We start from the raw sequence: 104,545 nt of genomic DNA, 5'->3' as shown, positions 1-104,545 counted from the left end.
TTTTAAGGGGTCATTTATTCTACTCCGGAAGTAATTTCTCACGCACATTAATATACTATTGCGCCCAACCTTTACGTTTCTGATACGGTAAAAAAGAAGTTACGCCAAAATTCACCCGTGAGTAGAAAGGCGAAACGATGCTCTTCAATTTAATTCTGTTTTTTATAACACCAGCAGTGCTGGCCGGGTTGTATTCTCCACAGTCTGATTTTAATGACGTATTATGGGAGTATACTAAAACGGGCGCGTCGACAGACTTCGAAACATGCAATATCGTTGTCACGGACGACAAATTATGCGACGCGCCGCTATACATGTACGCCATGTTTAATCGCTGTGTTAAAAAAATCGTCAACAACATGAAGAATACAATATATCTAAGCGACACCCAAAAAACTACCACTATAACTTTGGTAGGAGATTTGAATCGTCTGGAATCGGTGTCGGAGAGTCTCACCAACTCCGGCTTCTTTCGCAACCGCGGACGTTTCAGATTTTTAATTTGCAGCCAATTGGAAAACGATTCGAGGATCGTCGGTAGTTTACGGATGATTTGGAAAAGCGGAATATTAAGGGCCAGTTTGGTGTACTTCTACAAATCGCTAAGGGTCGTGTCTTACGATCCGTTTTCGGATGAGATAAGAAACGCGAGCGCGCTGTCACCCGACCACCATAAAAACGAGTTCCTTGAGAACGTGAAAAACCTACATGGACATCAAATAGAAGCGGTTGGGTTTTACGACCCAGCCAAATTTTCGAACACTTCGTTGGATAGACTCTTAATTGAAACTCTAAGTACAGTAACGAACGCTTCGCTCCGTTTGACCGTGCTTGATACGTATACAAATTATACGAGGATTATAACAGCCCTGACGTCGGGAAATGCAGACATTCATCCCTTTACGATATCCGCAGTAGCGTTTACAAAGTTTGAAGGCGCCGTGGATTACACGTTTCCGCATATGATGAATAATATCGTCGCTTTGGTGCCTAAACCGTCACAGAGATCGAATGCGATCAGCCTAGCGGAGCTCAGCTATAGGATGACCGGCTTGGTCGCGCTTGCTCTCATTGCGGTGGAAATTTTGGATAAGAACTTGCGTCTACATCGGAGAGCGTGTTCGTTCTCAGTGGGATATTTCCTTTTCAGCATATACGGAATGCCCATCGCGAAATTTAAAAACAAATCTACGCTGATTGCCAGCTTGATGGTCTTCAACGTGATAGTTTCTGTTATGGTTACCGTTCAACTTTTGCAAGACTTCATCAAACCGCATTGGGAGCCGAGAATCGTAAGTTGGGAGCAGCTGCAAAAGACGAAATTAGATATATACTCCCCGTACTTGTTTGATGAAATAAATGCCACATACAAAGTTAGCGCTCCGATGCAAATATTGAACAAGGTGAGGGAAAAAAAGCCAAACAGGGCATTCATCGTGGCGCACTACGTGGCGAATTCGATCGTTCGGGCCTCGTTGGACCCCCGATTGGAAATAATGCCCGAGCCTATAATCCCGAGTGTCGGCGCTTATGTCGTGAGAAAAAACTCCCCCTACTTGGACACCATGAACCACGCAATTGCGTTACTGAAGGAATTGGGAGAGAAGACGCTGCAGCCTCCCGCTATCGAGAAAATTGCCGAGAGAAATGTTTTGACGTTTGAAAATTTATGGGTAATCTTCCTCTGGTTGTTAATCATGTACATCGTTTCGATTGTCGTGTTGGTGATTGAAATTTTGATAAAATCGTAGAAACTTAATTATTGTGCGTTTGTAGATTTATCTGACTTTAGTTTGCTGTTTGAAAGACAATTTAACATAAAACGAGTTTAAATAGGGTTATTGACAATTAGCAACTCGACATTTATTTTTTAATAATGGTTTTGATTTGATTGATTAGGCATAGGTCTAATCAAGTTCGCTATTGTTTCTTATGGGATGTTAAGCCACTCTTCCTCTACTGCAACAATAAGCTGGCCACTCTGTAACTTGAAAACTGACTTCTGTAATGTAATCTTGCAGGATCCTTGAGGTATGCGGCCTCGCATCTTCATATAGACAGTTTTTAAATTTGATTTGATGCTGCCAGGTATTTTCCAATAATTAGAAGAGTTTATTTTAACGTCAAGTGATATGTACCGTTCCAAACAGTTTCATCTAAATTGCAATATGATCGTAGGTATTACAGAAGTATTTGTTTGTGACGCTTCCAGTAAGTGCCTGATTTTCTTCTTGTATTTTTGTGTCTTCTACATAGTACTTCGATTTGTAAATAGCCACAGTCTTTTTTAAGACTATGACGGACATGAAATCTTGAGATTACCCCCGTATTATTGTATATTTAACCCGATTGAGATTATTTATTCAAAGCACATACAAGAATAAATAACACTGCACCAAAATTAAGTGATAGTACCATAAACGTAATTCTGCAAGAGGTATACTTTATTATTATTACATTTAATATTTTGTATATTAATAATGATACCATGTGGAAATGTAATGATATAGAACGTAATAAATTGTTACTTTGTACTACTTATTTTATGTGTATGTGAATGGTTATGCATGGTGTTCTATAAGGGGCCGCTGTTTTGGAGTAATAATCAGTATAACATAAACACAGACACATAATTTAAAATGTACATTATATGTGAAATGCTTGCACACTCTAAGTGTCCGAAAAGTTCTCTTTCAACTCATTTAGGTCATTAAATGCCTCTGTTATCAGAATTGCTTCCAATTTTATTTTAAAGGCGGGAAAAATTGGTGCGTCGGTTTTTGCTTAGTCGAAATTGCTGACATTTCGCCAATCATCCTGTTGGCTTCTTCAGTTTCAGTCAAACTCTGAAGAAGCCAACAGGATGATTGGCGAAACGTCAGCAATTTCGTCTAAGCAGGAGGAATCCAGAAGTTTTGTAAAAAGCACGATGAATTTTAGTAGAGGGCACCATATGATATTATGTTGTAGCTCATAGCAGAATATCATAGTGCATAATACACACTTAAGAGAATTAAAAGAGCATATTAGCCGCTGTTTAGTTTCTCAGAAACGGTCTCAAGCCACTTTAATTTGCTATTTAGAATGTCTTCCAAAAACTTCACAGTCTTTTTAGGTTAACAAAATTTCTTACTGATCTATGTTTATTTCGAAATTCTAAGTGCAACTATCTATTTATCATCTATATATGATATGATACTATCTATTTCACGCGAGAAAGAAACAAAGTGTTTGCGGCATTACAAGCAATTTGGGCAAAGTATACACTCAGAGTAATCAATCCTCAATTTCAGAAAGCGTTCTGAAGAGGCGCGCTTCCTCCGTAATCTTCATCGTTTCCAGTCCGTGTTGGAGGTGTCTTGTATTCATTCCCACTTAATATATACATTTATCTACTTTCCTGCATTTACTAGAGTTATATTCGAATTTTTCCAGTTCGAAATATAATTATTATAATAAAACTGGGGTTTGAACGGAAACGCCGATCCGTAAACAAATTAAAGAATGACAGGCGATCGGTCAAAATTATACCGCTAATCTTTTAAGGACACTTATTCTAATACGCGTAAGTTTTAGTTTTCATCGACGGTAAAAAAAAGTCACGCCGAAGTACACCTGCAAGCAAACGGGCGAAAGGATGCTCTTTATATTAATGGTATTTGGTGTAACGCCCGCAGTGCGGGCCGGGTTGTTTTTTCCACAATCTAGTTTTGATGACGTATTGTGGGAGTATATCAAAACGGGCGCGTCGTCAGACTTTGAAACTTGCAATATCGTCGTGACGGACGACAAATCCTGCGACGCGCCGCTATACATGTACGCCATGTTTAATCGCTGTTGTAAAAAAATAGTCAACAACACGGCGAACGCAAGATATCTAAGCGACACCCAAAAAACTACGACGATTACTTTGGTAGGAGATTTGGATCGTTTGGAATCGGCGTCGGAGAGTCTCACCAACTCCACCTTCTTTCGCAATCGCGGACGCTTCAGATTTTTAATTTGCAGACAATTAGAAGACGATTCGAGGATCGTCGACAGCGTGCGGATGATTTGGAAAAGTGGAATATTAAGGGCCAGTTTGGTGTACTTCTACAAATCGTTAAGGGTCGTGTCTTACGACCCGTTTTCGGACGAGATACGAAACGCGAGCGCGTTGTCTCCCGACCACCTCAAAAACGAATTCCTTGAGAACGTGAAAAACCTACATGGACATCAAATAGAAGCGATTGGGTTTTACGACCCAGCCAAATTTTCGAACACGTCGTTGGATAGACTTCTAATCGAAACTCTAAGTACAGTAACAAACGCTTCGCTCCATTTAAGCCTGCTTAATTCCAATGACAATTATACCGGAATTATAACGGCTCTGACGTCCGGAAATGCGGACATTTACCCGTTTACAATATCCATGGTATCGTTTTTACAGTACGAAGACGCAGTGGATTTCACGTTTCCGCATATGATGAACAATATCGTCGCTTTGGTGCCTAAACCGTCACAGAGATCGAATTCGATCGGCCTAGCGGAGCTCAGTTATAAGATGACGGGCTTGGTCGCGTTTGCTCTCATTGCGGTGGAGATTTTGGATAAGAACTTGCGTCTACATCGGAGAGCGTGTTCGTTCTCAGTGGGATATTTCCTTTTCAGCATATACGGAATGCCCATAGCGAAATTTAAAAACAAATCTACACTGATTGCCAGTTTGATGGTCTTCAACCTCATAGTTTCTGTTATGGTTACAGTTCAACTTTTGCAAGACTTCATCAAACCACATTGGGAGCCGAGAATCGTAAGTTGGGAGCAGTTGCAAAAGATGAAATTAGATATATACTCCCCGTACTCGTTTGATGAGATAAATGCCACATACAAACTCAGTGCCCCTCTGCTAGTCTTAAAAATGGTGATGGAAAAAAAGCCAAACAGGGCATTCGTCATGCCACACTACGTGGCGAATTCGATCGTTCGGGCTTCATTGAACCCCCGATTGGAAATAATGCCCGAGCCTATAATCCCGAGTGTCGGCGCTTACGTCGTGAGAAAAAACTCCCCCTACTTGGACACCATGAACCACGCAATTGCGTTACTGAAGGAATTGGGAGAGAAGACGCTGCAGCCTCCCGCTACCGAGAAAATTGCCGATAGAAATGTTTTGAAGTTTGAAAATTTCTGGGTAATCTTCGTCTGGTTGTTAATGATGTACGTCGCTTGCGTTGTAGTGTTGGTGATTGAAATTTTGATAAACTCGTAAAAAGAGAGTAGTATGACTTCAAACAAATATCGTGTCTTGATCTGTATATAAAGTCATCAATAAAATATGAACTTATAGATGGCTTTCATGATGCCATTGAAAATACGTAAAAACCTTTTTATGTCACTGGACATAGTAAATTTAAATACCCAAAATACCTTTTTTCTGAAATTAAATTCCGTACCGATGTCAATACTCGTAGTGCTATGTTTGGGAGGTCTTTTGCGTATGACTAGGCGATATTCTATATTCCTATTCTCTCTATAACAAAACCGTCACCCTTGGGAACCTTGACTGCGCGGATAATGTCTCCGTCGGTGCAAAATAGTCATAATTAAAGAGGATTTTAAGACATTTATTCTGAAGAATAATGATTTTTTTGAAGATGCAATTTCGAGCATACACTCCAAATTGCTCGTCCACATGTGTTTGAAAATAAAAATACCACCTGAGTACAATGCGCAGATCTATGTGCGAAATGTGTGTTTGTGAGAAATGTCAAAAATGGCTACAAATAAAATGTATTACCATGTCATTTGCATCATATAAACAAATCCGAAAATCCAACGGACCATACCTTTTTGCAGAGTGTATTTATATCCAATATAATGTTTATATCAGATTTGCCACTTGTCGAAAAATCCCTCAATATCTTCGATCCGTCAATAGATAAAATTCCGTTTGAGACACTATGCGTGATCGGCAAAGAATGCTTTACAGAAACAGGACTAAAAATATCAACTAGGCTTATCTCATCCACCAAATTAAAATTCTTCCATATAGTCAAATATTTTACCAAAGAAAAACAATCAAATTGCGTCTCATTCGTCCGAGAGAATTTTCATGGCTTTTCGTTAATTCCGTCTCCCTCAAATTGTATATAAAAAGATAAAGAGTACAATGGAAACCAGTTTTATTGAAGCTTTTTATATTTTTAAATAGATTTATTATCTTTTATTGGCCCACTCTTGCTTAGTTTGTACTATCTCCAACGGATAGGTAGAAATGTTATTTTCTTATAAACAAGATACATAAAATAATATTAATAAAACTAGGTATTTGAATGGAAACGCCGGCCGGTAAACAAATTAAGGAATGACAGGCGATCGGTCAAAATTATACGGTTAATCTTTTAAGGGCAGAAGCACTGGGATCCTATTAAGCGTAACTTTTAGTTTTCGCCGAAGGTAAAGCAAATAAGTTACATTGAAGAACACCTGCGAATGGAAAGGCGAAACGATGCTCCTTAATTTAATATTTTTTGGTGTAACGCCTGCAGTGTTGGCCGGGTTGTATTTTCCAAAATCTGATTTTAATGACGTATTATGGGAGTACATTAAAATAGGCGCGTCGTCAGAGTTCGAAACGTGTAATATCGTCGTGACGGACGACAAATCCTGCTACGCGCCGCTATACATGTACGCCATGTTTAACCGCTGTTGTAAAAAAATTGTCAACAACACGGCGAACGCAAGATATCTAAGCGACACCCAAAAGACCACCACCATTACTTTGGTAGGAGATTTGGAACGTCTGGAATCGGCGTCGGAGAGTCTCACCAACTCCACCTTCTTTCGCAATCGCGGACGCTTCAGATTTTTAATTTGCAGACAATTAGAAGACGATTCGAGGATCGTCGACAGCGTGCGGATGATTTGGAAAAGTGGAATATTAAGGGCCAGTTTGGTGTACTTCTACAAATCGTTAAGGGTCGTGTCTTACGACCCGTTTTCGGACGAGATACGAAACGCGAGCGCGCTCTCACCCGACAACTACAAAAACGAATTCCTAGAGAACGTAAAAAACCTTCGCGGACATAGAATAGAAGCGGTTGGGTTTTACGACCCTGCTAAGTTTCCTAATACGTCGTTGGATAGACTTTTAACCGAAACGCTAAGTTCAGCGAGGAACGCGTCGCTTCATTTAAACCTGCTTAATTCGTATGAAAATTATACGACGATTATAACAGCCCTGACGTCCGGAAACGCAGAGATCCATCCGTTTACCACATCTATGGTATCATTTTTACAGTATCAGAACGCAATAGATTTCACGTTTCCCCATATGATGAATAATATCGTCGCCTTGGTGCCTAAACCGTCACAGAGATCGAATGCGATCCGCCTAGCGAAGCTCACCTATAAGATGACGGGCTTGGTCGCGTTTGCTCTCATAGCGGTGGAGATTTTGGATAAGAACTTGCGTCTACATCGGAGAGCGTGTTCGTTCTCAGTGGGATATTTCCTTTTCAGCATATACGGAATGCCCATCGCGAAATTTAAAAACAAATCTACGCTGATTGCCAGCTTGATGGTCTTCAACGTGATAGTTTCTGTTATGGTTACCGTTCAACTTTTGCAAGACTTCATCAAACCGCATTGGGAGCCGAGAATCGTTAGTTGGGAGCAGCTGCAAAAGACGAAATTAGATATATACTCCCCGTACTCGTTTGATGAAATAAATTCTACTTTCAAGATCAGCGCGCCGATGCTAGTCTTGAAAATGGTGATAGAAAACAGGCCAAACAGTGCCTACGTCATGCCATACTACGTGGCGAATTCGATCATTCGGGCCTCACTGAACCCCCGATTTGAAATTATGACCGAGCCGATAATTCCGAGCGTTGGCGTATACGTCGTTAGGAAAAACTCCCCCTATTTGGATATCATAAACGACGCAATTGCGTCATTGAAGGAATTGGGCGAGAAGACGCTCCAGCCTCCTGCTGCCGAGACATTTGTCGACAGAAAAGTTTTGACATTTGGTGATTTATCGGCAATATTCGTATGGTTGTTAATAATGTACGCCATTTGCATTGTCGTATTGGTGGTTGAAATTTTGATAAACTCGTGGAGATAGTATTTTACGCAAACCGTAGACACATCTCGTCCGGAAGCCGTCATTTGTTTTTTATATCAAAACAATAATCGACGTGTCTCAGACGTGCCCCTGGTTCATATCATCTCAATTTCAAGAATTTGATAATTCCGCCCAATCCAGAGTTTTTAACGGTAAATTTTATTATATGGTGTACTCTTCTAAATGCGACTATCGATCGAAATTTATGAAGATAGTAATTTATTTCTAAATGTTCGTAAATGGGTAAGACCTACGTCAAGCAGTGATGAATCAGATCCATCAGAAGCTATACAACAATGAAAATAAGAAAATAAAGATATTATTTCAAACATAATACCATTTATTCCAACAATCTGGCATCAAACAGACATGCATCGCAAATAATTGCAAATGAGAAAACAACAAAACGGGGAATAATGGTTTCCTGTTACAATTGGCGAATTGGAAGCATATTTCCAATATTTCTGTACTGTCGCAAGAAAAGAAGTCGGTAAATATGGTAAATATGTATTGTCAGAAGAGTAATTGTAGAAATAACAATATGCTCAAACAGCATTGTTTGATCTTTCCAGAAAGAATAATATGAACGCAGTTGAATCCGTAAGAACAGACAGAGCCGTTCGAACATGGAATTGGCACGATAAAAGGGACGTAGACGTGAATAGTACGGTCAGTTTCTCTCGAAATGACAACTGGGAAGAAGAGAAAACGAAAACTTGGGAAGAAGAACAGATTATGAAACCTAAATGTATTATCTGTATAATATCATAGGAATGGGACGTGTGGGTAAGCAAGATTTGTTTTCCCATTATGCGAAAATGTGTAAAAACGTTTGTAACACGCGTGTTCTAATTTCGTATGCAGAAAAACTAACACGAAGATAATGTTATCCACCATATCGTTACCGAATTATTCCAAACATGGGCGTCCATCACACATCGACTAGTCTGCCAAAAATATATTGGGCACTTTTCCCGGAACATATACCTTCTTCCAATATTAAAAAACACCCTGCGGAATGCCTGCATGGTTTGCACAAAACGGACTTTAAGAACCGGAACATCTTGGAAGTGTGAAAATTGTCAGCAATGCTTATATAACTTTTGAAACATTTTGTAAATGGCGATAGAAGTTGAGATGGTATTTTATGAAATGAGAATGGCATAGTTTTGTTTGTTATCGTCATTTTGTTATTAAAGTTAGATGGGATCACGGCGGCGGCGGTGTCCTCACTGTATTTGTTTTCTGTTGTAACACTATCAACTAAGAAAATGTCAATGTTAGTCAAATTATAATGAATGTGCTTAATGTGTTTAATGAGATGTCAAGGGGTTTAAAAAAGTTGGATAAAGTGTTTTGTTCACTGACAAAAATAACGCATCTTAACCCTTAAATCCATTATTTTGTATTATCATTTTTCACTGTATTTATTTAATACAGTAGAACGGTTATGAACTAAACAAAAATAAATAAAAATATGTACCTTTTTTCTGTTTAATGTAAAGAAATTTATCGATGTTACAGCACGAATGGTTTTTGTAGGTAGGCAAGCGGTCACTATTTTATTGTACAGATAGAATTTTTTTGTGCATTATGCTTTTTTTAATATAGACTGCCATAGTTAATCGATGAGTGCTAATATCAGTATTTGTTTTTAATATTTTTTAATGAAATGACGTATATCAAATTGCACTAGTTAACGGAAGAAATCTCTTGATATTATTTTTTTTCAAATTTAGCAACAAATACAAGAAAAATTTAAAATTTGCCTTCTATTTCTCTAATGGTATTTTTAATGTGCTTAAATCTATATTAAAAACCAGCATTGTAGCAACAGTCATTCTAGTTCATTCAAAAAATAAAAAAAAACCTATAGGACATACGCCACTTACAGCTCTCAAATATTCATATACACTGGGGATATTGTGTGCTATGTCTTCAGGTACTGTGAAATACGTAAAACGTTAAGGGAATCAATGCACTATATTGACAAAGTACATATCTTGACACTTAGATAAAGTACGGTCACTTCTGTCGATATATCTATATATCAAAAAGGTTGCAATGTAACTAATAAAAGTCTATTTCAAAAATAAAGCATACTCATAGATAGGTAGGGCACGCCAAGATTTTCAAACCCGCCATCGCCCGTTGTTTTGCGTTGGCCACGTTCTAATGCCGCGAAAGCGCCACCTGTTCGAATCTTCTCTAAGTGCACGCGATGGACCCATCACGCGACGATGCGTCAATACAGTGTCTTTGGGGGCACTCGCTAGGTAACGCTAGACGCTCGGTTTCGGGCACATATCCGGAGCGTTGACGCAGTGCCCGGTTCGTTCAAATCTCGAGCGTCGCCGTCGCCAAAGGATTCGCAATGCACCAGAGTCACCGTGCATACATATCGTCGTGATTTAATCTGGACGGATCCGTTTTATTTCCACGTCATTTGCGGCCGCCGAAAAAGACGCGTTTTCAGCGCGAAACCGAAATCCGTATATCGAACTCTCGGTGGTCCGGTGTATTTTCGAATTGCGAATTAATCCGTTTCGAGTTGTGGTGCGTTCGTTGGCAACATTTCGATTCGCCGGTTGAAACGGTTTCGCAGTAGAATAATTCAAATCAAAAAAGACGGCGGCCTCCGGTTGGTCCGCGTATCGATCTAAACGCGAATTAATCGGATTGTGTGTACCTCGCGAAACGACGTATGCACGGAGTGTTGCCTACCCGATAATTTATGGTGGCTAAAATTATGGGGACTGCTAATGATCTCTCCAGAACGGTACGTCGGGGGTATTCCAGTAGAACGTGAGATTTTCGGCACAGGAAGGGGGCCGTCGGGTTAGGCAAGTAAGTTTCGTCTAAAAGTCTAACCTATTAATTTCGAAAAAAGACGCGGTACGTAATTCGCCGGGAGGAACATTTGTGGGCCTATTATTTTTATCGCCGTTCGGCAGTATTTTGGAGAACGCGGAGGTAGTTTGAAATATGGTCTGAAAAATATTTTTCACTCATGTAGAACTAAGTTGGCATCGGTTTCAATAAAAATTCGCCTGAAATGTTTTAAATCTTGTACCGTGCATTCAATTTATCTATTATTTATTATTTATTATTAATTGGCCGTTTTGTTTTTAGAGACATCAAAGTAAACAAAAAAACAAAATGTAGGGTTAGTAGCCACGTTTTTTCCACGCGTAAAACAAAACACTATCAATTCTCTGACATATAAGCCTACATCATATTTTTTTAAATGGAACACCCTGTATATTATATATGTGTTATTCCGATTATAATGATGTGACACACTTTATATTTTAGTCCACTCGTTTTTAACAATTCGGCAGAAATAGGAAATTTTTATATAATTGCAAAGAGTGCCTTGACTGACAAACAAAAATATGTTTATATTTGACATATTAGTAAACAACGTTGATGGTTGAATTATTGTCCAAGTCCAAGTCAATTTAGCATCCATAAAGGAGTGATATGCTTCAAGTATACTTTCTGAATAAATAAGCATATTAGGATTCTATGAAGGACATGTAGTTTCTTTTATTACTAAAATATATGAAGAGACAGGTGTTTCTCGGTGACAAATCCATTCGGTCTTGAAGGGATGTAAATATAATGCATTTAAATTTCGTCAAACTCAAAAACTAAGTGCAGAATAATGTTAAAGGAGGATGCAGTTTTGTTTGGATTTTTTATGGACTGATAAAAGTTCGTTTACTACAAGGAAGGGTTGTGATAGACAAAATACGCGATATTGGTATTTCAATAATACACGAAATCGGAACCCAGGGGTACCAATCAATTAATGTATTATTTGGTGTCATAGATCAAAAGTTAAATGGAGATCATTATTTCCATCTCTTACCAAATAGAACAGTATTTATAATAATTACTACTAAATATATCAGCGCTGATTATATACAAGATGGTGCCCCTCCTCACAGTGTGGTGCATGGAATAACCCAAGGTTGAATGGGGAATAACTGTACTCTGTTTAATAAAACGCTTGATGTTCAAATAGATAGTTCAGAATACTGAAACTGAAAAATTTGAGGCCGAGGAAGAGCCTTCCGATTCTCCAAAATTTTGAAAGAAAAGATCATTTGGAAACAAGTACAAGGGAGGAATGGTAAAATCAAACCCGCTAGGCAGATGAAAACAACTTGCTCTGAAAAATGTATTCTGTCATGTTGGTAGCAGGTTTCGGAACAATTCAGGAAATAAAATTTTAAGGAATATTGGGCACTGGGTAACTTCCAACATCAACGAGAAACAATAATTTCGATTGTTGTTCATATTAATTCTATTTAAATACTGTAATTACTGATCTTTACAGGCATTTTCCAGAGCAAAGACCAGCGGCTCGAAAACCAAAAAGAAAATATAAAAGCAGGACTCAAAATTGAGAAATCGTTTTAGTCGTATATGATTTTTAAGTAATGTTGTTTGTTCCAATAGGACAAACTTTTGCCTTTTACTATAAGTGGACATTAAGAGCTGTTACAATTTCATTGGCTTCACAAGTTTGTGTCACTTTATAAACCTCTTCGAAAATTTTTTAGTCCTTGTTTCTAGGTCGGCAAAAAAATCGGTAGTTTTCTTTATATTATGAGTTATGATTGATTAAATTTTATGCAAAGAAACATGTTTCACACGATTTTAAAAATGTGACGTTAAATACGTCTACCAGAATCGCTTAAGTTTAAGACACACCAAGTTAATACCCACATTTTATTCTTACCTTTCTCATTCGGTATTAAAGTAAATTATTAGTTTAAGAAAAACAAGTTTTACATTTTTTTATGTTTTGTGATACTGAATGCATTTTCTTTTATTTCTTGGTTACATAAGTATAAAGTTTTTATATTTAAGTTCAATACAGCTTTTTTAATAATGGTTTATGCACGGAAAAACTGTAACAGTTGAATTCACAAGTTAATACATAGGTCCTTTAAATGGGTTTAGTGTCAAGAGAGACCAAAATGATATAATTGCTAGGTACAGAAGTGTACAGACTGTCAATTAAGGCGGTCCAATCAAAAAGTGTCAAAAAAACTTAATACTTCTTATTTTGCTAACTGTACATTGGAATCTTAACAAAATACCTCTTCTCTTTGAAATTTATACCACTCATTAGTACACTCAGTCATATCTTACAATATAATAAGTTGAGCAGTTGACTGGGACCGAATACATGTCCAACAAAAAGGGATTATTCGACTAATGTACTACTTAAAACCAGCAGAATCGTGAGATGTTTTTAGAACTTTTTTTTAATTTCGACGGGTATTTATTTATTTAGCTATTAATTTATAACATCACAATAAAGACAACTTTCAGACAAGATCTGATATTCATTCTTACTCTACAAGAATTGAAAGTAACTTCCAGTGAAAAAAATGCTATAAGAATCACTTTTAAGTTCTATACTATATATAACATGCTGAAACATGAGACATAGAGCCAAAGAAATTAAAAAAATTGAAAAAAAATCTTTACTGACAGCAAAATTATGTGAATAATATGAATAAGAGATACAAATTAAAAAAAAAGTTTTTATTCCATAACACAATTTGGCTCTGTGTTTTTTGGTTTTTGGATCTAAATTTTGTATTCCTTTTATACAATTTTTTATATTTTTAAATTTTTAAAATATTTAAACCGATTTTTCATGGCGAAACTTTTCTACTCCACTCTACAAAATGATTTTTTACTTTCCAATGATTTAGCCAAATATTTAAACTTTTTAAAGTTAAGTAAGTGTTGTTTAATGTTTTCTTTCTTACCAATGCAAAAAATCTGAAACACTTCGAGTGTTCGAAGTGTTTTCGGAGCGCGAGCATTGAAGATGCCAAGTGAGATTTTGGCGAAACGTCTGCAGGATTCCAGTCGGAGTTCAACGAGCGAACGGATGATATCCCGGAATATAGTGTCATCATATATATATATATATATATATATATATATATATATATATATATATATATATATATATATATATATATATATATATATATATATATATATATATATATATATATATATATATATATATATATATATATATATATATATATATATATATATTGAAAAACTCTTCTCTGCAAAACAATATCGTTAATATGGCAGCATGCGGAGAAGTCACATTCTGTTGAATATGGTACTTCTTCTAGCAATATTGGCAAATTCTCTTCTAAAAATCGGCGGTAATTACGGCCATTTGGCCTTTTGGCTGGAAAAAGTGTCTAACTAAGTAATTTCCAACAATGCCGGCCCAAACATTTACCGAAAACCGTTTTTGATGTTTAAATTCTACAACCACATGGTGGAAATTTCTCATTGCATTTCTGGAAAAGTTAGCTTCATCTGTAAATAGTATTTCTTGGCCAAACAAGGGAATTAAGAATTTATAATTCTTACAGATACAGCCTACTACAATGATAATAAATAATTATAAAGATTTCAAAAATACACCCCAGAGTTTACATATTTCGCGTTCGCACTTCGATTTTTTGAAGTATTTTAATAAGGCAGACAATTACTTGAAATAATAATTCTCTGCATACTGTCATATTAACGATAAATATTGTTATGTTTGTATGTTTATATGTTTTATATCTGAAAACTTTACCGGTCTGTATTTCAACGGTTAAGACATTTAGGACCTATGTTCATATGAAGTTCTCTATTTAAAATGGACCCCTTACTTATTGACATTCGATTGTCATGTGAAGTTTTTATTTTGTTAAATAAATATATTATTTTTATTATAACTAAACCACTCATTGTGAAGCTGTTAAACTGTGGGACACTCTGTATAAGCGCACTTCCGCAACACAAGCACGACGGAATATTAGAACCTGATTTATGGATGTCTCCTAGTTATAACGGAATTGAGAATGACGATAAATTTCGGCTCCGGGCTTGCACTACCGAGAGTTTAGAACTAGTTTCCCTAACAGGGTTTTGGTTCGAATCGAATATGGAAACCCGACTTTTCTAGCGTTGGTATCGCTCCTGGTTTATTTATTCTCCCTCGTCTTTACTGAAATCAGAACATTAAGCGGTCACTGTCCGCAGAAATCATATTACCCTCCAATTTTGAGGCTCCAGTCACTAAATGTGTATTTTAATTAGCTCGACTATCGATTTCTCGACTAATGGAGGAGACTTACCACAGCACAGCATAGTTAGCGTTTGTGACGTCATAAAATCGCGGAACCATGAAAACTAAACTACCGTTCCATTTTTTACTTACTATTCTTGACACATGCAAAGACGACAACTCAAACTCGTTGCGGCACAAACGAGGTAAAAAATGTCAGAATTTTAAAATATAAAAACATTTTAATTTTTGGAATTTGTCGGAACCCATTATTTGACGATCCACAGGAGTATTGATAGAGCCAATCGATATGTCGTGCGAATCATACGTTAATAAAAATAATAGTATTTGCTTCAAGTTTTCTATATAATATAACAAAGTGAAACGACGTCAAACAAAAGCAACAAAAGTATCATACAAACATAGACTAAACATACAGACAAAAAAATGAACAAGCCGGGAATATATGAAAATAGTCATGAAGGTCATAATCTATTGTACAGGGTGAGTCAACGATATTTATTATTTATTTTCAAACGCTAAACAACAGACAACAAAAGAAACTTAACCAGATATATCCTAATCTAGTAGGCAGTATTTAAATGAATGACACGACACGACACGAAATGATTATATGCTATTATATTTATCGTTTAAGTTTGGAAACTCACTACCGGCCAACAGCCAAAGTAATTCTGAATTGCAAGTTGTTTCAACAATTTCTTGTGCCCATGGCCTTCTTATAATTGTAACCAAAACGAAGGTGTTATTTTTTGAAAAAAATGGTAGCTCGTTCAGGGATATTGGTCTTAAGGTTTTCGTAAATAATAAGAAGATTAATATTACCGATTCATGCCAGAATTTGGGTGTGTTTTTTAACAGCAATCTTCGTTTCGAATCGCACGTGTCTTACTCAAACATCAAACTAAGGACTCTCTTAGTCTTTCTGTTATCTTACTGTAATGTAGTATACTAGTCTGCCCTCAGCAACAAGGATCCGATAAGACTACAGGGGCTGCAAAACAGTTGTCTAAGGTTTGTTTATAATATCAGGAAATTTCATTACAATTATGCCAAAGATTCTTTCTCCAACTGTGTGCATTAATCTTTAAAATTTGTCCAAATAGCCAAAGTATTTTTTTGACAAACTTGTCAACGGATTTGATACTCATTAGCGTACCACTCGTCATAATTCACTTTCCCGCGATACCATACTGCCCTCCATCAGTGTTCCTACAGCTTTAACGTCACTAAAAAAAGCGTCTTAAAAGTAATCCACTGTCCAATTAATACTATTTTTTTTCCTTTTTATTTTTCTTATTTCCGTTGCTCCTGGCAGGACTTTCGTTCCATCGATGTGACTGATTATAAAAATGTATTTCAGTTTTTTCTTAAAATGTGTATAAATTTATTTTTATAACCTCTGATTCGCAGTGCTACAATCAAGTTGATATTGTAAATTAATAATAAAAGTGAGTGTCTCTGATATGATTTGGTAGGTTTTAAGCAGCCCATAATCTTTCTGCAGGAATCATTAACAGCCGCGTATATTTTCTTCTCATGAACAGCTGTATGTATATACCAAGCTGTGTGATAAACTAAAACCGCTTTAGAGAAGAAGAACAAGAAGAACAAAGAAATGATAAAGTAGAAACAATAACTATAAAATTGTTAGCCATTTAAACTCTATACTAATAATAAGCTCACATTTTTAGATATTCGCATCAATAGAAAATAAAAAATTGGGGCATTGTGATCCCAGAATTAAAACACATTACATCTGCTCTTCTCTCTAATAATTTCCACATTTGGCGTTTGCCTGACCTCACACTTTCAAAGTCAACGAGGCCGAAAATAGTCCCACACTTGCCATTATTGTCCTTCCTTGCATTGAAAACATTACTGACCACATATCAGAAGTTCTTAAGAAATATAACGTCAAAACCAGATTTACCACTTATTCGAAAATCTCCCAACATCTTCGATCCGTCAAAGAACACGATGCAGAGACAGGACGAAACATTTTACCTAAGTGGGTATAATCCTATTAACTTACACTAAGAAAAAACAATGACATTAAATATATACAATACAATACATAACTAGGAATATTTATACATAATTACAGACGTAAAACAAATTATCGCATACATACTGTTTTTTAATTGCATACGAATCTAGGACTTCCAAAAGTTGAGCTATTTTGTAACTGAAATAAATATCATTTTCTAACAAATATTCTTGAATTCCAGTTTTTGAACTTGATGAGTCTTGATGGTGCCTTGCGCAGCGCATGGTTGTGGTGGCCTGCGTCATCCGTGACAACAACACTGTTATTGGGAATATTTTTTAAAAGATTGTTTTGAAACCAATTTTCAAAATGTTCTTAAAATTATTTGCATTTGAAGGTGCTTTCATCTGATAGTTTTGGTTAGTTTACAGTTGGATACTGTGTCGTGTGTGTCGAACCAGGTTTCATTAAGGTAAATTATGGATCTGTTGTCTTATATGTTTCTTTAATTTCTCGTGATTCTATTACTACTTGGCTTTTGTGTATTTTGCGGTACTTAAATCCCATCTTTTTCTAGTTTGCTTTTCAGTCCACCGTTGATACAAAATAACATTGACACTTACCGGTGGCATCTATTAACTTTTACTATGTCAGGCTCGAAATTGTTGTTGAGTTGTTGATATTATTAATACAATATACATATTATTCCAATCTGTAAGCACTGAAATATAGTCAATAAAATACCAATGTAATTTCTATCTATACGGGGGTTTTATATTGTTAACGGTAGATTAATATCCTCGAAGGAGTTTTAAACCCGGATTAAACGTCGGCGGAAACGGGAATTTTAATTATTAGTAAGCAATCTCGCCGCCCCGTTTTCTCGATGCTTAGTAATGAAGCCCAGAATTTTAAATTCGAAGGAGGTGAAAATTTGTTTAAGAAAATTCGCAGGTAACACAAGTCGCGTTATTTCTGTCATTTTTGTTTTTATTTTTAGTCAGTTTATTATTAACCAGCGGGTTATTCATAGCGTGCTGGATGTATCGCTTATATTTTGGCATACGTTTCTGAGGCGTCGCTTTGCCAGGTTACAATATTTCTCTATTTTCGCTTGATAAACTAATGACTGGAGAAGTTTATCAACGTGTTTCATATTATACTTTTTTGGCGACTACAACTTTGCGAGTATAGGTGCTTTCGAGTTTTCTTCTAATTTTCTTGTTTGCTTCCTTTGACTGTTATAAAGAAAACACTCATCTCACAATCTCGGGAGTTTATTCGGTCCAAAATCAACTCAATATTAATTGTTATTTTTTTTTTAATTTTCTGTAGTATTCTTCAGGTTAATTATCAACGTACAGTTTCAAAAGGGAATAGAATCGGAATTACGAACAAGGGTATCAAAACACTTTTTTTGCCAGAAGAAGAGGAAGAGGGAATAGTATTTATTGCAATATTCCATGATATAAAACATTGTTACAACTGGGGCAGAAATCAGACGACTTTTATGGCAATCTCGGTAGAGGAGAAATAGTAATTTCATAACAAAACATTCTCAAATTTACTAAATACACTGGCCTGCAAAAAAAAATCCCATTATTTCTTTTGTGCATGATTTCATCATATTTTGTGCTCAGAACGCGGATTCAATTAGCCAATAAGTGAGGAAGTGAATAAAATGAACATTTTATTCACTTCCCCACACAATTGAAAAAGATTTTATTAAAGTAACAACAATTATAAAAAATTAAAAAAATATTACGGTCTAAGTTTTATAGTGGAAAATGCTCATTATGGTGATAAAATGCAAGTTACTTCCTAGTTTTCTTTCTTTTCATAGTTTCCATCGGAGATTATCGACGAATCGACCAACAGAAATCAGCAATCAGTCTTTCAATTTGCATAATATCCTGCTCATCTGATACGGCACCGAGATTTTCAGGAAAGAAATCTACATGGGAGACCAAAAAACTAATTTTAAGTAACATCCTAAAACTTTATACGCAGAAAGAAGCTCTCGAATGATGTGTCGATGTTCGAATATATAATCTTATTTTAATTATTTTTTTTTCGAGAATCCTTTTGTTGATGTTATGCAGAAATAACAATCATTTTCTGATTCTGAGTTCACTCCAAAGTATTGGCATTTTACACGGCATAGATTTGTGACTATCTTCAAGCCAACCTCTCAACGTTTCTGGGCAACTGTTACAGCATACTTTTGGCAGCCAACTTGTGTCCCTCTCATCGATAGAAAATCCAAAATATAGCTGATAAGCTGTTTTAACCAGTTCGATTATGGCATTTCGCTCCAATACATTCACTGACATGACCGTCAGAATTAACAAACTTCAAAATTCAAGCCGTGCTGCAAAATCTCCTGAAACATGCGGTAAAATCCCGGAAATGTCCGAAGTGGCTCGGATTCGTGGGAACCGAAACCGACGTGGTAATTAGGTGATTAGGTATTTTGCGGAATGTATTGGTATTGATTTGCAGACTAAATATTAAAATTGACTGCGAAAAGTATCTTCAAGTTCTTGAGACCTTCAAGGTTGTTATAAGGACCACCACTAAAAGATTTATATGCAACCACAACAATAATTTTAAGTGACATTAAACAATATTCGGAATGAAATTCCTCATTGCAGTCATCCTTATTACATTGCTCTGAGACAACAATCATTTTTTTATGAAAATACAAACCTCTCCGTGTTTGTTTAACTTTCTGGAAAAATAATTTGCACGGTAATTGTTTCTGTTCATACAGGCAATGTTCCGAAAAGCAAATTACAGTAAGCTTTAGCTTACTTGAAAATGTATTTACCGTGTCGACTTTGTTGCACAGTTACTGAATATTTAAATAAAACAAACTAAAAGAATTTGTCTGGGAGATATTTTAATCCTGTATTAAAACTACAGGCGTCAAGCTGCCTCCGTGTTTGCTGTAACCCTGTAAAAATATCTGTTTACTTGCACATTTTCAGGCCTAATTGCTGATTGTAGATTTTCTTCATTCATAACTTTAAAAGACGAATAGTAATTTGGAAATTTTGATTGCATTTTTTCGCATAAAATCTCTGGATATAAAGCCCTTTGATAGGCTACAAGATCTTTTGTACTTGGTCGATCTATCTAGCTTATAAACATGGAGAAATTCATTCATTCATACCTTTAATTTTAATATCCGTATTACCGGGTTGTTTTGTTTTATTTTGTGTTTGTTATATTTGGTATGCACGACTTGAAAACGTCGTTTTCAGTATCAATCAATCAATCAATCATCAACGGTCTGGGTTCCTCGATTTTGGTTGTCCCTAGTAGCTCCACTATTACTGCCATCTGTTAATTGGGGCTCTAAAATATCTATCTATATCTATCTATCTAAAATAGCAATGTCTACAATATAAATTTACGTTCTTACATCAAACACTCTACAATATAAAATTTACTGCTTATGACGTATTTATGTGGGAGTGGGAGTCTACACCATGGTTACCTTAGACCATTTTCTATTTGTTGTATTAAACACTCAACAATAATTTTCTAACTTATCAATCTGTATTTTAGAGGCAACTTCCTCACGGCAGTATGAATGTTATTCTATACCATGGTGATCTTAGACCATTTTCTATTTGTTGCATTAAACACTCAACAATATTTTTGAAACTTATCAATCTGTATTTTAGAGGCAATTTCCTCACGGCAGTATGAATGTTATTCTATACCATGGTTACCTTAGACCATTTTCTATTTGTTGCATTAAACACTCAACAATATTTTTGAAACTTATCAATCTGTATTTTAGAGGCAATTTCCTCACGGCAGTATGAATGTTATTCTATACCATGGTGATCTTAGACCATTTTCTATTTGTTGCATTAAACACTCAACAATATTTTAGAAACTTATCAATCTGTATTTTAGAGGCAATTTCCTCACGGCAGTATGAATGTTATTCTATACCATGGTTACCTTAGACCATTTTCTATTTGTCGCATTAAACACTCAACAATATTTTTGAAACTTATCAATCTGTATTTTAGAGGCAATTTCCTCACGGCAGTATGAATGTTATTCTATACCATGGTGATCTTAGACCATTTTCTATTTGTTGCATTTAACACTCAACAATATTTTAGAAACTTATCAATCTGTATTTTAGAGGCAATTTCCTCACGGCAGTATGAATGTTATTCTATACCATGGTTACCTTAGACCATTTTCTATTTGTCGCATTAAACACTCAACAATATTTTTGAAACTTATCAATCTGTATTTTAGAGGCAATTTCCTCACGGCAGTATGAATGTTATTCTATACCATGGTGATCTTAGACCATTTTCTATTTGTTGCATTTAACACTCAACAATATTTTAGAAACTTATCAATCTGTATTTTAGAGGCAATTTCCTCACGGCAGTATGAATGTTATTCTATACCATGGTTACTTTAGACCATTTTCTATTTGTTGCATTAAACACTCATCAATATTTTTGAAACCTATCAATCTGTATTTTAGAGGCAATTTCCTCACGGCAGTATGAATGTGATTCTATACCATGGTTATCTTAGACCATTTTCTATTTGTTGCATTAAACACTCAACAATATTTTTGAAACTTATCAGTCTGTATTTTAGAGGCAATTTCCTTTGCAATTTGTAATAAATTTATTTTCTGTAATATATGGAATTTGCTCAAGGACAAACTCTATACTGCATTTTTGATTCAAATTGGCGATATGTCTCAAATAGCTAACGTAGTTCTAGATATAGCCATTTTGTCCTTGGACTTGCCTTCCATAATTGATCACAGAAGTTCGCATTTTTCCTCCCATGAAGCGACCTATACAATGCGTTTTTCTTCCCTTGATGGTAAATGTTAGTTCTAGTTAGGTTGTGGTGAAGCGTATTTTTTGATGGAACGCTTAATATCTTTAATGTGGAAATTATTAGAGAGAAGAGCAGAGGTAAGGTGTTTTAATTCTGGGTTCAGTGACTCGCGCTGGGATACTTTTACTGCTCTATAAACAAGAGAGTTGATAACCGGATGGTGATGTGACCATGCATTTTGTGTAAACACAATGACCCAATGTTAGGTCTGATTTTCTATTGGAGGTTTTGATTTTTCATTGATTTTTGCGGTTTCAAATCGTTATTTGAAATGATTTCCTCTTTTGGGATAATACGTGGGGCAAGGACGAAGTTGGAACCTTTTGTAAGAACTAATTTTTCGGTTTCCGAAAGTTGATGCGATGATACATTTATTACATTGTTTGGCAGTTGAGAAGAGTTTGATGGTTTTCCTAATGTTGACGTTAGTTTTCCAAATTTCTCAATCTGATTTTGGGTAGTAGATAAATGAGGATTTAAAGCTTTGTCAGTTGAACAGTTTCAGTCAAGCTCTGAAGAAGTCAACAGGATGATTGGCGAAACGTCAGCAATTTCAACTAAGCAAAAACGGACGCAGGAGGAATCCAGAGTATGCTAAATTTACAGGTAACTTAACACTCTTCATTCATCAGATGTATTAATAAATATTTAAATGTAGACTGTAAAATGTTTAGCATCCATCCATCCGTTTAATGCACCATTAATCACGATTTATTACCGAATTCGCTTCCGCCCATAGACGTAATCGGATAATTTTTGTACCTAGAAGGCAAAGTAGACAATTACCTCGCTCGGCATGAACGGTTAATCAGGTATGCAATTTTATACATGCAGGAATGAATCAGAAGGATTTCAAAACCCTACCGTAATAATAAGATTTGCATTCGCGCGACACTGGCGTCAAAGTTTTGGAATGCTCCGAGAGTTTAATTTATTTACCATGCGGATCTTGAATACCGGATGGCCGCAAGATAGATTTCGCAGCAAAAAATTTTTTGGGTTTTTTTGGGGAACAAGGAGAACGTTTTGATGGACCGAACGGCGTTACCAAGGCCAGGTTGTCGGAAAAAAACCGGGTTTTTGCCCGGAAAAATGGGAAAAAAAGGAAAATTTGGGAAAAATTGAATTTTTGTTGCAAACGAAATCCAAAAGCATTTTAATATCCAGGGAGGTTTACGTGTTAAATATTATTCAATGCAATTATTTTCAAACATATTTTAAAAAATGCAGTGTAACAACGCTGACAACTTGTTTACCGGTGAATCTCCTACACATTTCCGCGAAACAAATCTGATTGAGTCCGATAAATCCCTATTAGCCCACTTCAGAACTGAAGCGGGATTTTTTAGTAGGAATTGTCCGTGGGAATCTGCGAGCAGTACCCATCCAGTTATATGGTCATCGTCCGCTTCGTCAGAAAGAAACTGGTCTTTACTTGCATTTTGCTTGTGTTGTCAGTTCTTCTTCTTTTTTTTTGTATACATTTTTTTGTTTATTATGAATTCTAGAGTTTATGTTTTGTTAACCATTTTATTTTTTTAATTATTTTGAAATAAAGTAGGCATCTTGATTTTTGTTTTTTTTTTATTGAAGCAACTTATACTAACCAATGTACATTTATATCAAAATATATTAACTCGTTTAGCTGTCTGACATTTAATTTAAAAATGTCAAATTTTCCGTTTTTTTCAAATTTTTCCAAGTGTTGGGAAAAAAAACTGAAAAACCCCGTGTTTCTTTCCAAATTTTCTGTTTTTTTTCTAACCGTTAAATTTGTAGGCAGTACAACCAGAATACGATGGGAGATTACATTTATTTCACGTTCGCAGTTATTTCTCGTGCTATTTCTCATTGCAAGTTTTGTATAAAAAAGATCTTAAAGAAAAACTACATTTTAATAACATTCGCCAAACCTAATTTCATTTTACTTATTTTAAATTGGCTTACCGCGTGCTTTGATTAGATTTTTTTATCTTTTTTTTTCTATTGCCTATTAAATAACAATAATTATGATTACCAAATCAACCAAAATCATATCTCATCAATATTATGTGGAATAGAACAAATCCTAAGATAAGCTTATTTTCATCAACTAAAAATATCCAAAGATATTCAATCATAACTATGAATAACAACAAACAATTTACAAATCTTGGATAATAATAATTATCACGAGAGGTAATGCTACAAGCATCTTATCCTAGAATTCTTTTTGTTTTTCGACTATTGTATAATATAACTTATGTGACCGGATAAACTTTATCTTTAAACAAAACTTATTTAGTACAGAATGCAATAGAATCACGAAATATAAGGAAACTAAAAATAATAAACTAAACATTAACCTTTATCTAACCTTACCTGCTAACCCCTCCTTCCTATCATCGGTCATAACCTAACCTCCTGACCGAACTCATCTTATCATCGAATTACGTCCATTTATTAGTTCATACCATTTATGATGTGACGTAATTGTCTTCTTTTGTGATTTCCACTATAGGTTTGCGAGTTGTCAAATTTCACAGCCTACTATAAAAGCTGTTATAATTACATGGTTTTATTACAATTTCGATAATTATAAATAAGTAATTTCTGTCAAAGGCGATTCAGACGTCGTTAATTAATAAACTTAGTTTTTCTTTAATAATATATAACATAACAATATATATAGCAAACCTTATTTTTTATAGAAAAAAATGATAATACCCAATATTTGAAAACAGATTACGGTATCACAACGAAATATAAAGTCTATGGATTGACGTAAAAAAATCATATCGTTGCATTTAATTTTTCTTTCCAGAAAATTATTTTTTGCCATCTTGTCAGAAAGCGCCATCTAGCGGCACTCGATCGCAATGATGATACTCGTAGCAGCCTACGAAAAGCTCCTTCTAACGACTCCAAGTTGCTAAGCCATTTTAGACATTCATGTCTCATAATCACTTTCCTTTTAGAGTAGATTTGAATTTGTCTCAGCTTTAAAACGGTATTCACTATAGGCATCTTTAATACAAGAAAATCACGAACTCTGCTGACCATTTCGGAATCTTAAAAATATTTTCCAGCATTTTCTCTTGGTCGATTTACTTAACGACTTGTTGTTTCAACTCTTTAGGAACATCCGTTTCCCCCAATACTGGGATAACAGGTATTTATTATTTAAAACCTATTATTGGTGTACTTTATGCTAAATATATTCGTCAGAGCTCACAAATAACTTCTATTATCATTTAGATAGATAATTTGTTCTTTTTACAGTGCTTCCTGATTTGGGAACTTCTGTTGTTCTGTCTCACTTAGATTGCTGTCGGGAATTTCTTGATTATGTTCTTGCTCTTCTATATATTTTTTTATTTTGATAGTCTTCTGTCTCACTTAAGCTACTTATCTTCTCTTTTTCTACTTCTTTTTTGTCTGTGTCTTCTATTCCATTACATTTATTTTCTTCAGAATTTCCTACGCTTTTAGTTTCAACTTATTATCTTTAGTCCATCTACCAAGTTCTTGCACCAAATTTCTCAATTTTTTGATACCATTTCTGCCATTCCAAATTTGTTATGGAGTTTGGTTTTTTGCTAGTGATGTTGTGGGTGTTCGGTTTAACTAATATTTCTTTCGATCAAACGTGATTGGACTATTTGGTATACAGATATCACTATGAACTAGCTCTCCTATGTATTTAGTCTTGCTGTCATTTGTTGGAAAAGTTGATCTTGTGGTTTTTTCTTCAATACGCGGTGAACAATGTTATCTGTTTTCAATGTTGCATGTTCAACCTTTTTTACAGATTTAACCACAATCAATAGACTATTTTGAGCAATGGAAGCTAAATTTTAAACTTTGCTCGATGCCGGGCCGTTGGAGATAACTAAAAAAATTGAAGATGTCCGTTCGCTAACAAATCACAGAGTTATTCGACAATCATGTTCCAGCTCTGCCGCAAAGAATGAAAAAACTTTACGCTTTGATAACGGTACATCGCACGCATCATTTGCTCATTATACCTTCCAAATTGAATTCGGATTGAACTCCGCAAACGTTTTTATCTCACAAAGCTGCACGGAGTTTTTGGCAACGGAAACTGGTGCCTAAAAATTTATCGACTGGAAGGCACTCAATTTTAATGCGTTCTGCCGAAAAAAGCCAACGCAGGGGAAAGCCGGACGTGAATCTAGTTGGCGTTACACGGCGTGCGGACATTTTTGAAAAGAAGATCAATGCCGGATTAAAATTTTTTTGCTTCAATTTATGAATATGTAATTTTTTGTTTCGAGATATTTTTATGGTGGAGTTTCTACTGAATATTTTTGAAAGAGCCAAAGATAAGTCACTGATTCAATTCAGTAGGTTTGGAGTAAGTTTGGTCCCTTCATTCTTTTTTGTTTTACAATATTGTGCTGTTTTCTCGTCGACTTGGTTGTTTGTGCATTGTGACGGCTACAACAAAAGGTAGAAGAAAAGCTGCAGCTCGTTGTTACTTAATAGCTTCTCAAAAAAAAAGAGATCTCACGAAAATCGGGTACGCTTTTTTTAGACAAAAGGAAAATCACAATTTAATGAATAGTCTTTTTAAAAAATTAGAATTAGAGAATAAGGAATGTTCCAAGAATTTTCTCAGGATGTCTGCTGCTAATTTTCAGTATTTACTTATCAAAATAAAGTCTGCAATGGAAAACCTGAATACGCTCATGCGAAGCAGCAGTTGAGCAACTAGCACTAACGCTTCGATTTCTAGCAACAGGTTCCAAATTTTGACTGTCTTTGGTTTTGTAAGAGATAGCCCCACTTAGCCTCAAGAATAATACCTGAAGTGTGCTCAGCAATTTATAATATTTTAAAAGAAGGATACTTACTCTTTAGTTCCATGAATAAAGTACATTTACAATTCTCGAAATAGTTTGCAATATCCGTGTCGTCGGGCTCACCATCGACAGTGTCTTAGATTGATATCATTAGCCGACGATGGAGTCAATAATACTGGCAATGGAGGACCATTTTCAACACTAGTTTTGCAAAGAATAATCATGCAAGTTAGCTGAAGTTTTATTAACTGACATTGGCGGTTTGGACAAAGCACCATTCTGTAGTAGTCTGGACCCATACTTGTGATTCATGTCTAAAATAGGTCGCTGTATTTCTCGTTTTGCATGCCCGTGCAGATCAGGGGCAATTCATCCGCCACATAGTCTCCAAATATTTCGAAGTAATCGGATGTCTTAGACATAACTCCCAGCCATGGCTTTTTTCCTATGACGCTGATGCTGACAGCGAGAAATCACGTGATGTAGAGCGTATTAGAGTGTTGTAATGCGAGGTAGACTCTTGTCTTGTGACCTATCGTTTGAATGATGCTGATGAATAACTCTGCGAATCATTATCAGTTATATCTTTGACATGACGTTTAGGAAACAATCGAAATTGATTGTTCTTGCAGTGAGTTCAGTTTCAAAACTTCAAATTTTAGCGAATCGTGAAATAGGAGTTTGGCTTCTGTTCAGCAAAGACAACAGTCGAAAGTTTTTTATTTTTGATTCGTGCATCGAACAGGATTTTTCGAATGGTCAAAGAACCGCTTAAATATTTTTCGTTGGAAACTAACCGTCATATATCATACTTTTCGATAACAAGCGAAACTCGTCTGTCTTCTTATTTCCAAAACTTTTTGTTTGCTGAAAGTTTGATGCTGTAGTGAATAATACTAATGCTGTCGTTATATGTTACGAAAGTTTCGGAACTTGTTATCGACTGTCCTATGCGTCTTGAGTCCCGTCGACACAAAGACTGAGTTCTTGTAAGTAACATAATCACCGATATATACGTAGCAGATACTTAAAATTCTTTATTGACTTATCAATAAAAAAGGTTTTTTTGTTACTACTTACAAATCTTCTGGATTCTGGCCTATTGGCTTCTTCGGGGCCTAGCTAAAACTTATTTGCATTCCAATCTGTACCTGGTTATATTTTGTTTTAGGGAGGCGGAGCTAAAAGAGGGACATCAACATGGTCTCGGATGACAATTTTCCAAGATTTATATGGATTTTTGGCTTTGTCTTTGCGTACATGCAAAACTTCCACTTTGGTCGAGTAATATTTTATGCCTGGCTTCGTGGTTATGGTCGGCAATTACTGAAGGGTATGCCTGTCTCGTCCTGTCTCTCCAATACATTTTGTGCGGCACATGCATGGAATCCTGTAAACTCCTGGCGTCTCAAACTGTATTTTGTAATTGATAGATCAAAGACTCTTTTCTTTCAAAGGTTCTGGACCAGGAGGTAATGTGACAGGGCCTCGATCAATTCTAAAAGATTTGTAAAGGAGTCTTCTGACTGGGTAAATATATCTCTTTCATCTTTATTCGACTTAGCAATTGTCCACAACTCTTAACACTTTTTTTGTCCTTTGGTTAATGATGTTGGTCTAAGTGGTGATGGTGATGAAGCGTGCACTATGTAAAGTATGAACTTCATTTATCACGAATCCCATAAAATCATAACATTTACAAATCAAAGATAGATTCCTCTGGTAAATGCCCAAAGAAACATTTCCAATGTACGGTAGTTCCGTAGCATTTTTTAAATATTTTTTAATATTTGTAATTTGTAGTTTTTTCTGATTGTAATAATAATAATAATATTTCTTTACGTACTTCTTATACTTTTATCAACATTGAGGAGTCAAGTCAATTTTCGTGCAATGAATTTTGTATTTTTATTTTCAAGATTTGTATCCGATCAGTGTTAATTAGAAGTTGTTTTAATACCGCCTGGAAATAGTTGAATAATTTCTGCGATATAATTTTTTTTGTGTTTTACGTTTGTTAGTTTTTTCGGTAGCTATGTTCAAATTTTGTTGCAACCTTGCAACATAATATAACTATGCACCAAATAACTTGGGTAAATTCTTCTTCAGCAGTACTTTTAAAAGTACTTTAAAGAAGAACATCACAAGCCAAAATCCCATACTCGAGTCTAGATTTTACAAGAGCAAAAGTTTGATAAATATTAAAATTTATATAGGACGCTCCTGAAATTTTTGACATTACTGGTGTGGTGATTGGACCTCCGATGCTCATCGATCCACACCCAAAGTATTTGATTTTGCCGATCTGCCTTTTCCGTGTTATCAACGGTAAGTGTATCAAAATCTGGTTCAATTTTGCTGTTACAACTAAATTTGACAAATTTTCAATTTTGTTTGCTGATAATTGTCAATAGTTAATGATAGAAGCAATCAATTATATCCTTTAATGTTTCTTTAGCAATTAATTTAAGCAATAATTATTACCTGCATAAGTTATTATATATCTAGCAAATTGCTTTTGGGGGTATACCATCTAAGTAAATTATAAGTAAGACCGGGCCCAAAACTGTCCCTTGCGGGACATCATATGTAACAGATTCTGGCGTACTTAGTTCATCTTCAATCAAGACGTGTTTTTGTAAGTTTTCCATCATTCAAAGCGTGTATCATTAGGCAAATTGCACTGAACAACGGCTACAATCTGTCCATTATCGATAAAATTATAAATAAAAAAACAAATTCAGACAACTATTTATCCGAAACCTCATACAGAACACGAACAATTTAAAATAATTACATATATATATATGAGAAAATGTGGTTTAAAAATACCTTTCCGAACTAACAACACTATTTTTAAAAAACAATAAAACGAAATGTCCAAAATGTCGAAAAACAGGTTAATCCTTCAAGAAACGGATTAACGAACATAAAAGAGCGTTTAAAAACAATAGTCTAGATTCTAATTATGTTACATACTTAAACACAGAAAAACAAATTTTTGACGACAATTTTGATATTTTACATACAGCCACAAAAAGTAGGAAATGAAATTTATTGGAAGTAATGGAGATTAACAAAATGAGACATTTATTGTCATTTTTGGGTGTATATAGTAGCAGGTAGTTTGTAAATAATACATTTGATAAAGATAGGGTGTTGTCGAAGCAATTGTTATGTGATTATATATATTTTCGTGAGAATCTGAACTTTTAGTTCTTATTTATTTTGTTAAATGGATTTTCATCAAGTAAAAGCCACCTCAGTTCAATTTCCTAATTATTAAAAAAATATGATTTGTCAGAAAAATTAAAAAATGGTGTTAGTGGCAAGGAGTTGGTACGTCGACTATTTCGGATATAAAACAGAAATCTGGGCAAATCAAGAGGTGTGTATGTTGTATAGCTAGCATTGATTTTTAAGTATGTAACGGAAATTTTGTTTTTGAAATTTTTGAAATGACTAAAAATCAGAAAATAAATAATTTTTTGATTAATTTTTTGACATTTTGGTTACAAACTATGAACTCTTATGTGTGTGAATGTTATTGTCCTGTTTCAGCTACATGGAAAATTGCTTTTCGCGAAATGCAGAATACACTGAAATGGAAACTGAGTTATAAGCACCGGGAAAAAAATGCAACCATTACATCTCATATTTTAAGAGAAAAAGCCATAAAACTTTATGCAAAATGTTATGGTGATAGCAACTTTGACGCAAGTAGAGGTTGGATAATCAAATTTAAAAAGAGACATGCTATTCGTAACCTCAAAGTTAGTGGGGAAAACTTATCTAGTGACCCACGTGTTGTCAAGCCTTTCTTGTGCAAATAGTGATGGATCGCATTAGCTAAAAATGATGGTTATTGGCAAATTACAAAATCCGCCATTTAAGGATTGTATTATTCCAATTGAACATCATGCTACCAATAAAGCGTGGACGACTTTAGCTTTATTTGTCAAATGGTTTCACGAATCTTTGGTTCAACAAGTAAAAACGTTACAAAAAGAAGATCAGTGGTTATAGACATATCGTAGCTATGTTCCGGCTCATTAAAATGTTTTATCGCAAAACCTCATTAATTCATGTTTTGTCTTTTGAAGAAACTGACAATATCAGCACTCTAAAAACCATGAATTTTTAGAGATGCCGTATTTCTGCTGGCTGGTTCATCGGATTAAGTAAGTCCTCATGCCATTCTGAGTTGTTGGAACGAAATAATTTTTCATGCGGACCTTGATGAGTAAAACTCCGGTTGGGAGCCTGAAGATTTGATCCCAGACTGTTGCTACTGAGAGTAATCCTTTGCCAGCTCCTGGGATGGACTTGTCTGGTACACTGACGGGTCCAGAATGGGAGATCTGGCCGGAGCTGGAGCGTACTGCGAGACAACGGGATCAAGCTTGTCGGTCCCTCTGGGTCAGTACTGCACTGTGTTTCAGGCGGAAATTTTCGCTTTATTGATGGCGGCCAGAGAGGTGCTTCGGCTCAACTACGGAAGCAGGAGAGTCTTGTTCTGCTCGGATAGTAGGGCTGCACTCATGGCGCTGAAGTCAGTGCGTACGCGCTCCTTGTTGATAAAGGAGTGCAAAGGGGTACTGAGGAGGGTGGCTGAGGAGAGAAAGGTCACGTTGGTCTGGGTCCCGGGTCACACCGGTGTCCGGGGCAATGAGGCAGCGGACGCCTTAGCCAGGGAGGGCTCCTCGCATAGGCATATAGGGCCAAAGCCCCGCTTGGGGATCGCCCCGTGTGTGAGGCGGGGAGCTCTCGAAGCCTGGGCGAGAGACCGGGCCGCGGGGGGCTGGAGAGTTGCTCCAGGAATGAGGCAGGCGAGGCTTATGATGGATGGGCCCGCCCTTCCTCGGACCAGGGAGCTGCTTAGACTGACCAGGAGGGAGTGTAGAGCACTAACAGGGGCCTACACAGGACATTGCAGGCTTAGGAGGCATCTCTGCTTGCTAGGCATTGGAGACGACCCGGAGTGTAGGTGGTGCATGGAAGGGGAGGAGACCCCGTATCATCTGCTCACCGAGTGCCCTGCCTTGACATGGGCAAGATTGGGAGTCTTCGGAACGGCCCTGATCGATCCGGACTCAGTGCACGGTATTGGGCTAAAGGAGTTGCTGACCTTCTACAGGAGAGGCGGCATTCTGGACGCCCTCTAGAGCGGCCTGGGGGCACAACGGGCCCATCTGGTGGCCTAAGTGCTTGGACGCCCGCGAGGGCGCCCCCCTTTAATACCAATACCAATACCAATCCTTTGCCAGAAACACAGATCAACGAGTCGATGCCGGTGATGACCACTTACCGCTGTACAATGAGAGTTGCAGTGAAGAGGGTGACGAAGAAGGTGTTAGAATTGATCTAGAAATTACATGAGGAAGCTATTCATTGCTTTGGTACATGTATACAGTGGGCAAAGAAAATGGTACTGAAGTGAATGTTTTGTCCATCTTACGAACCATGAGAGAACGCGCACTGCAAGCAGGACAAGACAATGCAAACAAAGAAAACTTACAGATTTTTTTAAATCTTAGTTTCATAAGTCCTAATTGTTAGTCTTATTAACATTTACCGATGTCTGCATCGACACGTTGCATTTTACAATAATGCAAACCATTTATTCTATGTCGGTAGGTGTAAGAACTGCGTGTGGGTGTTATTTTTCTTTTATTTCTTAGGTGTTAGTAAATGTTTTCATTTTTTGTGTTAATAAATGCTACAACAGTGTATATTTGGTGCATTTTAATAGCTTTTAAAGAGATTCCAATTATCCGGATGTTTCACTAATCCGGATTACCTCGGTTTTTATTTATCCGGATTACCGAAGCTTTACTTTATAAAAATTGTGGTCACTTTTCTTTCTATACAAAACAACATAAATCCTATTATTATTAATATCAATGACGGCTCTGATAGAGAAACAGAATTAGATTTAGAAATTTAGAACAAAAATGTGAAACTAACTATGAATTTATTGAATATATTTAATGTCATTGTCTTTTCTTAGTGTAAATTAGCGAAATAATAAAAAAAAAGTTATATTATTATAAAATCCAAAAGCCAGCACGATGAAGATTGAGACGACTATACACCTACGTGACCTTTAAGATTACGTTTCCATCACCTCATTACTGCACGAAAATGTCCATATTTTCTGTTTGACTCTGTATCTCGAAAACCAAGTGTCTTTATTTTGAAAACGCCATCGCCCTATCTCTAATAATAACTGCGACGCAATAACAACGAAAAATGGACGCACTGTCCAATACCAAATCGTCCGCGTTGTTTTTGCAAGTATTCAAAAAAAAATTCGACGTTTCGTTTCCTTTGGAAAATGTCGACATAATATCGCGATTTAACGTAATATTTATTCTTAGTTCGTGCCCTTGCATCGAAACGACACACGGTCCACCGCAACGTTTAAAAATATAAACGTCAACGGACACATCAAGGTCGGGTGCATTAGAAACTCATCCAGCCCAAAGCCAACGGTTGCCATCAATTTTGAAATTGCAGCCTTAAATTTAATGTGTCATCAACATAACTAATGTCGGACAAGATACTGATGCTCCTGGTATTTTTTCTCTAGTATTTTATGTTTGACTGAAAATCATTGTTGGTTTTATAATAAATTTGTGATCCTTTTGATTATAAATGCTTTTGAGCTAATCCCATTGACTTTGACTCTACACTCATGGTCATGTTCTTGCCGAAAATCCCAGGCCTTTGATATGCATGCTCCAAATTATAGATTTAATGGACAGATACATTTTTTTAGTCATAGTGAAAACGTTCAAGGTCATTCAGGATTGAGATCGTCTTTGTCTTAAATTCCAGTTTAGGGATGGCAGGGTGCGCTAAATTATATCTTTGTTGGTTGGCCTTAAATTTTTTTTCCGCTTCTGAGTTCCCCTTCATCTAATATGCTGTTATTTGGAGTACGTTCCGCCACCGCCTGCTTCTGTTCTTTTTTTCTTTCTTTCTTAGAAACAACGAACGGCGTTGGTTCAAGATGGTTACCCTTTGGCGAAGTTTCTTGCTGTAAGGGGTCTTGGAAGTCCCGGCTCTGCTTATCTGATAACAGACGGGGAATAGGTAGTATATGACATCTCCGAAATGAAAAACCACTAGCCCTCGGCTGACCTAATGGCGTCGAGGTTGGAAAGAAGAAGAGTTGGCCAAGGAGGCACAATATTTAATACTTACGAGTTGTGACTCTCCGAGGATTAATTATTAATTATTATATATTTATTATTATTGTAGCCAACATTAATTAATTTCCTTACACATGCAGGAAGCAGGTCAAGTTTATTTTTTTTTTATTTTCATGTTTACAATCGAGCTGCAGATAAACATTAGTAAGCCTTGGAAGTTAATGACGCGTTTCATTTGTTTGTGTTGCTGGGTAAATAAAAATTAAATGTCAATTATTTGACAGCGTTCAATTTTGTTCATTTTTGGACAATAGTTTTTACTTGGATTGTTCTTATAAATCCTTTTATTAACGAAAGACAAATGAAACCATCAACTGTAAAGCAAATTTTTCTAATAAAAATGATAAACGTTTCATTTTAAAGAAGGTTGATTGTTGATGAAAAATAAGCTATTTAAATCTGATGGAGTTGTTTTCAAATAGAGAATTAGCAGATATTCATTTTGTATGCGGCTTTTACAAGAGTATCGCAGAAGGTTTCCAAATCGTCGAATCGTTAGTCTGAACGTAATCGTGTACAGGGAATATTCTGTTTCCAAACTCTCGGGAATACCCCCATCAATAGTAAGTAATATCATTTTTCTTTTATTTTTCAATTCAATTGGTTTTGTTACATTAATTCAAGGGTTTTATCAGCCATAATTCCCAAGTATTTTATAGCATTAGTCCCGTTGATTGGTTCTACTAAAGTGTCAATAAATATTTCTGAAAAGTTGGGATGATTTTTTCATGTTATTTATATTAAAGGATAGTTTAAAACATTTTCAGTATTTTTAAACCATTCTCCACACCTTTTCAAGAATCTCCAAAAACAACCACTGTGTCTTCCCCAAACAAACCTGCCCCCACGATTAGCTTTCGCAATTCATTTATATATAAATTAAATAATAGAGGTCCTATTTTGGTAAATTGAGGCTTCTCGGTTAGATAATTCATTTTGTCAAGTTCATTTTTCAAATATTTTACCTAATTTTGATATTTCACTAACTAGCCTATAATTACCGGGATCCGATCTATATATAGGTGACTATAGACGTTTTCAACTGAAAGGGATATTTACTAGACTCAAATATTTTGATTATGACATATATGCTCCACCATACGTAACTGTAAAATTTGTAAAATTTTTGTAGTAATCTTATCGTTTGCTAACCTTTGCTAAAGCCCATGAAAAACTGATTTGCGCTCGCGTGGCTCGTCATATCATCTTCTGATTTCCACTAATCAACACGACTTCATAACAGGACGATCCACTACGGCACAGTTTGTTGCAATATCCTGCGTTCCTCAGGGTTCTAATCTTGGACCATTATTGTTTTCGATCTTTATCAACGACCTTTCTGATAAAATTAATTGTAACTTTCAACTATTTGCAAATGATTTAAAAATTTAGGGTGGATGGAGTCTGCGCGGAGAGGAGGTGTTGATGTTGAAGTCTTGTGGGATAGTTGACTTGGTGAACTTACTTGCCCAGAATATTTTTCTATACTATACTATACTATACCCGGATTACAATTCGCTTGATCATTACAGTGATATTTTAACTATACTAATATGTAACAAATTTATTTAACGTATGGCGCTTTACACACTCTATACAACATAAATGGACACATATTTCTAGATACGAAAATATATTGGGTTGTTCGGAAAGTCATTTCGTTTTTTTTGGGGAACATGAAAGACAGTTTTCGTATAATGAATAAATATTTTATTAAATTATATATTGGCCATTCTGGTCCAACATCTTTTGCCATCTTTCTGGCAGTAACATAATTCCCCTCTCATAAAAGTTTTGGTCCTTGCTGGCAAAAAACTGGTTCAGGTGGTTTTTGACACCTTCATTTGAGGTAAACGTTTTGCCATCCAAAAAATTTTGCAGGGACTGGAACAAATAGTAGTCGGAAGGCGCCAGATCTGGAGAATATGGTGGATGTTGCAGTACGTCCCATTCAAGCTATAAAAGTTTTTGGCGAGTGACCAAACTTGTGTGAGGTCTCGCATTATCCTGGTGGAACACTACACCCTTCCTGTTGATTAATTCGGGCCTCTTCTCTTTAGGTGAATCATTCAATTTGTCCAGTTGATGACAATAGACTTCTGAATTAATCGTTGTATTGTCCGGCAAAAGCTCAAAAAAAACGATTCCTTTGACATCCCACCAAACGGAGAGCATCACCTTTTTTTGGTGAATGTTGGCTTTTGACACGCTTTGAGCCGGTTCATCTTTTCCGCTCCATGACCTCTTGCGTTTAACATTGTTGTATACAACCCATTTTTCGTCCCCAGTAATAATCCGCTTCAAAAATGGATCATTTTCTTGACGTTTGAGGAGCGAATCACACACGTCAACGCGACGACACAAATTTCGCTCCGTAAGGACATGGGGCACCCACACATCGAGCTTCGAGGTTAAGCCCATGCCTTTCAAATGGCCATAAACAGTCGAATTCGACAAATTTAATCTCTCACCGATCTCTCGTGTGGTTATTCGCCGATTTGCATCAACTAATGCCTTTATCGCATCTTTGTCAGCTTCGACCGGCCTTCCAGACCGTGGTGCATCTTCGACATCAAAATTGCCGGATCGAAATTTTGCAAACCAGTTCTGGCACTGGCGTACTGTTAACACGCCTTCTCCATACACATCCGTCAATTCTTTTCTCGCTTGGACAGCATTTTTACCTTTTCTGAAGTAAAAAAGTGAAATATGACGAAAATGCTGCTTATTGCTCTCCATATTTAAAAGGGCACCAACCAAAAACTACTGCGTAGAATTAATAGAACTTTTTCACACACAAGCCTTGCACTATCAGCTCTTAAAACATATAATGGTTATGCGGCTTAAGTGTGAAGTTGGTTTCGAAAAAACGTAATTAAGTCCTCTGACGGGAAAAAACGAAATGACTTTCCGAACAACCTTATACATATACACAATCATAACACAACAAGTATGCTACGTTAATACACAATATAGACATAAAAATAGAACAAATAGAACAAATAATTTCAGAGAGCGATGTCCAGTCCATCCAGCCATTGGATAGCCTCTTTAGGGAGTCCAACAAAGTCTGAGAGGGGGCCGGGGTATGCGCGATTGGGACACTCGGTCGAGATATGGCGGATCGTCTGAATACCATCTTGGCAGTCACATTGAGGAGACTGCTTTATTCCCCATTTGAAAAGTGAATCACCGCAGCGCCCGTGGCCCGTGCGAAGTCTATTTAGTTTCGACCAAATGTTACGGGGCAAATCGAAGCCACTTGGTGGCTTGTTCACATTAAGAACCTGGTGCCATTCAGGGGGCGCGGCCTGGAGCCACCTTTGTTGCCAGCTTTCTTTAACATTGAAATGTGAGTTTGCAGGATCGATAGCCGTGGCAATAGGCAAGTGCCTCGATTTCAGGCGTTGTCTCCCAGCTGGGAAGTCTTCGTTTATGGGAAGATCCGGATTGCTTATTATTTTGTTGTATTCTCGGAGCAGGGCACGGGAGCGGCGAAGGTCCGGTGGCTGGATATGGCTTAGGGCGGGTAGCCAGTACAACGGTGTGGATTTTATGGTGCCCGAAATGGTGCGCAGTTTAGTTGTACATCCACTAGTTTAGTGTGGCTGCTGTTGATCGATACGGGCGCGCAGTACTCTGCTACAGAGTAGACGAGACTGAGGGCTGAAGTTCTCAGGGTGTCTGCAGCAGCACCCCATGTAGTTCCTGCAAGTTTGTGTAGGATATTTTTTCTCTTTTTCAGTTTTGCAGCCGTGTTGGTGAGGTGTTTTTTGTATGTTAGAGTCCGATCCAAGGTGACACCAAGATATTTAGGGGTTGAATTATGGTGGAGGAGTGCACCGCCGAAATATATACTGAGCCCTACGTTGCCCATTTTGTTGTTAAGGTGGAAGCAGCAAGACTCAGTTTTGCTCATACTAGGTTTCAATCTCCATTCTCGAAAATAGACTGCCAGTCTGGACAGATCATTTGTTAAAATATCTTCTGTTGCGGGAATGTGCTTGTGTTGAACGGCAATCGCAAGGTCATCCGCATACCCGAATTTCTTGGACGTGGTGTGAGGCAGATCCGCAATATACAGGTTAAATAGTAGAGGGGCCAGCACAGATCCCTGGGGCAACCCGTTGTTGAGTGTTCTTTTTGTGCTTTATTGATCGTCTGTTAACGAGCATATTATTAATAAGGCTGGTCGTCCTGCTGCATCGAGTGGTAGTTAGCAGTTTTATAAGCACCCCCTCCCTCCACACAGTGTCGTAGGCTGCTGTAAGGTCCACGAAGACCACTGAAGTTTTCAATCCCTCTTGGAATCCCTTCTCGATGTAATTGGTAAGGGCAAGGAATTGGTCACAGCAGCTGCGACTCGGGCGGAAGCCAGCTTGCTCGACTGGGACGTTATTCAGAACTTATTCTGTTATATAAAAGTCGTTCCAGCATCTTGTACGTCGCACTAAGTAGCGCGATGGGGCGGTAACTACTTGGAAGATGATCCGGTTTCCCCGGTTTTAGGAGTGCAATAATTTTTGTTATTTTGAACTCGGGAGGGAGAGTTCCCGGTTGCAAGATACTGTTGAAAAATCTTTGTAGCCATTTTCTGGCATTTGGGCCGGTATTCCTTGTCAATACCGGCCTCATTGCGCATTCTGTCAAAGCCTGGGGCCTTCCCTGTCTTTAGACTTCCGATAGTATCGTATATTTCATCCATAGTGAACTGAGCAGGAGGCGGGTTGGCAGAGACGGTCTTCCTCAGGATTGTGTATATCTGGTTGTGTGGACTATGTGTTCAGCGATTTTATTGAGCGAGATTGTTTCCTTGGGTTTAGTGATGCTGGTGCTGCCACCAAGTTTCCTTAAGAGGGACCAGGCCTTGCGGCTGGAATATTTAAAGTCCATCTCCTCCAGGGTCATTGTTTAGGCTCTCGATTAGTTCGTCAGCTAATTCTGTGTCGCCAGATTCCATAAATTCCTTGTATAGTCTATCGCTTTCCTCCGTCCACCCCGGAATGTATTCTTTCCGGTAACCTCTTGGTATGTGCTTCTTACCCACTGCAACCACCGCTCCGACAAATCGGCGGTAGTTCCCGGGAGTAGGTGGGATCCATCTGACATGTTTGTCCAAGTCCGCAGTATAGGCTGCCCAATCGGCCTTGCTGAAGTTCCATCGAGGGCGTGGAGAAGATCTTATGATTGGAATCTGGTGACCCACCTCCAGCAAAATCTGTCGATGTTGGGTGTGTGGGAAGTCCTCCAGGACTTTCCTGGCTATGTCTAGAGGCCTACCGGATTCGTCGGAAGAAACGAAGCATAAGTCCGGGTTATATTGTCTACTCCATCTCGCAGAATAGAACGATTTTCTGTCCTTGGCGTCAAATATTAGGTGGGCATTCGCGGTCTCCGCCCATTCTGAGAGAATTACCCCATTGGTGTCATTTGCGGCATATGCTAATAGTGTATTGGGACTGTTAAAGTCTCCAGCATATATTGCTGGGTGAGGTAGAGTGGTTAAAGAATCGTTTGGCCACTGGGTATTAGGTGGCTTGTACATGTTTAGGACCTTAATTCCCCATATGTCTATTATTATTTGATGGATATCTTTTATTATGATTAATTACGGTCAATATTTTCACGAAAATTAAAGAATTTCTGATTATGACAGAACCGTACTAATTTGTTTTAAAATAGTCTCTCACGGTCAGCTAACAAAGTCGACTATTTTTTTTCCCGAAACATAAATATTGGGCTTAATATTAAAAACAACTTTAGATTTGTTAATTTTTTCGAGGCGCTTTTGATAAATTCCAAAAATATGTGTTTGGTTCATTTCTCGAAAATTATTGAAGTAAGAAAATGCCACTCAATTCGGCGTAAAAACGGCAACAAACCCACATTTAACCTTAACCTTATCATTTAACTATGTATTTATCTATAAACTTTCAGTGATATACGAGTATTTTATTGGCTCTAGCATCGGGTTTTTATTATTTGCCTTTAGCGTTATTATTTTATTATACAGGGTAACCTATTAGACTTATGTCAAGGAGGACTTATTTCAATATTCTGAATTTTGGTATCGGTATACCGGATGACGCATTGCCGAAGGGAACACAGGGAATTCTATGTAAATTTTTTGGCTCTCCTGTACAGGGTGGCCTGTTTATTTCGAAACCTAAGGGGCTGACAAAAAAAAATTAAATACAAAAGTTGTTTCTATTAAAATGATTTTTTTAAATTTTACTAATCGTCACTTATACAGGGTGGTGAAACAAAGTAATTTTTTTTTAAATAGAACACCCTACATTTTATTGCATTCTTGGATAGTCCTTTCAAAGATAAATTCATGTATATATATATATATATATATATATATATATATATATATATATATATATATATATATATATATATATATATATATATATATATATATATATATATATATATATATATATATATATATATATATATATATATATATATATATATATATATATATATATATATATATATATATATATATATATATATATATATATATATATATATATATATATATATATATATATATATATATATATATATATATATATATATATATATATATATATATATATATATATATATATATATATATATATATATATATATATATATATATATATATATATATATATATATATATATATATATATATATATATATATATATATATATATATATATGATGACACTATATTCCGGGATATCATCCGTTCGCTCGTTGAACTAAGACTGGAATCCTGCAAATCCTGCATCCGACTGGAATCCTGCAGACGTTTCGCCAAAATCTCACTTGGTATCTTCAATGCTCGCGCTCCGAAAACACTTCGAACACTGTGTTTTCGGAGCGCGAGCATTGAAGATGCCAAGTGAGATTTTGGCGAAACGTCTGCAGGATTCCAGTCGGATGCAGGATTCCAGTCGGAGTTCAACGAGCGAACGGATGATATCCCGGAATATAGTGTCATCATATATATATATATATATATATATATATATATATATATATATATATATATATATATATATATATATATATATATATATATATATATATATATATATATATATATATATAACGTCAATATTTCTTGAGAACTTTTGATATGCGGTAGAAAAATGCTTGTCTGGAACATATTTTTCTTATGACGCTGAAATTTTCGAACACCAATAATAGATTTTCTTGGACATTTAAACTTTGTACCCCTTAACATACGTTTTAGCATTGAAATAGAAACTAATAACAACCTCCTATTCTTAGATATTCTCATCAATAGAAAATCATACCTAACATTGGGTCATTGTGTGTAGGTTGCACACAGACCGATACCTTAATGCATCGTCACATCACCATCCGGCCCGAAAATCACCGGTTACCAACTCTTTTGTTTACAGAAAAACTGTCTCACCTCGAGTCATTGAACCCAGAATTAAAATACTTTACCTCTGCTCTTCTCTTTAATAGTTTCCACATTAAAGATATTATGCGTTCCATCACGAATTACTTTTCAAAAGCAACGAAGATTAAAGCAATCTCACACATGCCTTCGTTACATTCAAAACATCACTGTCACACATATCAAAAGTTCTAAAGAAGTATAAGTTCAAAGACAAAAACAAGTCCATTGCTGCTCCACGCGTACTTGAAGCCTTTGGTCTTCAATTTCATAGCATTCTTTAACAGCTCATAAATTGTTTGTTTTACACAACTCTTCGTTCATTTTAATTTATTTCAAAATCGGGATTTTTGCTCTGTACCCTTCAACCAATTTCACATAAAAACCAATAATAAGGCGTATTGGCACCTTCATCGTCATGGAAATGCACGATTCTGGTCTGATCTGTTGACTAACGTTTTATAGGGAAGTTTCACATTTTGATGTTAGGTTTACTCAGTTAGGTTTCGCCAAAAGAGTGTTGTTTGTGTTTTTGTGATAAATTTAAAAAATGTGACTGTTAAAAATTGAACTTAATCGGGAGCTAACTCAACAGCAACGCATCGATGAACTTAATTCGACTTTTGTAGTTCAAGCACCATCTAGGACTACCGTTTATCGCTGGTTTTCGGACTTCAGTCGTGGTCGTAGTTTTCTTAAGAATGAATTTCGTGAAGATCGTCGAAAATCGGTGGTTGTGCAAGAAAACATTGATGCAGTGCGGAAATTGATTTTACAGGATCGTCATGTGACTTACCATGAGATTGAAGTATTTTTGGGCATTAGTGGGACCAGCATACATATAATTTTGGATGGACTTGGATTCCACACAATTTGACATCAGCTCAGGAAAACTGGCCACGTCGCAACAACAAAAACCAACCGCCGAAGACGAATCACTCTCCACTACGGCAATCTCGCCGATCAGTGCAAACAAAAATCTTTTGGAGCATTAAAAACGTCGATTTGATGGGTCATCCACCATATAGTCCCGATTTAGTACCTAATGACTTCTTTTCATTCCCATACATTGAGAATAAGTTAGGTGGGCAACGATTTTTGATACCGGAAGGAGCGATTGAAAAGTGCTTTGATGATTGGTTTTATCAAATCAAAATCAGCGTGAATATTTGAATATAGTAGTAGAAGTTGAAAATGCCAAGTAAGAATTGTCAGATTCTTTCAATAATTAGACCGATGATTTTCACGTTCGATCTATCTTTGTTTTATTTTATTTGCAGAGCAGCATACAAAAGCCGCAGACGTGTCAGGCATGATCCAGACGGTAGCCGACCTGATAAAATTTAAACCCGCAACCCCCGTCGGCGAGGTAACTGCATTTCTCCTGTCATTCACTTTTCCCCCGTTTAAATTTACGCAGCGCAAAACGCATTTTCTCGCCGTCTGGCAACGTCGCACCTAGCGTCCCGTGTGTTCGCATCATTTTCATTTTCGCGCGTGTTCAAGTGTCTGGGGATTTTTAAGAGTCCTCGCTCGTTAGCGAAGATACTTTTTCGACGCCTCCGGCGGCGTCCTTATCGCGAGTGCGGATTGTTCGCACATCCGAAGGAAACAAAACACTGTTTTGCGGTAGTGCCGCATTGACGACCGTGTGAAACATCGGCCGGTTTTGCGAAAAAGTGATCGTAAGGGTATAAAAACGGAGAAGGCAGATGAAAAGGTGAGTTAGGTTTTTAATTTTTTTTCTAAATTTCTGTCGCCGCACAGTGTTTTTTAATGCCCTCATAATATTATTTCCTGATATGGGACTGTCTAAAATTCTAAAAACTGATGAAATCTTCAATCGCAGTCAAGTGCGTCCAAGCATAACGGAAGCTCGTCTCTTAAAAATGATAGGTTTTACAAAAAAATTGTACGCCCCTAAGTTCTACACAAAATTTCTAATGACGAAGGGCTACTTTTGCTTCTACTAGATTAAAGTTGTGATTCCAATGCCGCCAAGGAAGATATCCAGTCAGATATTATTATCGCAGAGGTGTACGTCACTGACTCGTTTGGAATTTTTGTTATTTGCTTTGAATATGGTTTGCTAGCGAAAAACCCAAAATCAGGCGAATTGAAAAAACGTTTTTTTATGAACATTTATTTTGTGGACACTGGTGCCACACGTAACACCAAAAAAAATGTAGCTTAAGTAGAGACTCGCTTGGAAATTAAGTGTACTGTGTAAATCTTGGTTTTTTGAAGCCCTCTAAATAACACGACCTTTTTCTGAGTAGCTGTCGCAAAACTTGGTTACCATGCCATCTGTCAAACAAAGATGCAGATTATTAATTAATAGATACAATATCAATTTTTCAAAGACATTTCCACAGGCGGTAATGTTATGTTCTCCATTTAGATCGATTGATTCCCCGAGAAATACCTGTCTCTTTATCTACTCCAGTCATAGCATAGAATTCTAATTTCTTGCCTTATTTTCTACATTGAAAACATTATGATTCCTTGGAAGTCCCTCTTTTGAGGGAGATCTACTTGAAGCATATCACCGATGCTGAATTCGTGAAAAATCATTTTAACAATAATGACCTGGACAATAATTCAACCATCAACCTTGTTTACTAATATGTCAATCATAAACATATGTTTGTTTGTCAGTCCGGGCACTCTTTGAAGTTATATAAACATTTCCCATTTTGGCCGATTTGTCAAAAACGAGTGGACTATTATAATCCGAATAAGATGTTTTATTAAATACATATAATATACAGGGTGCTCCATTCAAAAAATATGATGTCAGAAAATTGATGGTGTTTTGTTAGAATAAAACTTGGCTGTTAACCCTACATTTTGTTTTCTCTTAAGGCTGATATCTCTCAAATCAAAAAAGTTATAGCCAATTAAAATGTTATCAAGATAACTTTGTCGTTTGAAAAGAAACTGTTAGAACAATTTTGATAGAATCCAAAATCCAAAAAACATTGAAAACCACTCCTGAGATTATTAAACTTATAGAACAATTTAATACTTATCTTTCATATTAGCCGCCACAATGAACTACCATAACCTTGGTACATTTTTTTCTGTCTGCGGGAATTTTTTTTTTATAAACGAATGAGGAAGTGGCTGTCCCATATTATCAACAAAATAGAAATAGGTCGCATTTTTTATAGCGTCACGGTCACGGGCTCAGTTGTGATTGTTCACTTCTTGTGAACTTGTTAATGTATCAAGAACACGAAGATATGCCTGGACCTAGTCTGAAGTTAAGTTAAGTAAGTGTTAAGCGTTATCCATTTTTTTCATGAGTAAACATATTTTAAAAAACAAATAAAATCAAATTTTACCTGCCAAATTAGAAGTAACAGGAATCTCAGGGGAATATTATTTACAGGAAATATTAGAAAAAAGCTCTTGCGGTGGCAGTGGTTAGCCATTACAAGCAAGAAGTGCTCGAGTGGGATATAAGGAGGACGGATGAATATTTCTTTCTGGTAGTCTTGGCACCACTTAAGTTGGCGGAGTATGACAACGGCGTGTTTGTGTATGAAAATGGCAATTTATTTCGAGCAGAGGACTCCAAAATGAAAGGACAATTAAAAATATGAGAACATTAAAAATGGCTCCAAGGTAGAATTTAAAATGATTTTTACAATGTTTGATGGCGGTGTTATTAATATTCTAAGCGAAACCAATTCAATAACTAAATGTGTTATTTCTGCAGAAAAACTTTGTTTTGGTTTGTCAACACTTCATGAATTAAGTTCGCCTTAAAGAAGTACGCAAATATCTTTTAGAACACACTGGGAAGTCATTCCGCTTAAACACAAATACAGTAATAGAAATGACACAATTGACACCTGCATATTTTATGCAGCAGCAAGAGGATAAAATGAAAATTTTTAAACAACCTGCACAAATTTTCCATAACCAAGTTTCTAATTCATGACAGTTGAAACCCATTTTGAACCTACCTTTATAATGTGAAACTGTGTAGAAATTCAAAAAAAGTTTCAAATTATTTTTTTAATTAAGTAACCTCGAGTTCAAACTTAATTTACTAGGTCAGTTACGTAGATTCGTGTTGTATTAAAAAAAACAAATAAGAACTAAAAGTTCAGATTTTCACGAAATTATATATTTTTACATGACAATTGTTTCGACAACACCGTGTCTTTATCAAATTTGATAAATTTCGTGAAAATCTGAACTTTTAGTTCTTATTTATTTTGATAAATGGATTTTCATCAAGTCAAAAGCCACCTCGGTTCATTTTTTAGAAAAAAAAAACATAAGTGATATGTGACTTAATTAAATATTTGGCAAAACTATGGATTTTTGTCCGTTTTTCCCTACGCTGTGGAGCACTGTGTTGGTATTTTTTCCGAAAACATTTTCTTGCGATTTGGCAAGTGAGTTACTGCTAAAAATATTCGATTTTGACCCACATCCTCGTTTTTATACAATTGAATAATTGGAACAAGTGGTTTCCACTTTTAATTTAAAATTTTCGGAGCGTGACGTAAATAGACTGCTAGAGCTTGTTTTACGAAAACTGTGCATTACTATTGCGTTGTCTTGGGCTGTTACGTCTTTCAGCCTGTTTAGGGTCTCCCATGATATGGTTGATATATTAGATGCTATTGACCACATTAGATACACTATCGGACAACAGCAGAGCAACACTTCGAGAAATATGTGTACAAAGTAGGATTATGCATTAGACTTATAGGGACTAAAAGTATTTTTTTTTATCACGGACCATTTTTGAATTAATTTTTGTGACGTCATATTTATTGTTTAAAAAATTTCAACACTACATGGTGGCTTTACTTGAAGAGAGGTTTGTAAAAACATTGCAGATACGTTTTGCAACGTGTTGACCTAAGATTACTGTTTAAAAAACAAGACTATGGTTATTTTAAAGTAAAAACTGGCGAGCGAGACAAAAGACAAGTACTAGGCTTTGTGAATACCATAATCCTTCCGGAAAAGTTGCATTTACTGATGATATAAAAGGAAATGAATGATATAAATTAATGCGTTTCCTTTTGAAATAATTCTCTATGACCAATCAGCATCTAAAGAGCTTTGTTTTGTCATTATATATTTATTATGATATATACTAGCACTAATAACAAAATACAAACAAGCTTGACATTTGGACTATCAACGAATGGAAAATAGTTCTATTCGGTGATGAAACAAGGCAAGGTTTAATCTTAAATACCGAACACAATCATGCTAAAGGCATAGGGTTGTTTCTCCTGGAATTATACGATGGACCGATTTGTTTATAGGGATGTTGTGCATCTATGCAAAATGGAAAATGCCATTCCATTGCGTTTTATTAGCGAACACGACAACGATCCAAAACACTCTTCACAAGTTATCAACCATCATCCAACCAACTATGGAACAGAATGAACAACAGCTACAGAAGCAAAAACATTTCTTTTCGATGAGTGAATAAAAAGCCTACAGTCCTCAGAATAGCAGTCTTGGCATTATGAACCACTTTGTTAAAAACAGATTATATATTCGGTCTTGCGCTTTCTGAAATGCAGAAATAGCATTAGCAGATTTGTTGTCTAACATACCTTACGAACATACACAAATCACAAAATCTTTGTTGGCCAATACGAGACGTGGTGTAGTAGAATTAGGTAGAACAAAGGCAGCTGCCATATGAGAGGTAGACCAACCCTTAAGGGTCTGCAAATTGTGTAAATATACAGTGCAGGACGGAGGAGTATTTAAAATGAGAAAGGGAAATTGAGGAACTTAAAAATGGGGTTTTAGATCAGTTTATTTCGAATCTCATAGTTCGACTCCGAAGTTTCATTTTTATACCCCCTTTTATATTCGTTCATACGTTTCTTAAATGTGATCCACATTTCAAATTCTCGGATTTTTTTGGTTTTTTGTTTTTATTGTTTTAAAAAAAAATCCTATGGTGTTTTCAGTTTTAAAAGCAATCTTACGGCCAAATTTAGATTGCTTTTAAAACTGAAAGCACCATGGGAATTAAAAAAAAAAAAAAACAGTAAATCTAAATCACAAAAATCTGGATTCTATAAGTTGAAATGTGGATCGTGCTCCAAAATTTATATCAGAACATAAATTACGGACATAAGACTTCTAGTTTATTTAAAAGTACGTTCGAAGCGTTCTTCTTTTGACATCTAGATCTAGATCATTATTCAAAATATGACGACGTCCATTTTTTCATTTCTTCAAATTTCCATATATATAAAGTGTTGGTAAATCCTGTCGAAGATCTTGGCGCCTCTTTAATGGAAATTTTCTAATATAATTCTCCAGGGTCCAGTTTTTATTTTTCGATATGTAACTTTCTAACTTATCAATGTTTTCCCCTGTGGTAAACATAATACGCAAGCAGCATTCTAGCACTTGTTTTGTTTAAACGCCGTCATAGCCACCTTACACTAACTGAACATCGTATTATTTGTGTTAGACAAATGTATAATAGGAAATATTTCAAAAAGTGAAAATATTAAGAATATACAAGTTTATGTAAAATTGCCTCAATTTTTAATTCTGAATATGACAAGGTTATAAAAATAGGTTGTTTCCAATTAAAACAAAGTTTTTTGGCAATTTTTTTAATATCTTATTTCACTAGTTGGCAATGAAATCCTCCTTTAACATTTTTTATGATAAATATAATGATAAAGATAGGTTTACAAGTTACTTCACCAAAGAAGATGATTTGGTATATTGTAATGATGCTGCAGGGCTGCTTCAAGAGCTACGTTTTCCAGAAGATTATAGTGAATGGAGACTTTTTATTGATGCTTCAAAACTAAGCTTGAAAGCCGTTCTACTTCATAATGGTAATAAATACCCATCTGTCCCCATTACACATGCTACAAGCATGAAGGAAAATTATGCAAACCTTGAGGTATTACTTGAGAAAATTAAATATTCTTAATACCTATGGAATATTTGTGCTGATTTAAGAGTTGTCGCTATACTGACTGGACTACAAGGAGGATACACAAAATTTTGCTGTTTTCTTTGTGAGTGGGATAGGCGCGCAAGAGACAAACATTACAAAGCAAAAACCTGGCCATCAAGAAAAAGTTTGACTCCGGGACTTAAAAATGTTTCTCATTAACCGTTAGTGCCATGCGAGAAAATTTTTCTGCCACCCCTTCACATAAAGTTGGGACTCATAAAAAACTTTGTGAAAGCTATGAATAAAGATGGTGCAGGTTTTCAATACTTAAAAACAAAATTTCTTCCAATCAGTGACGCGAAATTGAAGGAAGGAATTTTTGTAGGTCCGCAGATACGTGAGCTCATGAAGGATGAGGTTTTTGATTCGAAGTTGAGCAAAGCAGAAAAGAGCTTGGGTAGCGTTTGTGGAGGTGCGTCATAATTTTCTTGGGAACGCAAAAATTGACAAATATCAACAAATCATTCGGGGGCTACTTACAATATGTCACTCAAGATCCATTTTTTAGACTCGCATTTAGATTTCTTTCCTGAAAATCTTGGAGCTGTATTAGATGAGCACGGTGAAAGGTTTCATCAGGATATAATGCAAATTGAAAAACGTTACAATGGAAAATGGTCAGCAGCAATGCTTGCCGATTTCTGTTGGTCAATTCACCGAGAAACTCCACTGGAATCTATGAAGAGGAAAAAACTACGAAATAATTTGAATTCTATCACTCCATAATTAAATAACTGACGATATTTATTAATTTTTGTTAATATAATTTAGGATTTTTTACTGTAAAACTCAAGCCGCCAGATTTTTTTACTTCCTTATAATAATTTATACTTTAATAATATTGTTTTTTGATGAAATAAATATTAAATTAAAAACATACGTGTGGTACTTATTTGTATATCAGATTCCGTGTTTAGAGCATAAAATAAGATGAAGTCATGCATGAAAACAAGAAGAAGAGAAAAAAAATTTTTTTTGCAGACCAGTGATTTAGCGTAGCTGTTATTCGAGTCCTTTGTCTACAACAAAACTTACTCAAGGTCTAACGTCATTTTTGTCAATTTCGTATAGAATTAAAAAATGAAGTAATATACCGGGAGTTGAACCAAAAACCAACTTTCTTGCCTCCCGGACTGTGATTAAACCGGAATATAGTTTCCCCGCTCGCACTGTAGCGATGCTCCTCACGAACTTGCAAGTATGTTTTTTGCATTGTTTCCCGTGCCGCTCTTCCACCCACTTGTGTGTTTTCGCGAGAGGCTCTGAAGAGTCCGCTCTTTTTCTCAGCGAACAAATGCAATCGAGAAGTGCTAAATATTTGATGCAGCTACCCTTTGATCCCTCGCGGCATTCAAGATTTAAATTAAATTTTTGGCTATGTTAATAAAGTTAATATAAGTTCGGAAACAACAGAAAATTTCGTTTTTTTCAAATACTAATAAAACCATTTTACTAATTTTATTTATACAGCGATTTGGAAATTTAAAAGATCGTTTCTTAAATTTGTGAAAAAAAATCTTTACTTTCTTTCCATTATCTTAGATATTCTGTTGTGATCATACAACAAAAGAGGACATTAACTCTGAACCTGTAAAAAATATCAAAAAAATTGGAGACAAAAGTTGTTTGGAATTGAAGGAGAAGAAGCATATTATAGCAGATATTGTTTTTTTTTCTTGGTACATGATCATGACTACCGCAGCTTTAAAAAGTTGTAAGAAAGTTAATAATAATAATAACTATAATAATAATAATAATAATAATAATAATAATAATAATAATAATAATAATAATAATAATAATAATAATAATCATAATAATAATAATAATAGAACTAAGGTGACTTTTTCTTGTTGAAAATCAAAATCAATCAATCAAAACAAATCATATATTTGATAGGGATACGGTGTTATCGAAACAATTGTCACGTGAGTATATATAATTTCGTGAAAATCTGAACTTTTAGTTCTCATTTATTTTGAATAATAATGATAATTACACAAGCCAACAAAGATTTTGTTATTTGGTATTTTTCATATTTTTCATACATGTGTTTTGTATCTGTTAGGCAACATTTTTTAAGTAATTTTTGAGATGTCATATTTATTGTTTTAAAAATAGAAACATTATATAACATTCTAAAAACTTAAATTGCTACACCACTGGCATACATTTGGTATAAATTAACAGAATATAATGGGAATCCCCAACAGTAAAATATTGTTTGGCATGTCTTAAGGAAAGTCCGTTTATCGTGTAATTGCGAGTGTAATGATGAGCGAGAATTGTACACTTAAATTTCTCTTTAAAATATGAAGACTTTGTCAAAATATCCCAAATACGTATATGCGTGTGGTTCTTATGTGTTGAAGAAATGTAGACGTAAAATTACATCCCTGTTTGAAAAACAATGCTACGCTTATTTTAAAGTAAAAATTGGTGATCAAGATAGACCTTGGGCACCACATATTGTTTGTAAGGTATGTGTAGAAGGTTTGCAAGATATTAGGATACCTACGATATGGAGGGAGCCAACAAATCACCATGATAATGAATGTGAAATATTCGTTAATATAATATTAAAAATTTGAAAATCATTGTACCTTAACATTGTAACTAGGCCAGTATCACATGACGCAGATGTCCCAATACCTGAGAATCCAGCCAATTTAGCAGAAGATACCACCAGGTTTCGTGAACCTGAAATTGATGAAGATACCTTGATGTTTTTGATATATGGAGTGTTTCTCAGCCACCACAATTATTTTCACAATCCGAACTCAAACACTTAGTGACACACTTAGCTTTACATAAGGATCTCTCCGAAATTTTAGCAGAATTTATAGTCTATTTGAACAAACTTGTTTGTTGCACCGATATTCCTAATCCTAAAAAAGAAATTTCTTGCAGACTATAATTCTAAGGACTGTAGAATGTTTATTGACTCGTCCAAAAGAAGCTTTAAATCTGCTCTTCTGCACAACGGAAATGTTATTACTTCTGCACCTGTTGCTCATTCCGTGCAAATGAAAGAATGCTACGAAAATCTGTAACTACTGCTTAAGAAAATCAAATACAAGGACCATGGTCAGCAGTCAGGATATACGAAGTACCTCTCTCTAGGTAGACACACCTTAAAAGCAAAAAAATGCTCAGCAGTTACGAAAAACAAAACGAAATGATTTAGGAGAAGATTTTACAATAACATCAAAGTGTTGAACGAACGAAACCTATGAATCGAAAGTTACACCCAAACAGACCTTCTTGCAATTTGAGACGTTGAGGGTACGATTATTTTGCGCACACCACCTATTAGAGAGCTGGTGTTGAATCGTGATACCATCTTCGTAGAAACAAATAGATTTATCAATTTTTCAAATAATCTGCATTTAATTTTATCGGACAGGTCGTTGATAAGATCGCCCTGCTATGCGTGTTGATTTGGCGAAATAATTAATTTAATATCAATAATCAAATCAGTTTTTCAAAAGCAAAGGTTGATAGGATCGTAATTGGCAGATAATTTTTACTATGATCAAGAGAGGAATCACTTTTCAGAGGTTTTACTATAACTCTCCCGCATTAGTAAACACAACACAGTATTCCAAACTCGAATGCCTCTGTCCCCTTTAAGGCGAACATTTGTTATCGTTTTTGCTGGCATTTTTCACTTCGCTCGGTCCCGCGAAGTAAAGCGGCGCAAAATACAAAAGCAAAGTCTTCCCCAAAGGTAATCCGGCAACGAGCCAACTCGAGTAATATATACTGTACCTCAAAATATATTGTCCCGGATTTCGTGTTGTTAAACTAGTTAATAATTTCGCGGTAATTGCCTCTTTGTTTAGCTTTATTAATGATGCATCTCCCATCCAGCAGCAAAGAGTAGGCCACTTACCGACCTTAAAACTGACCGCAGCGCTGCTGCCGGTATAATGGAGACCTATTATTTAACTTGCTGGGTTTTGAAGGGTCCCCCAGTTCCGCATAAATTGCACTCGTTTTATGCGACCGCCGTCCCTGAACGTTTAAACTACCCCGTAATTTAGAGAGCTCGAAAAAAAAAAAGAGCGAACAAATGCTTTTAGTTTTATCGCGTTTCATCTGCAAAGTTAGAGGATAGATAATTAAAACGCAACGTAGTTTTCGTTCTACGCGTGGAAGTTTTTAAACTTTTAAGGACATGACCTTTTGGTTTCATACACTATAGTTCTCCTGATATCTGTACTTCTGAAGATCTACCCCAGAGATGCTGTTGTGTGCTCACGAGAACGTCAAGAGAGGGTCCTTGGACAAGCACTCCTATATTATGAAGGTGAGCTCGAAAAGTTTAACCTGTAAAGGATTCTTGTGGAATTTTCGTGCGTCAGTTGCTTACAAAGCAAACTTGCTCACCATGTTGGCTTCTTCGGGGCTTAACTTAAACGGGTTATATAGTATTTGGGACGATGATGCCCCTATAGGCGAAAGGTCCTGATTAAGATTGTTTGGTTACTTATATACTTTACGCGGTACACTAACATTTTTATTACTTTGTAGAGACCATAACGTTTTCTCTAGTTTTCTTAAAATATCGCATGATGTCCAAACCTGATGCTCTTAAAATTCTTTGTAAATTTAGTTTTGCTTTACTTCGAGAAAGAATTCATCATATCCGTATAGAAATAGACCAAATTGATGAGACTCTTCTGTCTTGAAATTGCTTCCATCTTTTTCCCTTTCAAATATGACAAAGTTGTAAATCTTTGTTTATCATGAGAGCAGAATCACTTGATATTGATACGGACTTTCAACGTGGTTTAATTAGTCACATACTCTTTAATGAAAGTTCTTTTGCACTTAATTTTATTATTGAATTAGAGGTAAAAGCATCGTTTCTCAGTCTAAGAGACGTTAGTTGCTCTGACGATCATAAAATCAATATCAATATCAAAAAACCTTATAGATGTTCTGGTAATTCCACTTACCTTCTTTTTAATAAGTGCATTCATTGTGGCATTTTTACAGATACTTTAAAAACTACTAAAGTTATTCCAATCTTCAAGAGCGGTGATATTAACAATCCCGGAGACTATCGCTCCATATCCATAGTGCAACATATAGTTAATTTTTTTGTGCAGGATATCTTCGGGAATGAGCAGTTTGGATTTAGACAGGGGGCGCTTACCATACAAGCGATAAATAAGGTTGTGGGAGATGCGATGGTGGATCTTGAGACTGGAAATCGGGTGGGGGTGATAATGTGTGACTTTAGCAAAGCCTTCGACTGTGGATTTCGCGGTGGAACCCATAAGCTAACAGAATCGTATTTTTTAGACAGGGAACAGTTTGTGGGCGATGACAGACTGCTGAAGGTCTCCAGTGGGTCCGTACTCGGCCCTGTATTTTCCATAGTGTATGTTGCTGATCTATGCCGTTTTTTGGGGTCTGTCGAATGTGCTTTATTTGCGGACGATGCCAGTTTTACCTTATATGGTCCGAATTGGAATGACCTGTACAACATTATTGGGGAACTGGAGAGCAATTTATTTAAAAATAACTATTTGAAACTAAATACGGACAGATAAAAAATATTTTTTGCCCTAGATAAATACAACAACGGTGAACGGCAGTAGTGAATTACTTGGCATTACACTTGATAGTAGACTTGACTGGAAAGATAATATTTTATCTCTTAAACTTATTCGTCCTTGGAAAAATTAGGTAGAGCCTAGACCAAAATGCCCTAATGACGTATCATATGGCACAATAATATGGGGAAACTCTGTCAATGCTGTGCAAATATTCAGGATACAGCAAACTGCTATAAGAATTAAAAAATATAAGATAATGACACTGCCCTGTATCTATATTCTCCATAATTTTTTAGAAATTCACAAACATACTAATATATTTGAAGATGTGTCTCAGAGTAATCCAACACGTGCAAAAAATCTTATGTGTTCCAAAGCACAGACATGTTACATCAGACAAAAACTCTTTAAACATTAACTTGACTTAACTTTAAACTTAACTTGATTACCTACCCCCGATATTATTCAAATCATGTGCTGAATCTTTAGTGCAGCCACTTTTTATTATTTACAATAAAAGTTTATCTGAAGGGCAGTTTCCAACTATTTGGAAGTGTGCCAAAATAATACCTGTGCACAAGAGTGGCAGCAAGGTTGACGTCACAAACTACCGGCCTATATCTATTCTTTCCGTTCCAGGGAAAATGCTGGAAGCTATAATTACGAATGAGTTATTTTTCAAATTAAAACATGCTCTTGGAGATACACAACATGGTTTTTTTAGGGGTAGGTCGGTTTGCTACCAATCTCTCACTATATGTTTCTGAGGCGTTAGATAATAGGGTGCAGATAGATGCCGTGTTCACCGACTTCTCAAAAGCTTTTGATAAGGTTCACCACCCAACAGTGTTGATCAAATTAAAAAAATTCGGTGTACACGGTTGTCTTTATAAAATTCTTCAATCCTACATCAGTCCTCGGACTCAGTTTGTAGAATTGAATTCTGCAAAATCCCAAACGACCCGCATCACATCTGGAATTCCTCAAGGGTCCCATTTGGGACCATTGTTATTTTCATTGTTTATCGCAGATGTCAGTAAATGTTTTCTTTTTGCTAAATCAGCATCATACGCAGATGATCAGAAATCATACGCGCCCGTGAAAAGCCTTAACGACTGTCATCTTGATCGTTTTTATGAATACTGTGTAAAAAATCGTCTATTTTTAAATATTGATAAATGTTACTGTCTTAAGTTCAGCAGGCGGATAAATGATATAAACTTTGACTACACATTCAATGGTGTAAAAATAAAAAAAGTAGAGCAGATTAGGGATCTTGGAATAACTATAGATGAAAAATTGAGTTTTGATATCCACATTGAGAATATAGTAAAAAAAGCTTATAAAAATTTAGGTTTTATATTAAGAGTTAGCAAGGAATTTCAGGATCACAAATCGCTTATTATTCTATACAATTCCTACGTTCGATCTCACCTTGACTATGGCGGTGTGATATGGAGTCCTCAGTATCATAAATATATAGACAGAATCGAAAGAATACAAAAAAAGTTTGTTTTCCATTTAAATTTTAGATTTAACCGTAACTTACTAACTCATTCGTATGAAGCTATTCTTAATTTCTACCATATACTGAAGTTATCTGTTAGAAGAATTATCTCCAGTGCTATATTTTTGCATAATATTATTAATAGTAGGATTGACTGTCCTTTACTGTTGGAAAAGCTATCCTTCAATGCCAGAGTCGTTATAACAAGAACTCCTTCATTATTTTACGTGCCTAGATTTAATACAAACTTAGGTAACAATTCCCCAATATCTCTTTTACATAGACATTACAACAATTATTTTTCGCACATTGACATCTTTGCGTTATCACTTAATTCGTTTCGAAATCAAGCAATTAGGGTTTTTCTATAAATTTATTTTAATTTTTAATTTATTTTAATTTTTGATTTGTTTTCCTTATTTTTTCACATTTGTTTTTTGTAATTCACGCACTTAATATACAGTTTAGTTTTGGTTTAGTTTGGTAAGTTTGATTGTTATTGTTTTTTTTTGCTTATCGTAGATATAGGTAGGTACTTACTTATAAGTTTTACTTTGTTAATTAAATAATGGTATAATTGTTAGTGTGTCCTTGTAAATTGTGAAGTTAGTTCTTCATGTTAATGCACCTTTGTAATAAATAAATAAATAAATAAGCTTGTATAATATGCTGCCAGATAGGTACAGACATATGGCTTTTGAGGTGTTCAAAACAAGTATTAAAGTGTTGCTTATTGAAAATTGTTTCTATAGTGTGGACGAGTATTCCACCAAAATAAAAAATCAAAATTAGGATCCTTGGCTTACTGAAACACCTTTATACTTTTTACATTTTGTTTTTGTATTTTACCTTATATTGTATTATTATTTTACGTGTTCTTTTTTTTTTGCTCATTGATGATGGATTGTAATTTGTTATTGGGCGTCAGCCTATCTATAACTTTAATATAAAAATCTAAATAAAGACAGAGTGGACCATAAATTGACCATCACGCCACAATAACATGGGCGTTAAATGACAGCACTCAAATTTAATTGATAAAATGGAAAATGGTAAATTTAATGAGAGAGAAATACGCGAGGTACTTTAAAATTCAATTTGTTGCGCAGCGCCGACATCTTTCTAATAACTATACAAAAGCAAATCTGCTAAACTAGCACAAAGCAAAAGTTAGCGCGTGCATTGTTCCTGGCAAGAAAACTGGATATCTCAACTTTAGACGAACAATGCGGATATTATAATAAGCAAAGATGCAAAGATAGAAAGTTTTGTTAAGAAATTACTTAAAACTTCACAGGCAAATCCCAATTCAGTCTTGTCATCTGAAAAAATAAACTTTAAATTCCATTGTGTCGAATTCTTTTATTATATTATAGTTTTGCACTGAAAAATGGTGAGGCTGTCCTCGCACCACCTTCCATTCGGATTCGTAGGTCGCTTCGAGTTTTATACGAGATACTGCGGATATAACGATTTTTCTTCCCTATGGGCTTAGCCCTCATAAAAAATTTATGAAACGGAAAACTAAACCTCCGGAAATTTACCGGAACACTAAATGCAACGCGGTTATGATTTCCTTTTGTCCATTCGCAGGTTTTTGCCGAAACAGGAAGAAATATTTTTATTACCGAAATTCGGTTTTGTACGTGGGCAATGTTTGTTGTAACTCGTTGAAACAATGTTTATACAACCCTTAGTAATTTTATTCTTTGATTTGTTTCATTATGACTTTTATAAAACAATTTTATTACAGTTATTCCGTCAAGTATTATTTTATTATTATGACAGTTATACAATATTTACCAAGCTACAATAAAATGGTTTTATAAAAGTATCCAGTGAGAATACATTATTTTTTAATAGTTCTTAAGACAATGAAAAGGCAAGCATACTGCATTTTTTGTAACTTTTGTAGCAAACAAAATGCTCGAGTTAATGTATCAGCCATATCGCATTTGATAAATAAATAAATTATAATAACATCAAATAGAAATTCGATTTGCAACCTGATGGTTGATACTTTACATAATATATTAATAATTAAGAAGACGATTTTAGGGTAAACGTCTTGTGAGATACAGGGTGGTCAGATTCAAAAATGAAATATGTGGTGTCGGACGCTATAAATCTCGCAGTGTTGGCTAGAGATCAGCAATTCATCAAGTGTCTCTAACCTTGAACCGGATTGTTGGGTTATACGATAATATCTATGACTCATTGTACATTGCATTGTTTCTAAATGTATTGTGCTTTTGTTTTTAGAAACAAAGTGAACACGTGAACAAATCAAGATAATTGAATTTAGAACGTAACAATTAATGAAAGGCATAAAAAAGCAGACACACAAGAAACCGGACATACAAAATGAAGGTAAACGAAATCATTACCATTACTCATAATTTATGTCCAAATACTTTTTAAACTTCAATTGAAAGTAGTAGAACAATCGTTATTACATTTCAATAATTTCGTTATATACAACCATTCAGTGGGTACAAATCAGGTTATCTGGATGGCCAGTTCCAGAGTTCCTTGACTCCCTTGAATCATATAAAACCAAAATCTAGTCTAACTTGGTCAAAATTAATTATTAGGAACATTGCAGCTTAATTATAATAATAATTCTACATGGTACACTATAGCAAGTCAAACACGAACACAGAAACATTAAAATAATTAATATAAGCACTCTCGTGGTATTCCTGAACAAATATACCGGATGTCCCAGAAAGTATATATTGTTTGAGGGGCGGAGCTAAAGGAGCGCCAAATAACATTTTATGCCCGGTTTCGTGATTGTGTTCGGTGAGTTTATTTGTCGTAGTTTTAAGGCTCTTTCATGTTCTTTGATATTTTTCTAATTGATAATTGATATTTTTTGTCCGATCTTTCTAATGCATACTATGGCGCATATGCATGGAATGCCGTAAACTCATATGGAATTTTGTCTTTGACGGATAAAAGATGTAGAGAGATTTCTGAACAAGTGATAAATCTGATTTTGACGTTATATTTCTTTAGAACTTTTGATATGTGGTCAGTGATGGTTTGAATAGAAGGAAGGACTTCAGTGGCAAGTGCGGGGTTTGCTTTCATTTCATTGAAAATTTAAAAACCATTGGAGCACTACATTTTGGCTAGTTTCGACATATGCCCATGGCCCTGAAACTCCTAACATTATTTTAGATATATTAAAATCAGAGAATCTGAAATCAAACCTTCTCGCCTTTTTTCTTGGAACGGTCAAATTCATCGTCGAGAACGTTTATGCCATTGAATTCGAAACTATCAATAACCTTCCAATCTTAGATACTCTTATCAATAAAAAATCAGACCTGATTGTGTAAAAGACACTGGACGTTAAGTCTTCTTCAATAAAATTAATATTCTTACTTTGTAATCAATTCTTCTATCAACGAACTCTATGGAAATCTATAAACAACTAAACAATATTAACTGCAAATTTTCACCAATATGAGAATCAGTTATCCGAGAAGATACAACCCCATTGGTGGTGAACAAAATCTTCTTCAGAGAAAGTCATTTATAAATTTGCCTTGGTCCCAATAACTATAAACTAATGGAACTAATGGAGAATCTCCACTTCAGTGTGGGACAGGATATGTATTTCCAGCAAATTGGTGCATCAATTTCCAATTTGAGGATTGTCCTTTCAACCCTGGCCTCCGAGGTCCCTTGATATTACACCATTCGATTTTTAATACGGGGGAGTGATAAAAAATAAAACGGCCCAGAAATCGAAATGAAAAATCTCTTTAACTACAGGATGTTTTATTTAAAATAAGAAAATTGGTGCCTTTCCACTAAAATACTTTTATATATAGAATACTTTATATATGGAAACATAATATTTTAAAAGTAAAAACGCATCCAAACAATTTTGGAATAAGTTGTCATCCAATAATAAATGGGGGTCACCTCAAAACAACTCGTTGATTGGACTTGGTAATTACAATTGGAAAGGTAAATAGAACCAATTATCAATTACAGAAAGGGGACCGGTATTAATAAGATTATTACAAGAACAATGGAACTCTACCCTCGCAAATAAGGTTTTTTGACTGCGCCAGAAACTACGCATCAACTGAAACATGTGGTAAAGGTTATTAATTAATTCAGAAATGTTTTCAGATTTAGGAATGGCTTAGTTATAGCAAACCAAAGGATATAAATGCGCGATATGAAAACATTTTTTTTTCACTTAATTAAAAATTTACCTTTTTGATTTTATTTTTGTCTTATTATTTGACAGATTTTTGACGTGTTGGTTAGTTTTGGAATAGTGGTGCTAAAAACCTGTATACCTTAAAACAAACTAAGTTTCGGTATAAGGAGTGCTTAATAAAACTGAAAGACCCATTAATAGGAGTACCTAATATACCACGAAAATTACTGTTTTTGATTTTGACTCACCCTGTAAAAACGATTCGAACTAACTTGAAGTCAAGTATCAAGTATCAACCCTAACCTGGAAACACTGGTGCTTATTCACGAAAACTATGAGGTCAACATGCGAAAGAACAGCTCCGAAGGCGACAAGGACAGTGGTAACTGTGGTCTGGAGTACGCAGTATCGAGTTTGCAGGAACGGGTTGGAAGTTTTTCGAAATAATTGCAACAGTCCATCGATCTTGATATTTGCATTCTATTTCTCTTATATCTTCGAGGAACTTGTCACCTTGTTGTTTACTCACGGTACCAAGATATTCGGGAAATTAGTCCAAATATAAGTGTAAAAATTGTAGTTGTATACTCATGTTGCATCACATTTCTCCAATATTCTCGAACATGTTTTCTTTGTAATTTATATATTTGTTGTTTCCTAGAAAACCTTTTACAACATCAGTAATGTCTTGATCTTCCATTAATCGCCTTGTTTGAAGACCTACAAAATTTCCTTCCTTTAATTTTGCATTGCATTTGCACAGAATGAGAAGCAAGAACATTCCCGTAGTTTAAAAGGAATATTTTTAAGACTTGGATGAGTCAATAAAAAGCCTCTAGTCCGCAGAATTGTAGTCTGTAGCAGGTTTCTTTATTAGATTAGGAATGATTATGTGCCAATAAATTTTTATTTCGGAATCCTTAGGTAAACTTAAAACTCTCACTCAAGTCGTTAAGTTCTGATTGTGAAAATTACTGTGGTTGCTGAGAAACACTCCACATATCACCACCATTACCGCGGTATCTTCATCTATTTGAGGTTCAGGTAGTTATATCTTCTACTAAATTGGCTGGATTCTCAGATGTTTTTCAAATGTTTAGTATTATATCCATGACCATGCAGAAATAGCAGTCTTCATGGTGATTTGTTGGCTCTCTCCATATCGTAGGAATTCCAAAATATAGGCAATAAGGATAGTATGTCTATTTACTAAACTTCTGGATTCCTCCTGCATTGGTTGTTGTTGAGTCGAACTTTCAGACCTTTCGCCAATCATTCTGTTGGCTTCTTAAGAACTCAACTGAAATTGGTGATAGGTCGCGATTAAGATTGGTTGGTTGCTTATCGATTTCTATCGATTATAGTATCCATTTCAAACAGAATTTTGTCTTTGACGTATCGGAGATGTTCAGAGATTTTTGGACAAGTGGTAAATCTAGTTTTCATGTTATGAAAAGCTTAGCATCTTTAATGTGGAAATTATTGAACAGAAGAGTAGATGAAAGGTGTTTTAATTCTGGGTTCAGTGACTCCGGGTCAGGTAGTTTTAACGGCTCTATAAACAAGAGATAACTTAGAATGAGAGATTATTATTAGTTTCTAATAATTCTTGACCATCAGGCCAAATAACAAAAGTATTATCGACGTAGCTTTTCCACAATAATAATGGAAGGCGTCGAGAGTTTTCTTCTCAAAGATTTCCATAAATATATTCTCGATGACTGGTGATGATGGAGAAACCATAGCTGTTCCTAACGTTAATTTATTCAAAATATATGCCAGTGTTTTAGCAATTTCAATTTTGCGAATGTTGCGTGATGGAAACAAGAAGACATTCATTCGTGTTTCATTAGATCGGTCAATACAACTCCAAAAACATGAGAAATACTAACTCACTAAATTTTTGTTGGCCTGTGAAATGTCGTTATAAAATTTGTTTATGGTTTATGAAGGTTGTAGTTGTTAAATGGGAGGTAAAAGTAAAAGTAACTTCATTTAAGCGACATGGAGGTTTTAGAAGAGTAACGAACAGTTGGTAGGTTTTCGGGTTCTCAGTTCCACGATATTTTAAGATCGAGATTTTGTTAACGTTTTAAAGCGACCCTTTCTGCATCTAAAGTGTAAATCCCCCTCCTAAAGGCAACGCTTTTATTCAAATTTGCCAACTTTTCAGCGCTTATGGCTGCGATCGCCGTCCATTGTCTCTCAAAGCTGTTTATATTAACTTTCGTTTTTTGAATGGAACACCTTGTATTTTATTAACATTCGAAACATCCTGAAGTTTTTTTATATGACATATACCTTACCTATTTTGAACATTTTCCGAGATAAAAAGCATTTTTTAAGAAATTGGCAACCAACAACCCGATATAAAATAATATTTTTTTTTCACAACCTGTACAGCTAAACACTTGAGTTTTTGGTTTCGGTCTCCTATTGAATTGCTTCATCATAACATAATATTAGAATTAACTTCATAAGATAAGGCTCAATTGACAAGATATAAAGGTCCATGTTACGTGCCAATTTTAAATGAGCCATCTAAAAGTACCAAAATATGGTATATCTATTTTCACTGGTTTTCGAGTTATAAGCAAAAAAAACAAAATATTTGGATAGCAGGGCTCTGGCCGGTCATGGTGACGTAAACAAATTGATCTTTGACATACATAAGCTTAATATTATATTAAACTAACGCGTTCAAATGAGTAATTGTGACATTGAAACTGGAAGAAAATACATATGCCAATAAAAATTTAATACTCATTGAAGCTGTTATACACAAAACTAGTGTTGAAGACTAATAAACGGTTTGAAATTGTTTTAATGACATACCACTAGATATTATGCTTAAGACATCCATGGATTGACTACATAACATTGGAAACTGTTGCCCCTGGAATTTCGTTTCGATCAAGTTGTTGAAAAGCTTGTCTGACATGGCGTTTTAAATCTTCTATTGTTGGAACTGGAGTTTAATAGACTCTTTTTTTTTAATAGCGCCCCCAAAGGTTGGTATCAACCGGGGTAATATTTGGCGAACCCGGTGGCCAATTCCATTAACCTAGACGCCTTATCCATCGGTTTTAAACATAATTCTTGACTTACTCTATTTGTGCAATGAGTCGGAGCTCTATCCAGTTGGTACAAACATCCGCGATGCAACGCTAGTGGTAAATTGTCTAAAATATAAAAATATTTTTCCTCGTTCAAATTCTCGTTGTAGATACAAAAACCTATTTTATTATTCATCATCAAACAAAACACGTTGAAACGAAATGTCTGTCGAAATCGCTTTTCTCATCCATTGATGGCAAATGCGGATATTGTTCATTAAATCTTCTGGACGTTTTTGAAACAATTCTTTGACACCCATCATGAATGTAAAACAAATTCGTGATATCTGCGTTAGCTTAATTATGTGCCACCTTGCTTTGTCGAATAAATGCAACTATCAACGTGCAATAAAATGAGAAATCAAAATACATCTAGACGTGTCAGTTATTTTTTTACAGGAAACGTTTCTTGACCGGCTAGAGTCTGCTACTCAAATGAAATGTGATTACTTTAATTCGCTCGAGTTTTTGCTTATAACTCGCAGTGAAAATAGATCGGTACCTAATATTCAAGTGTTTAGCTGTACGGGTTCCGAGAAAAATTATAATTATATTTCTTTAAAAGTTCAAATGCATAAAAAAGTTTCAGAATGTTTGAATAACCCTGTATAACGTAGGTATGTTATCAGGTTTACGAAACCAGGTAATCGAAAAGTAACTCTCACCATTAGTCCGTTGGGAGCCGAAAGCAAAATCACTGGACCTGTTTCATTTTTTTTTTGTGAAACTTTAAAGCCGTGACGTCATTCCCTTCATCAGATTCGGCACACGGAGCGCGTTTAATTGCATAGCGACAAGTTTAGGGGTTGTGTGCTTCCTAAGTGCTTCCAGGAAAGCTATTTATAAGCGTACATTTCGATCCGAACGTGAGAAAAGTTTGGCAGAATGTGATGGTGTTGGCCAATATCAAATTGAAGCTGACCAGAATACTTACTAATCATATTTCTTGAACTATCTTGGTATATATATAAATATATATTAATTCGAGGATTCCCAAATAACTTTTTTAGTTATAAAATGTATCTCCATATTGCCACATATTTTGATTTGACAAGAATATTTCAATTCAGATTTTATAAACTAAATTATTTATTTCCTTTCAGTTAAAACAAGATATAGAATATTATATGTAGGTACAGGGTGAGTCAACGTTAAAAGGTAGATCAGTGATATTTAATATTAGCGTTATTTGGGACAAGTGCCAAGTGGTTCATAATATTTCAGCATACCACCTTCCCGATACAGAAGTCTGAATAAAGGATTTAATTTTGCAATAGCTCCGAAGAGACGAACGAGGTGCAGAGTTAATATGGCATGATGTCGCTAAAGTTTTAAGACATTCAAAACCACCACAATCAAACATAAGCAGAGAAGAAATGAAAGCACTGAAGAATCTAAACGAGAGTATCATAATAATGCCAGCAGGAAATGGAGGAAATTTTGGACGACCCAATATATAAACCGGTCATCAGAGATCCCACGACATATTTGGAAAAAGCAATTAAGTCCAAAATACTGAGTTCATCAATAAACGAGGATTATTGGCATTGTTATTGGTATTAAAGGGGGGCGCCCTCGCGGGCGTCCAAGCACTTGGTGACCCAGATAAGCCCGTTGTGCCCCCAGACCACTCTAGAGGGCGTTCAGAATGCCGCCCCTCCTATAAAATGTCAGATGTCAAATGTCAGAAACTTAGTCCCAGGAAGTACTCCTGCTTACAGATAACGAAGATCTTCTGCCATATATAATGGATCTGTCATGACACTGCCTGAAAAATGGTTATTTTATATACAACAGGAAAATATATCGACAAGTAGATGGAGCAGCAATTGACATATCTGTCTCATCTCTGCTAGCCAACATTTTCTTGATTTACTTCGAAAAGAGAGCAATAGAAACGGCAAATCTGAAGCTAAAACCATGGACAAGTCACTTTGATGACGTATTTGCAATGAGGAGCTTCTGAAACTTGAAACTTGAAGGAAATAACAGTTTGCCTTTCTCGATGTGTACATCACAAGGATCGGAGATGGACACTTGGAACGCACTGTCCATAGAAAAGCAACACACGCCAATAGATATCTGAACGCTAAGTCTCATCGCTACCCATCACAGATACAGGCAATGGCAAATACATTAATTGCTCTGTCATTCAGGTTCACAAACAGGAACAGCAAAGGTGATGAACTGATGAAAATTAGTACCAGTTTTCGGCAAAACAGATACCAGGAAAGCAATAAGCAACAGAGAGTGCAGGACCAGACTCAAAGGAAATCGATCGCTATCAATTAATTCAGCTTTAAGAAAATCTACACTTAGTTTTTTTTTTTATTTAATGACACCACAATAAATTTTAGGTATTAAGTTGTCAGGCAACAATTTAAAAATTGTCGTATTTAGGAGTTTGCTAGTGTTAAACAAAAATCAACATCTTAGTTCACAGAGAGTATTAACTGAATACAGATTAGAATAACGCTCCTTATGGCTTCTTAGGACGCACCAAGTAACCAAAATTCTACCTACGTGTATTGGTGGCTAACCATTCACCACAGAATATCACTTGGACAGGACATTCATGGTACAAATAACATTAGGTTACAATGCGTAGAACGTGCAACTTCATATTATATTATACAGAAATGACATTTTATTAAGCAGAAAGGGGAGTAAATATTGGAAATTAAAAAAATATATATATGATCTACGTAATAAAAGTTGTAGGTTTTTGTGAGGCGTGCTAGTTAAGAAAATCGAGATTTTGTGTTTAAACTTCGGACATTTTCGGGATTTTACGGGATCGGATCGGATGTTTTCGGAAAAAGTTCCCACGCCTTGTTGACAACGGTCATGTCAGTCAGCTGCGCTCCTCTCGCCTCAAGTAAACTAGTGAGTCAAATGCCGTTTACCGCACTTGTTGCATAATATACTATTTTCTACTCCCTTCTACTGATTTTGCAGGATCGTCAGGTGACTTACCACTAGATTGAGGTATCTTTGGGCATTAGTGGGCCCAGCATGCATACCATTTTGTGTGAACATCCTAAAAAAATTGTTCGCCTTGGATTCCACACAATTTAACATCAGCTCAAAAAATTAATCATTGGACTAGGCATATGAACCTGAAAGTACGGAGCAGCCGACTGTGTGGGTCTTTCATAATGAGATAAGGCCCACAAAAGTTGTTCGTGTGCGAAGCACCTCGAAACAAATACAACTATTTCTTTGGTGAAAGGGAAAACAGTCAATTCTCTATGGTACACAACCATTTGTTTGCCGAAAGTCTTCGAAGAAATTACAAAAACCAACCGCCGAAGACGAATCGCTCTCCACAACGACAGTGCAAACAAAGAACTTTTTGAGCATTAAAAACTTTGATTTGATGAGCCATCCACCATATAGTCCTGATTTAGCACCTAATGCCGTCACAGCGCCGTCGCGTCATTCACCCAGAACGATACCGTCGGCGTCCTTTATCGGCGACTCAACCCCGTGTTCCCATATTGTAAATACTATTAGTTTTATATCACTTTTAGAGGCCCACGAAAGGATAAAGTTAGGGTTGAGTCATTCAGTTATTAAAAAGCTTTGAATGTAATAGTACAACTCTTCGCCGTGCATGTAATGTTTAGATCGAACTATTAAATGTATTAAAAACAAGTAGTATTTATTTCATTAATTGAACTGAGGTGGCTTTTATTTGATGAAAATCCATTTATCAAAATAAATAAGAACTAAAAGTTCAGATTTTCACGAAATTATATATTACGACATGACAATTGTTTCGACAACACCGTGTCTTTATCATATCATATCATTTGTGTTTTTTTTTGTCATAGACTGCGTGCAATAAATATGCCCAAAAAAAAACAGTAGTAAAAGATACCGATCGGGAAGTCTAACCAGTGAATCTAGAGGGACTTGAAGAGGTAGTTCCCGTTCTTCGTCTTCCTGTGACAATTCAAGAAAAGAAGTTCGTAAATTGAGAGCTAAGCATCATAAAACTCGTAAGGTAATAAGCCAAATAAGAAGTTACACGCCTCCTGTCAGAGCGGTGAGTACCCTTTCTTCGCCTGTATACTCGTCTGTTTCAAACCACTGCAATAACTTTTCGAAGAACATTGAAATTGTAAGTTTTATACCAGAGTTCGATCCAATTAATCAGTGGATAGAGGTCATTGAACATAATGCAAATATCAATTTGTGGAACAATGGTATGCAAGTTTTGTGGAGAATGAATTAGGATATGTATTAAAAACAAGTAGTATTTATTTCATAAAGACTACTACTACATAATGACATAAGAATGAATTACGTGGGAAACGATTTTGGACGCCAGAAGAAGCGATTGATGCGTTTAAAATGCATGTCTTGGAGGTGCCCAAATCGATGCGGCAAAAGCGCTTTGATGATTGGGTTTCAATTCAATTCAATTCAATTCAATTCAATGACCATCAGGGTGAATGTTTTGAGAAACAATAGAGTCATATTTGTTGGTAGCTTATAGTTTTTTATTACAAATCCTGGAATATAAAAGGTTTCATAGTATTCCCTAATGATAAAATGGCGTTGAATTAAGTGAAAAAGAAATCCAAAGCGCATGTTCCCATTTTTCGATACTTAAAAATCAAATTTGTTAGAATTGTATAGCGACCCTTTCTGCGCCTCAAGTAAATAGCCGCCGACTAAGGGCGACGCTTTTATTGAAATTTTCCAACTTTTCAGCGCTTATTACCGTGCTCGTCGTCCATTGTCTCTTAAAGTCCCTCTCCAATCGGCGCTTTGTCACTTACCGCCGTGGGGTTGGAAAAACAATTTCTCCCCGAGTGCCGTATTCGGGCCCGCGGAGTTCACAAAGGCTAATTAAAAACTCGCAATGCACACACACTCCGAACGGCCGGCGAGGGACAAGCGAGCGGACACGGAAATTTGAAAGTCAATTTGCCCGGCGTACGTTTTTTTTTTTTTTTTTGAAACGTCCACTCATTTTTGCTTTCTGTTAATTGTTTTCGCGAAAGCCGAGTTAATTTCTGCGTTACAGAGAATTAGACATGATTAATGTTTTTGTGGAGACTTTGGAAATGACGTCAATTTTAGGAAAAATGTGACTAGTGATAGTATTTATCTGATGGTAAATTGATAATAATGATAGTGGGCAGGGAAGCCCGTGAACTTCTTCTTCTTCTTCTAGTGCCTTATCATCTAATTTTGTCTACTGCCGCCCTAAAAAGATGTCTTCCCTGCATTACAAGAGGAGTATTTGATATTTTTCAGTCCTCATAATGTGATGATCGTCTTTAAGAGTTCTTTATTTTTATTCATTCTTTGCAAGATAGTGTCGTTATTCACATGGTGTGTCCACGAGACGTGTAGCTGCCGTAAGAGCCCAGACCTCCACACCATAAAGCACGCAACATTTGAGGAATCGCAGCCGTATTTGAAAATGAAAGTTGATATTACAGAGAATGTTTCTGAAGCTGTTGAATACCGAGCGTGCTTTTTCTATTGGAGTATAATTTCCCGAGAATGATCCAATCTTTCTTCTAACCAACATACGGAAATGTTTCTACTTTCCGATTAGCTTTGGTGTTTGGATTTTTGCTAATGATCATAATCTTGGTCTTTGTTTAAGCTCGTGCCATATTCTTCTCATATATTTACGATTCTGTTGGTAAATCTATGTAATTCTTAGGACTTTATTTTTTCAAAGAAACTTGCACAGGCTACTTTTTATACTTTATACTTTTTATAAAACTTCTGGATTCCCCCTGCGTCGGTTTTTGTAGACTCGAACTTTCTAAAGTTTCGCCTGTTGGCTTCTTCGGACCTTGACTGAAACTGGCTCGCATTTTACTCTGTACCTGCTTTCATAATGTTTGATGGGGTGGAGCTAAATGAGTGGCATAAACATCGTCTCACACATGCAAGAATTTTAGTTTTATCCAATTAAATTTTATGTCCGGTTTCGTGTCTGTGTTCGGTAACTGCCTATGAGTTTATTTGTCTTAGTCACAAGGCTCTTTCATTTTCTTTTCCGCATATGTTGGAATACTGTAAACTCTTGGCATCTCAATCGGAATTTTCTCTATGAAGGATCGAAGATTGTGAGAGATTTTTCGACAAGTGGTAAATCTTGTTTTGACGTTATATTTCTTTAGAACTTTTGATATGTGACAACAGTGGCAAGTGCGGGATTGCTTCCGGCTTGTGTGGTTGTTGTGGTGGTCTATTTTGTGATGGAACGCTTAACATCTTAGCAAGAAGAGCAGAGGTAAGGTGTTTTAATTCTAGTTTCAGTGACTCTGGCTGCGATAGATTCAGGGCTCTGTAAACAAGGGAGTTTACGATTTTGGGCAGGATGGGGTGATGTGACAATGCATTAAGGTATCGGTCTGTGTGCGTAGGTTTTCTGTAAACACAATGACCCAATGTTAGGGCTGATTTTCTATTGATCTAAGAATGGAAGGTTGTTATTAGTTCCAAATTCAATGTTAGAGTTTAAATATCTAAGAAAATCTACTAGAGATTCTTGACCATGAGGCCAAATAACAAAAGTATCATCAACGTAGCGTTTCCATAATTTTGGTTTTGAATGGAAGGTGTCGAGAGCTTTCTTCTCAAAGGCTTCCATAAAAATATTCGCGATGACTGGTTATAAGAAAAATACAGAAGAAAACCAATGAAGCAAAGAAACACGTCCCAGATAATGTCGCTCTTTGGATCAATGCTTGAATTCCAAGTAATGCTTCTCTGGCACCTAGGCCATTCTGAATCCCATTTGTGTTTTCCCGGTATGTTCTTCTAGTTGATGATGTATTTCATTGAGGATTATATATTATATCAAGCTAATCGTGCTAAGTTCTTCTCATTTTTTGGCGTTGCTAAACTTAGGAATTGGGATGAAGGATAGAAGCCATTATCTTGACTTTTTGATAGATTTTATTGAACAACTTTGTTACTAGGGTGTCTCTGTGGCTTTCTTCCAGTTCTTTAAGAATTTCCGCTCTGATTTCATCAGGTCCTGGCGCTTTATTTTTTTTCAGTCGTTTGATTGCTTTGATTGTTCTTCCTTAGTAATATTAATGATCTCTTTTACTTCCATGTGTTCTGGATACTCATCATTTTCTTCATGAAACAGTTCAGAGAATAATTCTTCCCATCATGAAAATAAATTCACTGAGTGTATTAATTTGTATTACTCAAAGTGTTTGCATAAATTTGCCTCTTCTGGAATCCAAAATATAAAGTGTAATTTTCAAGCTCTATTCGTTTTTTACGAAACTAGCTGTACGTACGATTTAATTTAGAAGAGACAATATTATTTAGTGGAGTATTCAAACAAAAACCTTCACGAATTATTAAACAATTATTGTACACTTAATCGTTCATTTTATAACATGGCGCTTATCCAATACTCTGCAGTGGTTGTTAATTATTTACCTATTACATCTAAAGTTTTGATAAATTAATTAAACGTCAAATGCGAAACTCAAAATCAACGCGCCGTTAAAGCCACGCCTCCCAAAAAACGGAGAAGCTAAAAGTTTTATTCGCGGGACGCGGATTTGGCGGCGACATTATCAAACACGCTTCGCTTTTAGAAAAACCCCTCGTCGAAACTTAATCGAATCGATTCGGGATTTTTACGTTTCGGAATTTCATAATCGTCCGGGAAAAATGCATCGAAAATTGGATGGAAGAATCTGACATTTGCTATGCCTTGAAATATTTATAACAACGCGGAAAGAAATATAGGGTTTGTGAAGAGTATGAGATTATGGGTTGGGGCTTTTAATGTATCACACGTGGGGAATTGAAGACTTTATTTCAGAATATCAACAGTCGCTTTCCCAATACACTTCCTTGAGAATATTGTTGTAAAATCCGACTATTGGATACAATAACAACAGTTGGCAACCACAGTTACTGTCATAATGGAATTAAACCTGAAGCAAATATTTGTTGAGCTATGTGACTTATGCAATGCAATTTCTCTTAACGTGAGTATGGATTGTTTGCCAATTTTCAAAAGTAACGAACTTGCGTTTTTTCGCAATCGTTTTCAATCTTTTCATTAATTACATCGTGATTTCTACAGAAGAGACCATCTTGTCGACGAGGTTAGGAAATTTGGTCCTTCGCAAAGTTTAAACTCATATTTGAAAACCGATTGCCTTGATCAACAAGAAAAGCAAGAAATTAAGTGTCACTCTTGCTGCGACAATCACAAATAAGTTATTTTTCTGCGGCAGTTCTGACATACTTGACAGAAAATTAATGTCTAACTGATGCAGTCGGAGCATCTAAAAAGCAATGTTCATGGTCCCCCATAACACTTTTATTTGGGTAGATAGAAAAGAAACGTGGAAAAGTTCTAGTTAATTATATGTAAAATGTAGATTGATTATAAATGTTACACAGGGTGATTCGAAAATAAGCGAAAATTTATTCTTTTACTTAAAATACAATAACCAGTGTACTTGCTAAGATAATATATAGAGGGCTCAATAAAAAAAGTAGTTCACTTATTTTGAAATATGTATCGGTTAAAACCACTATATACTAAAAAAATATACAATACAAAAAAAATTGTTTTTTGCACATCAGTCTATTTCTTCTGTCATATTATATAACCTCTATGATTTTGATTTGCATTTCTTTTTCAGAAATACTAAATTTGCAACACCACATATTTTTTCCTGCAATATGTTCCTGTTCAACTAAACTCTATACTTATAAATTATATATTTTATAAAGATCTCTCATAAAACAAAAATATTTTGTAAGAACTGCTAAGGAGATAATAGTATATTATTCAACAAGCAATAAAGAAAAATAATTAATAGTGTAAATGCTGGAATAAACAAACGTCAAAGATATTTACTAATATATGATCAATTGCTATTGCAGAATTCTACAGGATGTTTCGAAATTCGTTGCAGATTTTTTAAGGGTCTAGTCTTGAGTCAATTTTATTGGGAAATTAGCCTTCGTACTTTCAGAAACGGTGATTTCTACACAAATCATGTTATATATCGTTGAATTCGCCTTCCAATGGTCCATCTAGGCATACCATAATATAGGTGGTTTGCAGTTGAAAAAAATGAGAAAAGTGATGATGAGAGAAGTATGGCAACATTGTAATTTCTTTTTCATTTAGAAATTCCATTTTGCAAAATAAATAATGGACAAGCGTATATTTCTTTATACGTAAATAGAATTTGCAACAAGATTTAAATACCTTAGATAAATCAGTCCAAATATCCGTTGCGTTTCTATTTAGACCCCAAATTAAGCAAAGCGTTTTCAAACTAAAATAAATTAGAACTAAAAGTTCAGATTTTCACGAAATTATATGTTTTGACATGACAATTGTTTCGACAACACGGTGTCTTTATCAAATGTAATATTTACAAACTGCTTGCTACTATATATACAGCCACAAAAAATAGAAAATTAAATTTATTGGAAGCCATGGATCATTCAAATGTATTGCTTAACGATCAATTAGATTTAAAAACCTATCCTTTATTAAACTTAAATTCTCACAACAAAATTAATTAAGATTTTATGGTCATTTTTTGGTATAAATAAAGACACGGTGTTGTCGAAACAATTGTCATGTAAAAATATATAATTTCGTGAAAATCTGAACTTTTAGTTCTCATTTATTTTGATAAATGGATTTTCATCAAGTAAAGGCCACAAAATAACCATAATTACGATTATCCTCACATAGAATTCTCGCTGTGTGATTCACGAATGTAGGTTTTTGATCGGAATGCACGCCCAGATCCTTGGTCGCTGTAAGACGATTGAGAATTACAGAAAATTTCATCTTACACTTACACCGGTCGAACAATACATCCACTGCACTCTGTAAAATAATGCAGTCAGCTACACAGGAAATAGAGGACTACATTTCTAAGTGATCCGCAAATAAAAATTGCGTATTGCTGAGAACTGAAACGTCGTCAATAAATATTAGAAACAAGAGGGGTCCTAAATTAGAACCCTGTGGCACCCCTGATGTTGTGACGTATTTGTTAGATTTCTATCGATTACAGTATTGTGTCCTGCCAGTCAGGTCATTTCTTTGAAACATTTTGAAGTAAAGCAGCTTGTAATTTTGTCAGAAGCCTTACTAAAATCGGTATATACGACATCTACCTGCCCTTGATTATCTAGTTCTCTTGTTGTTGCATACAAAACAACTTCTAGTATTTTTGAGAAATTACATAAGATATAATTACGTACGTGACTTGTTCCACCACTTTTAGAAGTTCCAAGCCCTAGATTAATTATCACCTGATATCAAGACCGAATTCCATCAGGCGCTGAGGTCCTTTTATTTTTGAATTTCGTTGAAGCTGTAATTGTTTCATTTTCGGTAATTGGATAGAAATGAATGGTGTTCGCGTTCAAATCTACATTATTGCAAGCGGTGCGAGTAAGAACAACCCGCTCTTAAAAAACTAACAAACCTTCCACGATGGTTTGAGGATCTTCAAGAGCATTTTGTAGACCATCTCTATGCTCCATACGCCGTTTTGAGCTGAGACATTATGACTTTACATTATATCTTAATGTTTAAAACTCGATAAGGTTTTTTTCGTATTTTTTGTGAATTTTTGATTTTTGTTTTATATTTCTTGTCAATTTTACACTTCAACCAAAAATCTTATCATGTCAAATTTTAGCCTTTTTCCTATTTTCATTATTATTCCCTTATTACTTATTTTTTCACTAGAAATTAAGTTTAACCTCGGCTTAATCACTAACTTATTTTATGGTATTATTATTTTCTTAAAAAAATACAAATCCTGTATTTCTGTGAGTCTAAATAACTCATATTGCAAAAAAAAAAACAATAAAAGTTTCCAACATATTTTCAAAGTGTAACTGCAGCAGCCCTCGCTCTCCTAATTTAGTTTCTCGTTGCCGCGTAAGCTTTCAACTTTGGATTTATAGAGGAGATTTCTCAAACATTCTTCCCGTCCGCCTTGGCGGTAAAAATATTTAGGTAATATCTCTCGGGTCGCGTCGATCCCAGCAAAGCGAAAAAGTCATCTCGACAACCTAATTTATTATTTACATGAGAACCGATTCCCGAAGCTTTTCAAAATTCAAAAACCCGCGATAACACAACAATTTGGCACATATTTGTTTTAATAATTTTTATATTAAGTTTTTTATGTGTGACTTTGTTGTTGCCCATGAAATTTTGGTTGCTGTAATGTTAATATACGAGGGTAAGTCAACTTGATCTTTTAGTCGTAATCTTAAAACTGCATGTCTCTCAAGAACCATTGTTCAAATATGATTTGTTCTTTAAATGATCAGGCTAACTTGTTGCGAAAAATCGATGAAATCTATTCTTTTTGAAAGCATAGCAAGTCGACTTATTTTTGACTAACTTTAAATAAATTTACACAAATTTTGGCGAAGCTTCTGGCCGTCGGGGCTGATGTATAGAACTTTAAGTTGGCATTACTGTTCAAGATGGAGACCGATTTAACAGCTGTCAAGTGATTTATTCTCAGTTTGGTTTGACAATTCATCATGAATAGACTCACGCCTGAACAACGCTTGTAAATACTGCAATTTTATTTTGAAAATAATGGTTCTGTATCGCACACTACGTCCATTTTATCCTCGACAGAATCGTTCATCAGAGCAGTTAGTTCGATTAACCATGGAACGTTTTCGCACCACGTTTACTCTTATTGATAACCCGCATCCCCAGAGACGCCTTACGGTGCGTACAGAAGAAGCTATTGCTGCTGTAGAGCGTAGCATTGAGGAAGACCCGAATGAGACCATCCGCCATTGAGCACAGGAATTGGATCTGTGTCCATCCACTTTATGGAAGATTTTGCGGAAGGATCTTGGTTTACGTGCTTACAAAATCCAACTCGTGCAAGAATTGAAGCCAAACGATCATCAAGTAAGGCGTAGATTCGTCGAATGGGCCCAAAACGAGATTGCCGTTGTTCCCGATTTTCATAAGCGAATTTTGTTTAGCGATGAAGCGCACTGCTGGGTGAATGGCTACGTCAACAAACAAAACTGCCGGATTTGGAGCGAAGCTAATCCTCAAGTGTATGTCGAAACACCGTTACGTCCAGAAAAACTGACTGTTTGGTGCGCTTCATGGGCTGGTGGAATCATTGGTCCGTACTTATTCCAAAAACGATGATGACCAGAATGTTACAGTGAATGGTGATCGGTATAGAGCTATGATTAATAACTCTTTCATTCCTGAATTGAATAACCATGATGTCCAGGAGATGTGGTTTCAACAAGACGGCGCAACATGTCACACAGCTCGTGCCACAATCGATTTATTGAAAGATACGTTTGGTGACCGCCTAATTTCACGTTATGGACCTGTGAATTGGCCTCCAAGATCTTGTGATTTAACGCCGCTAAACTACTTTCTGTGGGGCTATGTAAAGTCATTGGTCTATGCGAATAAGCCACAAACGAGACAACATTCGCCGTGTTGGAAAAAGTCATCGAAAATTGGACGTCCAGATTGGACTACATCCGCGCCCGCCGTGGCGGTCATATGGCAGAAATCATATTTAAAATGTAATGCCACAAGATTATCTTTCGGATAAATAAAATTCATGTCAATCGAATAATCCATCGTTGTTTTATTGCAACTTAAATTTCTATACATCGAAAAACACCCCTTATAAAGTTTTTGCTGAGTCGAACTTGCTGACGTTTCGCGAATCATTCTGTTGGCTTCTTCAGAGCTAAATGAGCTTCAAGTTCGACACAGGAGAAATCCAGAAGTTTTGTAAAAGATATTACAGTAGCCTGCGCAAGTTTTTAATAAAAAAACGTTACTGATTAGTACCTATTTTTCTGTCTAATTAAATCAAATTAATTTACAAACACGATAACGGAACCTAGTAAAATTGGCGGGGCTGGGTGGTCGGGAAGTATGATAAAAAAATTAGGAATCGCGTTTGCAAGGGTCTAAGAAAAAAAACTACAACTTAACAAATTTTTGAATGAGAAGACGCAGAAGATTTGATCCCATAAGGTTTTCTTCCTATTATTTTTTCCAAAAGATACAGGGTGAGCCACATATTCAAAAAAACTGAAAAATAAGTCCCCATATTATTGAAAATTGGCCATAACTATAGGCAGCGAAAATTTAAGGTTAAGTAATATATTGTGTCCTAAATTTTCAGATATCGACTTCAAATTTTACAGAAAAGTGCAATCAAATTTCACAAAGTTTTTTTTTTAATTTTGAATTTTTTTGTATGGTTATTTTGGGTTTCACGAAAACATGTTTCCATCAAAAATTTTGGAATCGTCCATTTTTGTTTTATGTACACACGCTGCTTTTTTGAGATTTCCAGTCTAGATTCGGTGACGTCATTGACAATTACAGCGTGCGGTAATTTTATTTATCTTCTCCGACTTGAAACTTTCTTGAGACAAGTGGAAGAACTCTTTAAGTATGCCAGGAAAATTGTAATTGTTTATGTTCTACAATAAAAGTCCTTTATTGTTGTTTTTGTAGCACATTAACATTAACAACGTCAAAAGCGAAGATTCGAATTGAGCGTTGAGCGTTTTTAACGAACAGTGTTTTAACCATACTCGGTATAAAATTATACGTACAGTCACACGAATTACCTTCAAGGTTTCACCATCGGATACGGATTCCTTAAACATAACGGTGGCACACAAATAAACAAATCCTAATTATCCGATACAGCGAAAAGCCAAACAATAAGTACTGGTTGTTCAGTTTATGCGGAAAACGCGAAACCCGAAGTCGGCATCTTCGCGAAAGTATTGCGGCGTAAATTTTTGAATTCATGGCGAAGTGGACAGGATTTTCAAAAGCAATTTGAAGGTATGTTTCTTGTTGTGAGACACCCGTTCAATAATGCACGGTTCTTTTAATCGTTAAACGCTGCTCTCTTGAACCCCCTAGTCATTATTTATTATAGTTTATAGTATTTTCTACTATGGCGTTATTAGCAACTCTATTCCTGCATTGGGTTATGAAAGTAGTGTATTCGAGCTTACGGATTTTAACGATATTGATTAGTTCTGGGGTTGAATTCATCTTCCTCAACACTTCTTGGTTGATGCCTTCAAGATCCTCCTACACAAAAGCTTTCCACCTGCTTTCTTCTTTCATGCTTCTCTACCATGCAGTTAAGAAGTCTTGTTCCAAGTAGCATTATTGTTACTTCCTTTAAGAGTAAATAGTCGAATAAAGCTTGCCAATTTTATCAATTTGCTTTAGAAACTGACTGATATTTTATTAATGTACCTTATAGTTGTTGATGAGACTGATTGGTATACTTTTAAATGCTTCATATCAAATGTGTTTGAACATGGTTATAAATCAATATTCTATTTTAAACAGATTATTATTACAAATTTAAGTAGTTTACGTTCTTGCACCACTAAAATTGGTGAGGCCGGAAATCCCTCTTCATCTCTATTCCTGGTTATGAAATTAGCTCGTACTTTTAGCGTTGTTGATTACTTTTGCGGTTGTGTGCATCATCCTCGACACTTCTTGGTTGATACCTTCAAGATCCTCCTGTACAACAGCTTACGATGTTTCTTCTTCTTCCCGAGTCCATGTAACTTCTACTTCTTCTGAAGGCTAACTAGTGATAAACGAAATGTCAATATAGAACCTGTTTATTCAAATGACGAAAAAGATACCACAGAGTTGTCCTAAAGCAGTAAAAATATTAAGGTGAATCATGGACTACTTCCTGTAATATTGAACATTTTGCATTAAGGGAGTTTTTAGTATTTTGAATGAAATAGGTAAATTACATATCAGAGTTGTGTTACAAACCTAATTTGTAACACAGTTTAATTTTATAGGTATAAAAAATATTTAATTCAAATCGCCATGTTTTCCATTGTTCAAATCAAATATTATTATCAATAATGTGGACTAAAAGTTTCGCTTTTGACATCGTATTTAGCATTCAGAACTCCACGCAATGTTTTTTGGTTTAATTGGAAATGAAAAAATTTTTTTAAGATAATAATTTTTTTTTCAAATTTTGTAAATACGTCAGTAAAGTTGACCCGGTAAGAGTATTTCATAATCAAAGCCGTACTAGTGTACATAAAGTTTTTGTATACCTATCCAATTTAAGCGAAACTTAATTAAGACGCCCTCAACCATATAATTTATTAGAGCATCATGAAAGTATTTAACAAATTGTTTTTGTGTTGCATACTACACTTTTTCTACATCACTGTGGAATGTAAACTGCCATATTCATGTTTTATATTTTATGTTTTGTGTGTATCTATGAATAAGAATCTTTCATTACAAAATAGGTATAAAGTATATACCGCAATAAGTGCGGTAAACTTCATTTGACTCACAAGTTTATTTGACACTAGCGGAGCGCAGTGGAGCGGGTGTTTTATAAACGAGTGGCTTAATAAGTTTACCGAACGTGTTGCATACTATCCTGTTTCTATGACCGTTAGTTTTTGGGTACATTTTCGCAAAACATCACGAATACATTCACTGAGATGACCGTCAGAATTATAAATATATAAATATCTCCGAAAACATCCGATTGCTTCCAAAGCCTTGCTGTAAAATCTCGGCAATACCCGAAGTGGCTCGGATCCGTGGGAACCGAAACTGATGTGGTAAAGTGAAGCTTCCCGCACGCTAGATCGGTGTGTAATAAGGCATTTTAGAGACGGGAGTAGAAAAAAGCAATTATTAAGAATTTCAGTTTTAAATCGAGTTCTTGTGTTAACAAACTAACCAAAACTATCCAAGTCAGTAACAAAAGCGTCAAGCCAAAAGCTATCAAGATGGCTTCTCATTTGTGTTTGATAAGTCGAGTAGCGCTCAGCTAGTCCAATTCTACAGATGTGAACAGAAAGACAGGTGCAAGGCCAGGTTATCAACCATTGTGTGCACAATTTTTCACAAACTGCTCAGATCACCATGCCCAAGCCTGCTTCATTGAAGAAAATTGTTAGGAAGCAACGCAACCAAATGCATGCACCACCATCCGCACCGAGAATAGTGTACAGCACAAATTCTACAGAGTGGAGGTTTTTGCTAGCAGATAGTGGTCCCGTGGACGACAGGACTTTGATTATATGGAAGATAACAAGCCTTAGGTTAGTTGTTATTGTTTGTTTACAGATTTCTGGAAAACACAACTTTTTACATAGACGGAACCTGCAAATCTGCTCCTCCCTGAATCCAGAAATGCAACTAACAAGGATATTGTCATCTCCTTTCAAGAAGAATTTCCTCAAGATGCAATCTGTGGCTGCTTCTTTTATCTGGCTTAACATTTGCAAAGAAGCCTTACCAAGTAGTAGGAACTTAGAGGTATAACAACGAACCAGATTTTTCTCTACAAGCTACCAGTTGGATAACGCTGTTGATTAGCTTTCGAACGATCTACCGAAAGAGCTGCAAGGGCCTGTGAATTGGTTTGAAGACAATTACATAGACAGACCAAGTAAAACAGAACCAAGAACCTTCAGGAAAATTGGGATTACTTTCAACCCGAATACTGTAAAACATTAGTGAACACTGTGCAGAAGAGAAACGACGCAGTTGTAAAAATAAGAATATAATAGATATTTTGAACTAAGGTGGCTTTTACTTGATGAAAATTCATTTATCAAAATAAGTAAGAACTAAAAGTTCAGGTTTTCACGAAATTATATATTTTTACATCACAATTGTTTCGACAACACCGTGTCTACCAAATTTGATAAAGACGCGGTGTCGAAACAATTGTCATGTAAAAATACATTATTTCGCAAAAATCTGAACTTTTAGTTCTTATTTATTTTAATAGATATTTTTTGTTTTTTATATTACTGTAATTAAAATAACCTACAAATATTATCGATTATTTGTAATTGTACGACCAAAAATATAGTGCATTCATTGCTTTGAAGTTTTAAGTATTTTACACTACTTTATTTTTGTTTATTCTGCATTAGGTAAGTCTCTCCTGAGATGGACCGTAACGAATATTTGAAGAAACTTGAATTTCTATTTGAAACGGAAACAGATATTTAAATTTGATTAAGCATTGATGCTGCGATGTATTTTCGAATAAGTAGAAACGTTTACATCAGTCAGTTCTTAAGAGTTTAATCTAAATTGCAATGTGTTCGTATATATTATATTTATGTACCTGATTCTCGAGCTTTGACCCTGTGAGGCTGTTTTCACTGGATAGTTCTGTACTGTATTCTATTTATCTCACAGGTAAGTTTGAAAATAATCATTTTTGTCTTGTGTGCCTGTCGATTGACTACATTCTTCTTGTATATTAACGCTTTTTCACTGCCACAAAACGTGCCTAGTGTTGTTCCCCAGGGATCGGCGCCGGGACCAGTGCGATTTTTAGTGTACACCATGGATTTTCTCTCCAGCATTGACTCTCATGTGAGCGCTTATGCTGATGACACCAAATTATTTGAAAATCCTTCAACAAATGCGCACGTATTGCAGAGAGACTTGAATACTATTTCCAAGTGGTGTTCAACTTGGCTATTGGCGCTGAATGATCTTGCGTGGTCTGTACATGTGTCAAATATTGCCAAGAAAGCAAACTGCGCATTATTTTTGTTAAAAAGGACTTTTAAAAATTCTATTCCTCGCATCGCTTGCAGGCTTTTCACCACTTACGTTCGACCCATCCTGGAATTTGCTTCCCCATGGCTATTGCGTGACTATGATGTTCTGAAAAGAGTGCAACGAGCCACTACGCGCTGGCCACTTCAACTTAGATATACACCTTACGATGACCGTCTCAAAATACTTAGTCTGCCAGCATTAAGGCAGCGTCGGCTGCGAGGGGATCTCATTCAAATGTGTAGGTTTGCGCATGACCAATTTAAGCATGCATGCAACTTAAGCAATGATGAACGCCTACGTGGTCAATTCAGGACTTCACATCGCCTGCATTTTATAAGTAACAGGACTTTCGAACATTGAAACAGTTTACCCCCAGATGTTGTGTCTGTATTTAAATGTCGCTTGTATTGTTTCACATAGGTATATATAATATTCTCATGCTACTATCAATGTGCATAATAGGTTCTCCTCTGCACTTTGTACTTTGTAATAATAATAATAATAATAATTTTTGTGTCTTCTACATAGTTCTTCGATTTGTAAACACCAACAGTCTTGTTTAAGACTATAGATTATATTTGCAGTAGATAAAGGTCCGACATAAGAATTCTGATTAATATTTATTAGAATCTTACAATTAAACATTTTTTGAAGGTTCCTGTTTTTTAACATTTTAAAATGTGGAGACAGTGGAAGAAAGCAGCTGTTCCCCTGTTAGAAGAAGACATGGAAAACAACGCAGAATTTGTGGAGATGGTAGTCGAACCAAATGACAATTTAGAAGACGACCTACCTCCATTTGCCTTCGGATGCTAAACAAATTGTTTTGAATGTTTACAATTTTATAAGAAATTCAGATTGGGTAGTAGGAGCAACAATAAAAACAAGTGCATAAATAAATTGCTAGTTTGATTGAAAACATACTTATTCCTAGAACAGTCCTGAAATGGTTACGGATAAGGGTCCGCTCGGTAGGACGTTCTATAAGGGGCTGCTGCTATAATTCTGGTTCTACTATAATAGTATCAATTTATCTTGGATGTTTTTGTAAATCATTCATGTGCGGCTGAGCTCGTATATCAAAGAACGCAATCTAGCTTTTGCAGAAGTCTTTTTAAATCAGTTCAGTCTTTTTTTTATGTTGATAGTTATGTCAAAAAGTATTGAACCAAAAACAACTTAACTTTTAAGAAGATATTTATTTTGGTACATTGACTAGGATTTCAATGAAAAATTACTTTTAAAGTTTAAGATGACCCTTACGCCCATCTTTTGACCACCATTGACCACTTTCATCATACAATTTTTCACCGCAAATCTCTACGAGACGGATTGTGTTTTATTTGTTCTTCATCATCATCATCAGTATTTCCGCTGACACTTTTAAAAGTCAGTTGTTTTTCCGTCATGCATGTATCTGAGATCAGATATTTCTTCTGCGAGGATTTCACTTCCTGTGTTAACTTCGATGACAGATTTTCCACACTTTCTTTTTGCCTTTCTTACCTACTCTACTACTCAGTATTAGAGTGCTAGGTTTATATGGCCTATTTTATTTTTATTCACTATATATCAGTAGAATAAATTATAATAATTATCAATTAATGCAGGCAACCCTGACAAATTAAGAAATGTCTTTGATGGGTTCGTAGACCATTTCGACCACGGCATATTGCGCGGAAAGGGAAATTCCGTAGTACTTTTTCTTCGGACTTCCGCAAAACAGCGCAAATTAACGCCTGGGAAAAGTCATTTCGAATACAATTGTCCCATTATTATTCTCATAAAATGAGATGATCTCTGAAATAATGGCGTACGCGGGAACATGCAATAACGACATTTCAAGGCAAGGCAATCTATTTATATAAAAATTTGCATAATATGCGGGCGCTGGAGCTGGATGACATCGCTTTACAGGGCGGTCCAAATTTTTGAAGCGGCTCAAACTGAATTGCAGTTTTGAGCAATGTTTTATAGGCCACCAGGTTTTTGTCATGAGGACATTTCTAGTACTATCGCTGTCAAATATAAAAAATTGTCACAAAGTAATGGAAACCCAAAACGGCTCCATATGCGAGTGGAGAGTTAAAAACAAGAAGTGCGGCCAACGTCAATAAAGACCGCACGCACTCCCCTAAGAAGCAATCATGGCTTATTGTCGCTCGTAACTATCAAGCGCAAGAACAGCAGTTTTAGGATAGAGCCATGTTTTCTCGTGAGAAGATCTTCCAGTCTTCCAAATGGCGTAAAATCAAAGTGCACAGACCTTTCAACCCTCCAAGGTTTCTCCATTGTCCATTTTAGTATAATGTATTTCATTCAGAGAAAAATAATTATATTTTCCAACAAGACATCTGTCCTGTCCATACTGCAAACACAAGAGATCCAAATTCCCAACAAACAAACAACAACATTTCTGAAATTTTATGCCTCAAAATAGTAAGGAACAGGGAAAAGGTACTCAGGAAAAAAATGTCGCTTGAAGAAAACTTCGTGATTCCTTTCATGACCGTGAACCCGAAGATTTCAAGCTGTCATTGATTCTTGTCCTGTTTATGTTAAAATGTTGGGCATCTAATGATAAGGATCAACCATCACAATTCTTGCATTTACCTAAACCTAATTATTTATAAGTTCAGTCAGTTCACTTTACACGTTTCTTAATTATAAAACTTAAAAACAATAAAATTAAAAAAATATTGAATACTCTAATACCTATATAAAATAAGCATATTATACATTTACAATACAATACAGTAAACAACGCTTTGGTTATAGATTTTATTGTAATAGATTGATTCACTTTTCTTCATGAAAAAAGGAAGGAAAAAACACTCAGCTCCTAAACTTCTATTACTAGACATTTTTGCATAAAATAATTCAGTAGTTCTTGTTTTGTCGGAGCTTGTAACTTTTGATATAACCCAATTTCATCTTCTTTATTTCGATTATTCTTTTCTTTAGCATTCCATGAAGGTCTTCTGCGGCTTGTTTTCCTCGTGCTACAGCTACTAAAAATTGATTCCTTCAAATCTAATACATGAGTATTTACTTTTACCCATGTTTTTCAAGTCCCCATCATTCAAGTGCTTCTTGCACATTTCTTGTCATATAATAATTTGCTAATATTGATATATAAATTAATATATAAGGAAAATCTTCTAGACACATCTGTCATGTGCCACATCAGACATGAGAATTGTACACACACAATGCAAAAGAATTGTACAGGGTTGTCCGTTAACAAAAGTTGTTTCTATTATAATGACTTTTATTTTTTTATTTTACTAATCATCACTTTTTTATATACAGGGTGGTAAAACAAAGTTTTTTTTTTTTTAATAGAATACCCTATTGCATTTTTGGATATGATTTTTACGTTTTTTTTGCATGTTTTGTATAAAATATATGTATAATAACACAGTTTCCATTATTAAATGATTTAATTAATCAAGTAAAAAAGGAAGGGAAATTTTATGCCGAGAAATTTGAATTAGGTAAAAAAATTATCGACGATCTAAACGACTCATCTTCTGCCGCTTTTATAAATGAAAACTTATTTTTCTAGACCAATAATGAAAGAAAGTTTAATATTCATAAATACAAATTATTCTTTTGTACCTTAGCACTCACGAAATTGGGGGCTACCAATGTGTTTCTTTGACAGATTCAGTGGTTCTAATAAATCAATTTGAGGTACATTGCAATAAATGTTCGGGCACTGTTGGGGCTGCTGTGTTGTTTTGTTTATTATCAGAACTAAAATAGTGTCCGATAACTTTTTAAATTTTAAATATATGTTTACAGACAAAAGGCACAATTCTCTTTTGCGAAATTTTGAAAAACATATAGTTATTTGGTTAGAACGCAATATTATTTGAATGCATTATTATTATTGTTCCATTACACTTACATTGTGTATAACCTTTTACTCCTTGCTCCTCTATCACGTAAGGTTTTTTTTATCAATATTAAACAATCTCGATTGATTTAAACAGTTTGATTAGTACCAAAACAAAGTCTCAAACAATAACAAAGTCTATTTACTTTTGCAGAATCTCTCCTCTTTGATTTTCTTGTATTCTCCATGGGCGGATCGCCCTTATTTAATGGCCAGCAGTAATCTACCATCATGACAACGTTCAACCGACCTTGATATCGTGTTCCATTTCTTTTATATCCTAGTTGGACCTCTCAGCTTGCTCCTCACTCACGGCATCAAGATTTTCGGGACAGCTGGTTACTAAAATTTCAGAAAGATTCTTAGGTAAACCCAAGTCTCTCACTAAGTTATTAAGTTCTGATTATAAAGAAACACTACATATAGAACCAAATTCACAAGAGTGTCTTCATCTATTTCAGTTTCAAAGAACTGACTATAATGGCAGGCATTGGGACATTGGAACGTTGCACATGCAGAAATGGCAGTCATCATGGTTATTCGTTGGCTCTCTGTATATAATCGGTAGTGTAAAGTATAGGGAAACCATTATTCCAATGTCTTAAACCTTTCTTACAAACAATATGTGTCGCTCAAGATTGGTTTTGTTCACCAATATTTACTTTAGAATTAGCGTGGTATTGCCGAAACTTTACGAATAAATACGTTGACCACAAAACAATCGCGCATATGGTAAAATGTATCCGGAATATTTTTACAAAGTTTTAAAAAGAAATTTAACTGAGCTGACCTGACGCAACAACAGCTTTCAACTAACTCAATTGCCCGTTAAAGGGTCTTTCTTCAAGACATGTCGCCATGACCAGACGGAGTAATGTTTTCACTACATATTAGAGAATCCCAAAAACTTTCGGGGATCCCCCGATTACAGTCTGTGAAGTTATGCCAAATGTATGCCAGTGGCGTAGCAACTTCAATTTTTTGAATGTCATGTTATGTTCCTATTTTGTGAAATAATAAATATCTCAAAATTAAATCAAAAATGTTGCGTGATAGAAATATTTTTATTAGTTTAGTCCCCAAAAATATAAAAAATCTCAACTCACAAACTTTTTCTCGGGCTGTGATTGTCAATTTTTTCATAATCGCAAATAATATTTTGTAAGATTTTTATGTTTTGCAATTTGCTCTGTTAGTACAATATATGAACAAAAAAAGTTTTATCACGTTTTTTGTTGGGATTTCGGAAGAACCGGTTTAATTATAAAGAAATAGTTCCGGCTTTATTTAAGACAACAATGTAATTTGCATTTTTTCTTCTAAAAATTTTGGTTTTCCGCTCCTTATTGATAGGCATTTAATATATGCCTTATGGAATTACAAGTTTTATTATCGATTACATCAAGACGTTGTTTACTGAAATTTGTGTCTCGTGTGATCTCTGATGTCAATTGTTTTTCTCACTGGAGTGTTACAAATAATTTCCTCATTAACCGCAACCGGAAATATCACTTATGACTGGCTCTTTTCGACATTCGCTCGGCGTGAGTTGGTCGCTAGAGATGCGTTTACCGCAGTTTCACCTCCTTATCTCCCAGAAAATCGACGGCACGTTCTCCTAGGCAGACGTTCAGCTGCGCTCAGCTTTTCTCTTTCTGTAAATAGTTTCGGCTCTGTCGATCTTTCTGCGGGCAGCCTGGGGACGTCCGAGGAGCAAACGATCGATTTGGAAAAGTTTCCAGCAGCCAGATTATTTTATTTCAAGAGCTACTCACATGAGTCTCTACAGAAGGGTGCTTAGTAACTGTCAGTTTAGGTTTATTTATTTAACCACAGTATACAAAATGTATATGTCGCAAGTCGAAACAAAATAAACAAATACTTATAAGGATTATAAAACAATATATAATAAGAGTATAAAACACTTAATATCACGGAACAAGTTTGTAAAAGTAGACAGGTTACACAGGATTAACATTTAAAATGTAGATACTCATCAGTACTGTAAAAACAGTTTATTGTCAGTAGATGCTCTCTTGTTATCAAGGAGTTTTGATATGGTCAAATGTTGTTCTTTGTCGAAGTAATCGGCAAATATCTGGGATCATCGACGTTAAGTAAATATTTTTATTCTCACTTTTTACGAATTTGCACTCATTGAATTTTGCCCGATCGCTTTTGAATAATATTTTGTCGAAATAAAGTAAATAGACTTGGTAGGTGAGATGATGGCCTTTTTTATATAAATTTTGCGGGTAAATTTTGGGAGATTATTTTTTAAGAGAAGCACCTTCCTGAAGTTTAAAAGATGCGAACCCTTCAGGATGGACGAAGAAGGACCATTTTATCATGGCAGATGTTGCAAGGGAGTACTGCTTGACGTGGGACGTTTGTAAAGAGAATACCTATTGCTTTTATAAGCTGCAGCCCTCAGATAGGAGCGTTTATTTGCCACTTAAGAAGCGTTGCAACTCTGGTATAGACAACTGTATGGTCATTGTCAATATACGATGTCCCTGGAATTTTGAAACAAGTTTTACCCTTAGCCACTACACCGACAAATATTATGACTGGTTTTCAAAAAACATGTAACAGATTGACCTGGTCCTACTAACGTAAATGAGGATTTAGCCAACGAGAAAGCATCTGTCGCACATGGCAGTGTATCAAATGACACTGAATTAAATGATCAGAGTTCTGCAAACGATAGAGAGATAAATGAACAGTTAACTTGAAATGAGAATAGTTGATTGATCAAATACCAATGAAACTGATGAACATCGACCTTCTATCGACAAACAGGGAATAATGAAGTTTGCATGACAACGACTTGGCGACCTATAATACAGTACTCAAACCTTTGAAGAAAAAAAGTGCTTTAAGAGTCGTATCAATTTGTTACGAAACCTTCAGTACATTCCTTACAAGGGATGTACTCAGAATATGGGATATCCAGTCGTGGATCGGTAGACCTCTAGTTTATCTACAAACTGCAATGAGCCAAAAGACAGCCTACAACATTCTACGTGACATGTTTTTTTTCTTCGTTGTTACTCGCTCTGAACTCACTGCAGTTAAGGACTGAATGAGATTGCTGGCAACGGGCAAACATGCAGACTGCATAACTGCTCTGGTACGATTTACAGACTTGTGATGGGGATAGAACACAAATGGTAATCGTGAAACACCCTGTATACGGTAGGCTACGTAGGCTACCCCGCTTACACCTGACTGTTTAAATTTCACAGGTCTACAGTGATTTTGATGTTTGAAAGCTGTTTGCCTATTTGTATATTTTTGGGGGCCCATTTTTCAAAAAACGCATTGTTTTTGTTCTATCGCGTCATTTCTTTTATAGCGCTCTATATCTTAACAATGCTATTTTATTAATATACATACCTATGACATGAATATATTATGAAATTACATATGGTACGCCGAGAGCTTAAGAATAAGAATGATGATTGTTATTTTGTGTATTGTGTATTTTGTAAATTGTGTATTTCAATCTTGCCTCTGCTAATCGGCCAGCTCCTCGTGCACCAGATGCACCGATAATTAGCGCTCCAAAAGACTAGAAAAGGTCATATCGTCACAATCAGGGGAATCTAATTCCGAACCAGACTTCTTTTGCAGAAAATAAAGTACCAAGAATATCAGCGGATGCTTTGCCGGCTCCTAGGATAACAGGGGGGGTTATACAAAATTTCCATGCTTTATATGTCAGTGGGATAGTCGGGCATTGGACTCAAACAGGAAGGCCCTCTCTCTTCACCCCAAAAAGTTTTACTGCCTCTTCTTCATATCAAACTTGGCTTGATGAAGCAGTTTCAAATATTTGGGAGAGAAATTTCATCGCCTAGGTTGTAATAAGAGTTTCAAAGTTTCCTGTTCTCACACTTGAACTATTTTTCTGCAAATCTTGAAGCAGTTAGCGAAGAACAGGGAGAGGGGTTTCGCTAGGACATTAAGAAAATGGAACGGCGATAACAAGGCGGACTACTTGTGGATGTTAAAACCTTAAAAGCACACATCCGAATGTCTGAACGACGCCGCCTTGTGGCAAAAAGACGAAAATTTCACTCAAAAAAGTCTGACTTACTTTTTTTAACTGGAATTCCACTGAATAAAGCAGTACATTATTTCAGAAATACCGTTTTTTTCTTCGTCTAATATTTGCAAAAAACCTTACATGATACAAATAAATACAAATAATTTTTGAAAATTTCGTTTGTTACTCCAAGGAAAGCTACTTGCTCAGGCCGCGCCTTTTCTTATTCCTATGCAGGCTTAAATCGTTATTTACATGCGAAAGATCAAAATGTGGTTCGACCACGCAGTTTGCCGCACTGCCGGCAAAGCATTTTCGAAAATATTACCGGCGGCTTTCCGAATAGCAGACGTTCCGTGAGTCTAACATATAAAACAACCGGTTTGGTCGATACTTCCCGGAAAACAAACGGGCACAACGGCCTACAATCCCGGCTGGAATAAAGAAATTTCGCGTTCCATTTTCGACTTAACCACATTCAAGCTAAATAACGAACCACCCGGCTCGTAATTAACGCCATAATTAACGTGGTTAAAATGAAGAATGTTGCGCTAATTGCGAGAGTTTATCCAGTTAAAAATAATAAAAAAATAACGCGAATGTTACAATGAGCTGTAACGATTTATGACTATACGGGATGCCTCAAATGGAACTGCACGGGGTGTCCGAAATAAAGTTCTCCAAGCGCGTAACTGCGACAGAAAAAAAATACAAAAATTTGGCGAAGCCTTAGATTCTTTAGGAAAAAGTATTACGATTTAACGAAACTTAGTCCAAAGTTTTTTTTTCCGGAAATAAACTATGTTTTTGCACAAAGTTTGGGACCTTTCTTCTTGACCTTCGGCATTTTCCTTTACGAGCTTGCCTTTTTTATCCTCTACTGTTCTCTTACATTTAATTCCCTTACTCTCAGATCTCTATCAATCATCGCATGTCCATGTCTCCCATCCTAGTGCCGGTCGTTCTCTTCGTCTAACTAATGTAAACTAATATGCACGTTACGGGCTCGATTTTCGAGAGAAGTCGAGAACTAAAAACTGCATCGTGATATGTCAAGCAGTTTTTGAGCTACAGAATGATTCTCAAAAATGTGCGATTTTAAAGACCCTCTATAACATTTTTAATTGCAAGATTAGAGTTTTGGGAAAAAACTTTTTTTTTCAGTTTTCTTAAGCGGGAATCCTCTCTATTTAACCCGTGTTGTCTTAGAGCATTTAGCTCCCGACATATCACACAAAGTTATATTTCTTTAAGTGGGATTTTCTAAAAAATCAGTTTTCTAATAAAATTTCCTGTCGAACGATGTGCCATACACCTATTTTTATTAAATAGTTTAAAAGATATTTGCAAGTTTTGATATTAACCATAGTGGGCGCTGTGCTCGGCGTAAATGTGTAGATAAAATTTTATTGTCTTTCTCTTCATACAAAATCAAGTTGGCTACGACACGAGGGGACACAGCAGCCTTGCAGTTTAACTTCTAGTATGTAATAATTACCAACGCTAAAGCAATAAACGGAAATAAAATTATTGAAAGCAATTTTTTTATTTCAAATTTTTATTAATTAATCTATGTAAAGTCTGTTCATAGATATGAGAAAGTGACTAACTGATACGAAATAAGGAAATACCCGGGCAAGCTGTAAGAATGAAATATGGTCGAACAGGTCCGTACTTTGCTTAGAATTTAATTATTTGGGGTATTGTCAGGAAAGTTAATAAACAATATTTATTTATATATGCATTTATGTTTAAATCTAAAATAAAATTACAAATTATTTTTATTACCTACTTAAATTACTTAAAATTATTCACATAATATATCAGTATCACTATCGCTATCATCGCCTGTTCTAATTATTATTTGTTCTATATTATTTGCAATATGGATGTACTGAGAGTTTGAGGACATTGGAGTTAACACGAGGAAAATCGTTGTTACGACGAATTTCAGATTTCAGTTGGTGCCAAACATGTTCAATGCGATTAAATATACAGTGGTAAGGTGGAAACCTTAAAACTATATGCTCTAGTTTTTTTGCATAATTATCACAGACTTATTCCTTTTGTAGGTTCAAGCTTTGTAGAACCTCAATTAATTGCTTTTTGGTATAATCTTCGTGAAAATAAACGTCGTTATTATACATGTAGTTTTGGATTGTTGCTTTTTTGTCACATGAGGAAGGGGTTTTAGTCAACAATCTACAGTGATAACTTGCATTGTCCATTAGAATGACGCTATTAGGAGGAATATTTGGAACTAGTTTGTTTTTAAACCAACTTTCAAATAAATCAGCGGTGGTGTCTTCATGGTAATCCAGAGAAGAATCTTCAATATTTTTCGCAGACAGAGAAAGTCCATTTGGAATCCGACCATCTTTAGAGCCAACATGCAAAATAGTTATTGTTTTACCTCTTTTTGATGGCGCGTTTGTTTTACACTTATCAGTTGAGTCAACCCAACTCTCTTCCGGGGTATCACAAGTGTTGAACCAGGTTTCGCCCTTTGTTGTTCTCTGTAAATCCTAATTCTTTCTAGATATGCCAGTCGCCATTTCCGAATTGTAAAAGATTCCATTAAAACTTGTCTTTTGTCAATTTTTTTTTAATCTAAAATCCATGTGTTGAATACACTTCCACAGTTCTGAGACATTTAACATAATCATCTTTTTCAAGCCTCCTAATTAAGATATCTAATGTAGGCACGCTTTGTTCCTCGTATAACTGGTAAATTTTACGCCGTATTATATCTTGATCACTTTCATCTACACTCGAGAAAATGTCAGCATGGTTTCTTTTTTTCCTCGCTGAAATGGGATTATTCACAATTTTCGATACAGTTGATGCTGGAATTTTCGTCAATGTGGCCGTTTCTTCTAAAGATGCTTGCTTGCTAGCACCACGTTCAATGAGAGTCAAATAAACATTGTTTATAACTTCCTTAGTTTCAATAGAATCGTGTTTTCTACATTTGAGCGGGAGCATCTCCTGAGATACACTAGACTCGCCCATATTTTGCATAATTCGCACACGATTCAACACACACTGTATTACACACCAAATAAGAATGATTTATGACAAAATTCAACTAAATAGTATACCAAACCAAAGAATATTAAACACAGGTAGGTATAACATTATTTTCTATTACGGACCACAATTTTGGCGTTTATCCATTCTCAGGGTTAAGTCAGTGTGAATGTATTCGTGTTGTTTTGCAAAAATGTACTCAAAAACCAACCCATAATATGCTATTTGTTTTTTTTTGCAATTTTTACAATTTCATAGCTCCTAAAACACCTCCAAATCAGTCGCTGGCTCTCGCACTGCGAGCAAAATTCAACAGAGACACGGCAAACTTTTCATGACGCAATAAACCTTTAAAATCGCCGTCGGTCGCCAGTCGTTCCGAACTGCCTCGGACATGTCCGACCGCGTTCCCGACAAATCGCCGCTGTTATTCGAAAAATCCACAGCATGTCAACGGTTCCGATAAAAGTGATGATTACCCGTCATCGCCAGGTACCACCGGCACGATATGTTGTCGCAATCGCGCCGACGTCGGTCATCTGATCGGGTACCGCTAAAACGAACCGCCCACCAAAGCGGTAACGAACGACCCCTTTGTTTTGGTTCCGGTTTCGGTAGTTGGAAGCGACGGTTCGGAAGTTTCGGGTGCCGCCGGAAGTGAGATTCGCGGTTTCTGCCCGGGGATACTTTCCTTATCGTCGGCCAGGTGAATATCGTCTAGATTTTATTTTTAGAAGCGTTTGTCTACGGTTTCCGACTTTAATGCGTTTCGTTTGGGCAATTTTAACGCAACACACGTGCGTCGATTTGTAATACCAGTTGCCACGCGGAACCTTAGTTTTAGCATTGACATTTGGGATTTTGATCATGGACGCACAATATTCTTGCGTGTCTATGGTCTGTACGATTTTTGTCATGGCGTAGCCGACAATAAAATGCCGGACAGAATAAAATAGGTTGTTTTTACTTGCCTTTACTTATACTTCAACAGAGACAGAATCAGTTGTACTTCGCAAAAACTAATTTAAGTATTATAGTAACAAAAGTATTTGGTTTTTTATCAAAATTAATGTTGGCCCCTTCAAAGTAATCCCCCCAGATATAACACACTTGTGCCAACGTTTATTCCAATCTTCGAAGCAGTTCTGAGAAGCAATTAATATTAAATCTTTAATTTTGCTTTGGATGGTGAAAGGGAAGGACTGCCTATTAATACCATTGAAAAACACATTTTATACACATCTCATTTTTTTATATTGTAGATATGAAATAATTGTAGGTATGGTCTGTTCATAGATATAAGAAAGTGAACAATTGCTTTGGAATGGAATTATCCAAGGGAGGTCACTAACATGCAATGAATGCAACAAGATTATTACCTAAAGTTTCGGAATTTAAATTCAGGTAAAATTGTGGTTCGTGATAGAAAATAATTGTGTACCTACCTGTGTTTCATATTCTTTGGTTTGGTATACTACTTAGTTTAAGTTGATTAGTAATCATTTTTATTTCGTGTGTAATACAGCGTGTGTTGAATCGTGTGCGAATTATGCAAAATAGGTGCGAGTCTAGTGTATCTCAGGAGATACTCCCGCCCAAATGTAGAAAACACTTTCTTTCTATTGAGACTAAGGAAGTTATAAACAATGTTTATCTGACTCTCCTTGAACGAGGTGCCAGCAAGCAGGTATCTTTAGAAGAAACGGCCACATTGACGAAAATTCCAACATGAACTGTATGAAAAATCGTGAATAATCCCATTTCAGCGTGGAAGAAAAGAAGCGATGCTGACATTTTCTCGAGAATAGATGAAAGTGATCAAGATATAATACGGCGTAAAATTTACCAGTGATACGAGGAACAGAGCGTGCAGGCTTGAAAAAAATGAAACCGGTGTTAAATGTGACCGAACTACCTTATGGAAGTGAATTCAGCACGTGGGTTTTAGATTTAAAAAAATTGACAAAAGGCAAGTTTAATTGGAATCTATTAGAATTCGGAAATGGCGACTGGAATATCTAGAAAAAATTAGGATTTACAACAAAGGCCAATTATTTACATGGACGAAACCTGGTTCGACACTTATCATACCCCGGAAAAGGGTCGGGTTGACTCAACTGATAAGTGTAAAACAAACGCGCCATCAAATAGAGGAAAAAAGAATAACTGTTTTGCATGCTGGCTCTAAAGATGGTTCGATTCCAAATTTACTTTCTCTGTCTGCGAAAAATATTAAAGATTCATCTCTGGATTATCATGAAGACACCACCGCTGATTTATTTGAAAGTTGGGTTAAAAACAAACTAGTTCCAAACATTCTTCCTAATAGCGTCATTGTAATGGACAATGCCAGTTATCACAGTAGAGAGTTGACTAAAATCCTTTCCACATGTGACACAAAAGCAACAATCCAAAACTACATGTATAATAACGACATTTATTTTTACGAAGATTAGACCAAAAAGCAATTACTTGAGGTTCTACAAAGCTTGATCCTACAAAAGTAATACGTCTGTGATAATTATGCAAAAAATCTAGGGCATACAGTGTTAAGGTTTCCACCTTACCACTGTATATTTAATCCCATTGAACATGCTTGGCACCAACTGAAATCTGCCATTCGTCGTGACAATATTTTTCCCTGTGTTATCTCCAATGTCCTCAAACTTATAGAAACGGAAGAACATCCCTCCACAAAGTTGGGCAAATTCTGCTAAACATATATAAAAAGCAGAACAATCGTACATATTGTAGTATATTGCAAATAATATAAAACAAATAATAATTTGCGATTTTATTTTAGATTTAAACATAAATACATAAATAAATAAATAAATATTGTTTAGTATCTTTCCTAACAAAACCCCAAATAATGAAATTCTAAGCAAAGTACGACCGGATTTCATTCATACAGCTTGCCCGGGTCTTTCCTTAATTCGTATCAGTTAGTCACTTTCTTATATCTATGAACAGACTTTACATAATATAGCAAAAATATAGGACAACCTAACCTAAAGTATCTTAGATATAGAATAAGATACTATATCTTGAACTAAAGTCTAAAAGAATAACTAATATTTGACAAGTTTTCTGTCACTCTTTGGTGAAAGTACCTCTTTTCAGCGAAGCAGTTATTGAATTCTCACATTCTTTTGATGTTTGTGATGTGTTTGCCTTCTTGTCCGCATCTGAAAAAAAATTTAGTTTTGAGAAAAGCAGGTTTTATATATCTTTATTAAAAAAAAAGAACGAGACCGGTATCTTATATGTTTAAAAAACAGATTATACGAAAATAACCACGCAAAAGTACTTTCGTTGACGTTTACTGTCGCAATACATAAGATTCACAGCCACCTAGACTTTTTCATTTGACATATTTAACTCGTTTTTAACATCCTTCTACCATCTAATTCAAAATCTGTTTAAAAATTATGGCGTAATTTTTTTGTAAGCGTTGTATTTTTTAGAAAAACTATTAGGGTTATTTATTATTAATAATAAAAAAGTTAAAGAAAAGTGTTTAACAACGACGTTTACCAGCAAGAGATTATGGGCGTAGGCAGCAATTTTGACAGTGGTGGTTAGATACGTTGGAAAACTTCACTCCTCTTTTTTTTACAAGCGAAGCGTCATTACATAGCTCGTCAGATGGAAATCCCAATTTACTAGTAACTGTAACTATTTGGGCTGGTATTATTGGGCTCTGACTTGAATCCTTTAGATTTTTATTTATAGGGACGTTTAAACTTAACTTTTTATTTCAAAGAAACCTCCACAAGTGACTGTAATACTATTTTCAAATGTTTTGGATTCATTATGCGTTGGTTGTTGTTGAATTGAACTTGCGGTCATGTTGGCTCCTTCAGAGCTCTACTGATACTGGCTCCCATTCCACTGCTATATATTGTGTGAGGGGGGCGGAATACTTTTTCGTTGGTAGAACACTTGATGACTTGCAAAATTCTTGTATTTGTGCGTGGTAAAAATAAATGAAACTGCATCACCTAGTTAGTTTCAATTAAGGGCCCCGAAAAAAAAAACGTAGACGCATTCATCCCATTAAATAAATCTAGTTAAAGAAATCTAAATAAAGGTAGCTTTTAACAGGCACTAAAATGTTTTCTAAATTTCGCTACCAAAGAGAAAATAGTCGGTGAACTGCAGGTTTTTTGTGTAGTAAAATACGTACTAATTTAAATAACCAAATTTTACTGTAATTGCTACAGGTGTTTAGGATAAATGTGGCATGATTCAAAAAAATTACAAATTCGTTCATACTCTGTAGCTACAAAAAGTGTTATAGAACAAAAGCATGCAATTAGAACACGTGTAGGTTTAGATTTAGTAGTAAAAAGTAGAAAAAAATTAAAGCGTATGCTTTATATTTTTTCCGGTAGATACGATGCAATTTCTACGTGTATTTTTCCACCATCCGCCACCAAAGAAATTCAGCAGATATAATTACCAGCTATGTCTGAGTTTAAATCGGCGCGAAGCGTCTGTTTTAGTAAACTTACATGTTTAATCTCCATGAAAAATGTAAATAAAATCTAAATAACAAAACATGACTCTGAAAAGTCTAAATATAACTCTATGAGATACGCAGGAAACATGTAGGTAGAAAAAATGTTTCAGGAGTAACTGCAGAACCTCCTGTAGACCGAACGCCTATTTCTTCTTCGTGAGTCTAGTAAAAATTACCAATGGACAATTTGTTTAAAAGACAGTAGGAATTGCCAGCTTTTACCACGAACATTGTGATCTGTTATAAAACAAGTCAATAAACAACCAAAACAATTTGTTTAAAAAACCGTATTTCAATATATAACCGAAATTATCCCTAATTCCTACTTAATTAATGTTAAAGAACACATAAAATAACATAATTAGTAATCATTGGTTTATTACATGCGTGGTTAAAATATTTTTCTTCTCTCTTTTGAGAAATACCTATTTATGTACCGATCTAGAGTGCCATTTTACCATTTTGCATAAATATTAACCATTTAGTATTAACAAACGCTAAGCAGTATAGTTTATTGTATACGTTTTAAAAAACAACGCTCATAAACAAAATTCCCCCAAAATAATAAAGCCCATTTCAAATACATGGATTTTATTGTAATGCTTTAACGTTCAGCACTATCGGATACCTTCGAATGGAAATGTAGATTAAATATATGTTACTACTGCTCTTGTTGGTATCGGAAGACTTCAAGCTTGGAGAATGGAATTGTTTTGCGCGTTTGAGAACTGTGTTTTTCCATCTGTTTTTCTTTTTAAACAAACTCGAACATTGCGTGCTATGTAATTACTATTTACACCGTAATTATATAGCACTTGGGTCTAGTTTGGTTTAATGGGTAATTATTTATTAACTAGATATTAAACGGTAGGTCGCAGTTTTGTATGCTTCGAAACAAGCCCTCGTTTGCTAAAATCTGATGAGTCGTTTCAGTAGTCACGAAATACAACAAAAAGCGCACTAGAAAAAGTTAAACAGACAAGTAGTCTAAAATACTTGGGAATCTTATTTGACCAATGCCTCAAATGATCGCCTTACGTAGAGCACTTAGAAAATACAATAAAAAATTGTGTTACCAAGTCCCTTATTAGTAGTTGCGCTGTAGAATCTACTTAACGATCTGTTTACAACAAACGCTTGAAAAAATTTCAAATAAGTTAAACTTATATACACCGAATGGCTAAAATGTGAAAAAAGTTATTTTGAAAATCAGGCATCGGATTTCAAGAACAATGTTCACTCATATAATGTCACTTGTGCCGCATGTTTGGAATTATAAAAGCACATATCACAATATATCAAATATTTTGCTAAGTTTTGCATAAAGTTCATGTTGTCTACATTGGTTTTAAGTATTTGATGTGTAGTTTGAATATTTTTTTTTTAAATAGAAGTTTGAAAATTGTTTTAAAATTAATTTTATGTGATTTTAGGTTACAAAATGCCACGACAAACACAGCGACATGTCATGACCGATCTGGTTAAAACAGCTTATAAGCTATATTTTGGATTTTCTATCGATGAGCGAGATAAAAGTTGGTTGCCAAAAGAATGCTGCAATAGCTGCTCAAGAACGTTGAGAGGTTGGCTTGAAGAAAGTCCCAAATCCATGCCCTTTTTGAATGCCAATGATTTGGAGTGAGCCTCAAAATCATGAGAATGATTGTTATTTCTGCATGACATCTACACGAGGATTCTCGGAAAAAAATAGAGATAAGATTGTTTATCCGAACGTCCTATCTGCAAAGAGACCAATTCCTCGTGATAAAGACACTCCACCTCCATATTCACCAGTTAATGAGGAGGCTGAAAATAAAAATATTTCAGGCCTACAATCTCAATCGAGTTTTCTTTCTGGTAGTACATCTTCATACATTTTATCTGGATCTTCATGTCCGTCTACAGAACCTCATTTACTTGAACAAGGCGACTTAAATGATCTTGTGAGTTAGAGACTTGGGACTTTCAAAATCTAAGGCACAGATTGTTTATCCGAACGTCCTATCTGCAAAGAGACCAATTCCTCGTGATAAAGACACTCCACCTCCATATTCACCAGTTAATGAGGAGGCTGAAAATAAAAATATTTCAGGCCTACAATCTCAATCGAATTTTCTTTCTGGTAGTACATCTTCATCTTCATACACTTTATCTGGATCTTCATGTCCGTCTACAGAACCTCATTTACTTGAACTTGAACAAGGCGACTTAAATGATCTTGTGAGTTAGAGACTTGGGACTTTCAAAAACTAAGGCACAGATTGTTTATCCGAACGTCCTATCTGCAAAGAGACCAATTCCTCGTGATAAAGACACTCCACCTCCATATTCACCAGTTAATGAGGAGGCTGAAAATAAAAATATTTCAGGCCTACAATCTCAATCGAGTTTTCTTTCTGGTAGTACATCTTCATACATTTTATCTGGATCTTCATGTCCGTCTACAGAACCTCATTTACTTGAACAAGGCGACTTAAATGATCTTGTGAGTTAGAGACTTGGGACTTTCAAAATCTAAGGCACAGATTGTTTATCCGAACGTCCTATCTGCAAAGAGACCAATTCCTCGTGATAAAGACACTCCACCTCCATATTCACCAGTTAATGAGGAGGCTGAAAATAAAAATATTTCAGGCCTACAATCTCAATCGAATTTTCTTTCTGGTAGTACATCTTCATCTTCATACACTTTATCTGGATCTTCATGTCCGTCTACAGAACCTCATTTACTTGAACAAGGCGACTTAAATTATCTTGTTAGTTAGAGACTTGGAACTTTCAAAATCTAAGGCACAGATTGTTTATCCGAACGTCCTATCTGCAAAGAGACCAATTTCTCGTGATAAAGACACTCCACCTCCATATCCACTAGTTAATGAGGAGGCTGAAAATAAAAATATTTCAGGCCTACAATCTGAATCGAATTTTCTTTCTGGTAGTACATCTTCATGTTCATACACTTTATCTGGATCTTCATGTCCGTCTACAGAACCTCATTTACTTGAACAAGGCGACCTAAAAGATCTTGTTAGTTAGAGACTTGGGACTTTCAAAATCTAAGGCACAGTTACTCGGATCAAGGTTAAAACAGTGGAATCTATTGGCTAAAAGTACCATATTTTCGTAAGAGGCAAGAAAGTTTTACAAGTTACTTCTCCAAAGAAGATGATTTGGTATATTGTAATGATGCTGCAGGGCTTCTTCAATAACTAAGTTTTCCAGAAGATTCTAGTGAATGGAGACTTTTTATTGATGCTTCAAAAATAAGCTTGAAAGTCTTTCTGCTTCATAATGGTAATAAATACCCATCTGTCCCCATTGCACATGCTACAAGCATAAAAGAAAATTATGCAAACCTTGAGCTATTACTTGAGAAAATTAAATATTCTCAATACCTATGGAATATTTGCGCTGATTTAAAAGTTGTCGCTATACTGACTGGACTACAAGGAGGATACACAAAATTTTGCTGTTTTCTTTGTGTGGGATAGCCGCTCAATAGATAAACATTACAAAGTAAAAACCTGGCCATCAAGAAAAAGTTTGACTCCTGGACTTAAAAATGTTTCTCATAAACCGTTAGTGCCATGCGAGAAAATTTTTCTGCCACCCCTTCATATAAAGTTGGGACTCATAAAAAACTTTGTGAAAGCTATGAATAAAGATGGTGCAGGTTTTCAATACTTAAAAAAAAAATTTCCTCGAATCAGTGACGCGAAATTATAGGAAGGAATTTTTGTAGATCCGCAGATACGTGAGCTCATGAAGGATGAGGTTTTTGATTCGAAGTTGAGCAAAGCAGAAAAAAGAGCTTGGGCAGCGTTTGTGGAGGTGTGTCATAATTTTCTTGGGAACGCAAAAAGTGACAACTATCAACAAATCATTCGGGAGCTACTTTGTGCTTATAAAACTTTAGGATGCAATATGTCACTCAAGATCCATTTTTTAGACTCACATTTAGATTTCTTTCCTGAAAATCTTGGAGCTGTATCAGATGAGCATGGTGAAAGGCTTCATCAGGATATAATGCAAATTGAAAAACGCTACAATGGAAATTGGTCAGCATTTGGTCTTGCTGATTTCTGTTGGTCAATTCGAGAAACTCCAACGGAATCTGTGAAGAGGAAGAAAACTACTAAATAATTTGAATTCTATCACTCCATTATGAAATAACTGACGATATTTATTAGTTTTGTTAATATAATTTAGGATTTTTTACTGTGAAACTCAAGCCGCCACATTTTTTTATTTCCTTATAATAATTTATACTTTAATAATATTGTTTTTTGATGAAATAAATATTAAATTAAAAACCTACGTGTTGTACTTCTTTGTATATCAAATTCCGTGTTTAGAGCATAAAATAAGATGAATTCATGCAGACCATTTTTTGCAGATATAATTAAACAACCCAAATAAATGACCGACACTAAAACCTGTTTATTTTTTTTTCAGATCATGTCCCGCAATCAGCTAACGGAAGGCACAGATACCACGTCCACGATGTCCACAGTCCACGAAATGGTGAGCGCAGGCCCAAGGATCCGTACCGACGTGCATCACGAAAACAACCAACTCAATCGATAGTTACAGAAAGGCCAAGCCTATGGATAGTGCCAGTTTCAATGTATCGTATATTTCGAACTTAACAAGTCAGAATGAGGCAGAAGACATCGACGTGTTGCCAACGTTTATACTTTTCGTCAAGGCAACAATCATGGGAAGCATCATAATCGCATCGATCTTCGGTAACCTTCTCGTGATAGTGTCAGTCATGCGCCACAGGAAGCTCAGAATCATTACCAATTACTTCGTTATATCTTTAGCCTTAGCCGATATGTTAGTCGCCATGTTCGCCATGAGTTTCAATGCCAGTGTGGAAATTTTCGGAAAATGGTTGTTTTCTCCTAGGATGTGCGACGTGTGGAACTCTCTGGACGTTTACTTTTCCACAGTTTCCATCCTCCATTTGTGCGACATAAGCGTAGACAGATTCTACGCGATATGTAAACCGTTGAAGTATACCCTTCACATGACTAAGAAAGTCGTTGCTCTTATGTTGCTGAACACGTGGGTAAGTCCGGCCTTTTTAAGTTTTCTTCCCATATTCATGGGTTGGTATACCACAGACGACCATCTGAAATTTCGCGAGGATAACCCGGAGAAGTGTATATTCGTAGTTAACAAACCGTACGCCGTTATCAGCAGTAGCATATCGTTCTGGATACCCTGCACCATAATGATAATAATGTACTTTTTAATATTCCTCGAAGCTAACAAACAAGAACGGGAGTTGCACACCAGACACGGTGCCGCTCTCCTTTTGCACGCGAGCAATACGAACGGGGACGTGATGTCCAATTCGGGAGGCTCGTCTAAAGCTTTAACGTTGAACGAAATCAACCAAGATGCGCACCACACCCCGACGAGAGAAAGAAGTCTGAGCAGAATGAAAAGGGAGCACAAGGCCGCTAAAACTCTGGGCATCATCATGGGAGTCTTCATGCTGTGCTGGCTTCCGTTTTTTCTCTGGTACGACAGCGTATCTCTGTGCAGCACCTGCAAATGCCCCCCCATTGTAGTCGCCATTTTGTTCTGGATCGGCTACTTCAATTCCACCCTGAACCCGATCATTTACGCGTATTTCAATCGGGATTTTCGAGAGGCCTTCAAGAACACGCTGCAATGCGCGTTTTGCTGCTTGTGCCAGAGACCGCCCTCAGATCTAAACTACATCGACAACAGGAGACCATCGATACGACATGAAGACAGATCGCGCGGAACCTACTCGGAAACTTACCTGAAGCACGTGGATAGAAGGGGATCGGAGTTTGGATCCACACTTTGATCGCAGTTGACCAGTAGCAGGTTGACTACGACCAGTTTTTAAATCTTACTATGGCCCGAATGACCGTAATTTACGCCAAAAGTATTTTACTGCAGGAAAAATTACTAGAAAACATTTTAATTGTTTAAAACAAATAACAAAAGCAATATAGATTTAAAAGTTCACTTCGTATGGCAACCCTAAAGTTTTTATCTTCCAGATTAGCAAGGTTTAAGCTAGGTTCATTTTTAGGTTTATCCATGTCTTTAGGAGCTAAATCTAGATAAGTTTCTAAGATCTGAGGAATCTACAAAATACTTCTTGTGAATTTCTTACTCCGTTAAGTTTGGTTAGTCTTGTTTGTAAAGGTCATTTTTCGATTCAGCAGCATCTTCACCATAGTAACGGACAATTTTCAATTATTTGCTTGGCATGCGCCAAAACTTTATGGATGGGAAACCAAGGATTCAAACTTACCAATAATGTTCGAGATTAAAAGCAATGCGTTTCAAATTTTTATAGATCAAGATTTTATGAAATTTCCTTAGTTTATGTGCAATTTTTTTCCCACAAGTTTGTTATGATCTGCTTTAATTTCAATTCTGTAGCCGATACGGAGCACACATTCAAAAAATGATATCCGGCAGCGTAATGCACTAATTTGATAACGAGCCTTTAACCTTCATAAATAAAGCTTCATATGGTACAAGCTTGATATGATTTAGTATTTGCAACGATATTTAAAATTCTGCCAGTGATCACTGTTAAGCACATTTTGAAAATTTTTCTTGATTTAGCACATCTGTCGGTGGAACCGAGGCAATTATTTCAGGTTTTTTTTTTGCTGGCAAAATGTTTTCATAACTTGGCAATTCGTCTCCTCGCCTCCAATTCTGATGTTTATGTACTGAGTTTTTCCAAAATTATCTTCTAATAAGAAAGCGTTTCATTTGTTTCGGTCTGCTAGGGCTCATTGCAATTTCCTTCAGAACCTTAGAAAGGTCTTTTTGACCACTAAATTTGGGATTTGTTGGTGCTTTATAAAAAGCTTGAAGGCGTCCCTTTGCTTGTGACCTTAACCTTGTTTTTTTTAAATGATTTTGATTTTAGCTCACTTGTGAGTCAAATGTCTTGTACCGCACTTGCTGCGTAATATACTATTCTTCAACTGTTTCTTAAAGAAAACTCCTCCAAACCAGAGAAAATAGTAAATTATGCAACAAGTGGGGTAAACGATATTTGAGTCATTAGTTTATTTGGTACTAACGAAACGAGTGACCTAAAAAAGTTGTTACATACTATACTTTTTACAGTCGTTAGTTTTTGGGTATATTTTTGCAAAATGACACGAATACATTCACTGAGGTAACGTCAGAATCGACAAACGTCAAAATTGAAGCCGAAGTGCCTCGGATCCGTGGGTCAGGAAGCTCACGTGGTGAAGTGACGCTTCTCGCACACTAGATTAGGGTATAATTGGGTATTTTGTAGAAGAGAGTAACAAAAATGTTTTATTTAATTCATTGAATTGAATCGAAACCTTTGGCGCAAATTACGATCATTCAAACCATTAATGTACCAGAGTTGGAATATTTTCGCTTGTTTTCCCAAACATCTGAACACACGCGAATTTTCCAACACGGTTTTCATCCAATGCCAAATATTTTTTTAAAATGGTGCTGTTTTCTATTTCCTATTAGCTTATAAATTTTTGCGACATTTACAAAAGTAACGTGACGTGTTTTAGCTTGACGTGAGTGTAAATAGACGTTTCGCTTTGTAAAATTGCTAGTCCTTAGAGCAATAGTTAGTGTACTAGGAACACCCCCCGCAATAACGGCGACGTTGGATTGCTGCATAGAAAATAAAGTTAAATTATTTATTTCATTGTATAATTTATTTATCTGGAAAACTAACTGAAACCGTACTCGCAGTGCTGTCTTAAATATTTTGAAATTCTTTGAGCCTTTCAAAAGAAGTCCATTTTAACATTACCGTTCGAACAGTAAGCTGCGAAAAAATACCTAATCGGAAACGTTATTATAAATATGGGTAAGTTGCTATAAAAAACACTTATTTTAATAGTAATATCCATTTACTGTTGAGTTAACGAAAAAAGACAACTAGTGGCAACATTCGAATTTTCTTACACTTATGAAGAATTTTATTCTTATATCAAATCATTTACTAACTATTCTTGTTTTTAAAGTTTCTAATTTAAATTATTCCAATAACCTGTAACATCGACCAGAAATGAATTCGTATTACATTTTGAGTCGCTCAGTTCAGAGGCTGGTTTATCTATTATTCTTTCAGCATTTCCTCTTCGCTTAGCACAGTAATATGTAACGTCAGCTGCCATTTCATGCAAAGACGCCTTGAACTGCCGATGATCAAAATTTATGATTTGTACCACAACTTTCACTCTGGAGCCAAATAGACTTGGCACACAAATTTTGTTAGTGGATAATGCAATGAAGGACCGTCATGTCATCAAAATTTTGATGAAACCTTTACGAAAGCCGACCACGGAAGGTACACTCAGTACCAAAACTTGTAACTTTTTAATGACTGTAAAACGAGCAGTTGCTCTGTAACAGTGAGCACTTTATCAACACCTC

At 35.6% G+C, this 104,545-nt stretch overlaps 1 protein-coding gene across 5 annotated transcripts; it reads left to right on the top strand.

Annotated features, from left to right (window-relative positions):
- Window positions 1-10,498: 10,498 nt before the first annotated feature.
- On the top strand, window positions 10,499-103,811 carry LOC132707442 (octopamine receptor beta-2R-like). 5 transcript variants are annotated; one of them, XM_060679303.1, is made up of 3 exons: window positions 76,699-76,828; window positions 92,065-92,278; window positions 100,553-103,811. In XM_060679303.1, the coding sequence occupies exon 3, from the start codon at window positions 100,704-100,706 to the stop codon at window positions 101,943-101,945; it is 1,242 nt and encodes a 413-aa protein (XP_060535286.1). In that variant the 5' UTR covers window positions 76,699-76,828; window positions 92,065-92,278; window positions 100,553-100,703; the 3' UTR covers window positions 101,946-103,811. The 5 variants fall into 5 exon arrangements, with proteins under 5 accessions (XP_060535290.1, XP_060535289.1, XP_060535286.1 ...); XM_060679307.1 differs by lacking the exons at window positions 76,699-76,828; window positions 92,065-92,278 and adding an exon at window positions 10,499-10,957; XM_060679306.1 differs by lacking the exons at window positions 76,699-76,828; window positions 92,065-92,278 and adding an exon at window positions 43,045-43,305.
- Window positions 103,812-104,545: the final 734 nt, after the last annotated feature.

This window comes from Cylas formicarius, unplaced genomic scaffold, assembly GCF_029955315.1.
Source record: "Cylas formicarius isolate icCylForm1 unplaced genomic scaffold, icCylForm1.1 PGA_scaffold_9__14_contigs__length_23061073, whole genome shotgun sequence".
Lineage (NCBI taxonomy): Eukaryota > Metazoa > Arthropoda > Insecta > Coleoptera > Brentidae > Cylas > Cylas formicarius.
This window is presented reverse-complemented; position numbering and strand designations above follow the sequence as displayed.

What these genes read in the sequence shown, in the direction of transcription:
- LOC132707442 (XM_060679307.1), top strand. Translation starts at nt 100,704, where the DNA reads ATGGATAGTGCCAGTTTCAATGTATCGTATATTTCGAACTTAACAAGT.